At 39.7% G+C, this 144,179-nt stretch overlaps 1 protein-coding gene across 3 annotated transcripts; it reads left to right on the forward strand.

Moving 5' to 3' along the window:
* The first annotated feature begins 11,101 nt into the window (after window positions 1–11,101).
* Window positions 11,102–76,177, forward strand: IL13RA2 (interleukin 13 receptor subunit alpha 2). 3 transcript variants are annotated; one of them, XM_008272903.4, is made up of 12 exons: window positions 11,102–11,234; window positions 14,680–14,734; window positions 33,140–33,298; window positions 58,307–58,429; window positions 62,081–62,232; window positions 63,318–63,471; window positions 63,993–64,113; window positions 65,962–66,146; window positions 67,051–67,196; window positions 70,660–70,804; window positions 74,875–74,990; window positions 76,058–76,177. In XM_008272903.4, the coding sequence occupies exons 4-12, from the start codon at window positions 58,336–58,338 to the stop codon at window positions 76,091–76,093; spliced, it is 1,149 nt and encodes a 382-aa protein (XP_008271125.1). In that variant the 5' UTR covers window positions 11,102–11,234; window positions 14,680–14,734; window positions 33,140–33,298; window positions 58,307–58,335; the 3' UTR covers window positions 76,094–76,177. The 3 variants fall into 3 exon arrangements, with proteins under 3 accessions (XP_008271125.1, XP_051683230.2, XP_051683231.1); XM_051827270.2 differs by lacking the exons at window positions 11,102–11,234; window positions 14,680–14,734 and adding an exon at window positions 52,572–52,684 and having other exon boundaries at window positions 33,173–33,298; XM_051827271.2 differs by lacking the exons at window positions 11,102–11,234; window positions 14,680–14,734; window positions 33,140–33,298 and adding an exon at window positions 57,975–58,060.
* The last annotated feature ends 68,002 nt before the right edge of the window (window positions 76,178–144,179 follow it).

The following is a 144,179-nucleotide window of genomic DNA, read 5'->3' on the forward strand; positions in this document are numbered from 1 at the left end:
AGAAACTTTGATTAGAATTGATGTCCATTTGATCTGCTTCATGACTTCCTGAGTGAGGAAAGGCCTGTCCCCAGGATATTTCTCATTAAAATGCAAGCCAGAGGCAATTGTTTAACATCACAGTTTGCTGTGAGTGGCAGTGACAATTGAGTCAAACAAGCAGCAGGCCCCAAAACTTAAAAATCTGGGGAATGAAGTTTCCATAGCAAACTTTTTCAAGTTGTGGTGTATTCCTGAAAAGTCAAAAATTGGTGATACCACAAGTGCGGGGTCAGGTGCATACCCAAGAAAGACTAGAAGCCGCAGTTCTCACCTCTGTATGACCCTGAAGATCTGCACAAGCAAGAAATGAAAGCTGCGGCAGAATTGTCAACTGCCATAGCATAAAGGCCATGGCCCAACTTAAAAACAGAACCCCCAGCAAAAGATGGGAGACTTACTGACTTAAAGACTTTAAAGTAATTTTTGTTTGTTTACTTGCACACCACTAAACTTTGTAAGCAGAGGTTTCAGTGGCTGAACACAATAAAGCATACAGATTTTAAAGAATTAGTTCAGGGAAGTCGGTAAGCAAATAGAAACAACAAACTCTCTCCTGCAGAGGGAGAACTGATTTCCATAGTTGCCAAGTTATATTTCTCAAGATGTCCAATTTTCACCAAAACAGACACGTAAATAATTGCAAAAGTGTGGTGCAAACACAAGAAAAAAAATGTCAATAGAAGCAATTCCTCAGGAAGCCCAGTTATATGCCCTGCCATGCAAAACCTATAAATAAGTAATTATTTGAAAAAACTCAAGGAAACCATGTGTCAACAATTTAAAAAGTTATTAGTAGTATTAACTCAGAGATGTACACCAACATAAATCATAGTCAAATTGTCAAAAGACAGAAACTTGGAAGCTGAAAGAGGAAAATGACTATCAACTACAAGGAATCCTCAATAAGATTTTTTTTTAATTTATTTATTTGTTTGAAAGAGTTACAGAGATAGAGAGAGATAGAGGCAGAGAGATCTTCATCTGCTGGTTTACTCCCCAGATAGCCACAATGGCCAGGGCTGGGCCAGGTCAAAGCCAGCAGCCAGGAGCTTCTTCCAGGTCTCCCATGTGTGTAAAAGGGGCCTAAACATTTAGGCCGTCTTCCACTGCTTTCCCAGACCATTAGCGGGGAGCTGGATGGGAAGTAGAGCAGCCAGCACTGGAACTGGCACCTATATGGGATGCCAGCACCACAGGCAGTGGCTTTACTTGCTACACCGTGATACCGGCCCCCTCAATAGGGTTAGCAACTCATTTCTCATCAGAAAAAATAGAAGCCATAGGACAGTAGGACAACATTCAAAACACTGAAAGAAAAAGACTAAAATTATAGCTCTGTAACTAACAAAATTATTTTTCAAAAATTAAGGAAAAATCAAGATATTCTAAAATAAACAAAAGATAATTTATCACCAGCAGGCCCACTGTATGAGAAATACTAAAAGGTAGTTCTTTAACATGAAACAAAGGAACTCTAGAGAGTAACTTGAGTATACATGAAGAAATAGAGAACACCATTAAAGGTAAATGCATAGGTAAGTCAAAGTCAATGTAAGCACATTTCTATTTATAACTCTTTTCTTCTCTGAACTGATTTGAAAGATACTAATATAAAGCAACAAATTAAGAAACTGTTGATGGGCATAGAAGGTTATAAAGATATAACTTGTGTGACAATGACAGACCAAAGAGCTGGATTAGAGCAAAGTTTTGGTATAATGTTGAAATTAAGTTGCTATTAATCTGAACTAGATTGTCCTAAAATGACATATTAATTATAAAATCAAGACAATTTCTAAGAAAATAAACATAGAATAAAAGAGACAAGAGAATTGAAATGACCTACTACAAAATATCTATGGGGTCAGCACTGTGGTGTAGGAGGTAAAAGCCGCAGCCTGCAGTGCCGGCATCCCATATGAGCGATGGATCGAGTCCCAGCTGCCCTACTTTCCAATCCAGCTCCCTGCTAATGTGCCTGGGCAAGCAGTCTAGGATAGCCCAAGTGCTTAGGACCCTGCACCCACATGGGCTACCCAGATAAAGCTCCAGGCTGCTGGCTTCAGCCTAGCTCAACCCCAGCCTTTGCAGCCATTTGGGGAGTAAACCAGCAGATGGAAGATCCCTCTCTCTCTCCTATCTCTGCCTTTCAAATAAATAAATAAATCTTTTAAAAATAATAAAACTTATATATCATACTGTTTAGGGGAAAATAAATAATGAGTATGAAACCTGCCTAGAAACAGCTATCACATAATCAATATTTCAACTCATCATTAAATTATAAGTCTAAACTTATATGCTTCCAATATCTTTGTCTTAAAATATAGAAACAAAAGATGAGCAAATCTACTATTATATATTATCATATATTTCTCAGTGTTTGGTTCATTATGCAGACAAAAAAAACTAAGGAGAACAATTTTAACAGTACAATGCATATGTGTGGTTAAATGCACTTTTATATGGATGACTTCACTGAGCAAGTATTTGGCCACAAAATACAGCAGTTAAGGGTATTGGCAAAAGAAGGTTGAAGTGATAGGTCATAAGCTTAATAGAAAAGCAAATCAAAAACAAAGGAAAGTTCATTTGGTTGAAGTAGATAGGTCATTGAGTTGATAGTTGAAGAACAATGTCTTGGGGCCCACACTGTGGCCTAGTAAGCTGCCCCCTGTGCTGCTGGCATCCCATATGGGCATTGGTTCATGACCCAGCTGCTCACTTCTGATCCACCTCTCTGCTATGGCCTGAAAAAAGTAGAAGATGGCCCAAGTCCTTAGGCCTCTTTACCTGCATGGGAGACCCACAAGAAGCTCCTGGCTCTTGGCTTCGGATTGGCATAGCTCCAGCCATTGCAGCCATCTGGGGAGTGAACCAACGGATGGAAGACCTCTCTCTCTCTTTGCCTCTCCTTCTCTCTCTGTGAAACTCTGACTTTCAAATAAATCAATCAATAAATAAGCAAGTATTTAAAAAAAACTCTAGGGAAGATCTGTTCTCAAAGAATCTGTGTACCCTCTTTGATAGGCTTTGTGAAGTGTCTTGAGCCATTTAATTTCTCAGTCAACAAGAATAACCAACCCCACAGATTAACTCTTAAGGATTTGTAAGGGTTAATTAGATAAAATGTTTCTGTTTCCTAAGAAGCCATAGGTTTGCTACAACAAGGATAAAGTGTTTTCTTGTTCTTGAGTTTCTTTTTTATATCAAAGCTATTTTTATTACAACCAATTCCACTGAACTCTCTAATTTCAATAGATTTTAAAATTAAACTCTCTAGAGGAAAAGAAATAATGAACAAAGAGAGAAAATAAGCCAACAGTATGACATGAAGCAGCATGCACAGTTGATTACTAAAAAACAACATCCAAAAAGACTCTGGGTTCTTCAGAACATTTGCTTAATTATGGTCATGATCTTTGCCTTCCAAGAATAATATAGTATGCACTGTCTTTTAACAAGGGTAGAGAAGACATTGGCAGCAAGATGTCTCCTTAGGGTTGTTTTTCAGGTCATGGCATGTAAACGAAGATGTCTATCTTGTATATTCCTAAGAAAATGAGATGAGGAGTCATTAAGCTCTACTATCTTGATCAGTTTGAAAATATTTTAATAGAAATGATAGACTTAAGAAACTTTAAATAAAATCTCACTAATTTTAAAATACTCAGGCATTTTAAGACGTGTGTGTTTTTTCCCCTTAATCCAAAACAAGTTCCTTCTTCCAGAAATTCTATTACCAATTTCCTCTTTGTTTAATTTAGTTTATATTGTGTCATGGCAGGATTTAGAATTCAACCTTGTGGTCAGGATTTAGAACTCAATCTTCTCAGATGCTTTTCTTTAAAAATGTATCCCGCTTTCTCACTCCCATTATCCTACTTTTGCTCTTTCTTTCCTTTGATACCTAGCTCGATTTTCCTTTTATAGGGCCTTGTCTCTTGCTGCTTTTTCAGTTTATTTCTTATAATAGATAATATTAGAAGGCACATTTAAAAGTCTATTCTTCCCATGGGCATTTAGTAAGTCTATTACACACTAGAATGCTTTCTAGGCCCAAAGAATGAATTCCTAATGGTTTAATGGAATTTGAATCAACATTTCTATAAGGGTGTTGTCTGTGTCTCTACTTCCATACTTGTCACTTTCATATCTGCTTCCCTCCCAAACCTCATTCTGCCAGCTACCTCAATCTGACCAAGCTTTGGATGTGGTCAGTTCTCACAGAAGGTATTAGTACATTCATCAGGATAGTCAAAGGGTAGTGTGGTGAGTGTATGTAGGGGGTTGGAGGAGAGAGGGCAATGCTTAAATGTATACACATACACAAATACACACACATGGACGACAGGTTTGCATACTTTACGGAGATCAGTAATTGTAGACTCAGAGGATTGCAGACTCTCAATCATTACACCAGCATGAGAACCTCTCCCAAGGGGTACATCATTAAACTGCTGCATCCAGGAAAAGATTTTCAATTTATTTCAGGAAGTTCTACTTGTACCTATGACCACTTGATTGCTAGTTTGTTTTTGATTCTTTTCCACCAACATATAATTATCAGATCTGTGATACAGGCTTGAAAATAAGCTTTTTTTTTTAGCTGCAGTCTATTCTGTGTGTGTGTGTTCTCTTTGAATTGACTTTTCTCCACTTGTGCAGGGGACCAGTACACCATGCAAGGGTACTTCCGTCTCTTGTCCCTAGAATTATAAGAGGCAAACAAGGTAGCTTTGGGAAATGTAGGAGGAGAGAGAGAACACACAGAGGCTTAAGTCTTTTAAGGCCACCCAGATCTTAAACTGAAAAAAAAAAAAAAGAAAAAGAAAATACAAATTTTGCCTGAGATTGAGGAAGCCATCTGCTTTAGTATTAGATTCTGTGATCCCTTTGGAAATGAATGGTTTGAATGAATTAAAGAACAGTAGGATTATAATAAACTGGAAACTATGCAAACACAGTGATTTGTATTGTGAGACTTTCCTGCAATAGCAGGATTGAATATGTCCCCCTAGCTTTTCCACTAACTGCTCCCTCATGCATAAAAACATTTTGTCTCATATTTTCCCTCACTCCCCCACACACCGTACATCAACTGCAGACTCATAACTATTAATCTCTGTTCTTCCCTTTGAGTGGACACACAGCTGGTCTACAAATCTCAGTCCCTCTTGAAATTAGGTTAAGCCATTTGGTTATCTCCAATGGAAGGGTAGCAGAAGTTACATGTATTAATCTAGGACTTATCCATAGAATCTCCACACATGTATTTTTAAGATTCATTTGCCTCCAATTAGGAATCAACATTGTAAACCACATGTTGAAAGTAGAATGGCTATCTGGTGACCAGAATACTTACTCCAGATTACTAGATGAGGAAGAACTGACCCTCTGTTGCCTTGTACCATTACATATTTAGGTTTAATTGCTATGGCAGTTTAGTCTACTAGGCTCCTTGAGAGCACTATGTTCACTACAATATGTGGCACACTGTTGAGCATTGAGTAGGTACTCAAAAATCATAATTTTTTTAAAACTTGTTTAAAGATTTATTTATTTGAAAGGCAGAGTTAGAAGGAGAGATGAGAGACAGAGAGAGAAAGAGAAATCTTAATCTGCTGCTTCACTTCCCAAATGACTACAATGGCTGGGGTGGGCCAGATGAAAGCCAGGAGCCTGGAACTCCATTTGGGTCTCCCACATGGGTGGGAGGGCCACATGGGTGGCAGGGGCCCAAGCACTTGGGCCATCTTCTGCTGCTTTTCCAGTTGCATTCACAAGGAGCTAGATAGGAAGTGGAGCAGCTGGGACACAAAATGATCTTTTTTATGGGATGCTGGCATCACAGGCAGAGGCTGAACATGCTGGGCCACAAGGCCAGTGCCTAAAATTTTTGTATTTATTTTTGGAAGGCAGACAAAGAGAGATCTTCCATCTACTGGTTCATTTCTTAAATGCCTGCAACAGGCAGGCTGGGCCAGGTGGAAGGCAAGAACTCAATCAAGGTCTCCCACATGGTAGGCAGGGACCTAACTACTTGAGCCATTACCTGCTGCCTTCCAGGATGCACATTAGCAGGGAGCAGAGTTAAAAATGGAGCCAGACATAGGCAGTCAAAGCCAGAATTAACAATTGAGATTGCATCAAATTGAGAATGGGAAAAAATATTTGCAAACTATGCAACAGATAAAGAATTAGTAACCAGAATCTACAAAGAGATCAAGAAACTCCAAAACAACGAAACAACCCACTTAAGAGATGGGCCAAGGACCTCAATAGACATTTTTGAAAAGAAGAAATACAAATGGCCAACAGACACATGAAAAAATGTTCAAGATCACTAGCAATCAGGGAAATGCAAATGAAATCCACAATGAGGTTTCACCTCACCCTGGTTAGAATGGCTCACATACAGAAATCTACCAACAATAGATGCTGGTGAGGATGTGGGGAAAAAGGGACACTAACCCACTGTTGGTGGGAATGCAAACTGGTCAAGCCACTATGGAAGTCAGTCTGGAGATTCCTCAGAAACCTGAATATAACCCTACCATACAACCCAGCCATCCCACTCCTTGGAATTTACCCAAAGGAAATGAAATTGGCAAATAAAAAAGCTGTCTGCACCTTAATGTTTATTGCAGCTCAATTCACAATAGCTAAGACCTGGAACCAACCCAAATGCCCATCAACAGTAGACTGAATAAAGAAATTATGGGACATGTACTCTATAGAATACTATACAGCAGTAAAAAAAAAAAAACAATGAAATCTGGTCATTTGCAACAAGATGGAGGAATCTGGAAAACATCATGCTGAGTAAATTAAGCCATTCCCAAAGGGACAAATATCATATGTTCTCCCTGATTGGTGACAAATAACCGAGCACCTAAAAGGAAACCTATAGAAATGAAATGGACACTATGAGAAACAATGACTTGATCAGCCCTTGTCTTAACTGTTGAGGAACATCTTACTATTTTATTCCTTTTAGAATTTTCTTTTTCTACTTAATACCATTGGTTGAACTCTTTAATTAACACACAATTATTCTTAGGTGTTTAAATTTAACTGAAAATTGTTCCCTTTAAATATAAGAGTTGGAATAAGAGAGGGAGGAGATGTACAGTTCGACACATGCTCACTTGGACTTACCCCTAATGGTAGAGCTAGAAACGTGCCAGGGGATTCCAAATCCCATTAAGGTGTCATATACCAATACATGCAATCTTATTAGTTGCAATCTTATTAGTTAAGTGATTAGTTTAAGTTCATAATTGATCATGAAGATAGGATTACGTGTGAAAGGGATCACATAAACAAGACCAGTGTCTGCTAATAATAACTGATAGAATTAAAAAGGAGATAACAATCCAACATGGGAAGTGGGATACACAGCAGACTCATAGAATGGCAGATGTCCTAAACAGCACTCTGGCCTCAGAATCAGCCCTTAAGGCACTCTGATCTGGCTAAAATGCCCATGAGAGTTTTGCAGGCATGGAAAGCCAAGACATTGTGGCAAAAAAAAAAAAGAAAGAAAGAAAGAAAGAAAAAGACCTAAATGAAAGATCTCTGTGAGGGAGTCCCAGTGGAAAGAACGGGCCATCAAAGAAGGAGGTACCTTTCTCTGAAGGGAGGAGAGAACTTCCACTTTGATTATGGCCTTGTCTATATAAGGTTGGAGTTTGTGAACTCAAAAGACTTCCATAGCCTTGGCAGCTCACGTCAAGAGCCTCGGGTGTTGGGGCTGGCGCTGTGGCACAGTGGGTTAAAGCCCTGGCCTGAAGTGCCGGCATCCCATATGGGTGCCAGTTCTAGTCCTGGCTGCTCCTCTTCCAATCCAGCTCTATGCTTTGGCCTGGGAAAGCAGTAGAAGATGGCACAAGTCCTTGGGCCCCTGCACCCACGTGGGAGACCTGGAAGAAGCTCCTGGCTCCTGGCTTTGAATCAGCCTTTGCAGCCAATTAGAGAGTGAACCAGCAGATGGAAGACACATCTCTCTGTCTTCTACCTCTTTCTCTAACTCTGTCTTTTAAAAAATAAAATAAAATAAAATAGCCTCGGGTGATTACTGACTTCTTAAATAAGAGAGTCAATTTTTAAATCAACAATGGGAGTCACTGTGCACTTATTCCCCATGTAGGATCTCTGTCCTTAATGTGTTGTATTATGCAAATTAATGGTAAAACTAGTATTCAAATAGTACTTTATACCTTGTGTGCCTGTGTGAGTGCAAACTGTTGTAATCTTTACTTAGTATGTACTAAGTTAATCTTCTGTATATAAAGATATTAAATATGAATCTTAATGAAGAATGGGATTGGAGAGTGAGTAGGAGATGGGATGGTTGTGGGTGGGAGGGAGGTTATGGTGGGAAAAGCTGCTATAATCCAAAAGTTGTACTTTCAAAATTTATGTTTATTAAATAAGAGTTAAAAAAAAAAGTAATGGAGCCAGAACTTGAACCCAGGCACTACAACATAGGATGCAGGCATCCCAGTAGCATTTTTTTTTTAAATAAGATTTGTTTTTATTTATTTGAAAGGCAGAGTTACAGAAGGAGAGAGAGAGAGAGAGAGTTCTTCCATCTGCTGGTTCACTCCCCAGATGGCCACATCAGCTGGAGCTGTGCCAATCTGAAGCCAGGAGCCAGGTGCTTATTCCGGGTCTCCTACATGAGTGCAGAGGCCCAAGGACTTGGGTCGTCATCTGCTGCTTTCCCAGGTGCATTAGCAGGGAGCTGGATTAGAAGTGAGGCAGCCAGGATTCGGACCGGCATCAGTGGAAGCTTAACCTGCTATGCCACATTGCATGCCTCCCAAATAGCATCTTAATTGCTGCATAAAACACCTGCCCTAAGAAATAATTATTGAATTAATGAGTCACTACATTAGCCTAACTAGGAAATATTTCTAAGGACATAGAATTACTATGGAATACCAAACTGCACAATTTCTTCATTCTCACATGATCTCATTCATTTTAAATGATGATTGATACTCAGGTATTGAACACCTATTGATTGCTATTCTACTCATAAAAAGTCCTCCATTTAACACACGAGGGAAACAGACTTAGTTAAGCCACTTTCCTAATTTTGCACTACTCCTAAATAGCTGAGTTAGAATTCAAATTCAAGCCTGACCTAAAAAACTCTTTCCAGTATATCATACTTCCTGAAATATATATTCAGTGTACTATATCCTGTTTGTTGTTTACATTTATAATCTTGAGTATATAATGTGATTCAGAGCACAATGCAATCACTGTAACTCAGTAAACCCCTCAGTGAAGTTATCTCATATGAACTATGTAATCTTAGTTAATGCATAGAACCATTTCATTAGTCTGGTGTTCAACTTAAGACCTTTTCTTTCTTACATCCTTTCTAAATGATCTCTAAAAGCATAAATATAGAAAAAAGCTTAGTTAGAAGACTTGAGGATTGAGTTTGGGATGACATGACTAAATGATTTTCTGGTTAAGGATCAGGAAGTAATGAAAAACATTTTGTATTTGAGTCTTTACTTTTCTGAGAAATAATTCAAAATTCAGAAATTCATTTTCTAGTCCTAGAACAGACTAATGCAAGGGTATCCGGAACTAGCAATATGTATCCAGGAGTTTTAGATGGACAGTAGGGTTATGAGTAGAAATATAAGAATGTATTTTTATAAGTGATTCTTTTCAATCATGTATAATAATGAAATATATATAAGTGATAACAACTCACACATGTATAAAATTGAGGTTATCATCACTTGGTCTGTTTGATGATAGAGGACCACATGGAATGTCATATGATATTCATATATGTTGCAATAGAAGTGTGAAGGCAGAGCCAGAAACACTCATTTATTAGTTTACTTTTACCATATAAGTTTTGCAAGATATTGCAGCTAACATGTTCCCACTTAAATTTCCTGATCACGTTATCTAGTTTGAAATAAACTAACTTTGATAAAAGGAGTCTAAAAGATGCCTGCAAAGAACATTGAAGGTATTACCTGTAATGTAAGCAGAAACGAATAACAAGTTGATAACACACTTTGTCTGCCACATTCTTAGGATAAATACAAAAGAAATCCTAAAACCATGCTAATCTAATCAAATATGCTAGCATGTTGGCCTATAAATTTCAAAATAAGCTGGGAGAATTTGATATGTAAATTTATAGCCTACATAGCATCAATAAACTTCACCCTAACTATATTTTGTGCCTTGAAAAATATGACACTGCTTGTATATAATTTATAAATGTTCATCCACTGAGGGGATGTGTTTAAAATAAAAAACCCAGCAGGTATGCTACCAGCAAAGTTTAGAGACAAAGTGTATTAATACAACCTATTATCTTGCAATATTGGCAACATACATGTACATGTCTCTTTTTTATACTAGATACTAATTTATTTGAGGGGAGAAGGACTTTGTCTAGAGTAGGTAAATCTTGGTTTTGCAGAGTGGTTGGTGCTCAATTAGTATCTACTACATAAGGACATAAATTCAAAGCCAACATTAAAAAGCAGTGAAGAATAAGACAGCCTGATTTTTGTCACCAAAGGGAAATTTTGGTCATCCAATCTTCAAAAATACACTTTTATTTTTCTTCATCTAGAGAAAGGGATGAATAATTTCTTTTCTAACCTATTTCAATAATTTTGAACAAAGTCACACAGAAAAATTTATATTTTAGAGCCATGTACAGCTCTGATAACAATATTTTTTCAAATATAGCCTTCTTTGGAAGCTGAGTATCCTGAAAAGCTAAGAAAAGAGAATGGCAGGGGGGGAGAATGTTAGATATATCCTGAACATTAAGATAAATGCATTTTGGCATACTCAGCCTTTGGAATGCTGACACTTTCCTCCAATTGTTCAAACAAATAAATCGTTTCAATGACCTTGCTTTAAATTTTAACAGGATTTTTTTTTAATGGACAGAGAGGGAGGTTTAGACATTTCCAAATAACTCTTACAGTCTAAATGGTATCAGCATTCTCTTTGTTCCTGTTTCAGTCAATTCTATTTAAAAAGATCTCATTTAGAGATAAGAAAAAAAGCACTTAAGGGAAACCAATGGGGCAGCTGCCCTGATCTGGTTGGGAACTCATTTTCTGAGAATGTGAAGGCTTACAGTCACAAGAGAGCGCCAGTCTAATACTTCATTTCCATTTTGTTAAGTAAGTGAATATCTTTGGTTTTTTGTTTGTTTCAAGAGCTGCTCTATATTTATTTAATGAAGCTAGGGAGATGTAGTACTTTGTGAGAAAGGAGATTGGTATGAAAATAGAAGATTTTAAATAGAAGGGAATCTCAGCAACAGGAATAAAAAGCGTGAGTTTTGTGTAGAATGGGGCTGACCTAGCCTACCTGATCAAAGTTAAAGTAGAGTGGAGACCCAAGGGAGATATTTCTTGATTATAGTCTGACATCACCTTTCATTTTTTTCTTGAATATTCTTGTACTCTCGTCTTTAGCTCCTCACAAGCCAGTAGCTGTCCTACCACTTCACAAACCAGCCTGTGCCTGTCTTAATTTTTACTCTCACACCTTCTAATATACTCCTTTGCCTAATTTGTTTCTTGCATGTGGATCTGAGTCTAAATGTGGTTGTGTATATGAATAGATATATCTATTTACATGATGGTGAAGTGCAACTTGTAAGAATTGAATAAATGCTTTGAAATAAATGAATGAAAGCAACTCTATCAACTTGTATAAATACTTTGTATTTCTGCTTTCAATTAATTAATGATAATTTCTGCCTTTACTAGTTAATCAAAATAAAATGTGTTATACTGTCAATCTGTTACGCTAGGTATCTCTCATAGGAATTGTTCATTCATTTAAAGCAAAATTATTCAGCATGTAATGTTTGTCCAGCACTTTCTTATGTACTTGGGGATTCAGTCAGTGGACAAAATAGACAAAAATATTTCTGCATAGAGCTTAGAGTCTAGAAGAGAGGGACAGGGAATAAATGACAAACAACAAGAAAGCAAAAAATGTATGTTAGAAGGCAATATATGCTGTTAAAAAATAGAAATAGCAGGTGTCTTTTAGAATGACAATTATCGAAAAGATGAAAAAAATTGTTGGGGAGAATGTGGATAGAAGGGTTTCCTTGTATACTGTTATTTGGAATATAAATTAGTCCAGCCATTATGGAAAACAATTTTGGAGGTACCTCAAAAAATTAAAAATAGAACTATCATATGATCTAGCAATCCCACAATTGACTATAAATATGTCCAAAGGTAATGAAATCAGTCTATCAAAGAGATGTCAGCACCCCCATGTTTGCTGTAGTGCTAGTCACACATAACAAAGAATGGAAACAACCTGAATTTACCCTGAAGGATGAACTGATAAAGAAAATGTGGTCATGCACAATGGAATTCTATTCAGTCTTTAGAAAGAAAGAAATCTTGTTATTTACAACAACATGAGGACATTATGTTGAGTGAGATAAGGCAGGCACAGGAAGACAAATACTGCATGATCCCACTTATATGTGGAAACTAAAATGTTGAACTCATAAAAGCAGAGAATAGAATGGTGATGACCAGGGGCAGAGTAGGGAGGGTTGTGGACATGTTGATCAAAAGGTACACACTTTCAACTAAATAGGAGGGAAAAATTCTAGAGATCTGTTGTATAATATGGTAACTATAGGTAATACAATTTATTGTATTTTTGACAGTTGCTGAAAGAGTAGATTTTAAATATTTTCACTACAAAAATTGATTTACACTTGTGAGGTAATGCAGATATTAGTGCAAATCAGTGATTATACAACCCATACATATTTCAAAACAATGTATTTGAACATAAGCATATTCAATTTTTATTTGTCACTTAAAATTCATTGAAATACTAAAAAACTATTCACTAAATGAATACTTTCAAAAAGAGAGAAAAATAGTAGGTGTGCTGCTAGTGGGGAGACTTGGTGCAGGCTGTCTTATGGAATAGATATTTGAGACCCTTAAGAGGCAAGTTAGGTCTGATCTTTTAGGCTCCCCCAAATCTTACTTTTAAGGTGACATGTATTCTGCCTATGTTTACAGTTAGTCCCAGTTGTAAGCCCTATAAACATTCAATCCAGAAAGAACCATTTTCTCTTGTTGAGAGTCCAATTCAATTCAGAAGCCTTAGAGAGGCAGTAGTTCTCATGTTATTGAGTATCATGTAAGAAGACAGCTTTTATATTGGCATTATCTTCATAAATTTCAAAAATTTGAGTTTAAATAGATAACATCTGACAAACCATAAAAATTCGCCTTGGGATACACTATGTAATTCTGCAAAAAATATAACTTTACAAGCTGAAGTGGTCTGGAAATGAGGGCAAGTATCTACTGTTCAGCTAAAATATTTCTCTGGTGACATAAGAACTGGGAAGTCAAGAGCTGCATTACCACTCCAGCTTTCTGGCTTCCTCCCAGGAGTCTAAACATTTGTTTCTTGAGAAATACCACTTGAATAATTTCTTGGCCTCTGGACAGGATACCACAACACTAAAATTGCATTGCCCTTATTTTCTTTTTGGTTTGGAGCCTGGACTTAATTTTTTTTTGCTTGTATTTTTTTCTACACTAAAGCTATATTTTGGATAATCTGAGCAATATTGCTTGATACTATTCTGAGAGATAAAATCTTAGGGAAGGAGCTGTTCTGTATATCCCAAAATGATTCTAAATACTAAGTCTAAAATGCAAAGCCTAGGAAGAGAAACTCAAATCCAGGCAGATCTTACTAGAGTTCTGAAGTTAGGCATTTGCCTAGAGAAACAGAAGACTGGTCACAGAATATGAGATGCTTTCTGAGGGGAATGTTGAAGGAACTGTATTCATTGATTCAGAAAAAGATGAGCCTGGGGGAAGAGTTTATTAATTGTCTTAATGACTCAGATGCAGCAGACAGTCAATAAATACACTCTTTATTCTGAGATGATTAAATAGACTCTTGAAGGGCCATGGGAGATATTAATGAGAATTAAGGAGAAATCTTGATTGTGAAACAGTGGAAATAGTTCCTGAAGAAAGTTGTGGAACCTTTTCCTAGACACATTTATAAATAGGGAGAGTCTTATCTGTCTGTGATAGGTTGAGTGTAGCAGTAAGACCTAGTGATCCTAAGATTTCTTCTGTAGACTAGATTTGGTATGCCAGCTTTTTTAGAATCATGCTATCGTTCTGTAACACTTGAGTGGACTGGTATGATGGTGCATTGAAACTATTGGTTAAGCTTATATACTTGTGTGTGTGTGTGTATTCAAAAATCCATCTTCTATAAAAAATTATAATCTTTAGCTGTCTCTTCTCATTTATAAACATAATATTATGACAGTCTGATATGCTCAGTATGTTTCTTTACTGTCTCCGTAATTATTATAGCATCACTGGTGATTAGGTTTACTATTACCCAAAAGGGAATGAGAGGCACTAATGTAAATTCTTCCAAGTCCACACAAATTCTTTTACCTTAAGCATTTTACAAAAGAAAACAGTATTTATTTGAATTATTTCCTTTCCATAAATATCATAGGGAGGTTATCAGATTAAGAGGTTTTTTTCCCTGTAAACTAATTTGCTTTTAACCCATATTACTCTTTTTACATAGGGCATGTAGAGGTAATTCATAAGAAGTGGCTCGAGTATCAGACACGTTTTGAAAGGTAAGTTTTAATTTTCTTAAAATGTATAATAAAATTGTATTGGGGCCTTCAAAAAGTTCATGGAAATGTGTATTTTGAAAAAAAACTATGTTAATATTTCAAATTTTTTTAACACCAAAATAAATTTGATCTTTTATTCCATTCTTCCACAAACTTTTTGAAGTGCCTTCATATAAGATAAATGTATTGTAATAAAGCAAAATTTATTTTAAGGTAGTTTTTGGACAGAAATTAGAATTGGTAAGACTGTGAAGGTCATCTCTTGAGGAATTTGAAGTCCTGAGAAAATGAAGGGGATTTTCTATGTTAATAATGGTAGCAGTAGGGCAAAAATTTAGGCCCCCTACCTCATAGTCTGGAGATCTTTACAACACATATTGGTCTGTCTTGCTTTGTTTGAGTAGTTTTTTGTCTGATGTGGTAGCATGAGTTTGTGCATGTTTGTTAGGGATAAGAATCTTCTGGTGCATGGAAGCGTGATACCCAAATGAAAGCGAGAGATGATTCAGAAGAGTAAAGTAGAGAGCTACAGGAAGGTTATCATGGCAGAGTGAGCCTCATATAGCAGAGATTTCTTATGGCTTTAAAGACAACCTTTTCATTTTGGAACTCTTGGGGTGCAGAGGAGGAGGAGATATTTTACCATGCATGGAAATATATGCAAATGATTGATATCATCAGAATCTGCCTCATATTAAACCACATAGATGATAGTTAAGAAATCAACAGTGGCAAATATGGCCACAGCAAAAGGCCACCAAACATTATTAAAAGGACTATCCACAATTGCTGAGTTCTATTTTAAAATCTCTGTAGTAGCATCTATGTAGCTTGGAACTGGGGAGTGTATCTATGTCATCGAGTGTTTGGGTAACATTGCAAATAAGAATTGTCAAACAGTTTTGTAGAAGAAAAGCCTAATGGTAATGTGAAAGGCCAATATCATTGATAAATTAAAAGAAGGAAAAAGCAGAGAATCCAAATTGACATACCATCAACTACTTTCTCCTGAAGAAAAACCATACTTGCTGGGCCTATGACAAGTTGTGCTTTCCTAGACAGCTCTAGGCCTCCCTTTATGCCTCTTTATCTCATTTGTTCTTTCTTTTCTCTCTCATATTTTTTCTCCTTCTCACTCATCCTCTCGGGCCCCACCAGATATGCACTAAAATAACTTAAAGATGAATAGAGGAAATCCCATCAAGGTGGCATGTACCAATGCCATCTCACTAGTCAAAGTGATCAATTTCAGTTCACAATTGATCATACTGATAGGTCTAAGAGTCAAAGGGATCACATAACAAGACTGTGTCTGCTAATAATAACTGATAAAATAAAAAAGGGAGAGAACGATACAACATGGGAAGTGGGATACACAGCAGACTCATAGAATGGCAGATGTCCTAAACAGAACTCTGGTCTCAGAATCAGCCCTTAAGACATTCGGATCTGGCTGAAGTACCCATGAGAGTATTTTAGGCATGGAAAGCCAAGACACTCTGGCAAAAAAAAAAAAAAAAATCTAAATGAAAGATCTCTGCGAGTGAGATCCCAGTGGAAAGAATGGGCCATCAAAGAAGGAGGTACCTTTCTCTGAAGGGAGGAGAGAACCTCCACTTTGACTATGACCTTGTCTAAATAAGATCGAAGCTGGCGAACTCAAAAGGCTTCCATAGCCTTGGCAACTCATGACAGGAGCCTAGGGTGATTACTGATGCCATAAACAAGAGTGTCAAATTGTTAAGTCAACAACAGGAGTCACTTACTCCTCATGTAGGATCTCTGTCCTTAATGTGTTGTCCAATGTGAATTAATGCTTTAATGCTATAACTAGTACTGAAACAGTATTTTACACTTTATGTTCTGTGTGGGTGCAAACTGTTGAAATCTTTACTTAATATATACTAAACTGATCTTCTGTATATAAAGATAATTGAAAATGAATCTTGATGTGAATGGAAAGGGGAGAGGGAGCTGGAGATGGGATGGTTGCAGGCGGGAGGGAAGTTATGGGGGGAAAAAAGCTGTTGTAATCCATAAGCTTTACTTTGGAAATTTATATTTGCTAAATAAAAGTTAAAAAATTATCAAAAAAGATGAATAGATTAATAAAAATATGCAATATATAAAAATAAAATAAATATGAATATAAATATGTAAAAAATGAAAATGTTCTCAGAATCTAAGCAGTCTAGATCAGGAGTTAGATAAGTAAACATATAGTTATGATGCAGACTATGAAAAAGAGGGGACATTTTTTAAATGATCTTTGGAAACCCATATTATGGGTTTCAAAAAGGGGATGAAAACTGGACTTTTCAATGATGGATAGGAAATTCTCATTATTTTCTTCTTGAATTATTGAAATCACTCCCTAACTGTGACTTCTTACCATTATGCTTTCCCTTCTACATTTTGAGAGAACTTCCAATATAAAAGCAATGAGGATAAGAATTCATTGAAAAGCAAAATTTTGGGATGACTTTATTGAGATGTGAAGGAATCCAAACAAAGCAGATAAGCAGAGGCTAAATCAGTAGGTACCTTGCATACCATGTAAAAATTGAAGAGCAGTTGAATATGTTGCAAGTGGAAGACTATCCCAATCTACTTTGCATTTTATCTTATGACTGTTAAGTGGAAAATGGATTGGATTGGAGGAGGATAAGCATGACAGCAGGAAGCCTTGTTAAAAGTCATCTTGGAGGAGCTGGCATTGGGGCAGAACAGGTTAATCTGCAGCTTGCAATGCCAAAATCCCATATCCAAGTGCCAGTTCCAGTTTTGGCTACTCCACTTCCAATCCAGCTCCCTGCTAATGTACCTGAGAAGCAGTGGATGATGACTCAAGTGCTTGGTTCTTGCCACTTACATGGGAGGCCCAGAGGGAGTTTCTGTCTCCTGGCTTTGGGCTGACCCAGCCCTGGCTGTTGCAGCCATTTGACGAGTGAAGCAGCATAGGGAAGGTTTTTCTGGCTTTCTCCGCTACTCTGTCTTTCAAATAAACAGGTAAATAAATTTTTAAGAAAAAGTCCTCCTCATTGAGAGGAAAAATGACAGCCTCAACTAGGGTAGTGGTGGTGGGAATAGACAGCAGTAGGCAGATTCGAGAGATATTTAGGACATATTATTGATAGGACTTGGTGCTTGATTGTGTTGGATGACTGGGAGAGAGATGATAAGGATTTTCTTATCTGACTTGAGCAACTAGAAAGTTATGCCATTCCCTGAAATATGGGACATAAAAAGATTACTCATTCTGATTGGAGTAAGATGATGAGTTCAGATTTGGACCCGTTGAGTTTGATTTGCCTAAGACATCCAGGTAAAAATTTCTTTTTCTCTTTTAAAGATTTATTTTTATTTATTTGAAAGGCAGAGTTATAGAACGAGGAGGAGAGACACAGAGAGAGATCTATCGGCTGTTTTACTCTTCAGATTGCTGTAATGGCCGGGGCTGGGCCAGGCCGGAGCCAGGCCAGGCCGGAGCCAGGAGGCTGGAGCTCCTACGTGGGTGTGAGATGGCTCCTAAAACTTGAGCCATCTTCTGCTGCTTTCCCCAGGCACATCGGCAGGGACAGAGTTGGGTCAGCTGGGACTCAAACTAGTGCCCATATGGGATGCTGGGGTCACAGGTTGGGGCCCAACCCACTACACCGCAACGCTGGCCCCTGAAAATTTCTATTAAACAATTTTATATAAAAGGTGGTAGTGTATAGTCTTCCTTCCTTGCCTCTTCTGAATGCCTTTCTGTCCTCAAGAACTTACTGCTGGATTTTGTACTAACCTGGCTCACTTGTTTCTTTTTCCTGGTTTCCTTATACTTCTCAAAAGTAGATATCATTATGTCTGTTTGTACCTTTTGCAATGCTTAACTCACTTGTGGCCATGAGTGGAGAATTTTTAAAAGCTTATGAAAAGTTGCACTTGGCTGCCTTACCACTGAGATCATTCAGGGCAAGAAATTGACAACTTAATACTTATTAAAGAGTGCAAGGATCATTTAACTCTTTGTAAACACCTCACTTAACAAATAGCACAAATTAGGCTTATCTGTGGTACCCATTCTACCTGAAAGATTTGTAGGATATTCTCTATATTACCATAGTTTAGGGTTTAGAACCTTTTGGGAGAAGTGGAAGTGATAACTGCTTTTCTATACTGGCTTCCCTAAAATTATTTATTTTTAAAGGTTTATTTATTTTATTTTATTTTAAAAAAGATTTATTTATTTGAAAGGCAGAGTTACAGAGAGGCTTAGGTAAAGAGAGAGGAAAAAAAGAGAGAGAGAGGTCTTCCATTTGCTGGTTCACTCCCCAGTAGATGCAATGGCTGGAGCTGCTCCAATCCAAAGCCAGGAGCCCAGAGCTTCTTGCAGGTCTCCCATGCGGGTGCAGGGGCCCAAGGACTTGGGCCATCTTCTACTGCTTTCCCAGGCCATAGCAGAGAGCTGGATTGGAAATGGGGCAGCCCGGACACGAATTGGCACCCATATGGGATGCTGGCACTGCAAGGGCTAGGTTTACTTGCTACACCACAGCGCCGGCCCCCAAAATTAATTATTTTAGCTTTTGAGTTTCTGAGATTCTGCAACCCACTCTGGCATGTGGAACTCATAAACAAATGAAGTGATCTGATCATTGTCATCTGATGTTTGGGGACTTAAAATTATCTTTAGGTGCTGTATCCTGAGATATTTCCTGCTTTATTTTCTCCAGAGGGACCGCCTAGACATCTAAAGGGAAACTTGAGACATTTCAGTTCAGCATTTACAGAAAACGATTCCTTTAAAAAATTCATGTGGCCTCAGCACCATTACTAAGTGTGGCAATGAGGTCTTTAGTGGGCTTAGCAAATCTTGCTTTCCTATCCCCCTCCTTTTTAATGTTTTGTCATTTTGTTTCCTCTCCCTCTTCTGAGAATGATTATCTCATTTATTCATGTCTCTTTGTATTCACAAGTCACTCCTTACACATCGCTAAAATTTGCCATAGTCTCTGTGCCTTGCAAAATATTCAAAATAAGAATTATTCATGCTTCATAAAAATAGAGAGCTAAATGACTAACACATGCCTGCTCCTTCTCCACATAGCCCTCTTGACTGTGTGACTATCCGAGGATTTTTAGAGAAAATAATTCTCTAAATAATAATTAGTAATAATAATAATAGTTAATTAATATTTTGGAGTCAGACACCAAGAACTGATGCCAGTATTAGGACTTAACAACCCTAGTAGAAGGCAGAAGGTGAATTCTGGCAAGTTAATGGACATGTGGAGCTTTGTCTCATGTATTCTGCTGCTCACTCCTCTGTTCAAAATATTCATCACCGTCAATTCATACAATGGTTTACTATATGTAGGCACATTGTAAGTGCTTTCCACATATTCATTTATTTCTCACTACAACCCTGTGAAGTAAATCCTGTTACTATCCCTATTTTAATGATGAAGAAACTGAGGCTGGCATTGTAGCATAACAGCTTAGCCTGTAAAACCACCACCTGTGACGCTGGTATCCTATATGGGTGCCAGTTCGTGTCCTAGGTGCTCCACTTCTGATCCAGCTCCCTGCTAATGGCCTGGGAAAGCAGCGGAGGATGGCCCAAATCTCAGGGTTCTGCCACCCACATCGGAGGAGCAGATGAAGCTCCTGGCTCCTGGCTTTGGCCTGACTCAGCTCTGGCTGTTGTAGCCACTTGGGGAGTGAACCAGAGGATGGACCACCTCTCTCTCTGTGTCTCTGTCTCTCTGCAACTCTGACTTTCAAATAAATAAGTAAATCTTGAAAAGGATAAAAACTGAGGGATGTAGAACTTTAGTCCATTCTCCAGGTCCACACAGCTAGTTAATAATGGAGCCAAAAATTCAAACCCATGCAATCCATCTCCATATTTAATGCTCTTAGCCACTATAGTATACTATCAAACTTGTTTGATTAATTTAGTGTGTAAATCTCTATTTCTGCCCAAGTCTTCTTTTACATGTGGGCCACATCTGTATGGTAGAGAGCAGCTCAGAACCAAGGAAAGTGGTATGTAGCTTTGCTCTCAGCATTTAAATGTAGCATACAAGTGGTACATAATGGAGAATGTACCAAAAAGATCTTAAACTAGTAGTAGCAAGAAATCTGGTGTCACAGAAAAGAAGAATTTTAAATTTTTTTATTTTTAAATTTATTTTTTAAAGAATACAAATTTCATAAGTACAACTTTAGAAATGTAATTACTCTTCCCGCCATACCCAGCCTCCCACCCCTCCTCCTCCCTCTCCCCTTGCCAGTTCCATTCTCCATTAAGATTCATTTTCAATGAACTTAGTACACAGAAGACCAACTCTATACTAAGTAAAGATTTCAATGATTTGCACACACACACACACACACACAAACTGTTTGAGAACTAGTTTTACAGTTAACTCTCATAAAACAACTCATTGAAGACAGAAGTCCTGCATGGGGAGTTAGTGCACAGTGACTCCTGTTGTTAATTTTTTAAAAAAGATTTTATTTATTTATTTGAGAGGCAGAGTTATCAGACAGTGAGAGAGACAGAGAGAGAGAGAGAAAGGTCTTCCATCTGCTGGTTCACTCCCCAAATGGCTGCAACGGCCAGAGCTGCACCAATTTGAAGCCAGGAGCCAGGAGCGTCTTCCGAGTCTCCTACGTGGACTTGGGCCATCTTCTACTGCTTTCCCAGGTCATAGCAGAGAGCTGGATCAGAAGAGGAGTAGCCGGGACTCAAACTGGTGCCCATATGGGATGCAGGCACCGTAGGCAGAGGATTAAGCTACTGAGCCACAGCGCAGGCCCCTCCTGTTTTTAATTTAACAATTAACACTCTTATGTATGATGTAGAAGGAGGATTTTTTTTAAAAAAGGCATCTTTTGTATCCTCAGATTATAACACCTAACTTGTACTAACTTTCTCTTCAGGGAAATCGTCAGTTGTTTCTCAATAGTTGTCACGTAAATGTAGTTTTTAAAATATTAAATAATGTTTTAGCCATGAATTATGTATTTTGTAAAAAAAAAGTTTATTTGAAAGCAGTGACATGCATACACACACACGCACACACGCACACACACACACAGAGAGAGAGAGAGAGAGAGAGAGATATCGATTGATCTTCTGTCTACCAATTCACTCCCCAAATGGCTACAACGACTTGAGCTGTGCCAGGCTAAAGCCAGGCACAGGAACCTGGAACTCCAACCAGGTTTCCTACATAGGGGGCAGGGGCCCAAGTGCTTGGGTCATTTTCTGCTGCTTTCCCAGGCACATTAGCAGGGATCTGACCCAGATATGATATGCTGGTGAGTGTCACAGTGGTGGCTTATCCTGCTGAGCCACAACACAGGCCCCAAAGCCAGGTGTTCCAGGTGGCCTATGAGGCACCATACAAGTTGCCCGCCTCCATCTCTGACCTCTGTTTCTCCTACTTCTCTCATTACTTACTTTGTCCTGGCAACAGAGGCCTCAGCTGTCACAGCTCACTAGTTCTAGTCCTTCCTCAGGGCCATTGTGCTTGTTGTTTCATCTCCCTGAAACGTTCCCTGCTAGGTTACTTCATGATTCTTCCTCAAGACGGCATCCTGATCATCGTTTCTATAAGTCTCTTTCCCACTCTGTACCACTAACCTTCTAGCCTCTTATTGCCTGCAGTTTTTAAAATGCCATTATTATGATCTAATATAATTTTGCTTATTTGTTTTTGGTCTATCTCTGTTACTGGAGTGTAAGCCGAATGAGTGTGAGAATTTGTTCACTCATATCTTAGTTACCTAGTACAGAGTTTTGTAACTATTGAGTATGTGACTGACTGAATAAATGAATCACTAAATAGCAGTAACGTAGGGAGACAGTATTCTTAGTCTGAATAAAGAACAGAAACATCCCTTCCAAGATATACTGCTTATCTAAAGTAGTTCACAAGATAGTCCCAATATTTCTGTAAAAGATCCAGCTGTTCTCTTTCCTGGCAACATTGCCACTTTAAAGTCAATGTGAATATGCAGTGAATATGATCCATAAAGTCTGTGATTTTTTTCTCATTGAAATGAAGAGGTTTATAGATGAAATTATTTTGAAACCATGCTTAGTGTCTTGCTTAAGCATTTTAAAATTCACTTGCCACAAATAAAACAGCTTCAGAAAATTAATAAGCATTTTTGACCTTTTTTTTTTTGAAATTATACTGTGACCTGTTAGGAATTTTTAGCTTGCCGTCCAGTCTCCAGCTTGGATTTAACTTCCTAATTTTATTAAAGCTCAATCCAAGGACTCATATGTGTACACTCTGGCTTCCTGTTAATAATTCATCATTAATAACTTCTTGATGCCTCTGTTCCTGTTTCAGCATGACCAAGGAGAAAATGAGAAAGACCATGATACTATGATAAAATTCTATGTGTTTACTTCTCTAAATTCTTTTAATTGAATAACTTTATTTTATAATGCACTTTATTTTTTTAAAGATTTATTTATTTACTTGAAAGGAAGTGTTACAGAGTGGCATAGAGAGAGGGGTCCCATTCCCTGGTTTACTCCCCAGATGACCACAACTGAAGCTGCTCTGATCCGAAAACAGGAGCCAGGAGCCTCTTCCGGGTCTCTCATGTGGGTTCAGGGGCCCAAGGACTTGGGCCATCTTCTGCTGCTTTCCCAGGCCATAGCAGAGAGCTGGATCGGAAGTGGAGCAGCCAGAACTTGAACCAGCGCCCATATGGGATGCCGGTGCTGCAGGTGGTGGCTTTACCTGCTATGTCATAGTGCTGGTCCCTTATAATACACTTTAGATACTAAAGAGAAAAATGGGAGTCATAATTTCTATTTTGGAAAAAATAAATAGAAAAGATTCATATCCAGTAATGCTGAAGAACAGCCTAGTTGTTTTAGTGAATTTATGGAGAAAAGATTTTGCCATACTCCACAAATTAATTTCAAGGAATTCAAATAAAGAGTATTTAATACTAAATGTTGGTATGATATAGTGCAAACTGATTCTTGTGTAGGCTTTGTCGCTAGTTAACTAAATGAATTTGATTAGATCTCTCCTTTCAGGACCCTGCTTTCCTTGTCTGCAGAAGAGGAAGTCAGACTAGAACCTTTAGATTTATTTCAGTCTTACCTTTTAATCTTGCCAGTTAAAGATTATGTGAATGTTATACTTCCTGGTTTTGAGAGTAGGAATATCACTTCTCATGATACAATAGAGTGAGAAATATTTTGTTATCTTGATAATTGTTGACTCTAAATAAATACATGGTGATTTTATTGTACTAATTCTACTTTTGTGTGTGTTTGAATATTTGTATAATAGCAAATTTAGAAATATAATTGATAAACAGATTGCTTGATAGGTAACTGACTACATTGAAACTGATGATGTGAAGTCTATTTTGTGTATACAATATTTTCTTCCATTGTTCTCTGAAAATGTTTATGCAAAATAGCAGTCCTTATAATGAGTCTACTGAGACGTTTTCTTCAGTTTTTAACCTTGCAAACGTTCAAACTAGTTTAAAAAATTTTCCTGCACACATTTTTCAAGGTGAAAGTATTCTTGACCAGGAGATTAGCAAAGTTTTCTTATAGCATAAGACAATTTATATTGACTTGGTAACTCAAACATGAAATTTAGATTGACTTAACTATCTGTGACTAATTCCTAAGGCCAGGATGCTTTATACCCTTGCCACTCTTCATACTGCCAAACTGTTTCTGAAAGATAATGTGGCAGACCCTGTGGTAGCTTAGAAAATGCCTTTTGATGTTAAGTAGTCCTGGATCAAATTCCAATTTCAGCGATTTCCTAAATGTGAGAACTTGAAAAAGTTACTCAGCTTCTCTGGGCCTCAGTTTTCTCTTCTGGAAAAGAGAATATCAGTACAGTAGTCACTCCCCTTACCTGAAGTTTTGCTTTCCACACTTTCTGTTAAGGATGAAGGCATTAAAATATGGCATTGTGTGTGTGTGTGTGTGTGTGTGTGTCTGAGAGAGAGAGAGAACATTCACAGAATTATATTATCATAATTGTTCTATTTTATCATTAATAATTTTTAATCTTACTCTGCCTAATTTATAAATGAAACTGTCATAAGTATGTATGTGTGGGGACAAAACAGCACATATTATAGGGTTTGGTACTGTCCGTGGGTTCAAGCATCCACTAAGGCTCTTGGTATGGTTCCCCCACGGGTGAGGGGGGAACCAACCACTGTAATAACATCTACCTCCAGGGGTTGTTGTGAGGACGAAAGAACTCGAGTAATCATTGAAAGTGTTGCCTGGCATGCAGTTTAAAAGACCAATATCAACTCATTCTGTCATAATTAACCTTATCATTTAGTTATTTGTATTATCAGAGTAACCGTTACATGTGGAAGAACTTTTTTGAAGATTTTATTTATTTATTTGAAAGTCAGAGTTACAGAGAGGGAGAGGGAGAGGGAGGGGGAGAGAAAGGTCTTACATCTGCTGGTTCACTGCCCAAATGGCTGCAACAGTTTGACCTGGCCAAAGCTAGGAGCCAGAATCTTCATTGAGGTTTCCCACGTGGGTGCAGGGGCCCAAGCAGTTGGGCCATTTTCTGCTACTTTTCCAAGTGAATTAGCAGGGAGATGGATCAGAAGTAGAGCAGCCAGGACTCAAACTGACACCCATAATGGGATGCCAGCACTGTGTTGGCCTTGGGAGAATTTTTTTTTTTTAATGAGGAAATTTGGTTGTTTTTGACAAATATTTCTTAATGATCTATATTCCAGGAAGTGAATTTATACAGGCACACACAGTCCCTGTCACTGAGGAAATCACATAATAAGAGCCCAAACTAGGCCGGCGCCGTGGCTCAATAGGCTAATCCTCCACCTTGCGGCGCCGGCACACCGGGTTCTAGTCCCGGTCGGGGCGCCGGATTCTGTCCCGGTTGCCCCTCTTCCAGGCCAGCTCTCTGCTATGGCCAGGGAGTGCAGTGGAGGATGGCCCAGGTGCTTGGGCCCTGCACCCCATGGGAGACCAGGAAAAAGCACCTGGCTCCTGGCTCCTGCCATCGGATCAGCGCGGTGCGCCGGCTGCAGCGGCGGCCATTGGAGGGTGAACCAACGGCAAAAGGAAGACCTTTCTCTCTCTGTCTCTCTCTCTCACTGTCCACTCTGCCTGTCAAAAAAAAAAAAAAAAAAAAAAAAAAAAAAAAAAAGAGCCCAAACTAACATGTGAAAGTTTGGTCAGGCTGAGCCTAAAGGAATAACAGAGTAGGCAACTGCTGCTATGTTAGGATTTAAAAGTAGGTAAAAGCAAACACCAAACCCAGAAATCTCTGGTCTATCACTAGATTTGACATACCATTAACATATTTTCCCTTTGGATTTAGTACATTCCTTATTTTTTGGATCTCACTTGCAAATATCCTCGGGAAGAATAACACTTTAAGTAAGAGCAGTTAACTCTTTAATGAAGGTTTGTTTATGTGTTAGTGAAGGTACAGGGTAAGCTGCTATAATCAAGAGATCTCAAAATGTGACAGATCAAGTAATAGATAAAAAGTTGGACTTGGAGCAGGCATTTGGAGCAACACTTAAATCTCCATTAGGTGGGCCGGCGCTGGCATCTCATATGGGTGCTGGTTGGTGTCCCGGCTGCTCCTCTTGCAATCCAGCTCTCTGCTGGTGGCCTGGGAAAGCAGTGGAAGGTGGTCCAAGTTCTTGGGCCCCTGCACTCGTGTGGGAGACCTGGAAGAGGCTCCTGGCTCCTGGCTTTGGATCTGCTCAGCTCCTGCCGTTGTGGCCATTTGGGGAGTGAACCACCAGATGGAGGATCTCTTTGTCTCTCCCTCTCTCCATCCTCTCAAATAAATAAATAAATCTTTAAAAACAATTACCATTAGGGATGCCTGCATCCCATAACGGAGAGCCTGCTTAGAGTCTGGCTGCTCCATTTCTGATCCAATTTCATGCAAATAGGCACCTGGGAAGCAGCTGGTTATTGGTCAATACTTGGGTCCCTGAGACCCAGTTCTGGGCTCCTGGCTTTGGCCTGATCCTAGCTCTGGATGTTGTGGGCTTCTGGGGAGGGGACCAACAGACAGAAGAGATCTCTTTGTCTCTATGTTTTTGAGATAAAAAAATAAAGAAAAATAAAGAAATAAAAGTGGGCTGGTAGCACATCTGCAAGAGGTCACCCAAGGCCCAGAGTCTTTCTCCCTTGTGTGTGCTCCACTATCATATTTGAACTACAGCCTTCTGGCTGGGTGAAGGAAAGAAAACAAGTGATTTTTTTTATGAAAACATGATCCAAACATTGCACAGATCACTTCTTGCAAAGCATTATCTAAATTTCAGTCATATCTCCATATCAAGCTGTAAGGGAGTCTGGAAAATGTAGTCTCTAGCTAGGGAGGCAGTGAACATAACTAGAATTCATGTGTTTTACTACTAAGAAGAAACATCAGAGATACTAGGAAAAACATTAGTCAGCCACAGTTTATCAGATAGCTTTACCCTGATTAGCACTGTAAAACACCAAGATGTTTACAAAATATTTGGCTATAGGGCTGATAAGCTGTTATAGAGAAGGTTGACTTGTCTGGGGTGTTTTCGGACACCAAGTAATCCTCCAAATCTCAGATTCTCTGACACCAACTGGGCATCCAAGAATTCAGTTTCATCCTGAGGGTAACTATCTGTAATTAATGCAGGCCCCACAGATTAGGGACTCTGTCTGGGTCTCAAGCCCGAGGCTGGCCCCTGAGCAGCAGGGGCAGCGCAAGCACTCCCCAACAAGGCGAACGGGAGAGGTAAGGTCAATGGGTGATGAACACACCACAAGCACCCGTGAGTACTGTAGAAGCAGGAACTACTTTATTGAGGAAGTGTACAGGCTTATAAGGCTTGCAAAAGACATGCGCAAGAGTGGAGCCAATCAGCGAAAAGGTCATGCAGGCATGGGTGGACCACTCACAGGGGCATCTTAAGCAAAGTATAGGGATCATGCACTGTCCACGTGTCCGGAACTAGAGCGGACCTATCCCTGTCGGTGGTCTGATCTTACGTAGCTTAACCACAGCAGCCGCAGACACGCCCCTTGAACATCCGACAGATGCCATATTGTAGTGGAGATTTTAGGCAATGCCCAATAGGACTCAATCCCACAAGACTGCTCTCACTTCAAATGTCAGTACCAAGCTCCAGGACTTTGGACCAACAAACTGGCTATATTTTGGGGGCTCTCGTGACCACCCCCCCAATCTGGTACAATAATTCACTAAAATGACTCATAGAATTCAGGGCAAAAGGTTACTTACTATTATTCATTTATTATAAAGGATACAACTCAGAAACAGGCAAATGGAAGAGCTGCGTAGGTATGCAGTGGGATACCATGGAGCTTCCATGCCCCTTCTAGGCACATGCTGCTCCCCCAGTACCTCCATGTCTTCACCAACCCAGATGCTCCCTGACCTCTTTTGTTTAAGGGTTTTTTTTTTTTTTTTTTTTGGAAGCTTCATGATGTAGGCACAACTGATCAGATCATTGGCCACTGACTTGATCTCCTGCTCCTCTGCCCTGGAGTTTAGGGGTAGGGCTCAAAGTTCCAACCTTCCCAGAATCAACTTATTTTCATCAATTCTGGAATGGGTAAAATGGGCTCATTATGAATAAACAACAAAAAACCCCATTCCTATCACTCATGAAATCTCAGATTTTTTAGGAGCTCTGTGCAGGGATCCACAGACAGAAGATCTATTTTTTTTTAATCCCACAGGGTGATATTATCAGGACTAGACATAACCATCTCTGGCCCAAACCATCTGTGCCCAAAGATGCTGGTTTTTTCCATAGCTCAGGTAAAATTAGTTGTTCTCTCTGAGTCCCCTCGGGCACCAGTGATTCTCCCTATCGTGGTGTGCCATTTTCACACTGTTCAGTAGTTTTTAGCTCGCCTCTGTTCCCCAGCATCTAGCACATTATCATTGCTCTATCACTGTTGATAGAGACTGAGAGAACAGAAAGCAGAGCCTGGGGATGCTGACATCTGTGGTCTGTGTTCGAGCCGGTCTGGTGTTAATTCCTAGTTCTAACAAGCGTCTGGGGCCTGAACCCGGACTTTGTTAACTGTATTTCCCAGTCATGAGGGTTTCCTGAGAATCTCAGCTCTGGTATCCTGCTCTTGAATCTGTTTGCAGTGTTGAAAGGAAATGAAAAATCATTGATTGGTTTCAGCTGAAAAATAAAACGGGGTTTGGGGAAAAGTAGGTGATCTTGACACCATCTGTCTCACAGAACATGTTATACAGACTCTGCTGGTTTGGATAATATGCTGATTCTACCAAATAACTTTTCAAGTCAGTTTTCGGGGTGTGTTATGATTTATAAAGAAGCCATCAAAACCTTAGAAGTTTGGCATTTGCATGAATGTTTCAAAACTGTTAACAAATTCAGAGAATTTTGTTGAAAAGTAGAAAAGTATGTGTGAACATTTATATATACATATATGCTAAATAGTCAGCAGTTGTTTACTTTTCTTGGTTTTTGCCTATTTGATGCCTTTTAACCTTACAAAAAAGATAACACATTGGAGCATTAAATACACTTTGGGGTGGGCATTTGACACAGTGATTAATCACTGCTTGGGCTGCCAGCATCCCATAGTGGAGTTCCTGGGTTTAAGTCCTACCTGCTGTTCTTCTGATGCAGCTTCCTGGTAATGCTCACCCTGGGAGGCAGCAGGTGATGGCTTGAGTATTTGGGTCCCTGCCATCCATGTGGGAGACCCATATTGAGTTCCTGGCTCCTGGCTTTGGCTTGGCCCAGCCTTGGCTGTTGTGGGCTTTTGGGGAGTAAACCAGCAGATGGAGGATGGCTGTCACTCTTCATTTGTCTGTCTCTCTGTGTGTGCCTGCTCTTCAAATAAAAATGCACCCGCATGGGAGACCAGGAGAAGCACCTGGCTCCTGGCTTTGGATCAGCGTGGTGCACCGGCCGCAGTGCGCCGGCCGTAGTGGCCATTGAGGGGTGAACCAACAGAAAAGGAAGACCTTTCTCTCTCTGTTTCACTGTCCACTCTGCCTGTCCAAAAATAAATAAATAAATAAATAACAAGTAAATAAGTAAATAAATAACTTAAGTTAGCTTTCTGTATGCACGGGTTCCATAGCCACAAGCTTCTTATCTGTGGATGCAAACTAACCACAGATCAAAAATACTTGAAAAAACAATTGCACTTGTGCTGGACATGGTACGGACATTTTTTCTTGTCATTATGCCCTAGAGAATACAGTATAACAACCATTTCCATAGAATTAACATTGTATTAGATAGTATAAGTAATCTAGAAATGATTTAAAGTATACAGTAGGTTGTGTGTAGGTTCTATGCAAATACTATGCCATTTTATATCAGGGACGAAAGCATCTGCAGATTTTGGTATCTGCTGATATCCTAGGACCAATCCCCATGGATACTGAAGGATGACTGTACTGTCTTTGCTGATGCTTAATTTGAATGGCAGTTCAGGAAAGTTCTTTTGCTTGTTTCAATGGTTAAGAGAATGCTTGAAGTATATAGAGCTTTACACAATGAAAGGTATGTCATAATCCATGCCAGTCAACAGTTTTAGCAACTGGGGTATCAAGAAAAACTCTCAGCAATAGAGCGACTCTACAGGAAGAGCGCAATACTAGTGTCAAGTCTAGGTGATCTAGATTTTGTTTCTCCTGAATTTTTTATTTCTGGAAAGCAACTTAACCTATTGAAAGGTGAGTTATATCCATTTTAAAAACTGAACCACTATCCACTTGGCTAATTGAGGAGGGGGTAGATAACATAAAGTAGTGTATCTGTTCCTGCTAGGGAGCCCATGGAAAGTATTTGTCTACCTAAAGTTATCCTACAGTACTAACTGGTGTTAGCTTAGGAATTCTCTGCTCTGACACAGACCGGGTCCAGTGAGAACCCTCTCTGTTATTAGCAGGTGCACGTCTGGAAATAGCCTATTGTATGCTATGCCTTTGGGATTGATTTGGGCCTGCTGGGATCCTTTGTAAGCATCAGGCTTTAGTTCTACCTCTTTCCCTACCCTGCGCGATTGGCTGTTTGACTGTAATGTTAGAAGTTCAATTCTTTCTCTGCCTCTGATGAAATTATAGCACAAGCCTAAATCTTTTTGCCTAGTTTCTACCGGCCCCTTTCCAGAGACTGCTGACTGCTTGCAGAGTCATTGGTGTCATCTTGCCCAATTCTCCGGGAACAACACTTGATCTCAACTGTCTTGAAGAAGTTCCCCGTCCCGAGGTTTTGGTGTACTTCTTATACTTTATGCCCATTATGTGACACTGACCCTGGTCTGCATCAAGTTTGAGTGTACAATGTGTCTTGATTTTATTGTAGACTAGCTTCCAGTTGGGGAGAGGCTGCCCCAATTAGTCTGGTCTTCTTTCTCTGCACCGTTAACTCCAAAATCTTTTTCTTTTTTCTTTTTTTAAGATTCATTTTATTTATTTGAAAGACAGAGTTGCAGAGAGAGGTAGAGACAGAGAGAGAGGTCTTCCATCTGCAGGTTCACTCCCCAGATGGCTGCAATGGCTGGAGCTGAGCCGATTCGAAGCCAGGAGCCAGGAGCTTCTTCCGGGTCTCCCACATGGGTGCAGGGGCCCAAGGACTTAGGCCATCTTCTATGGTTTTCCCAGGCTATAGCAGAGAGCTGGATGGGACGAAAACTAGCTGGGATTAGAACTGGCGCCCATATGGGATGCCAGCATTGCAGGCGGTAGCTTTACCTGCTACACCACAGTGCTGGCCCCAACCAACTGTATTTTATAAACTAAATTTAACTTGCAGTTTGAATATCTATAAATAACGGCGTACGTCATTCCCAGATATTATTATGATTCTATCTCTTTTAATTATAGCTCTCAAAAGTCTTGGTATATATATTAAGGAGATTGATCAGTGGCATTGCATAATAAGTGATAGCATAGTCAAATATTTGCAAGGGCCAGAAGACCTTGGGAAATGGAAAGGTTGAAGAAACTCCCTGGTGGTTGTTTTTCTTTTAAATAGAAGAAGACACGTGAGTTATTGGAATTACAATCTCAGGAAAAGGAAAGAAGATTTTGTATCTAGGTCTCCTTTTTCTTATTATGTCAGCAAATACTAATTGTAAAATTCCTCAAATAGGCCTCATAAATAATTTTTGACAAAAATGATTGCGAACCAGCCAAACCAGCTGATATCCGAAAAACAAATGCCGAACTCTAAGCAATTGTCAGTTTTTTTCCCACTTTCCTAAGTTTAAGGAAGAGAATTAACTGTGGATAAGAATAAAAAAGAAAAGGCATCTAAGGGTAAGAATTAGCTTGAGCTAAAATGCAAAGTTAGTGCCGTCGACAAGACTACATACATGGTGCCCTCTTCATGCTCTTTGCCTTTTATTTATTTATTCACAAATTTAGTGTAAAATACATGTTTAGAATCTGAGGAAAGTTGTCAAATCTGAACTTATGTTCCAAAGAGAAGCAGATATTTTTATATATTTCAATATTAGGTGGTATAGAGACTGAATTGACCCTCAGTCCATTCTCTCTTTGAAATAAATTATTGACAACATCTTATATATTCTAGGAAAGTATTCTCTTTGCATGCTTTCTGGACATGGAAATTAAATCAGAAGTCAATAAAAAGTGTGGAGACTTCAATGATGAGGGACAATTTGGTGGTGGCCTGAGTTTCTTCTTTATTTCAGTTTATCTGGGATGAAATAAAAGTCTCATTCGGTTATAGAAAGAAAGATTTGTTAAAACTTCAATGAGTAAAGAAATGTATACGTGACTTTGAGTTTTAGTTACAACACCAGAGATCTTAGAAATCAGAGGGACTTCAGACATCATCTAGTTCTATCAGCTCATTTTACACATGAGAAACTGACCATTAGGGAAAGCACAGTGGCTATTTTGTTTGAGAATAGATTATTTTACTTCTAGGGTCCTATTCAATACGTTTTTGAAACTGAGGCCTAAAGAGGTTAAGGAAATTGCCCAAGGATACAGAGCTGACTGTGGGAGTGAGAGTTTCCAGTAGAATCCAGGTTTTAGGATTCCTTATCTATTTACAACTCTTTTCATACTTCAAGGTACTTACATCTCAAAACAATGATCCTTTGTGTAGTGTCTCACACACTCCGAAGAAACAGCTATAAACCTGGCAATCACATACGTACCTTTGGATTATTTTTTAATTCCCAGTGTGGTGAGTCACATAGTAAAATAAAGCTGGCGTATTAAGATGCCATATCAGGAACTAATTAAAAGGGAAAGAAAGGCACTTGGATGAACTTTGTAATTTCCTCTCAGTCTTTTGACAAATGTAACCTTGAATGCTGACCTGCTTTCAATGCAAATTTTCTCTTGACAGTTGGTACTTTTCGTGGATCCAGCAGAGCTCCTCCTACATAAAACAAAGGCTTTAGTCCTAAGGTTATTGAAAATCCATTAAGCTGAGAAGCTGTTCCTTGAGGCAAAGTTCAGTGCTACTGCAGAAGAATTCAATTACAACTGGACATATTCACATAGAGTAAGTCTGGAACTTTCACTTGGCAGTGGCGGGGCGGGGGGGAGGGGAGTTTGACGTTGATAGATAACTTATTTTTGAGTCATTGGTTCATTTTCTCCATATGTTTAAAATGGGCTCATGAATCTTTTTGATAAAAAGTAGTTGTTTGATTTTGTATAAAAGTAATTTGGGGAAAAACTACATTCTTGTATGAAGTTCATTAAACGTGCTGGATCATCAGTATGGCTAGCACTGTTGCTTTAATTTTTAGTGCTATTTTCCTATTATCCTTTAATTCCTATAAAATTGTTCCTCTTTTAAGCAAATCTGGTCCTTTGGAGACAGTAAGCATAGTTGTAGTTTAGAGTTAGGACATTCTTTGAGGTTTATTTTCTGTGTGATGTTTTTCTCTAGATGAGAACCTTCCACTTTGCAGCAGCTTCACTTTATTAAACTCAAAGATGGCCGGAGAGCTTTTCTGAAATGAATGATTTCATTTGGTGTTTTGACTTAATTTAGAAGAGCATTATGGCTACATGTAGAGTAGTATTATTAAACGCACATTCTAATTTCCCCTGCTTTTGCTCTGAAATGAATCAAGCATCACTTAAATATGAATATCACTTTGACATGTTGCACTCATTTTGGATGCTTCCAGAGTAGTTTTCTTCTTTTAATATAAAACAGGTACACAAAACCAGGACACTGATATCATTGATTTCCCAGCAACTTTTGATTGAAATTTTATGAAATTATAGGATGTTTTAGAGAGTTCAAGATTGAAATAAATTCCATGCATTTATTATGTACTTATTATTACTTTTTAAATGGGGAGAATACCAAACTAAAGCCAAGCAATTTGGTTTTCAGTTCTATGTCTCTTCTGCATAGTCTGTGGCTTTCGGATGGACATGCCACTTTGTCTTACTTTCTTCATCTGAAAAATGGGCCAGATATCCTGACTCTGCCTATTGTGATAAAAAATGGCAATAAAATGTTAGAAATGATGAATTAAACAGTAGGATACAACAAAGGAGAGGCAGAACACCTATTCAATTGATTTTATTTTTTCAATGCTAAGATCTTACCTTAAATGAAAAGCTATTTTCAGGATTATTTTTTTTTCTGGAGATAAGTAAAGTATATCATCTGTATTTTGCTACAAGTTGGGAGAGTTGGAGTAAGGTGCGTGGCTTGTTCCTTTTCATATATTTTTCAGTGTCATCAAGGAAGTGAGGAGGTGGCTCCTAGATATGGGAGAAGCAGAGGGCTCCTAAAAATTGAGCTATTATGCCCACGGTGCTAAAAACATTTTACATGCTCTATCCCTATCCCATTTAATCATTTCCTAAGCCCTATGGTGGCAAGCATTATTGCCTTTGTTTTATAGATAAGGAAATGGAGGTAGAGAGTTGGAGTGTCTTGCCCAGGTCCATGGGGGCTTTCTCCATTGTTCCATGCTAATGTTACAGTCATTCTAAAGCAATGGTGAGAAGAAAAGCTCTTTGGAATCATGTCTTCCATTCTGTCTGTAAAATCAAGACTTATGCTGTGGAGATAGAAAACGTACAGGGTCACGTGGAACAGCTCAGCAGATGCCAACAGCCATTGACAGATGCCTGCCTACAACACTTATCTTTATTGACTTGTCAGAGACCCCTGCCTGAGATTTGATCAATAGTCATTACGTTGGAAGAGTTTTTGGGAAGAGATTTTGTCTTGTTTTGTTTGCAAGTGGAGATGTTTGCAGGAGAGGGGTCGCTTTCTAATGCATGTATTTCTAGAAAAGTTCATTTATAAAATCTTTTTAAAAATATTTATTTATTAGGGCTGGCGCTGTGGCATAGTGGGTAAAGCCGCTGCCTGTAGTACTGGCATCTCATATGGGCGCCAGTTCAAGTCCCGGTTGCTCCACTTCCCATCTAGCTCTCTGCTATGGCCTGGGAAAGCAGTAGAGGATGGCCCAAGTCCTTGGACCCCTGCACCCACGTGGGAGACCCGGAAGCTCCTAGCTCCCGGCTAAGGATCAGCGCAGCTCCTGCCGTTGCGGCCAATTAGGGAGTGAACCAGTGGGTGGAAGACCTCTCTCTCTCTCTCTCTCTACTTCTCCTTCTCTCTCTTTGTAACTCTGCCTTTCAACTTTATTTGAAAGAATTTCTTTATTTGAAAGAGTTACAGAGAGGCAGAGGTAGAGAGAAAGAGGTCTTTCATCTGCAAGTTCACTCCCCAAATGAGTGCAACAGCCAGAGCTGGGCAGATCTGAAACCAGGAACCAGGAGCCTCTTTCAGGTCTCCTAAGTGGGTGCAAGGGCCCAAGGACTTGGGCCATCTTCTACTGTTTTCCCAGGCCATAACAGAGAGCTGGATTGGAAGTGGAGCAGCTGGGACGTGAACTGGTGTCCATACGGGATGCTGGCACTGCATACGGTGGCTTCACCTGCTTACAACACAGTGCTGGCCCTTATTTATAAAACCTTTTATCACATAATACTTTAGTAGGCAGTGTGGAATAGGATAAAGAGCTCAGATTTTGGAGTGATGCAGACCTGGGATTGTATTATGATTCCATTTTTTGAACTTGCACATGATATGTCATCTCACAGAACTTGGCTTTCTTCTTGAGCAAAACAGATGATAATGCATATGCTGAGGCCCTTAGTATAATAATCATAATATTTTGGAACACCTGCTATCAGTAGCTATGGTAGTGTGGGAACAACACTGGAATCACTTGGAGACTTGGAGTCCTGCTGTATTTGTTTCATTCACTCAGGGAATTATTTGTTGAACTTGTATTATGTGTCATGCACTATACCAGGCACTGGGGATACGGCAATGAGCAATCTGAAGTCCTTGCTTTCTTATATAGTAAATTCTAGTTCAGTGTGAATCCAACTACATGCATATCCTGATCATGTAGAGAAGGATTGATATTTTTCACATTTTAGAGATGGGATATTAGGCTTAAATGATGCAGTGATGAGCAAAATAAACATTATCCCTGACCTCTTTGAGTTTACAGTCTAGTATAGTAGAAATTAATCAAATAAGTTCACGAATTAATATAAGATTAAAACCACAATGTATCTCTAAAGGAAAGGTGCTTACTTCAGCTTCAGCAAGTATCATCTGAGAGTTGAAGAATGAATCAGTGCTATGCAGATCCTACTCAGTTTCTTCTGGATTTTTCTTGGATCTTCTACATTGTCTTTGGTGACTATTGCACACTTTATACTCTCTTTTTAAGCCTCTTACTCAGCTACTACATGTTTATGCTTAGGAGGTTGGCTTACTTCCTGTTTCACGTTGAAAATCATAGATATTGTGTGTGCCTGGACCTCTTATCCACACACCTGCTTATATTTTACACACATATTGACTTTGATTTTCACCCGTGCTTTTGTTCTCAGAGGAAAAACTAGTCCTACATTAGTCCAAATCCTATCTCTCAACCTGTGTTTTAGACCCTGTTCCACCATCTTGCTTTCTCAGTGATACCTTTACATAACTTCCTCCTTCCTGTTTTGTATTTTTGACTTTTTCCTCTCAGTGAGTTCTCAGAAACAACTAAAAAGGGACCTCTTTTCTTGACCCTTTCCTGTACAACCAAGTCCCATACAACCTATATAACTAAGTTTCAATAAAAAATGGTCTGCAAATACAGCTGCCTTTACCAACACCACTGATTACTCCCTATTTCCAACTGCAACATACATATTTCCATTTATTTCCCTCCATGTACCCCTCCGCCTTTGGCACGTGAAGTACTTTACTTTCTAATATTCTTTTTTTGAAATCATCTGCTTTGCTAGTTTTTGTGATAGCACTTTCTCCTGTCCTTCCTGCTTTCCTCATTACTCTTCAGTCTTGTTTGTGAGCTACTAGATTGAAAATCTATCTGTAAATTCAATTGTCCCAGTCTCTCTACAATCTCTCTCATTGCATTTTCAACTGGTCACTAAGGCTGTCTACTTTACCTTCCAACTAATATATTTTATATGTTTTTTTTTCAGGGTATTATTATTATCATAGTATGTACCATCATTGTGTCTGTCCTGAACTATTGCAAAAGTTTCCTAACTTGTTGCTTTTGTCCCTCTTCTTTCACTTCCCAGATCTATTCTAAGGGTGGCAAAAGCCAAATCTCTAGTTTGTATGCGTTATCCTGGGCTATTAGAGCATAACCCTCACGTTTAAAAGTCCCTCAGTATCTGCCTATAATAGTCAAAAGTCATTAAACATAGCTCCAAATTTTTGAACATAGCTCAGAAGGCATGCATGTCTGTGTACATACTGTACTCAGGCCCAAACAAACTACTTATAGATCCCTGAATTTGTTAAGCTGTATCAATTCCCAGCACTTGCTTAATCAAATCTTATTAGAAGAAATCCTTCCTGAAAATTCCCCTTCACCTCCTTGGCAAACACTTCCTCTTTATGAGATAACTTAAGTACTACATCCTTTAAAGACTCTTACCTGACTGCCACTCCCAAGACCAGATTGAATACCTCTCCTCTGAACTTCTAAGTGCTTGTCTCCTTCCTGGAACTTACCACATCTTCTTCATTTATTTATTTTATTTCTTTATTTTTTAAGAAAGTTTTATTTAATGAATACAAATTTCATAGGTTCAGTTTTAGGAATATAGTGGTTCTTCCCCCCATACCCACCTTCCCACTCCCACTCTCATTCCACCTCCTACTCCGTCTCCCATCCCATTCTTCATTAAGATTCATTTTTAATTATCTTTATATACAGAAGATCAGCTCTATACTAAGTAAATATTTCAGCAATTTTCAACCCCCCCAAAGTTTAAAGTACTGCTTGAAAATAAGTTTTACAGTTAATTCTCATACTACAAGGACAGCGGTCTTTCATGGGGAGTAAGTGCACAGAGAATCCTATTGTTGATTTAACAATTAACACTCTTATTTATGATATCAGTGATCAACTGAGGCTCTTGACATGAGCTGCCAAGGCTATGGAAGCCTTTTGAGTCCACAAACTCTATTAGTATTTAGACAGGGCCATAAGCAAAGTGGAAGTTCTCTCCTCCCTTCAGAGAAAAGTACATCCTTCTTTGATGGCCCCTTCTTTCCACTGGGGTCTCACAGAGATTCTTCATGTAGACCATTTTTTTGCCACAGTGTCTTGGGTTTTCATGCCTGAAGTGCTCTCATGGGCTTTTCAGCCAGATCCGAATGCCTTAAAGGCTGATTCTGAGTTCAGAGTGCTGTTTAGGGCGTTTGTCATTCTATGAGTCTGCTGTGTGGACTGCTTCCCATGTTGGAACATTCTCCTCTTTTAAATTCTATCTATTGTTATAATTGATGTTAGTATGTATCTAGCCCATAGACTTGACTTTTCAGGAAATTTCACATTTTAGAAACTTTAAGCTATCTATATTCAACATAGTTCTAGGAAAGTAAGATATACAATTTTAGTCAATACTGGAGCCTTCTGCTGGGTTACGCAAATATTCTGAGACCTAAGGCAATGTGAAAATACTGGAAAGCCCTTTTGGTCATTAATCTTTTGTCATCTCCCCGATAGACTCTCTGATATACCATTGTGTTCCATCCTGTGCTGTGCTTGGGCCACTGGATCATTGCTGAGATTGACTCCTCTGTCTGGGACCCAGAACCCTTACTGAAATTCCTCTGAGCTTCTGTCCCTTTCTTAAGCTGCTACCATCAAATGTTGAGCCGTTCCTTGCTATCCTTGCAATGTCTAAACCATACTAGATCCCTTGTAAGTTGGATTGATTTTTTTAAAGATGTAGTTCATTTATTTGAAAAGCAGAGTGAGAGAGAGAGAGAGAGAGAGAGAGAGAGAGAGAGAGAGAGAACAGTTCCATCTGCTGGTTCACTCCTCAAATGGCTGCAGTGGCTGGGGCTGGGCCAGATTGAAGCCAGGAGCTTCTTCTGGGTCTCCCACATGAGTGTAGGGGCCCAAGCACTTGGGCCATCTTGTGTTGCTTTTCTCAGGCCATTAGCAGCTATCTGGATAAGAAGTGGAGCAGCTGGGACTGGAACCGGGGCCCACATTGGATGCCGGCTTCACAGGTGGTAGCTTTACCCGCTATATCACAGCACCAGCCGTAGATTGATGTTTTGAATATTGGTAATCCACATGTATTTCATGTTCTTTGAAACAGAGAAAACACTTTTTTATCCATGACTTTTTAAAATAAATTTGGTGTTTGGCATTTTGCATTTGATGTATGTTTGAGATTTCTGAGCGAAGATGTTGAGAAATCAACAAAATAGTAAATTAGGTGGATGATACACATTTGAAAATCATTGGTATACAGATGGCAATGATAGCTATGGGGGTGGATACAATTACGTTTAGAGAATATCAAATGAGAAGAGGAAGAACTTGGACTAAACTGCAAAGAGCTCTGACATTTGCTGTTAGGATAATTACAAGATGAGTTTGTTTGTAAATGAAATACAAAGAGTGGCCAGGTAGATTGAAGGAAAACTGTCAAACTAGTGTCAGAAAAGCCAAGGGAAGAGGGTTTCAATAAGGATAATGGCAAAGAGGTGAATGCTGCTGAGAGGTAGACAAGGTTGAGATTAAATATTAATGGAGGGGCCAGCACTGTGGTGTAGCAGGTTAAGCCACAACCTAGCAGTGCTGGAATCCTGTATGGGTGCTGATTCGAGTCCCAGTTGGTGCACTTTTGATCCAACTCCCTGCTAATGTGCCTGGGAAAGCTGCAGAGGATGGCCCAAGTGCTTGGGCCCTTGTATCCCTGTGAGAGACCTGGGTGAAGCTCCTGGCTCCTGACTTCGGCTTGGCCCAGCCCTAGATGTTGTGGACATTTGGGAAGTGAACCAATGGAAGAAGAGCTCTCTCTCTCACTTGCTCTTGCTCTCCCCCTCTCTGTAATTTTGCCTTTTAAGTAAATAAATAAATCTTTATAAATATCTATGATATATCAATCTCTATCTCTATCTATCTCAATTGGAGTCAGTAGCATGGAGGTTATTAGTTATTCCAGTGGGACCTAGTTTCAGAAAGTCATGAATTGGTGGTAAGGTGAATGAACAACCCAGAAGGGAAGGGAATGATGAAGAGTGGTGGGGCCTTGTGGTCAAAATAGCTAGAATAGTCAGCTCTTTTTGGGAAATTTGCCTATGAAGAAGTATTAAGGAGTATTGGAGCAGTAACTGCAGACAAATACGTGGACAAGGAATTTGTTTTTATTTTTAAGTTTGGGGATAAATTAGCATGTTCAGATGGTAGTGGGATGTATCCATATACACATTTTTAAAAGACAATGAAGCTCCTTTTTAAGAGTAATTAATTAGAGAACAGAGAGAGAGAGAGAGAGAGAGAGAGACTGATAGAATGACTACAATGGCAAGAGGCCAAGCTCAGCATCTGGGGACTCAATCCAGGTCTCCCATGTAGGTGGCAGGAACTTAACTACTTAAGCCATTCTCCCATCAGGGCCAGTGCTGTGGCACAGCCGGTTAAGCTGCCATCTGCAGTGCCAGCATTCCGTATGGGTGCCAGTTCGAGTCCTGGCTGTTCTGCTTTCAATCCAGCTCCCCGCTAATGCCTTTGGGAAAGCAGAGGAGGATGGCCCAAGTACTTACACCCCAGCACTCATGTGGGAGACCTGGAAGAAGCTCCTGGCCCAGTCCTGGCCATTGTGGCCATTTGGGGAGTGAACAGTTGAACAGTGGATGAAATCTCTCTCTCTCTCTCTCTCTCTCTCTGCATCTCTCTCACACACACTCTCTCTCTGTAACTCTGCCTTTCAAATAAATAGATAAATAAATATTTTTTAAAAAAGCCATCTAGTATCTCTGCCTCTCAGAGAGTCTATATTTGCAGGAAGCTGGAGTTCAAAGCTGCATCTGGGAATTAAACTCAGGCACTCTGATGTCTGCATCTTAACTGGTGTTCTAACCGACAGGCTAAATGTCCCATACATATATCTTTTTAAAATATTTATTTATGTATTTGAATGGCAGAGTGACACACACACATACACACACACACATACATACAGAGAGAGAGAGAGAGAGACTCTTCCATCTGCTGATTCCCTCCTAATGGATTCAATGGGTAGGCTGGGCCGGGCTGAAGCTAGAAGTCTGAAACTTGGACCATGTTCCACTGCTTTCCCAAGTTCGTTCAGAGGGATCTGGATCAGAAGTAGAGCAATCAGGACTTGAACCGGTATTCATATGGGGTTCCAGTATTGCAGGCAACAGCCTTAACCTGCTGTGCCACAGTGCTGGCCTCAGTTGGATCCCATATACACATCTTACATTTACTGAAGATATATGAGAGAATAAAATATTTAGGTGTATGACTCCTGAAAAAATGAGCAGAGTTGGAATTTAAAACACATGAAGAAATTGTACCAGATAACAGGAAATATGCTTCCTTTAATACAGCAGGAGAGAAGGGAGCATGTGGAAATATTCTCATTTCAAATCAGGAAAATGAGGGAAATTCCATCTGATACTTTCTTTTTTTTTCCTTTTTTTTCTTTGTAAGATTTATTTAGGCAAAAGGACTCAAACCACCAGTGCCTGTATGGGATACCTGCACTGTGGGTGGTGGCTTTACTCACCACACCACAGTGCCAGCCTCCCCCCCCCCCAATCTGATAATTTCGATTTTGTTTTCAAATAAATCTTGTGCTGATGATTGGGAGAGAAGGATGTGAGGATTAAAAAGAGTGGAAAAGATTTTTAATTGTCAAAAATGAGGTGAGATTAAGTGGAGCCATGTAATAGGGTTTCTAAGTAGTTCTATGTGAATATTTAAACTGGCATATTATGAATTTAGCATGGGACTTAACTATTGTGGGACTTCTTTTATTGGCTCTCATCTGTTCAGGTATAAGCACAGAGAAAACTGAGAGTTAGGCTCATCCAGAGTTGGGATTTTGTTAGGAGTGTATGATAAAAAGCAGAAAGGCAAGTTCAGTTTGGGGAAAGGAAGCTGATCTGGATTGAATAAAGAAGGGAAGAAAATAAAATCTGGATGATGCATTTGGAAAAAACAGACAGCTCTGTGAACTGAAAGTTATGCAAAGCTGAAAGTGTTGACATTGGCAATAAAAACACAAGCTGGAATGAAAGAAGGCCGTGGGAACATCATGTGACATCTCTGACCTCTTTCTGCATCTGTATATAAGCTGCGGTGAAAGACTTCGGGAAGCAAGAATACATTTGTGTGTGTAAATTTGTACATAAACCTCACTGTCATTGGTAGGCAGTATCGAGAAAATCAAAACAGGTTAGGAGTTCCCAATTCAAAGGAGTCCAGTGGGATGGGGCGGTGCTGTGGCATAGTAAATTAAACTTCCACCTGCAGCGCCAGCATCCCATATGGGTGCCCGTTTGAGTCCTGGCCGCTCCGCTTCTGATCCAGTTCCCAGCTGATGTGCCTGGGAAAGCAGTAGAAGATGGCTCAAGTGCTTGGCCCCTGCACCCACATGGGAGACCTGGAAGACGCTCTCTCTTGGCTCTTGGTTTCAGATCAGCCCAGCTCCAGCCGGTTGTGGCCATATGGAGAGTGAATCAGCAGATGGAAGATATTACTCTTGCTCTGCTCTCTCTGCCTCTCTCTCTCTCTGCAACTTTACTTCTCAAATAAATAAAATAAAATTTTTGAAAAAAAAAAAAAAAAAAAGAGTACAAGGCCGGAGCCGAGGCTCACTAGGCTAATCCTCCGCCTGCGGCGCCGGCACACCGGGTTCTAGTCCCAGTCGGGGCGCCGGATTCTGTCCCGGTTGCCCCCCTTCCAGGCCAGCTCTCTGCTGTGGCCAGGGAGTGCAGTGGAGGATGGCCCAGGTGCTTGGGCCCTGCACCCCATGGGAGACCAGGATAAGTACCTGGCTCCTGGCTTCGGATCAGCGCGGTGCGCCGGCTGCAGCGTGCCGGCCGCGGCGGCCATTGGAGGGTGAACCAACGGCAAAGGAAGACCTTTCTCTCTGTCTCTCTCTCTCACTGTCCACTCTGCCTGTCAAAAAAAAAAAGAAAAGAAAAGAAAAGAAAACTGTGACTGTATGTCAGGATGGGAGAAGTGTTGTGGTACCTGTGAGCAACTCCTGTGAGCAGGACTACCACAGGGCCACAGAGGCTCCTCTAGCACATCCACCCTCATGTTTATATAGTAAACAAAGTATAGACTTTGAAGGACTCAAAGCTGGACACTTGAAGTATTGTCACATTGTATTTTGTCACTGTGAAAAGTTTCCACTTCAGCATGTTATGGTTGCAATATTTGCAAACAGGTTAGTTCCGTATGGTTTATTTTCCATGTACGTGGTCAGAAGCTTCAGCCAAGTGAAGTGCTACATGTTTACGAACCTATATAAATGTAGCTCTCTGCAGTTATGCTTCAGACACAGAGGATATTTAGAAAATGAGGGACCAGGCTGTCTAAATACATACTTCCTTAATTGCTGGAAAATTTCAGTGCAAAAGAATATAAACTTTTAAAGGATTTTGATACACATTGCTAAATACCTCTCCAATTAATTTTAGGTGACAAGTTTTGCTTAAGCAAGAAAGTGCTTCATTTTGCTGTCACATTACTGTCTGGGGCAGCTAATCCAAAGCTTTATGAAAGTCAAAGGAGCTTTGGGTTACTCTAGACTTCTTGTTGTGCCATGTCCAGGTTGTCCTATCATCCGCTTGATCAAAGGTAGCTCATTCCCAAACCCACATTTTGACAAGCAGGACAGAGAAAAGGGAGAAAGGAGAGAAAAACTCCTTTCTCTTTGGAGGACTGTCTCAACGATTGGAAATAAGCCCAACCTTTCCATCTCTGAGGCTAGACTGTAATCACAATGCTACTGAAAGGACTCCAAGAAATATAGTCTATTGTGTGTAGCTATGTTCGTAGCTAACACTTGGGGGTCCCATTACTTGTGAAGAAAGGGAGAATAAATGTCGGGGAACAACTCGTAATCTCAGCCACACCATCTCCAAAAAGATGGTATCAATTCCCCATTCTACCAGTGGCCTGAGAGAAAGGCCACACTTTATAATAGCTATTTTTTGGTCTGCCCTGGCAACAGACTCCAGGGCAGGGAACATTGTGTCTTTTCATCTGGGCAGCATTGTGTCAGGAAATGCCTGTGGAAAGATCTGGATGGGTGCCTCCGACCATGTCAGCACCAATATAGCAAGCAAAGGCAGAAGTCAGGCATGGGGTATAAACAATAGAAATTCTGAGGTTCTTTCAATGAGAAGACTCTAAGGTCACTTGAAGAAATGCTGTCTAGTCTATCAAAAACAGTGAAAAGATGGCTGAGGTAAATAGACTTACCATATAGGACTAAGGGATGGATTTAGTCTTTAAATGGCCGGTTAAAAGGGATTAGTCATCTTAAAGCCTGAGATTAATTTATTATGAAGTGCAATCAATTCACTGAAAAACAATAAAGCTCTGCCCACATGCAAGCAAAAATAACTTTGGTTCATAAGAACTTTGAAACATTATGTTTACAAGTCTGCAAAATGGGTTGAATCTTCGACTGTTGCACATAAGACATTATTCCGAAACCAAGGAACTAATGAAAAATGTTTTGAGAGGAGAGATTGCCCTGATATTTATTTTTTAAAGGTTTATTTATTTATTTGAAAGTCAGAGTTACACAGAGAGAGGAGGAGAGGCAGAGAGAGGGAGAGAGAGAGAGAGATCTTCCATCCACTGGTTCACTCCCCAATTGGCCGCAATAGTTGGAGCTGGGCTGATCCAAAGCTAGGAGCCAGGAGCCTCTTCCGGGTCTCCCACGTGGGTGCAGGGGCCCAAGGACTTGGGCCATCTTCTACTGCTTTCCCAGGCCATAGCAGAGAGCTGGATTAGAAGTGGAGCAGCCAGCAGAATCAGCCCTAAAGGCATTCAGATCTGGCTGAAAAGCCCATGAGAGTATTTCAGGCATGGAAAGCCAAGACACTCTGGCAAAAGATCTCTGTGAGTGAGATCTCAGTGGAAAGAACAGGTCTTCAAAGAAGGAGGTACCTTTCTCTGAAGGGAGGAGAGAACCTCCACTTTGACTATGACCTTGTCTAAACAAGATAAGAGTCGGAGAACTCAAGGGGCTTCCATAGCCTTGGAAACTCATGACTGGAGCATAGGGAGATTACTGATGCCATAGACAGGAGTGTCAATTGGTAAAGTCAACAACAGGAGTCACTGTGCACTTACTCCTCATGTAGGATCTCTGTCCTTAATGTGCTGTGCATTGAGATTTAATGCTATAACGAGTACTCAAATAATATATTTCACTTTGTGTTTCTATGGGGGTGCAAACTGTTGAAATCTTTACTTAATGCATACTAAACTGATCCTCTGTAAAAAAAAAAAAAAAAAAAAAAAAAAAGAAAAGAAACTATCAACTCCCAACTTGACTCTCACTGGGATTAAACATGACAATAGGTCTGATCTGATTTCATCATCATTAAAAAAAATCATCTATTATTTTTCACTTTATGTTTCTGTGTGGGAGCAAACTGTTGAAATCCTTACTTAATGTATACTAAGCTGATCTTCTGTATATTAAGATAATCGAAAATGAATCTTGATGTGAATGGAAGGGGAGAGGGAGTGGGAAAGGGGAGGGTTGTGGGTGGGAGGGACGGTATGGGGGGGAAGCCATAGTAATCCATTATTCGTACTTTGGAAACGTATATTCATTAAATAAAAGTTAAAAAAAAAAAAAAAGAAGTGGAGCAGCCAGGACTGCAGTGGGGTGCCAGCACTGCAGGTGGCAGTTTTATCTTCTACACCACAGCGCAGGCCCCACCGTGATATTTAAAGACAGCTTGTGGTCCCAAAATATCTTAATATCAACTTGATGGAAAAGAGAGACATCAGTGAGGAAGAGGAAAAGTGAGAAGAAGAAGAGGAAGAAACCAGATGAGAGAGGGGCATGAGCATGAAGCTGACAGTAAGAGACTGAAATGATGAAATTGATACCTTCCACAGTCTGCATTCCAAATAGGCTGCTTAAGTAGGCCAGGAAAAATAATCTTGCCAGGAGAGAGGTACTTGGAACTCTTAGGGAGTATGCATGGATATATTGTTTGACTCACTTAGATTGAATGCTTTCAAAATACAATATTTTTTTTCTTCCCATTCTGCATTTGAAATTGGGACCTGCACTAGAAGTCCTGGCCTTCCCTTAATTCAGATCTTCAGTCATGTTTCCAGACAAACGATGATGGTTTTAAACTGCCTTATGAATAGATAGCTAAAGTTCTTTCTGATGACTTTTACTGCAGAAAATAAGTCTAGAAGAAAACAAATGAAGCCTCAAATTGCACACAGAAAGTAGAGATGTTCTGGAGTCTGGAGAAATGGCAGGATTTTAAAAGCTAATATTTCCTTGGAGATGCAAGAAATTGGAGATAGGTTTGCAACAACAATTTGAACAGATATAATACCTTTGTTATAGCAATCACAGGTGAAGCTAAACATTGGTTGTTTTTAATTGCCTTAGAAAAATGCTCTTTGTAGGGTACTCTTTGATAAGTACAAACCCAAAGACCTCTGACCTACATCCCTTAAATAAGAACATTGCCATTAATGAATTGCATGGCAACAATCTAAGGCAGAGCAGGATCAACTCTTCATGTGAAATGCTCTACATTCATGTTTTAAAGAGGAGAAAATGAGAAATATCCTCTAAGCTATAGCTTCCTATGCCCCCTTCAGAGCAAACTTCTCAAAGGAGTAATTGTGAGATTTGGAAGCCTGCATGCCCGAGTGAGTTTGCCCTGGAAAATACGCTCATAGATACAGTAATGACTGAATGGAGTCCTAGGAATGTTTCAGTATCTTTTGAGATATATGTGTGTATATATGTATGTATGTATGTATATTCAAGTTTTCTGGCACACAGCTTCTGGAAACTGCACTCCACACCCCTATCCCCAGACTTTACCCTATGCACCTCTTCCATCTGGCTGCATCTATAACCTTTATAACATCTCTTATAATAAACGAGTAAACCTTAGTAAGTGTTTCTCTATGTCCTGTGAGCTGCTCTGGCAAATAAGTTGAAACTAAAGAGGAGGCCATGGGAACCCCTGATTTATAGCCAGTCACCCAGAAGTATAACTGACAACCTAGTAATTGTGACAGGCATCCAAAATGGGAGGCAGAGTCTGTGGAACTGAGCCCTTCAACTGTGGGATCTGACGCTATCTCTAGGTGTACATTGTTAGAATTGAACTGAGTTGGAGGGAACCCATTTGGGATCTACTAGAGAACTGATTGATTGTTGGTGGGTTGAAATCCTCACACATTTTGGTGGCCAGAGGTGAAGTATACCGTGTTGAGTTGACTGTGAGAACAGGAAAAACATTTTGGTTTTTACTCTATTTCTAAAAGTTATTTATATTCATTGTCTGGAATTTTTACCCTTGAGTTCTTTCTTTTTTCAAAAAAATTATTTATTTAAGAGAGAGAGAGAGAGAGAGAGAGAGAGAGATGTTCCATCCACTAATTCAATCCCTAAATGCCTGCAGCAGCTGGAACTGGAACAGGCCAAAACCAGGAGTGGGAACTCAATCAGAACGACCCAGTTAGGTGGCTGGGACCCAACTACAGTCATTACCTCCTGCATTCCAGAGTGTGGAATATCAGAAAGCTGGAATTGGATGTAGAGCTGAGACTTGAAACCAAACATTATAACGTGGGATGTGGACGTCCCAAGTGGCATGTTAACACTGTGCCAGATGCTTATCCCTCCACTGTCTAGCACTCTATCCCTGAAACATTTTCTCAGTTTGGTTTCTGGGACAACACAAACTCTGAGTTTTTCTCTTGCCTGTCTGGCTCTCCTTATTCTCTTTTGTTGGCACCTCCTCATCTGTTTAGCCTCTATATTATTGGTCCTCCTTTCTTTATCTCATCTGCACAACTTTAGGTGACTTTAATTGATCTCATGGCTTTAAATCATTTTTCTGTGTCCTGTCTCCATGTAGCTTTGGTCTTTCCCCTAATTTCCAGAGTCAAGGTACTCATCTTTCCCCTTGGATATTAGTTTGGCAGCTCAAATTTAAACATCTAAAACTGAGGTCTTCACCATTGTCCCCAGATCTCATAAACAATTAACTGCCATGTCAAACGTAGAGGTGTCATCTTCTGATACCATACACTCAATTTACCAGTAAATTCTATCACGTGTCTTTGCTGCTATCTACCTGGTCTCAGTCATTATCAACTCCAGTCTGAGTCATTGCTTCTACCGTATCCTTTGATATAATAGCCTTTTTATTTTATTTTATTTTTTAATTTTTTACAGGCAGAGTTGACAGTGAGAGAGAGAGAGACAGAGAGAAAGGTCTTCCTTTGCCGTTGGTTCACCCTCCAATGGCCGCCGCGGCCAGCGCGCTGCGGCCGGCGCACCGCGCTGATCTGGTGGCAGGAGCCAGGAGCCAGGTGCTTTTCCTGGTCTCCCATGGGGTGCAGGGCCCAAGCACCTGGGCCATCCTCCACTGCACTCCCTGGCCACAGCAGAGAGCTGGCCTGGAAGAGGGGCAACCGGGACAGAATCCGGCGCCCCAACCGGGACTAGAACCCGGTGTGCCGGCGCCGCTAGGTGGAGGATTAGCCTAGTGAGCCGCGGCGCCGGCCCAATAGCCTTTTTAAAATATAGTTTATATCACATCACTCTGCTCACAATTGTCCAATTACTTCCCATTTCACTGAAATTAAATGGTAAATTCACTATTTACTCTCTGCCTAGTCATCTCTTAATCTTTTCTATTTCCTTTCTTGCTATTCCTGGATCTACTAAGCTGATTCCCACCTCAGGGCTTTTGAATGTACCCTTCCTTATACCTAGAAGATTCCCTGTGTCTTTACCTGGTTTATCTTCTCACTTCGTTGAGGCCTTTAATGTCACTTTCTCAGAGAGGCATTACCTGACCACTGTGTCCAAAATGAACACCTGTCACCCTTTCATGTTACCAGGCTCTATTTTTCTTTATGCATTTCTAATGATATGATGTGTTTATTGTCTGCCTCCCACACCACAAGTGAGAGTAAATACTTTGGCTACTTCCCTGATAGATCCTCAGTACTTACAACAGTGCCTGGTGTGTAGTAGGCTCCCCCAAATAATTGTTGAATAATGAATACAATGATAGAAATATTTTGTTATTTTGTTAACATTCTTTTCCATGACTAATGACACTATATAAAATACTATTTCCACGTGCTTGCAATCTATACCTTATGAAAGAACATACAGATAGAATAAGCTTAAAGTACTATAAAACTTGTTATTTTACATTTTGTATTCTATTATTCTGTGTAGTAAGAGGGTAGGGTACACTCACTTACTTTTGAAGAGGTTACGTGATGGGAAAGTTTTGGATGCACAGTTTGGAAGCATATGAGAGAGTGGAGAAGAGTGTTAAACAAGAGTAACTGTTTTGCTAGTTCCAGAGCAGTATTGTCTTTCAGGATAGTGTGTTACTCTTCAGCTGACTTTATTTGCTTAGAATACAATAGAAAGTATATTTAATAATAACAATTTGATTGTTCTAAGAAATAGTTCCTAATTGATGACTTAGGACTTTTTAAAAAGAGTTGTTAAAACATTTTTAATGGGCTATAGTTTAAAGGCTTATTGGTGATTTATTGGATTATAGACTAATAAAGCTCTGATCTGCCCAGAGTAAGGACACATTCTGAAATATGTAAACGGCTTCATAAATTAGCATTGTAAAGTTGCATGTTGCTATGGTAGTTGAAAACTGAATTCTCTAGCTTTGACAGTGCTTCAAAAAACTTATTAGCTAGATGAACTAATATAGGAAACCACCTAAAAATTGTGGAATAGTATGGCCTCCTATGATTTTACAAGTTTTGTCAAGCATATTTCATAAATTTCCATGCTGGTATGTAAACTTAGCAGGAATGTAAATATAAACATATAAAACTGGATGTTAAAGTGGTATTTGTTGAAAAGAAATCATGCCTGTACTTCATATGCACATGATGATTTTCATCATTCAGCGTGTGCTTAAGTTTCTTGATTATTTGGTAGGAAATACCTTACACCACTTGACTAGTGGCAAACATGGTGAAGCTGTCTGATTCAAAGCCCTTTTGTGTTTGAAGGCATGCAAAATCATCTTCAGCATTCTTTATAAGCTACTCCACTGCAGGGCATATTATTTGTTAGTTATCATTTACATTAGATTTGACTTATCACCAGGTCATAGGCTGATTACAGCATAAATGAGCCATGTTTTGATCTCAGCACATTTTCAGGACTTAAGACCTGGCAGGTTACCGACTTTCTGAGTGTGATGCCAAGTCATGGCTATACTCCAGAAACTATGACTAGACATTTATGCATGTTGGATGGTCTTTTTGAAACAAAATTGGTTTTCCAGGAAGTGCTCTTGAGTCCCATCCTGAAACTATGGATGGATATACAGTAGATTAACTGATGAAATTTGGAATGCCATCCTAGGAATAACTTGTATAAGAGGAAATTGAGCTTCATAGAATGAGATTAGTTGAAAGACAATACTATTATGTTAAAAGGAACATGATCATTTGAATCATATATAGCCATCTTTTCTTGCTTAAGTGGTTTGATTTTGGGAAATTTGCTTAAATTTTCTGAACTCCAAATGCCTCATTTGTAACATTGGAATAATAATACTGGCTATCAGTGTGGTGAGATTGAAATGAGCTAATCCATATAAAACATCTGGCACAAAGCTTGATGTCTAGTAAGGGCTAAATAAACTATATTCCCTGTTATTATTATTTTCCAAGATCACCTGGAAAATCTGGTGCTGGAGGCTAGGTCTCTTAGCCAATGTCTTCCTAGGTAAGACCATGTCAGTTTATCATTTCACTTCCAGATGATGTTTAAGTCTGCAATTACACTACTTTCCTTTATGTAACCTCTACTTTTCTATTTTCTTAATTTCTTTTTCCCTAAACCTTATTCTCTATGTTTTGGCCAATTTTTTTTTAAATTATGATTTATTTGAAAGGAAGTGTTACAGAGAGAGAAAGACAAAGAGGTCTTCCATCTGCCGTTTTATTTCCCAAATTGTCACAACAGTCAGTGCTGGGTCAGGCTGAAGCCAGGAGTCTGGAAGTCCATCTATATCTCCCACATGGGTGCAGGGGCCCAAGCACTCAGGCCATTTCCCCTGCTTTCCCAGGTGCATTAGTAGAGAGCTGGACTGGAAGTGGAGCAGCCGGGACTTGAACTCGAGCTCATTTGGGATGCTGGCATTGCAGTGAGAGAGAGACAGAGAGGAAGGAAGGTCTTCCTTTTTCCGTTGGTTCACCCTCCAATGGCCGCTCCGGCGGTGCACTGCGGCCAGTGCACCGCGCTGACCGGAAGCCAGGAGCTAGATGTTTCTCCTCGTCTCCCATGCGGGTGCAGGACCCAAGGACTTGGGCCATCCTCCACTGCCTTCCCGGGCCACAGCAGAGAGCTGGACTGGAAGAGGAGCAACCGGGACTAGAACCCAGGGTGCCGGTGCTGCAGGTGGAGGATTAGCCAAGTGAGCCGCGGCGCCGGCTAAAAGTATCAAATTTTATAAGACTGATTTTTTTTTTTCACCCAGAGGCAATATAAGTAACATGGTCATTTAAACATTTTTTTAAAGATTTATTTTATTTATTTAAAAGACAGAGTTACAGAGAAAGGGAGAGAGGGAGAGAGAGAGAGAAAGTCTTCCATCTGCTGGTTCACTTCCCAAATGGCTGGCTGGAGCTGAGCTGACCCAAAATCAGGAGCCAGGAGCTTCTTCCAGGTCTCCCACATGGGTGCAGGAGTCCAAGCATTTGGGCCATCCTCCACTGCTTTCCCAGGTGCATTAGCAGGGAGCTGGATTAGAAGTGGAGCAGCTGAGATTCGGGCCAGCACTCACATAAGATGCCAGCACTGCAGGGCAGGACTTTAACCTGCCACAGCACCAGTCCCATGCCCCCCGTTTTTTTTTTTTTTTTTTTAATGTGGATGAAAATTGTGATATAATTTGCCTCTGAGCACAGTGGTTGAGGCAGGAGTGAAACCCAGATTGATACTAATGCCATTGTGCCTTTTATTATAATAAACACCTCACCTATGTATCTGCCTCTTTATCCAAAGGATCATTAGTCCTGTCAGCTTCCATATTAGCTTGCTATGATTCTAAATTTGCTTTACATGGATTTTAGCCCCACCCAAAACTTCCCCTATCTTGTGACTTGTCCTGGCTCTCTGGCTATTTCAAGAACATCTATCTCATTTTTTTTTTCACCACACTTGATTATCAGACAGGAAGAAAATATTGGCAATTCTAATCATGTCTCTCAAGTAGAGAGGGAAGAAAAAGAGGGCCTGTGATACCTGCTCATGATAACCCATTTCTTGAGAAACCATATAATTGGTAAGTACCTGGAGTTTCTCCAAAGATGCAAGGGTTAGGCAGCCAACTCTTAGAGAGGATCTAATGTTGCATGATTTTGAAAAGGTAGGAAAGGGAGGATGAAAAGAAGCAGCTTTTGGTTTGCCATTTCAGAGGACATCCTCAGTGGGAAACTATCTCGGAACTAGTGTTGTATGAAGCTAAGCAAGCAGAAACTAAGACCTGTCCTCTACGGTGATCCTAGGCATGGAAATGCCTATTGTAGTCATTACCATTGAGGGTTCTGGCACTAGATTGCCTAGCTTCAAATACAAAGAACTGTTAGGCCCTGTGTGACTTGGGCGAAATTGTTTAATTTCTCTAGGTTAACATCTGCTTCTGGTTTTTTAAAATGGGACTAAAAGTAATACCTATGCCCAAGGCTGATTATGAGGCTTGTATGAGATAATGCAAGCACAGTGCTCAGTATCAGGCAGTGCCTTGGATGCTGTGAATACTGAAGAAATGGTAGGAAGTTTCCATGTTATTATAGATACTATGACTGTTGCTACTTGCACCTTGCATCTTACTCAGGATTTAGCTGGTGGAGCCTTTGTTGTGGCACAGTGGCTTAACCCACCGGCAAGACACCAGCATACTATATGGATGGCAGTTTGAGTCCTGACTGCTCTGCTTCTGATCCAGCTCCCTGCTAGTGGCCTGAGAAAAGCAGCAAAAGATGGCCCAAGTGCTTGGGCCCCTTTACCCACGTGGGAGACCCAGAAGAAGCTGCTGGCTCCTGGCTTCAGCCTGGCCCAGCCCTGGCCATTGCAGCCATCTGGGAAGTGAACCAGCAGATGGAAAAATCTCTTTCTCTCTTGCTCTCTGTCTCTCCCTCTCTCCTTGTTAATCTGATTTTCAAATAGATACATAAGGGACCAGTGCTGTTGCGTAACTGGTAAAGCCACCACCTGCCTACCGGCATCCTATATGGGTGCCAGTTCAAATCCCTGCTGCTCCACTTCCAATCCAGCTCCCTGCTATGGCCTGGGAAAGCAGTGGAGGATGACCCAAGTGTGTGGGCCCTTGCACCCATGTGGGAGACCCAGAAGAAGCTCCTGGCTCCTGGCTTCAGATCAGCCTGGCTCTAGCTATTGCGGCCATCTGGGGAGTGAACCAGTGGGTGGAAGACCTCTCTCTCTCTGCCTCTGCCTCTCTGTAACTCTGACTTTCAAATAAATAAATAAATAAATATTAAAAAAACAGATACATAAAAAAATCTAAAAAAAATAATTTAGCTGGGATACTATATGACAAAAGGAAATGCTCAATGATTGTTTATTAAATTATTGCTATGTCAGAAATATGGTGATAAATTGTGTGGTGGGTTGATGATATGGATAGTGATAGTAAGTTGGGGAAGGTTGGGGGCTGGAGGATTATTGGTAAAACAGGTACAAGACAGACTTCTTATGGCAAGAAAATGTATTTGTTAAGTAGTTGAAAGAGTTTAAGAAACCAGGTTTCTAGTCCTAGCTTTGCCACCAATGAGTTGTGTGAGCTTGGACAACTTGCTATTATTTTCTCATAATACAGACTTAAGACCAGATGAATGGGGGCCGGTCTTGTGGCATAATAGGTTAAGCTGCTGCCTGCAATGCCTGCATCCTATAAGGGTGACAGTTCAATTCCTGGCTGCTCCACTTCCTATCCAGCTCCCTGATAATGCACCTGGGAAAAGCAGCAGAAGATGGCCCAAGTGCTTGGGTACCTGCACTCTGGTAAGAGTCCTGGGTTGAGCTCCTGGCTCCTGGCTTTAGCTTGGCCCAGCCCATGTTGTTGTGGCCATTTGGGGAAAGAACCAGCAGATAGAAGATCTCTCTCTCTCTCTCTCTCTCTCTCTCTCTCTTCCCCTCTCTCTATCTCTACCTCTCCCTCTCTCTCTATAACTCTGCCTTTCATATAAATACATAAATATTTAAAAAAAGACCAGATGAGTGGTTGTCCACTGTGGCCTGGGGGTGTGGAGTATATTGGAAACTTAAAAAAAAATATTGTCTGTGTTTCCTCCCTCTCACCTTCCTTTTGTCCTCAGGTTCCTCCCACTTGTGAAAAACTCAGGTCTCCTTTGTAACTATACAGTATATAAAGCCCCTAATTTGGAGTAGATGTAGGAGTGCAGCAGGTTAAGCCCCTACTTGGGACTCCCACATCCCATACCAGAGTGGCGATTCAAGTATGCAGCCACACCACTTCCTATCCAGCCACCTACTAATGCACACCATGGGAAGCAGCAGGTGATCACTCAAGTATTATAGTCCCTCTAACTCCCATGGAAGACTGGGATGGCGTTCCAGGCTCTTATCTTTGGCCTAGCCCAGTCCTGGTTATTGTGGGCACTTGGGAAGTAAACCAGCAAATGGAAGCACTTTCTCTCTCTCTCTCTCTCTCTCTCTCTCTCTCTCTCTTCCTCTCCCTCTCTCTCTCTCTCTCTCTCTTCCTCTCCCTCTCCCTCCCTCCCTCTCTCTCTCTCTCTCTCTCTCTCTCTCTCTCTCTCTCTTTCATCACTCTGTTTTTCAAATAAGTGAATAAACCTTTTTTTTTAAAAAAAAACTCATTGTATTACTAAAAATCCTGCAACCCAGAATAGAACTGTTTTTATGTTCGTTGGGGAAAGTCTAGGTTGGATGCTTACATGTAATTTAGGAACTCCTTATGTGAGTTAATCCATCAAATGACTCTGGAAACCTATTTCCTACCTTTCCTTAAATGTGTTGGGCTGATTCAGAATAGTCTGAGTTAGGTTTTAATACTGTAGAAATGAAATAGAATGAATTTTTTCCTTGAAGAATTATTTGGATTGCAGGGGAGAGAGAGAGAGAGAGAGAGAGAGAGAGAGAGAGAGAGAGAGAGAGAAATCTTTGATCTTTCATCCATTGGTTCACTCCACAAATGGCCACAAATGGCTAGGGCTGGGCCAGGCCAAAGTCTGGAGCCTGCAACTCCATCTGTGTCTCCCACGTTGGTGGCAGGGACCCAAGTACTTGGGCCATCTTCTGCTGCTTTCCCAGATGCATTAGCAGGGAGCTGGATCAGAAGTGGAGCAACTGGGACTTCAACCAGTACTCATATGGGATACTGGTGTGGCAGGCAGTGGCTTAACCAGCTATGCCACCATGCCAGCCCCAGAGGTTTTTAGTCATTATAGGGAACATGTGAGACTGCATCTTTGTCAGATCTATTTCTTTGGGCCCAACAGTAAGCAGTGAGATCATTTTAATCTATTAGAGTAGCTCTGTGGAGGATTTGTAATCTGTGGTAACCCAATCTACCTAGCATTTACAGATGCATTAATGAGCAGCCATGGTCTGCTGGATGGGGAAGGAGGAATTGAGAAGAGAAATTTGCTGGATCTCAGTAAGAGAAATGGCATAGGGTATTATGATGCGTAGACTTCTGAAATATAACATGATGTTGACTTAGACTGGTTAATTAACCGAAGGAAAACTTAAACAGTGGGGTCCTGGAGGAATAGCTTTCATAATGCTAAATCAAGCATAGCAGGGTGAAATACACAGGACTGGGAATCAAAATATTTCTGCCCTATTTCCAACTCTTTCAACAACTTGCTATGTAATAATCTTGGGCAAATCTGAGTTTGACCTTCCAGTATATTAAAGGAGAGTGTGACCAACATTGCCTTTAGTATACCTGATGATTTCAAAAATTTGACCTCAAGATTCTATGATGTAATAACTGATGCTTACAACATTAGAACTTTGCAGATGGACCAGGTAGGATGAAGAGGGTAGGGTGGGGAGAGAGGGAGGTCCTGCTGAATTAGTCCATAAAGGATAGATAAAGGTAGTCCTTGAATGTTGTGATAATTGATCTTTAATCCTTAAACTTTTGTGAAGTTACTGGTTCAAGGAATATAGACTCAGAGTATATTATGTGGTGTTTTTGCTTTACCAATAGTTGTTTTGATCTAGTATGTTGTGTAGGCCTGACTCCTTTAAATTGTAATCATAAAGCCAATATTCTTCAGGAGTAAAAAGATGGATAAATTGTATTCTTTGGCAGTGAAATGGTGTTATAGTTTTAAGAGGTGAAAAATTCAGATTTGCTCTTTATTTTTTATTTTATTTTTTATTTTATTTTATTATTTTTTTTTTTGACAGGCAGAGTGGACAGTGAGAGAGAGAGACAGAGAGAGAAAGGTCTTCCTTTTGCCGTTGGTTCACCCTCCAATGGCCGCCGCTGCAGCCGGCGCACCGCGCTGATCCTGGCAGGAGCCAGGAGCCAGGTGCTTTTCCTGGTCTCCCATGGGGTGCAGGGCCCAAGCACCTGGGCCATCCTCCACTGCACTCCCTGGCCATAGCAGAGAGCTGGCCTGGAAGAGGGGCAACCGGGACAGAATCCGGCGCCCCAACCGGGACTAGAACCCGGTGTGCCGGTGCCGCAAGGTGGAGGATTAGCCTATTGAGCCACGGCGCCGGCTTATTTTTTATTTTTTTAAAGATTCATTTATCCATTTGAAAGTCAGAGTTACACAGAGAGAGGAGAGGCAGAGAGAGGCAGAGAGAGAGAGAGAGAGGTCTTCCATCTGCTGGTTCACTCCCCAATTGGCTGCAATGTCCGGAGCTGAGCTCATCCGAAGCCAGGAGCCAGGAGCTTCCTCAAGGTCTCCCACTAGGGTGCAAGGGCCCAAGCACTTGGGCCATCCTCCACTACTTTCCCAGGCCATAGCAGAGAGCTGGGTCAGAAGTGGGGAGCAGCTGGGACTCGAACCGGCACCCATATGGATGCCGGCACTGCAGGCGGTGGCCTCACCCACTATGCCACAGCACTGTCCCAGGTTTGCCTTTTAGAAAGGTTATTCTCACTGTAGGTGATATGGAAGATAGTTTGCAGGCAGCAAAGACTAGATAAGGAGATCCTTGAGGTTGAGATCTTAAATTCAGGAAGTGGTAGTGAAAATGGAGAGATTGTATGCAAAAGGAATGATGTAAATATTCGCAAGTTTCTCATTTGGGCCACTGGGAGGGTGATGATGTCATTTCCTAATACAGGAAGTAGGGACAGAAGTGGACAGATATAAGAATAGATGATGATTATTTTATATTTCTGGAGAAATAAAGTAAAATTCTGAGTTATCTGAGCTTTCTGATGTAGGCTTTGAACTTTCTCAGTGGTCAGATAACTTTCAAATACCTTTTTTCCCTTTAGAAGAGTATAATGTGTCAGTGTGTTGTCTTTGTTGCTAGGAGAGAGCATTGCTATGGAGACTAATGATGTCATAATTCCCTTTATGCACCAACAAGGACACTCTGGTGGATCTGACTCCACTGACAGGTTGAAGGCTATTTTTAAGTACTGTGTCCTGCTCGTAGCATGTAGAAAAGTATATGTGTGCAGGTGAAGAGTTACAGGGCTTTTTTCTTTTGCCTTATTTTATCTCTCATTAGAATGATGGAACTAGAACCCTCCCTTTCTAATTGTATTTGTTCCAAACTTGATTATTTCTATTTTCATGGTTCAAGGGAATACAGTTTTCCTATTGCTTGGTAGAGGTGCTGAGTTGCTCAAAGTATTTTAATAGCATTTAGCCATTTGATTGCTTGAAGTAAGACAAAATTACAATGTTATATGTTTCTTTCTTAGGAGATATCAAGATAGTAAACCTTGGAGAAATGGCTTTCATTTGTTTGTATAACAGATGCCTGGCTATCTTTCTCATTTGCATAGCATTTGGCTATACTTCGTCTTCAGATCTTGAGATAAAAGGTAAACCTACACCTTATATGGATTTTAATGATGTCCCTTAATAATTTTTTATACTGTTACTTATTTGAAAGGCAAAGAGGGAGGGAGTTGGGGAGAGAGGGAGGGAGTGGGCGAGAGAGAGAAATCTCTCATCTGCTGGTTCACATTCCAAATGCCTGCAGTGGCCAGGGCTGGGCCAGGCTGAAGCCACAAGTTGGGAACTCTATTTGTGTTGCCCTTGTGGGTGGCAGGAACCTGAACACTTGGACCATCATCAGCTGCCCCCCAGGGTGTGCATTATCAGGAAGCTGGGATCCAGAATGTAGCTGAGACTTGAACCCAAACATTCTAATATGGAATTGTGGGTGTCCCAAGCAACATCCTAATTACTATATCAAAGACATGCTCCAGTGGCATAGATTTGTTGTTGTTGTTGTTGTTCAGCTATTGTAGAAATAAACTTTTATTTAAACCTTATGTAACTCAAGCTTTATAAAAAGCCTACATAATTGAAAGTTGTGTTTTCTCTAAGGCCTTGAGCCTTAGAGCATGCAAAGCTTGTAGTAATTAAAAATGAACAGAAAACAAAACAAAACTCTATTGAAATGTATCTTTAAAAAAATCTAAATAAACTTAATATTAGAAGTTTTTTATAAAGATTTATTTATTTATTTGAAAGTCAGAGTTACACAGAGAGAGGAGAGGCAGAGAGAGAGAGAGAGAGAGAGAGGTCTTCCATCCGATGGTTCACTCTCCAATTGGCCACAACGGCCGGAGCTGCTCAGATCTGAAGCCAGGAGCCAGGAGCTTCTTCAAGGTCTCCCATGAGGGTGCAGGGGCCCTTCCAGCTCTCCCATGTGGGTGCAGGGGCCCATGGACTTGGGCCATCTTCTACTGCTTTCCCAGGCCATAGCAGAGAGCTGGACTGGAAGAGGAGCAGCTGGGACTCAAACCGGCACGCATATGGGATGCCGTCGCTTCAGGCCAGGGCGTTAACCTGCTGTGCCACAGCGCCAGCCCCTAGAAGAGTTTTAAAATTAGGGATAATAACTGTCCTTTCAACCTGCCCTATGGAAGTGCATAACTAGTAGATGGATTGTTATTAGAGATATTCCAGAAACTCATGCACAAAAGATATAAGGATACTTCAAAAAGTTTATTGAAAATGGAATGAAAAGTTAAGTATACTGTCAGACAAAAATTCAAAACCTATGCATAATTTTTCATAATAAGCATTTTCGATGAACTCTTTAAAGGATCCACATAGGTTAAATACCTAAAAGCTTATTGCTTGGCCGGCACCGTGGCTCACTAGGCTAATCTTCCGCCTGCAGCACCAGCACCCCGGGTTCTAGTCCCTGTTGAGGTGCCGGATTCTGTCCCGGTTGCTCCTCTTCCAGTCCAGCTGTCTGCTTTCCCAGGAAGGCAGTGGAGGATGGCCCAGGTCCTTGGGTCCTGCACCCGCATGGGAGACCAGGAGGAGGCACCTGGCTCCTGGCTTCGGATCGGCGCAGCGCACTGGCCATAGCAGCCATTTGGGGGGTGAACCAATGGAAGGAAGACTTTTCTCTCTGTCTATCTCTCTCACTGTCTAACTCTGTCAAAAAAAAAAAAAAAAGGTCATTGCCTGGTACTTAACTAATTGGAAACTTTTCTTAATAATTATCCTTACCTTTTATGATAGCTAGATTAATAAGAAAAAATTACAAAATTTAAAATAAAATTAACAAATAACTATAGAATTATTAAATCATGTCTAATGAACTTTTCTTATCAAAAAAGGTGATTACAATAGTGCATTTGACAGCAATTTCTAATCTTTAGGACTGAAATAACAGGATTTTCATTTCATCCTCAGCAGAGACCTTCTTTAGAGGAGATGGAGTCCTGGCTCAGAAAATAATCTGTGCCATATTTGTCTCACCTCAGTAAATTATGAAGTGAACTATTAAAGTAAATGATTTGGCAGAAATGAGTGGAAATTGCTAGTAAGAGAATAAGAGGGGAATGTTATAGTACTATTTGATTTATTAGTAGGAAATTTTATAGAATTATTAAATGTGTATATTTATGTACTAGGATGCACACACATACATACACACACTCACAGCCAAACACACAAGCAGTCTTCAAAAGTTTGTGGAAAATTCTTATTATGAAAATGGCTATGCATGAATTTCAAAATTTTCTTGCATCAAAATAAACATCTTTTCATCCATTTTCTACAAACTTTTGAAGTATTCTTGTGTGTGTGCAAATAAATATATATCTATGCTTTAGATATTTATATATAATTTATACAAATATTTGTATAATATATAATATTTTATAATAAATATGTTTATGTGTATGTATTCTGCATCTATTCACATATATTACACTCACACATCTATACACATCAATTCACACACACATCCTATACAAGGAGTCTACAAAGTTTGTGAGAAGTGTGCATTTTTTTTTAAAGACTTATTTATTTATTTGGAAGGCAGAATTACAGAGAGAGGGAGAGACAGAAATCTTCTATCCACTGGTTCATTCCCCAAATGGTTACAATGTCTGGAGCTACAAACTTTGTAGACTCCTTGTATAGGATGTGTGTGTGAACTGATGTGTATAGATGTGTAATATATGTGAATAGATGCAGAATACATACACATAAACATATTTATTATAAAATATTATATATTATACAAATATTTGTATAAATTATATATAAATATCTAAAGCATAGATATATATTTATTTGCACACACACAAGAATACTTCAAAAGTTTGTAGAAAATGGATGAAAAGATGTTTATTTTGATGCAATCTGAGGCCAGGAGCCAAGAGCTTCTTCTGGGTCTCCCACGTGGGTGCAGGGGCCCAAGCACTTGAGCCATCTTCTACTGCTTTCTACTGGTTCAAGTCCCAGCTGCTCCACTTCCAATCCAGCTCTCTGCTATGGCCTGGGAAAACAGTAGAAGATGGTCCAAGTCCTTGGGCCCCTGCATGTGCATGGGAGACCCGGAAGAAGCTCCTGGCTCCTGGCTAAATTGGCGCAGCTCTGGCCATTGTGGCCAATTGGGGAGTGAACCAGCAGATGGAAGACCTCTCTCTCTCTGCTTCTCCTTCTCTCTCTGTGTAACTCTGCCTTTCAAATAAATAAGTAAATAAATAAATAAATTTTTTTTAAAAAAATGCATGGGAAAATGTAATTAAAATGAGAATTTTCCATGAACTTTTGAAGATCCCTTTGGATAGCAGTAATCTGGATTTCTAAAAAAAGCTTTATCAAATTCCGGAATAATTTCATCACTTCCGAAAGAAACCCTCTGTCCATTAGCAGTCATACTCCATTCCACTTCCCACTTCCCTTTGGCCTTTGGCAACCACAAATCTAGTTTCTATCTAAGGGTTTACCATTGTAGCTATTTCATATTCATGGAGCCATATAATTTTTTTATCTTTTGTGACTGGCTTCATTCATTTAGCACAGTGTTTTCCATGTTGTAGAATGGGTCAGTACTTCTTTCCCTTTTATGACTTACTAATATCCCATATCATAGATGTAGCACATTTTTAAATGTATTCCTCGGTTGATCAGCATTTAGAAAAAAATCTATATATCTGTATTTAACAATCTTTTCCATGGGGAAAAATCAAAATATATTGGTGATTTTATTTCAGTTAATCCCCCTGAGGATTTTGAGATAGTTGATCCTGGATATTTAGGTTTCCTGTATTTACAATGGCAACCTCCAGTATCTCTGGAAAATTTCAAGGCATGTGCAGTAGAATATGAACTAAAGTTTCGAAGCATTGGTGGTGGAAGATGGAAGGTAAGTAAAGCATATACTTGTACCATCAGAGTGATCATTAGGTGTTTTCTTTTGAGTCCTCACTTCAATGCCCCACTCCAATTCCCAAATCTCAGTGGTTCTAATTAGTTTGTAGCAAGCTTTCATGCCTGCTTCTATTTTCTAAGCATCCTGTCACATATATTTTCATCCCATCCATTGTAAGGTCTACTATTGGAAGTGCACAGAAAAGATACTTGGTCCCATGGAATATGGACTTGAAAGAGAGCACTTATGCATTTTAGCATGCTTTACGGTTACTTATATAGTTAGACATGAGTCTTATGAATGCTATTGGACTGTGAGGTGTGTCTCTGTAGGAATCAAACCTTATTTATCTATACACTTCCACAAAAGACACGGCATTGTTCTTTGCATATGTGTATTATACTAAGTGTTTAATGAAAGTTTACCGAATCATTAGCAATTCAGATTTTCAACAAACGTGCTCATTCAAGGATTTCGGTCGTAGAAGTCATTCTTTTATCTCCTTAATTGAGCTTTGTGGTTTCCAGGGACAATTTGAATGAGGCGCATTTTGTGCTCCACACTCTGTGGGGTAGGAGGTACATAAGCATAAATAACATAGGGGTTGGTGCTGTGGTGCAGTGAATTTATGTTTTTCATTCTCTAGGAGCTCGTAATTTGTCTGACTTTCTCTGGTTACCTCCAGAATATCACTTTATGTGATTTCTCAAGGTTTCTCATTATATTTAAAAGGTAACAAATTATTTGCCATGAAATGTGCATATGGTTAGTGAGAATTATCTATTTAATTCCAAGTTGGTTAAAGGTCAAGTTTCTGCTCTAGAACCTTCTTCCCTTCTAGTAGTTCATTTTTGGTTTTGTTTTGAGTGAGATGTTATTCAAACGATTGTATGGAATGATGTGATATATAGGTAAGCTCTGCCAGAAATGTATTCGGGGCATTGTATCAGATAATCATCCTCAGGAGTGTCTTAGATATTATGAACTCTCCAGAATATTAATGATTTCTTAGTCTTATTAATATGGCTTATCATACCATACCTGTTTCCAAGCTTGACTTTGTGTCATCATTTTATCAGACTGTCATTACTAAGAATCTACGTTACAAATATGGATTTGATCTAAACAAGGGCATTGAAGCCAAAATCCACACGCTTTTGCCAAAGCAATGCACGAATGGATCAGAAGTTCGAAGTTTGTGGTCAGAAGCTACTTACTGGATGCCAGAACAAGGTTAAATCATAGATCTCTTTAAATTTAATACTATCGGAATACTGTATGTAAGGAATAAGTCTCTTAACTCTTATGCACTATAGTGTACTCATGTGTACAATAGATTCTCTGACAATGTGACACAAAATAGTAGTGGGTGATTGGCCTTTTTGAATTCTCTAAATTAGCAAATGTGTTTTGCAAAACCCACATTTCTTATATTAATATAATTCCCAAGTTTGGGGTCATCTTAGTAAACATGCATTGGTATTTGCTCAACTGCTCATAACATCCTAGAATAATCCTTTTAATCCGTGTTTTATGCTTATACTGGCATCATGAATCCTCCAAATGTTTTTGCTTTGGCATATCCCACTTAAGAGTGAAGTGATTTCCAATAACTCTCTTTTGAAATATTCTTTATGATGTTGAATGCTAAATGAAGTAGAGAAGTCAAAGGAAATGAAGTAAAATTGCATAGCAATTTCACGAATTATTCATCATCACACCTTTCAAGGATTCATATTTCATTCATTTCTTAGGAAATTTGGAAACCAAAATTAAAGATATGGATTGCATATATTACAACTGGCAAAATTTGCTCTGTTCTTGGGAACCTGGCAAGGGTGTACACTTTGATGCCAATTACTACTTGTTTTATTGGTAAGTAATTGCATAATTGGAATTAAATATTAGGAAAACATCTACCAGCATTAATCCACAGTATGATTAACTATATTTTCCTAAATTACATTCATTGCATTTACCAGTTATACTTATGTTGGCTCTTTACAATTATTTGGAATTTTCAATGGGAATAAGTGGTTTTAAGCTATATACAGTGGGAAGTATTCAATGAGTAAAATAAGGAATCCTTATATATATATTTTATATATATATATATTTTATACATATATATATTTTATATATCTTGTACTGGATTAAGTTTTGGATCCTTTAGATTGAGGAAATTATAACCTAAAATTTTTTTTGACATATTTAAATGTATTTTTTTTGTTTATTTGAAAGGCAGAGAGACACACACACACAGAAACTGTAGCGTATTTTACATTCTTGCCTTTTGAGGAAAGAAATTATTAAAATGGATCTTGTTTTCTGACTTCTTACCTTTGTTAACTGTCCTTGAGGCTTTTATACTTAAAGCCATCGTGGCTCTTCTATTTGCTTCATTCCATACTTATTTCACAGTAGTGTGGTCAACGTGTTTGACTCTTTTTGCAAGGCTGCATCTCTGTTTTGTACTGTAAGAATTCCATTGTAGGCTCCCTTCATTCTGCACCTGGGTAATTATTGTGGCCTACCAAATGATGGTCATTCTGCTTTAGTCTCCCCCCGCTCCTATTTATTCTTCACGTCGAAGCCATCTTTATCCTCCTACTTTGCCATTTTCATATGCAACTCCCTTGTTCAGAACCTTCAGTGGCAACTCATTGCTCCCAAGACAAAATCTAGCTGCCATTCAAGTCTGTGCTTCACTCTATCACTGCCTTTCCAGCACTGTCATCTATCATGACCAGTGCGAAGGTTCTACTCTTTTTAGATCCATCTCTACATTTTTTTCTCACCCGTGTTATGACTTTTAATGCCTTTTGTGTGCATTGCCATCTGGAATGCCCCCTGACAGTCTATTTCTTTCATGAACTTTTATACGTTCTTCAGGGCCCATCTGGTATCCAGTTTCATTAACACTTTCCTGATCACGTCAGCTTCTGTTCAATTCTTCTCTGAACTGTGACTGTTTATAACTCTTTATTGTCCAGACGGTATCTACATTTTTATCATAGGGATGTGTTTTGTCTTCTCTGAGATTTTGTTTTAAAGGTTTATTTATCTGAAAGTCAGAGTTCTTCTAAAATAACTTCCCCAGTAAAATATTAAAGATGGTATAATGCACTATTTTTTTAAGATTTTTATTTAATTATTTGAAAGTCAGAGTTACACAAAGAGAGAAGGAGAAGCAAAGAGAGAGAGAGAGAAAGAGAGAGAAAGAGAGGTCTTCCATCCGTTGGTTCACTCCCCAATTGGCCACAATGTCTGGAATTGTGCTGATCCGAAGCCAGGAGCCAGGAGCTTCCTCCAGGTCTCCCATGTGGGGGCAAGGGCCCAAGGACTTAGGCCATCTTCTGGTGCTTTCCCAGGCCATAGCATAGAGCTGGCTCGGAAGTGGAGCAGCCGGGACTCTAACTGGTGCCCAAATGGAATGCCGGCACTGCAGGCGGTGGCTTAACCTACTAAGCCACAGCGCCAGCACCATGCACTCTTATTTATATAAATCTCAGCTTCTCTTAATCATCGACTATGTCTGCTTTCCTTACTGTTGAATCTCTAGCACTTATCATAGGGACTGTCATACAGTAGGTGCTCAATAAATATTGCATATTATTAAGTGATTTTTAAAATCCATGTGTTGTCTTAATATAATTGAAAATGGAGTACCATGATATCTGAAGATATTGTTAAATACAATTCTCATAATGCTTCTTTTTACAGGTATGAGGGCTTGGATCATGCATTACAGTGTACTGATTATATCAAGGCTAATGGAAAAAATGTCGGATGCAGGTTTCCCCAATTGGAGTCACCAGACTATAAAGATTTCTATGTCTGTGTTAATGGATCATCAGAATCCAAGTCTATTAGATCCAGCTATTTCATTTTTCAGCTTCAGAATATAGGTGATATATCAACTTCAAATTCATTGTTTTTTTGTTTATAATTATTTATAATCACCAGAGAAAGAAGGATGATTAGTTAGATAGATGATAGATAGATAGATAGGTATGGGAATGCAACCAGAACAAAGTATGAGGCCCATATAATGTATGAGCAAGCTCTTATTAAACATGAAAGAATGGAAGATAAGAAAGTGAATGGAGGATCAAGTGTCATCTTCATTTAGAACTTGTAATTTATCTCTCAGCTTCACAGAGTCCATCAGCTATATAGTACTTTTGTCTGGTCATTCCTAGACCTCAATAGGCAAATGAGTGGATATTTTGTGAGCCTCTGTTCTCAGTACTAACAGTTAAAAGAGTGACAGTTTCTCCAGTCAGCCAGATCTGGGTGTGAATCTTGGCTCTGCCATTTTCTAGATGTATGACTTTGTGTAAATTATTTCACATATTTTTCAATTTCCTTATCAGGAAAATGAAGGTTTCAGAGGACCACCACATAGGTTTGTCGTGAGACATAAATGAGATATGGTGCAATATCTTTGGTACAGTGTCATAAGCATTAAATAAGGTGATAGTAAAAGTATTAGTAGTACTGGTTGTGTTTGTGTTTCCAGTGCTACAAAATATTAAAATGATTGTAATGATATGGATGTTCTTACCTTTCCCTCGAACTAAAATACTTGTCAATGTGTGGCTTATCAGAATCTTAGTTTCCAGAATAACCAAGTCTCTGAATCATTTTGGTTGGCAAGCGGATCTGATTTTAATTCCTTTCAGAGGAAATGGTCTTGAAACCCCGGATTTGTCCCTGGAGGCTTGTTACCATGTAACCCTAACTTTGGATGAGAACTGTTGCTGAAACTTCACAATCACCACGTTGAAATGATTTCCTTTTGCTTTCCAGTGAAACCTTTGCCACCAGACTATCTTAGTATTAACGTGAAGAATTTACTTGAAGTTAACCTGCAGTGGAGCATACCAAGAGGATCTATCCCAGCCAAGTGCTTTATTTATGAAATTGAGTTCACTGAAGGCGATATTGCTTGGGTGGTAAGAATATTGCATTTATTTGAGAAAGTCATAAACACAGCCTTTTTTTTTTAACTTTTATTTAATGAATATAAATTTCCAAAGTACAGCTTATGGATTACAATGGCTTCCCCCCCATAATGTCCCTCCCACCTGCAACCCTCCCCTTTCCCGCTCCCTCTCCCCTTCCATTCACATCAAGATTCATTTTCAATTTTCTTTATATACAGAAGATCAGTTTAGTATACATTAAGTAAAGATTTCAACAGTTTGCACCCACATAGCAACACAAAGTGTAAAATACTGTTTGAGTACTAGTTATAGCATTAAATCACAATGTACAGCACATTAAGGACAGAGATCCTACATGAGGAGTAAGTGCACAGTGACTCCTGTTGTTGACTTAACAAATTGACACCCTTGTTTATGGCATCAATAATTACCCTAGGCTCTTGTCATGAGTTGCCAAGGCTATGGAAGCCTTTTGAGTTCACCAACTCTGATCATATTTAGACAAGGTCGTAGTCAGAGTGGAAGTTCTCTCCTCCCTTCAGAGAAAGGTACCTACCTCCTTCTTTGATGACCTGTTCTTTCCACTGGGACCTCACTCACAGAGATCTTTCATTTAGGTCATTTTTTTTTTTTTTGCCAGAGTGTCTTGGCTTTCCATGCCTGAAATACTCTCATGGGCTTTTCAGCCAGATCCGCATGCCTTAAGGGCTGATTATGAGGCCAGAGTGCTGTTTAGGACATCTGCCACCCTATGAGTCTGCTGTGTATCCTGCTTCCCATGTTTGATAGTTCTCTACCTTTTTTTATTCTATCAGTTAGTATTTGCAGACACTAGTCTTGTTTATGTGATCCCTTTGCCTCTTAGTCCTATCATTATGATCAATTGTGAATAGAAATTGATCACTGGGACTAGTGAGATGGCATTGGTACATGCCACCTTGATGGGATTGAATTGGAATCCCCTGGTATATTTCTAACTCTACCATTTGGGGCAAGTCAGCTTGAGCATGTCCGGAATTGCACTTCTCTTCCCTCTCTTATTCCCACTCTTATATTTAACAGCGATTGCTTTTCAGTTAAGTTTCAACACTTAAGAATAACTAATACAGCCTTTTTTAAATTAAAAAAATTTTTTTTTACAGGCAGAGTGGACAGTGAGAGAGAGAGACAGAGAGAAAGGTCTTCCTTTGCCGTTGGTTCACCCTCCAATGGCCGCCGCGGCAGGTGTGCTGCGGCTGGCGCACCGTGCTGATCCGATGGCAGGAGCCAGGTACTTATCCTGGTCTCCCATGGGGTGCAGGGCCCAAGTACTTGGGCCATCCTCCACTGCACTCCCTGGCCACAGCAGAGAGCTGGCCTGGAAGAGGGGCAACCGCGACAGAATCCGGCGCCCTGACCAGGACTAGAACCCGGTGTGCCGGCGCCGCAAGGTGGAGGATTAGCCTAGTGAGCCATGGCGCCGGCCTTTTTTATTTTTTTATTTTTTTAATTTTTTTCAACACAGCCTTTTAAATAGTAAATTTGAGCATCAAGATCAGTTATATGAAAAATATGCATGTTAATTTCCAGAAGCCAAAAAATCTAGTTGGTAAAAGAAAAATGTTTGCAGTCTGAAAGTGTAATCTTACACATTTTATTTATTTTCAAATTTTTATTTGTTTGGAAGGGGGAGAGAGAGAGAGATAGAAAGAGAGAGAGAGAGAGAGAGAGAGTGAGAGAAAGAAAGAAAGAAAGAAAGAAAGGGAGAAAGAGGGGGAGAAAGTGAAAGAGTGTTAGCTAGTCTATTTGCTGGTTCATTCACCAAACACCCTCAATGGCTGGGGCTGGACCCAGGCCAAAGCAAAGAACCAGGAACTCAATCTAGGTGTCCTGTCTGTACAGCCAGAACCTAATCATTTGTGTCATCACTGCTACCTCCCAGGCTGTGCATTATCAGAAAGCTGCTGGGCTGGCACTGTGGCATAACTGTCGCCTGAAGTACTGGCATCTAATGTGGGTGCCGGTTCGAGTCCCAGATGCTCCACTTTCAGTCCAGCTCTCTGCTCTGGCTTGGGAAAGCAGTAGAAGTTGGCCCAAGCCCAAGTCCTTGGGCCCCTGCACCAGCATAGGAGACCTAGAGGAGGCTCCTGGCTCCTGGCTCCAGACTGGCACAGCTCCGGCTGTTGTGATCATCTGGGGAGTGAACAAGCAGAAGGAAGACCTCTCTCTCTCTCTCTCTCTCTCTCTCTCTCTCTCTCTTCTGCCTCTGCCTCTCTGTAACTCTGCCTTTCAAATAAATAAAATAAATCTTTAAAACAAACAAATAGGAGCCAGAGCCAGGAAGCATAACTTCTAGGCCACATACCCACTCCAAGCACTTCAATTTTAAGGTTACATAGGACTGTGGAGATAATCTATTTCCTTGTTTGCAATTTTGTGTGTCAATAAATTGACGTTGCCAGGGACCTAAAATGAATAGTGGAGAGGCCTCAGGTAAAAACAAAACAAATCACAAAACCACTTGAGCAGTAATCATCAGGTCGAAAGGCAGGGATACAGGAGAATTGCTTGTACCAGGGAAGAGGGGCTGGATAACTGGGGAATCACTCAAAGGTTGTAAAACTAGCACCAACAAAATAGGGATGTCTTTAATTCTCCACCTTGCTATATGTTAATTTTATTCATTGGTTTCCAATTTACCGAGTATGGAGACCAGCAGGTGGGCCACTGGTACTAATTCATTCACTTCATATACAGATGAGAAAACTGATTCTTGAATTGGTTTATGGAGCTATGCATTGACTTACAAATGACACCACTCCCAACTAGAATCCAGATCTGAATCCCAGTTCACTTAAGTCTATACTATATTATGCTGTTTCCCAAGATAAGTTAAAACAAAATTAAAGCTGTTATTTTGGATGAGGAAAATTCTTCAGCTCTTTGAAATGCAAAATTGAAGTAATTACCTCAGTGATTTTTTTTCCTTTGAGATCACCCAGCATTGTGTTGTTCTCATATCTGAAGCAGTTTCATGTCATGCATTGTTACACAGGTCTTAAAGCAGGTTAACCAAAATAAGATGAAAAAAAAAGCTTCATGTATATGAACTCTACAGTTTCCATAGAGATGACATTCACATGATGGCACTGTCTTTTGCTAATTCAGTGTATGTAGCATTTTCCAGTTTATGGAATCTGGGAAATTGACTCTACTCCAAATCAAGATATTACCAAAGTTACTGAGGAATTCTGCCCTCTTTCACAAGTGATCCATTATCACTATAGAAATATTTTCAAGTATATATAAAAAAAGAGAAAAAGAACAAAGATTTTCTAAAAAACAGCACAGGGAGATAATTACTGGTAGATTACACCTTTCTAGTTTTTTATGCACTTACTTTATGTCATAAAATTTATTTTGGAAGTGACAGATGGAATTTGTATAGCTGCATTTAGATCAAATGACATCTTATTTTTTCCTTGGCCTTCAGACCACCACATTTGATAATGAAATGTGCATCATGAGAACATCAAATGGAAGTCATGAGTTATGCTTTTCAACAAGAAGCAAAGTGAACATTTATTGTGCAGATGATGGGATTTGGAGTGAGTGGAGTAATGAAAAATGTTGGAAAGGTATGAACTCAAAGAACAGTAGCTAAATAACAGAAACTATTTTCTAGGAAAGTTTATTTTCTGTCAGTGTGTTTTGTAATTGTGGAAATCAATGGCTTTTGCATGTACTCTAGAAATAGAAAAAGATAAATTAGCTAATACCTAAAATAGATTTATTGAATGTCTAATATTCAGTTAGAACTAGGAGTCTTATTATACTTCTGTTATCAATATTCTTATTTTTATAACAGTCAGGAAAGAAAATATGCTAATTCTTTCTGGGGAGAGAGAAGGAGCCCAATTTTTCTTTTAAGATTTATTTATTTGAATGGCAGAGAGAGAAAGAGGCATCTTTCTTTTCTTCTTCTTTTTTTTAAATGTTTATTTTATTTATTTGAAAGACAGAGTTACAGAGAGAGGTAGAGCCAGAGAGAGAGAGAGAGAGAGAGAGGTCTTCTATCTGCTGGTTCTCTCTCCAAATGACTGCAACGGCCAGAGCTGAGCTGATCCGAAGCCACGAGCCAGGAGCCTCGTCTGGGTCTCCCACATGGGTGCAGGGGCCCAAGAACTTGGACCATCTTCCACTGCTTTCCCAGGAGAGAGGCATCTTTCATGGCTGGTTCACTCCTCAAATGCTTGCAACAGGCAGGGCTGGGCCAGGGAAAAGCCAGGAGCCAGGGACACCATCTGGGTTTCCCACGTGGGTGGCAGGGCCCCAAGCACTTGGGTCATCTTCTACTGCCTTCTCATACCATTAACAGGGAGCTGTACTGGAAGTATGGAGTAGGCTGAACTCAAATCAGGCTTTTCAGTAAGGGATGTATGCATCCCAAGGTGTAGTTAAACCCACTGCACACCATGCCCAACTCAGAAGCCTATTTTAATCAATATTTTCTTATGTTTTCAGTTTTCAAGAGAATAAAAATTTTAAAGCAAAAACAGGTCAGCATACACTTGTCTCTGAGTATCTAGTACTATGCCCAACTAAGATTTTTCTAAGTAAGCTGTCATGATTAGTAAAATTCATATTCCATTGGCTGCCAACACAGATTTAAAGTGACTTATGATAAAAAAAATTTAAATTATATAGCAGTATAAATTAAAAAGCCTAGAGAGGGAGGAAAATATAATTGTGCTTCCCAGTATACTAGCTTTATTTTTAGAAATTACTAATAATTGTTTAAAATTGAAGAAAAATACCTCACCATTGCTCTTTCATGTATATATGGATACTACTGCTGTAAATACATATACAAATGTATGTACAGACAAATATTATCATTTCTATCAATCATTCATCTCCTTTCATGTGATTTTACTATAGTAGAATAATTATCTCCCTATGAATATAGTGCTAACATTATTTCCTTTTATTTGTCAAATATGTATTAAACATCTATGTTTCAGACTCTTCCAGGTTTTGGAGATATAGCAGTAATGAAATCCCTACCCTCATGAAACATATTTTACTCCAAGGTTATGCGATAACCAAAGCACTAAGGGTTATAGAGAAAAAGAAAATAGGCAGGTCAAGGGAGAACTCAATTATGACCAAAAGATAGATGAAATTAGAAAGAACACTTACTGGTTTCACTTTTTTCATGTTTGTTCCACTATAAGAAATCTGGAGACTATGGAAACTTATGTCCTGTATTAAATCTTGTCATTAGTCAATGCTTGGTATATAGTGAAAATGGTAAGTGATTTTTTTTTGAGAGGTGGAGTTACAGAGAGGGAGAGACAGAGAGAAAATTCTTCCATCTACTGGTTCACTCCCCAAATGGCTGTAATGGCCAGAACTGGGCTGATCCGAAGCCAGGGGTCAGGAGCTTCTTCTGGGTCTCCCACATGGGTGCAGGGGCCCAAGGACTTGGGCCATCCTCTACTGCTTTCCCAGGTGCATTAGCAGGGAGCTGGATAGGAAGTGGAGCAGTCAGGCTATGAACTGGCACCCATATGGGATGCCAGCACTACACTCAGAGGCTTAGCCTACTATGCCACAGCTTCAACCTCAATATGATGTTTTTAGCCACATCTTCAAAATATACATCCTTTTATGTGTTTTACAGACAATCTTATCAGTGATATTTGAGAACAGGTTTCTTCTGTTCTGATGAATATCTCTTGGCAGAATCTTTTTTAGAAATGTTATTTATTTGGGAGTCAGAGAGAAACACACACACATACACACACAGAGAGAGAGAGAGAGAGATAGAGAGAGAGAGAGTACACTCCTATCCACTACTTCACCCCCCAAATGCCATTAAAGAGGCCAGGAATCAGGACCTCAGTTCAGGTTTCTCGTGTAGGTGGCAGGAACCCAATTGCTGGAGTTACCACTGCTGTCTCCCAGGATCTGCATTAGTAGGAAGCTGGAGTGAGGATCCAGCACCAGTGATTGATCCCAGGCACTCTAACTTAGGATGTGGGCCACGTAACTGCTGGGCTAAATGACCACTCCCAGTGGAATCTTCATGATTTTGAAATTGAAAACAAAGAGTTTATACAACCACATGTGGTCTCAGTTTTTGAGGATATTTCTTACTGGATGTTTCAAATTATAGAAAACTAGGACAATAATGTTCTCAGAAATAAAAATACATCCTCTTCAGAACTGATTCTGCCGAGAAATAACAAAGGTACAACCTTAGCAAAGGAACTTTCTGCCTCTCGTTGTTAATTTTGCTTTCCAGAAAACTTGCATTATTGTTCATTACTTTGGATTATTTCCTTGCAAATCTTAACTGTGCTGAGCAAAGGAATTTAACTGGTAGAAAATAAGATCCTAAGGGAATAAAACAAAGAAAAAGGTAGAATCAGGCGAGGTTTGTAGATCTGGGTCTAAGATTCAAGATGTTCTACGTTATTCCCAAATAAGCAGGAGATATTAGTTTAGAAAAGACAAACTTTGTCTGCTTTTTAAGTCTGACTAGTGATTGGTGATTCCTTGCTTTACAGAAGAATGATTACAACTTCATCCCTACAATAACAGAACAAAATAAAAAAGAAAAGAAAAATGTATTTCTTCCCTTTAGTTTCTAAAATGTGAGCTACCTTTTAAATAGGTGACTTTAGGGGCCAGTGCTGTTGTGTTGGGGACTGGGCACCTGCACTGCTGGCATCCCATATAGGTGCCGGTTCGAATCCGGGCTGCTCCACTCCCAATCCAGCTCCATGCTAATGGCCTGGGAAAGCAGTAGAAGATGGCCTGAAGGAAGCTCCTGGCTCCTGGCTTCAGCTTGGCCCAGCCCTGGCTGTTGTGGCCATTTGGGGAATGGATCAGCTGATAGAAGATCTCTTTCTCTCTCTCCTTTTCCCTCTATATTTCTGCCTTTCAGGTAAATAAATGAATCTTAAAAAAAGGTGACCTTAGGGGCTGGTGCTGTGTGCAGTGTGTTAAGCTGCTGCTTCAGAAGCCTACATCCCATATTGGAGTGCTAGTTTGCATCCCATTTCCAATCCAGCTTCCTGCTAATCTAACTGGATGGTCCAAGTACTTAAATTCCTACAGACTATGTGGGAGTCCAGGATGGAGTTCCTGGCTCCTGGCTTTTTACTGGCTCAGTCCTAGTTGTCACTTGACCTTTCAAGTAAATGAATCTTTATTTTTTTAAAAGTGACCTTTAAAGACCAATTCCATTACTCACACGGGAATTTTCATTGAAGACCAACTCATGTTCACTTAAGCATAATATAAGTAAACATAAGGCTTATTGAGAGTTAGGAGATATATAGCACATGTTTAATCACATGGCTAATATACCATTTTTAAGGAAAAATTTACAAGGTCAAATTTTAAACAAATTCATATTAGGAAATAAGAACTATGCTTTGAGGGGTCATTTTTTTTGTAGTGAAATTAAGAGGTGCCACAAGTTCAGTAGTGTAGTCATACTATACAAAACATGCACAAATGAAAACAATGTTAACCTCAAGCACAACTGTGCTTTCCTATTTACTGATAAATATGTTAGGGATTGCCAAGTTAAACTCAGTTATTTACCATTTACTAGACGTTTATAAAATAATTTAGTTTCATAAAGAGTTAAAAAATTTCTAATGCTTCCCTTTTTTGTGATTTTTAATCCTAGGTGAAACATGGAAAGAAACTTTGTCATTTTTTGTGATACCATTTTCTGTTGTGTCACTTTGTATTTTGTTAACAACCTGTTTGGTTTTGTATAAGCAAAAATCTGTACTGAAAATGGTAAGTTGTATAACCTGAAGTTTACTCTGAGACAGTAGGTAATGAGAGAATGTTGTTCTGATGGGCCTACATCTTATAATTTTGGCCTGTTCACTGTGGGTGCAGAATTGACACTGTTTAGATTATGATTATGTCTTCAGCAAACACAGTAATTAAAAAAATTACAGGCTACATTTTAGAGGGGATTTACTTCATCAAAACAGAAGAATAATACTATAGAATGACTTCTAGACTAGAGAACAGAATAAGGACAGAGTCATGGAAAAATCAGGATTGACAGAAACGAAAGAATGACTTAAAATGGTCATGGAGCTGCACATATTACCAGTGAGCCACAGGCTCTGATCAAATATAGTGATAAAATATGAGGCCTTCTCTCAGAGCTTGCACTCCAGTTGGGGAAGACAGGATCATTACCAAAAACATAACCTGAGAGGTGATTTTATATGATTGTGAATTGAGTTGTACAGATAATGTTATGGAATGTCAGAAGATGGGAGGAGTTTTATGAGTTTGTGGGCTTTAAGGCAGAATTGTGACTTGGATAAAATATCTTTTTTTTTTTTTTTGGCCAGGCAGAGTTAGACAGTGGGAGAGAGAGACAGAGAGAGAGTTCAGTGAGAGAGAGACAGAGAGGAAGATCTTCCTTCTGTTGGTTCACTCCCCTAATGGCCGCTACGGCCTGTGCTACGCCGGTGCTACACCGATCTGAAGCCAGGAGCCGGGTACTTCCTCCTGTTCTCCCATGCGGGTGCAGGGCCCAAGCACTTGGGCCATCCTCCTCTGCCCTCCCGGGCCACAGCAGAGAGCTGGACTGGAAGAGGAGCAACTGGGACAAAATCTGGCGCTGTAGGCAGAGGATTAGCCAAGTGAACCACGGCGTCGGCCAAGGATAAAATATCTTAATATCCAGTCTTTTAAAGATAGAAATATGGGTGCATATGGGAAGCTTCACTTTATGTGTCTGCGGAATGCATTTTTTGCCTTTCTCTGTGTTATTGATTCTTAATGCAATAGTTTGTGTTGTTAATGATGACTTGCTAATTAGTGCTCTTTCTAAATTTCAGATTTTTCATGCGAAAAAGGAAACTTTTCCTCATTGAATACCACTCTGTTGACTTACTAATTTCTACTAATGTGGTCAAGTATTAAACATGAGTGTTATTAAACAGATTTTTTTCTTCAAATGGTGGATGCACCTTATTTTAAAGCATTGTTGTGTTTAACTGGGCTTTAGAGTACTCAGACCCTCAGCTAGAAGTAAACTGACTGGAGTTTCTTCACAGGTTAGAGTGCTACACGTAGAGAAGTTGAGGGATGGATCAAATTTTATTCAATGGTATATTAGTAGAACAGTGTGATTTCACAAATTCCACTAAGAGATATTGCCAAATGCTGGAAGATGACATCCTAGCTTGTTGTTGTTTGTTTTAAATTTCACCATGAATGTTTAAATTGAACCATGAATAGGATTGTTTGGCTTTAAATGTAATGTGTGGAGAAGGTTAATAGGAAGCAAGAAGTTTTAAATACATTCATAATCCTAAGTGTATGTTTTGTAATTTCATGAGAAAAAAAGAGTAGGACTACAGTGCTTAAAAGGCTGAAAATAGGGGTTAGTACTTGGCCTAGCACTTAAGACTCCACTCCTCCTTCTTTTAAGATTTAATTATTTCGTTTGAAAGGTAGAGTTACAGAGAGAGAGGGAGATACACACACACAGAGATCTTCATCTGCTGGTTCACTTCCCCAGTGGCCACAATGGCTGGTGTAGGGCCAGGCTGAAGCCAGGAGCCAGGAGCCAGGAGCTTCTTTCAGGTCTCCCATGTAGGTGCTGGGACCCAAGGACTTGGGCCATCTCCCACTGCTTTCCCAGGTGCAATTGTAAGGATCCGGATCAGAAGTGGAGCAGTGGCCGGCACCGTGGCTCACTAGGCTAATCCTCTGCCTAGCGGCGCCGGCACACCGCGTTCTTGTCCCGGTTGCCCCTCTTCCAGGCCAGCTCTCTGCTGTGGCCAGGGAGTGCAGTGGAGGATGGCCCAAGTCCTTGGGCCCTGCACCCGCATGGGAGACCAGGAAAAGCACCTGGCTCCTGCCTTCGGATCAGCGCGCAATGCGCCGGCCGCAGTGCACCGGCTGCGGTGGCCATTGGAGGGTGAACCAATGGCAAAGGAAGACCTTTCTCTATGTCTCTCTCTCTCTCTCTCACTGTCCACTCTGCCTGTCAAAAAAAAAAAAAAGTGGAGCAGCCAGGTTCCGACCTGGCACCCATATGGTAATGCAGATGGCGGCTTAATCCACTGCTCCACGACTCTGCCCCTCCCCCCACCAGGAACTTATTGAAGTTCCCTCATATAAAGTAGAGTTAAGCTCATAGACAGACTACATACCTATGACTAACATTGCCATTGCCCAAGCAGCCAAGTTCCGACCAGGCATCCAAGGAGTATTGCAGGTGGTGGCTTAACCCACTGCTCCACAACTCTGTCTCCCCACCCCCAACAAACTTTTTGAACTTCCCTCATATAATGTAGAGTTAAGCTCATATACAGACTACATAGCTATAACTAACATTTACACTGCTCATTTTTTTAAAGATTTATTTATTTGAAACTCAGAGTTACACAGAGAGAGAAGGAGAGGAAGAGAGAGAGACAGAGAGAGAGAGTCTTCCATCTGCTGGTACACTCCCCAATTGGCTGCAATGGCCGGTTAAGAGCCAGGCACTTCCTCCAGGTCTCCACGTGGGTGCAAGGACTCAAGCACTTGGAACATTCTCCACTGCTTTCCCAGGACATAGCAGAGAGCTGGATCAGAAATGGAGCAGCTGGGACTCTAACTGGTGCCCATATGGGATGCTGATACCGCAGGTGGTGGCTTTACCTGCTACGCCAAAGCGCCAGCCCCATTGCTGCTCATTTCTTAAAGGGTATAAAACTCTATAACTGAGGTGAACACCAGACTATCAGTGTTTACTATCACTTGTAATCAATTATAGGGTGCACCAGTCTTTCTCTATGTAGACCTGCACTTTTCTCATTTTTTGGGAAGATTTATTTATTTATTTGAGACAGAGAGATAGGGAAGGAGCCTGCACTTTGATGTACCCTTGTATAGCTATGTATACTCATTCTTGCATATACACATACATATAAGTATTTGTATATATATCCATCTGTATCTATAAAGATTAAACATGAATTCCTTTCAGTGTATCCAATGATATCCCATTACCACACGGATCCTTCTTGCCTTTTCCCTTTGCTTATTTGTGACCTTCCCCACCCCACCCACAACTTCAACAATGAGAAATCTCTCCCAATGAGAAATCTATTTAATTGTTCAAATATATACATATAGTGGTATCAGAATTATGAACTTGTACCTTTATAGGAAACTTCATTACCTAGACCACTGTGTTTATGTACAGTTTCTTTTGTCTTTCATCTTACTCATTTCCAAAGTTACTACAGTCAGCCCTGTTTTTCCCCACCCACTTCGGTAGGCTTGTTTCATATATTTGTAGTGCATATTGTCATATATAAGTCATATTGTTTGTGACAATCTTCATCCCATTTTGACATTCCTCTGACCTCTTAAATGATTTTTTTAGTATACATCAATTCTGTAAAAAATAATATAATGCTGTCTTTTGCAACAAAATGGATGCAACTGGAGACCATTATGCTTAGTGAAATAAGCCAGTCCCCAAAAGATAAATGTATGTTTTCCCTGAAGTGTGGTAATTAATATACAGAGTACCAGAAAATGTAATAATATATGAGCAAAATTGACATTTTGAAATTTGATTATTGTTTATAGCCCTTGTCTATACTCTTGAGGAACTGTGGTTTTTCTACTTACTACTTGTTGAATTCTTTATTTAGTGGAGGATTTAAGTTTGTGATGATAAAGTAAATTCAAAGCATGTCATTATAAAAATTAAAAGTAAAGAAGGACATGGGAGGGTGGGAGTGAATGAAGGTAGGGTAGCAAGTATCCTTATGCTCTTAAAATGGTATATATTAAATACATGAAATTTATTTCCTTTATGTAAATAAAAAGTAAACAAAATAAAATAATAAATTATGGGTTTTAACAAATGAGTAGTGTCATGTATGTACCATAAAATTCATACTGAATAATCTCACTGCCCTAAAAAAAAAACTATGTTTCATCTATTCAACCCTCACCCCCTTCCCTCTGAATCCCCAACAACTGTGGATCTCTTCATTCATTTTGTAGTTTTACCTTTCCAGAGTGTCACATAGCTGAAATCATGTAGTGTATAGCCTTCTCCAGACTGACTTATTTCACTTAGTAGCATGCGTTTAATTTTATCCATATCTTTTCCTGGCTTTATAACTCATTTCTTTTTATTGCTGAAAAATATTCCATCTTATTGATCTATCAAGTTTGTTTATCCATTCAGGTATTGCTTCCAGTTTTTTTTTTTTTTGCAAATATAATAAACTTGTATAAAAAGTTCATGTGCAGGCTTTTGTGGGAGAATAAGTTTCCACATTAGTTCAGTAAGTGGCTTGGAACATGATTGCTAGATCATGTAGTCAGATTACGCTTGGCTTTGTAAGAAACTGTTAAACTGACTTCCAAAGTGGCTGTACCATTTTATATTTAATAGCATTTCATTATTTCAATATCAATATACTTTGAAAATTTACCTTATCTGTTATATATTGCCATGTTGGTAGATTTATATTGTGTTTTAATGCCATAATATCCACAGGTAATTCATTTTAATCTTCTGTTTAAATAGATTCAGTACTGGGGCCGGCGCCATGGCTCACTTGGTTAATCCTCTGCCTGCGGCGCTGGCATCCCATACGGGTGCCAGTTCTGTCCCGGTTGCCCCTTTTCCAGTCCAGCTCTCTGCTGTGGCCTGGGAGTGCAGTGGAGGATGGCCCAAGTGCTTGGGCCCTGCACCCGCATGGGAGACCAGGAGGAGGCACCTGGCTCCTGGCTTCGGATCGGCGCAGCGCTGGCCATGGCAGCCATTTGGGGAGTGAACCAAGTGAAGGAAGACCTTTCTCTCTGTTTCTCCCTCTCACTGTCTGTAACTCTATCTGTCAAATTAAAAAAAAAATAGACTCAGTACCGACTAGTGCTTTTGCTGCTATTTATTCAATAATTCTTGGTTTGCTAAATTAATTCTCCAATACTCTTCTTTTTTGAAGGACTCATGCCCTGATTTCATGTATACTTCTAAATGGTTGTCTTTTTAACTGAACAACATTGGCCACATTCCCTTTCCTGCATGTTGCTTTGTCTTCTGCATAACAGTTTAAGATCTGCGTGACGGTCCCTTTTTATTTTTAGTTGTTTTTCTTGAGTCTCCAAAGAGATCTTTGTATCTGAAATCCATGATTTTTACTAGGAGAGTCTTATTGTCTGTTGTTTTAAAAGATTTATTTATTTATTTGAAAGTCAGAGTTACACAGAGAGAGAAGGAGTCAGAGAGAGAGAGAGAGAGGTCTTCCACCTGTTGGTTCACTCCCCAAATGGCCGCAACGGCCAGAGCTGGGCCAATCGAAGCCACGAGCCAGGAGCTTCTTCTGGGTCTCCCATGTGGGTGCAGGAACCCAAGGACTTGGACCATCTCCCACTGCTTTCCCAGACCATAGCAGAGAGCTGGATCAGAAGTGAAGGGGATGAGGCAAGAACCGGTGCCCCTATGGGATGCTGGTGCCACAGGTGGTGGTTTTACCCACTATGCCACAGTACCAGCCCCTAAGAGAGTCTTATTGTCTATTTGTCCTGGTATGATGTATCCTTCAAACTATGACTAAAAATAACTCATTGGATATCAGGAAATTTTCCTATATCATTACTTTGAATAATCTTTCTATTCTAATTTGTTCTGGCCTTTTTTTTTCTTCTGGGAAATCAATAGAGTAAGTGTTGGATGCCCTACTTATGTCTTACAAAGTTGAGTTTCTTTCTAACTTTTTTATTCTTTTCCATTTTATGATGACTTTTTTCTTTTTTTAAGATTTGTTTATTTATTTGAAAGGCAGAGTTACAGAGAGGCAGAGGCAGAGGCAGAGAGAGAGAGAGAGAGAGAGAGAGAGAGGAAGGGACGGAGGGGTCTTCCATCCCCTGGTTCACTCCCCAAATGGCCGCAATGGCTGGAGCTGCACCGATCCGAAGCCAGGAACCAGGAGCTTCTTCCAGGTCTCCCATGTGGGTGCAAGGAACAAGCACTTGGGCCATCCTCCACTGCTTTCCCATGCATTAGCAGGGAGCTGGATTGGAAGTCGAGCAGCTGGGACTTGAACTGGCACCCATATGGGATGCCGGCGCTGCAGGATGGGGTTTGATCCATCACCCATAGGGCATGCTGGCACTGCAGGCGGTGGCTTTACCTGCTATGCCACAGCGTCAGCCCCATGAATATTTTGTAGTAGGTCATTACAATTCTCTTGTCTCTTTTATTCTATTTTATGTTTAGTTATTTTCTTAGACACTGTATTGGTTTTATAATTAATATGTCATTTTAAGACAATCTAGTTCAGATTAATAGCAACTTAACTTCAATATTGTCATCCAGTGTAAGGTTTCTTCCATTTTAGCAGGTAAAGATCAGCAGCTGAAATGCTTCCTATCACACAGAATTTTCTCCACATTGCATCATAGTTGAAAATATGATGTGTGGTCCTATTGTCTTATTTAGTCTTGACTTCCTGCTACTCTCTGATGTTGGTAGAGTTTGGGAAGTCTTTACTGCCTGGACATCCTATATAGCCCAGGCTAGATATAAACAAGATTAAGGTGACTTTACCTTTCAAGGCATGACACTAATTTGGGTGATATACATGTCCCTGCATGTGATTTGTGGCCACAGCTAGATTCTTGCATGTCCTCTGTCACCTTGGTTAATTTTTCAGTGCTCAGGGAAACACTTCTTTTTTTAAAAAAATATTTATTTTATTTTTTTGAAAGGTAGAGTTAGAGAGAGAGAGAGACAGAGACAGAGAGAGAGACAGAGACAGAGAGAGAGAGGTCTTCTATCCACTGGTTCACTCCCCAAATGGCTGCAATGGCCAGGACTGAGACAGGCTGAAGTCAGGAGCCAGGAGCTTCTTCTGGATCTTCTTGGACGCATGGGTCTAAGGGCTTGAACCATCTTCTGCTGCTTCCCAGGCACAATAGCAGGGAGCTAGATCGGAAGTGGAGCAGCTAGGTGCTGCAGGCCACAGCTTTACACGCTATGCCACAGTACTGGCTCCAGGAGACACTTCTTTGTATTCATTTATTAATTCAATAAATATGTATTTAATATCTGTTCTTCAATTTTTAAGGTTATTTAGGTCTTACTATCTGAGGGATTCTATATTTTTCTTTATTTGCATGTTCTTTATTCCTAAGTTTAAGCATCTTTTTGTTTCATTAAATTATATCAAAAAATTGTATTTCATATTTTATATCTAATAGTTCAATTGTTTTTTTCTTTTTTTTTAAAGATTTTATTTTTTTGTTTATTTGACAGGCAGAGTTACAGACAGTGAGAAAGACAGAGAGAAAGGTCTTTCTTTTGTTGGTTCACTCCCCAAGTGGTTGCTACGGCCGGCGCTGTGCTGATCTGAAGCCAGGAGCCAGGTGCTTCCTCCTGGTCTCCCATGTGGGTGCAGAGCCCAAGCACTTGGGCCCTCCTCCACTGCCCTCCCAGGCCACAGCAGAGAGCTGGACTGGAAGAGGAGCAACCGGGACTAGAACCCAGCGCTCATATGGGATGCCGGCGCTGTAGGCGGAGGATTAACCTAGTGTGCCATGGCGCTGGCCCCTCAATTGTTTTATTTTCTACTTGTTCAATTTTTCTGACCATTGTCTTTGATGTCATAGTATTGCATTTACTAAAACACTTATGATTTTTTTATGGTTTGTTCATTTTTCTCAGAAATATTTCTGTGGAAAAATGTTGAGGGCTAGGATAAAGGACATTCCTTCAAAGGAAATTTTTAATTTTCTTCTGTCAGGCAGAGGCCGCTGAAAATTAAACACTTGGTTTGAGATTTTGCGAGACTACCCAGTTAATGTGAATGGAGGCCACTTATCCGTATAGGGCTGGCTGTGCTGATAAATCCTCAGAGTTTCTCCTTTTAATCACTGAGTCCATGAGAGGTGATTTAAATTGGAGTCCCCCAGCCGCATCTCCCCAGGGGTTGCGGTGTTGGAGTGAGTTTAATTCTAGCTTGCCCTCACGCTGGGGGTAGGCTTTGCTATCACAGTTTTCTGTGAGGGCTTCTAGTGGTCTTCTCTCACTTGGATTTTCCTGTGACTCTGCACGTAAACTGGAGCACATTGAATTTCCTCAAAAGTAAACCCGGTTTCAGTGCCCTGGGGTTTTACACTCACTGAGCTCTTGTCCTGACTGTTCCTCAAATTGTTTGTAAACATGTGGATACTTATGGAGACTTACAAAGAATTTTTTCAGTCCTTTTATTTGCTTTAATTTGAAGGGTCAATCAGGTCACCTCATTCCTTTACTACAAATTACCTGCACCTGTATTCAGCCATACCCCTTCTCTCTATTCTCTCTCTCTCTCTCTCTCTCTCTCTCTCTCTCTTTTGACAGGCAGAGTGGACAGTAAGAGAGAGACAGAGACAGAGAGAAAGGTCTTCCTTTTGCCGTTGGTTCACCCTCCAATGGCCGCCGCGGCCGGCGTGCTGCGGCCGGTGCACCGTGCTGATCCGAAGGCAGGAGCCAGGTGCTTTTCCTGGTCTCCCATGGGGTGCAGGGCCCAAGCACTTGGTCCCTTCTCCACTGCACTCCCGGGCCACAGCAGAGAGCTGGCCTGGAAGAGGGGCAACCGGGACAGAACCTGGCGCCCCAACTGGCACTAGAACCCAGGGTGCCGGCGCCGCAAGGTGGAGGATTAGCCTAGTGAGCCGCAGCACCGGCTAGTCTCTCTCTCTCTTTTTCACTAATTCATGTACAGTGAAATTCATACATGCTGGGTGTGCAGTTTACATTCTTTTTGGAAAATATAAATACCCTTGGGAAGGTTTCCTGAGCATCTTGCATTTATCAGTATTTAGTATCATGGTATAAATTAAATAATATTTTGTGTGCTTTCTTCTTTCTCTAGCAGTGCTTTGTACTGAAGAAAAGGGAAATTCAATTGCTGGAGAGGGAATATAGGCCATATTGGGACTCTGGTTCAGGTGTTTCTATATACGTATGAGATAGTATGTAGGCTTTATGCTTACAGAGGGAGTGATTTTAGAAAGAAGAGTTGGGATACTTTGATGACACATTTTGTGTGACTTTGAACACATCACTTTTCTTTCTTTCTAAGGCTTGTTTATTTATTTGAAAGGCAGAGTTACAGAGAGGCAGAGGCAGAGAGAGGTCTTCCAACCACTGGTTCACTCCCCAGATGGCCGCATTGGCTGGAGCTGAGCCGATCTGAAGCCAGGAGCCAGGAGCTTCTTCCAGGTCTCCATGTGGATGCAGGGGCCCAAGCACTTCGGCCATCTTCTACTGCTTTCCCATGCATTAGAAGGGAGCTGGATTGGAAATGGGGAAGCCAGGACTTGACTCGGTGCCCAAATGGGATGCCATCACTGCAGGCGGCAGCTTTACCTGCTACACAACAGCGCTGGCCCAAACACTTCACTTTTCAGCAAATCAATGCCCATGAAGATAACGGGTGACTGATGACTACATAAAGGGTTAGTTCATTAACAGGTCATCCAGGGACATAAAAGTGGCAATCAACAGCTTCAATCCATAAATCTGCCTAGATGTGTAGGCAGTGCCCTTGCTGCAGAGCATGTCTCAGAAATTCTTTGTTCTCACAAAAACCTAGGGCCAGGGAGCCAAACAATGGGTCAACTATCCTTTTGTTTCTATTAAATTGTAACAATAATGGCTGTATGACCAAATCATTTATGTTTACTGAGAGTATATTTATAAGTCATTTATATTTACTGAGAGCATTATTGGGTTTTGTATGCTTATGATATTTGAGGCGCTATTCCACTGACATCATATCTAGACCATTGGTATTCTTTTTAATCCTAAAGTACATGCTTACTTCTCAAGAAGTGTCAACAGAAGACCCCTGCTACCAGACATCTCCCACAAAATATGAAATCCCTTGAAATCCCCACCCATAGTTCTATTCCTCAAGACAAAAGCCTCATGAAAGAGATAGCACTCTCACTTTGTGAACACATTCTGTTCTTGGGCAAAGGCTGCTCAGTCAGTAGCAGTCTATTGATAGGTCTCGATTCACCTGATAACTAACCTGGGGGCACATATTTTCACACAGCCAAGAGAAGCGTCAAAAGAATGAAACATGTGTCAGTAAAGTGTTTTAAGCATCAAACCCAAATATCAGAGTTTATAGGCTCTTAAGTGATTCTATTGCACTTCAACTCCAGTGTATTGTGGATAGGAAAACATTTTTTTAAAAAAAGATTTATTTGGCCGGCACCGCGGCTCACTAGGCTAATCCTCCGCCTTACAGTGCCGGCACACCGGGTTCTAGTCCCGGTCGGGGCGCCGGATTCTGTCCCGGTTGCCCCTCTTCCAGGCCAGCTCTCTGCTGTGGCCCAGGAAGGCAGTGGAGGATGGCCCAAGTACTTGGGCCCTGCACCCCATGGGAGACCAGGAAAAGCACCTGGCTCCTGCCTTCGGATCAGCGCGGTGCGCAGGCCACAGCACACCGGCCGTGGTGGCCATTGGAGGGTGAACCAACGGCAAAAGGAAAACCTTTCTCTCTGTCTCTCTCTCTCACTAACCACTCTGCCTGTCAAAAATATTTTTTTTATTATTATTTATTTGAAAGGCAGAGTCGGAGAGAGCGGGAGAGAGAGTGAGAAAGGTCTTCCATCCGCTGGTTCACTCCCTAAGTGGCTGCAATGGCCAGAGCTGGGACGATCTGAGGCCAGGAACCAGGAGCTTCTTCCAGGTCTCCCACGTGGGTGCAGGGGCCCAAGGACTTGGGCCATCTTCCACTGCTTTCGCAGGCCACAGCAGAGAGCTGGATCAGAAGTGGAGAAGCCAGGACTCTAACCGGCGTCCGTATGCGATGCAGGCACTGCAGGCAGCAGATTTACCCACTATGCCACAGTGCTGGCACCAGGAAAATACTTTTTGACATTGAAACCAATGAGTCCAAGTTCACCTAGTCAGTGAAAGTAATTGAACTAGATTCAGATCTATGGATTCCTACCCCGTTGTGTTTTGTGTGGCTTCACACTATTTTTATTTAACCCAGAAGGATAGAGAACAGCTGGAGACAGAATTGGATGCAGCTTGGGATCCTGGGCAGCCAGAAAGCAGCATGAGGCATTTTCTAAGAGTTGTATATGGAGGAGAAGGGGGCATAAAATGAGAAATGGAAGGTCATGCCAATTATAAATCAAGCCTCAAACTTTGGAACAACCCTTTATTTTATTTATTTAAAAGAGTTACAGAGAGTGGGGGGAGAGAGACAGAGAGAAAGAGAGAGAGAGAGGTCCCCTATCGGCTCGTTCACTCCCCAGGTGGCCACAACAGCTGGAGCTGGGCCACTCTGAAGCCATGAGCCAGGAGCTTCATCTCGGGGACAACCCCTTTGATAAGAAATTTAAATAATTATGTTCCTGGCTGGATTTTTGAGGGGCATATAAAATAGTACATAGTATTCTCCCTGGACTGTGGCCTTGAATAAATTTGTTTTCTCCATGATTGTAGTTTTCAGTTATAAAGCTCCCTTTGTTTCCAATAATCAAAATTTCAGGTCTATTTGTTCACTAAGATGTGTTTTCCTATAGGACAGGGATCCTTGTAATATGCAATTGCTGACTCAATTTGGGATATATCTAGCATAGAAATTCAGAGCCCCGTAAACTACCTCAGTTTATTTTGTGTATCACCAAATCAACCCTGTGTAGTAATGATGAAGTTGCTTTCTGTACTTTTCAGAGTAGGTCTTTAACATGCCCCTAATTGTTTCTCATAAGAAACCCAAAAGGTATGTAAGATTTACTTCATGTCGAGATGAAAAGACAATAAGTAAATAAATAAATAACCTTGGCCAGGGTCCTATATCCTCAAATATTAGCCAGTCTCACATCAGTGCTATGGTAGCTTATTTTTAAAGATTTATTTATTTATTTGAAATTCAGAGTTACAGAGAAGGAAAGGCAGAAGCAGAGAGAGACAAAGAAAGAGATCTTTCATCCTCTGGTTCACTCCCCGAATGGCCACAATGGCCGGGGCTGGGCCAGACTGAAGCCAGGAGCCTGGAGCTTCTTCCAGGTCTCCCACATGGGTGCAGGGGCCCAAGGACTTGGGCCATCTTCCACTGCTTTCCCAGGAGCATTAACAAGGAGCTTGATTGGAATTGGAGCAGCTGGGACTTGACCTGGCGTCCATAAGGTATGCTGGCATTGCAGGAGGCAGCTTTACCTACTATGTCACAGTGCTGGACCCGGCAGCTTAATTTTTTTAAAAAAATAATTGAGAGACAGAGACAGACATCTTTCATGCTCTGGTTCACTCCCCAAATGCCTGCAACAGCAGGCAGAGCTGGGCCAGGTTGAATCTGGGAGCCTGGAACTCAATCTGGGTCTCCTATGTGAGGTGTGGGTGGCAGGGACCCAAGTACTCAAGCCATCAAGCCATCATCTGCTGCCTCCCAGGGTGTACATTAGCAGGAAGCTGCAGTGAGGAATTGGAGCCAGGTATTAAACCAAGGCACTCTAGTATGAGATGTGAATGTATTAACCAACATTTAAAAATACTTCCTTTTTTTTTAAAAAAAAAAAAAAAACTGTTTCTTTGAGAAGTAGAATTACAGACAGAGAGAAGGAGAGAGAGAGAAAGGTCTTCCATCTACTGGTTCACTCCCCAAATGGCTGCAATGGCCGCCTCTGGGCCAATCCAAAACCAGGAGCCTCTTCCAGGTCTCCCATGTGAGTGCAGGGGCCCAAGCACTTGGGCCATCTTCTGCTGCTTTCCCAGGCCATTAGCAGAGAGCTGGATCAGAGGAGCAGCTAGGACATGAACTGATGCCCATATGGGATGCTGGCACTGCAGATGGAGGGTTAACCTAGGCCAATACCCACCCCTATGGCAACTTCTTTTTTTTTTTTTTTAAAAAAAAGGTGTATTTTTTTTATTTATTTGAAAAGTCAGAGTAACAGAGACAGAGAGACAAAGAGAGAGAGAGATCATCCATCTGTTAATTCACTCCCCAAATGACCACAAGGATCCAGGAGCTTCATCCAGGTCTCCCACATGGGTTGCAGAGGCCCAGCACTTGGGCCATCTTCCGTTGATTTTCCCAGGTGCACTAGCAGGGAACTGAATAGAAAGTGCAGCAGCCAGGACACAAACCAGTACCCATAGGAGATGAGGGTATTGTAGGCGGCGGCTTTTCCTGCGACGCCACAGCGCCGGCTCCTATAGTAACTTTTTTTTTTGAGGTCTTAGAAGCCAACTGAGAAAGTATTGACTTATGGTTTCACAGAGAGAGAGAGGTCTTCCGTCCATTGGTTCACTCCCCAATGGCTGCAATGGCTGGAGCTGCGCCGATCCGAAGCCAGGAGCCAGGATGCCATGGGATACCGGCGCCCAGGCGGAGGATTAACCTGCTGCGTCAGGGTGCCAGCCCCATCCCTATAGTAACTTCTTAAGAGAGCAGAGAAGATGACCTTCATAAAGGAGCACTGGGTATCACCGGATCAACCTTTGTGCATTGCTGGCCCCAAGCTAGACGGCATCTTTTTACATTCTCTTTTCAACAACAATTCATGAGTACCTTCAATGTGTCAGACACTGTACTAGTATCCAGGGATCCAGTGTGATAAAAAATAAACAGGATTTTGCTCAATGGAGCTTGTATTCCAGCAAGATAGAAATCTAAATTAAAAATGAGATAAATGTAGAGAAGTATTTAGAAAGAAACAGTGTACCATGAACATGTGTGTGGTTGTTTGTGTCTAGTAGTATTTTGAATAGAGTATTCAGGAAACGTTTCTCGGAGGAAACCTGCAAAATGTAAAGGAATGAGCCATGGAAAAAACGACAGGGAAGAGTCCAATGGAGAGGACAAAGCATACCCAACGTATCTGGAGTGGCAACTGCTGGTGTTTCAAAACCAGGAATGCCTCAGTGCTCTTGGAGTGTCACTCATGGCAAAGAGTGCTGTGACATGATATCAACGAGGTTGGAGACAGCGACTCTAGGGTCTTGTGTTCCATTGGAAGTGTTCTGACATCTTTCTAAGAAGAGCTTTCTTGAAGTAGTTACAGATTCACAAAAAGCTTCATGCCGAAACAGGTCCCATGTACCTTTCACCCAGTTCCCTGCACTGGTGACATCTGGAAGAACAACAGGACCTCCCCTCCTCTCCCTTCCCCTTAATTCCCCTTTCCTCCCCTCCTTTCCTCTCTTCTCCTCTCCCCTGCTCTCCCCTCCCCTCCTCTCCCCAGTCCTCTCCCTTCCCCTCCTCTCCTCTCTCCTCCCCTTTACTCCTATCCCCTCCTTTCCCTTCCCTTCCCCTCCCCGCCCTTCCCACTCCCCTCTTCTCTTCTCCTTTTCTTTCCCCTCCCCCTCCCCTCCTCTCCTCTCCTCTCTTCTCTGTCTCTCTTCCTCTTTCAAATCAATCTTTTAAGAAATTCTTATAGTTTGTTTTCTTAATTTGTTACATTGAACAATTAACTCAGCTACTGAAGAACTTAGTATGCAACTCAATTAATATTGAGTTTACTGTAGGCAAATAGAGTCCCAACCCAGTAAACTAAAACACTATTTTTAAGGCAAACTAGTGCTTAAAATATTATACTAGCTGTCTTGGTACCTTTGGGATACTATAATAAAATATCATTGACTGGGCGGCTTATAAACTAGAGAAAGTTATTTCCCATAGTCCTGGAGGCTCAGAAGTCTAAGATCAAGACGTCAGTAGATCAAGTATCTGGTGAGGACCCATTTCCTTGTTCACAGATGGCTCTTCTTGCTGTGTCCTCGCTTCGGAGAAGGATGAACAAGCTCTTTTGGGCCTCTTTTATAAGGGCACTAATCACATTCATGAGGGGTTCACTCTATGACCTAATCACCTAAAGGCCCCATTTCCTGATACCACCACATTGGAGTTCAGGTTTCAACATACAAATTTGGGGGACACATGATAGTGTCAGCTAAGAAAGATAAAATGAGTTCAGATTTGTACTGCTTCAAGAGCTAAATGAATAAATGTCTGCAGCTATTTTCTGTAGCAGGCCCCATCAGTTTGGAAGATGGCTTTTCAGAACAAGAGCTGCTCTACTAATATTAATTGCACGTTTCAAAAACAGAGGTTGGTGCTGTGGCATAGGTTAAGCCCTTGCCTGAGGCATCAGCATCCCATATGGGTGCCAGTTCAAGTTCTGGCTGTTCCACTTCAGATCCAGCTCTCTGCTAATGTGCCTGGGGAAGCAGTGGAGGATGGTCCAAGTGCTTGGACCCCTGCACCCATGTGGGAGATCCAGAAGAAGCTCCTGTTTTGGTCTGGCCCAGCTCTGGCCATTGTGGCCATTTGGGGAGTTAATCAGTGGATGGAATATCTCTCAGCCTCTATCTCTCCCTCTCTCTCCATAACTTTGCCTTTCAAATAGAATAAATAAATCTTTAAAATAAAAACAGAAGAGACGGTGCTGGCGCCATGGCTCACTTGGTTAATCCTCCGCCTGCGGTGCCGGCATCTCATATGGACGCCGGTTCTAGTCCTGGTTGCTCCTCTTCCAGTCCAGCTCTCTGCTGTAGCACTGGGAGGCAGTGGAGGACGGCCCAAGTGCTTGGGCTCCTGCACCCGTGTGGGAGACCCTGAAGAACCACCTGGCCCCTGGCTTCGGGTTGGTGCAGCACCAGCTGAGGCGGCCATTTAGGAGGTGAATCAATGGAAAGAAGACCTTTCTCTCTGTCTCTCTCTCTCACTGTCTAACTCTATCTGTCAAAAAACAAACAAACAAACAAAAAACTAGAAGAGATGGGCATTTGGTGCAGTGGCTAAGAGCCTGCTTGGGATGCCCACATCCCATAGCACAGTGGCTGGGTTCAAGTCCCAGCTCTGCTTCTGATTCAGTTTCCCTAGAAGTGGCCAGTGATGACTCAAGGACTTGAGCCCTTGCTCCCTGTATGGGAGACCTGGATGGAATTCTGGGCTGCTAGCTTTGGTCTGGAAAATGCTGGTCTGTATCTCAAGTAAAATGAAAATAGATAAATAAAAAAAATGTGGAAACACTGAGAGAAGATCTCAGAAGGAGTCTAGATTGCTGAAGTATGTATTATCCTGTCTGAGGTAGGTTTGTTCAGTTCACCTGTTGAGAATGTGGTGTTAATAAGGCCAAGGCAAAAGCCATATTCCAGTATGGCCCAAGGAACTTCACTCTTTTCACAGTATAGACTTTCATCCAACCCTCGTCAACTATCTGGTCAGTGTGTGCCACTGAGCGTACTATATAGCTCGACATGTTATCTGCAATCCTCCTGAAAATGAAACAGTTTTAAGTAAGGAATAGTATCCCAGGTATAAGATGGATTTTGAGGTCCACATTGGAAAGGAGTCCTTGGATTAATAAAACACCTATATGTGCTCTGTGGAACTTTGTTCCTCTGGACGTCAGTAAGTATTCCACGGACTACTCTCCTCCCAGATTCCGGGATCAAATGACTGGGGCAATCTGGGTTAAGGGAAGTCGTATCTTTTATTTTTAACTGAGGATTTGGCAGACTTTATTAAACTAAAAATGTGTCATGACTTCCACATTGTAGTTGTCAGCATTTTCCAAATTTATTTCACTGAGCAATCACTTTTTTAACACCACAGCTACTTCTATCTCTTAAGAGAATATTCCAGGGAAAAAACAGTTTGAGACATATTAATGACTTTGATTGATCTAAAAAATGATGCTGCTTTGAGGACTAGAGAACCAACTAAGAGGAGATAGTTATAAAGGGGTGGTGTTTATATGTGTCCTGGACCCATGAGGGTTAAATTTGTTTTCTGCCCACTTAACCGAAAATCTATGATTCAGTATGATGCTGAGTGAAAAACAAACTGTCCTTCAGAGTCCTCAGGGATGAAAAACAAGTAAGAAATAAGATGATAGCCAGCTTACGAGACAATGATAGATTGGTGAAGGCAGAATTAATATGCCTACTTCCTCAAGTACCACCTAGTCAACAGCTGATTGGACTGTAGACAGAGAGCTAAAGAGACGGATGGGTGGTTCAGCGTCTCTTTACTTCCCTAACAAGTATTCCTCCTTGCTATGGTTTACACATGTTTGCATGTGTCCCCGGGGCTTCATATGCTCGAAGCTTGGTCCCAAATATGGTGATGGAACTTTGATGAGACTGCTCAGTGTAAGATAATTATGTTACAGGGGCATTGCCCTCCCAAAGGTTAACTCCTGGAGTGAGTTCATTCCTGTGAGAGTGGGGATTATAGAAAGAGCAAAATTGGTCCCTCACCAGTCTCCAGCTTCTTGTTTGTCCACGTGATCTCACTCTGTCACACGTGCTCCTGCAATGACCCATCCACCATGTTGTGACACAGGTAACGTGGCCCTCATCAGAGCTGAGAAGATGCTTGTGCCGGGCTCTTAATCCTTCAGAACTGTGAGCTAAACAGACCTCTTTTCTTTTTTGAAGATTACTTTTAATTATTTGAAGGGGCTGGCACTGTGGCGTAGTGGGTAAAGCTGCCACCTGCAGTGCTGGCATCCCATATGGGCACCTGTTTGAGTCCTGGTTGCTCCAGTTCTGATCCAGCTCTCTGCTATGGCCTGGGAAAGCAGTGGAAGATGGCCCAAGTCCTTGGGCCCCTGCACCCACGTGGGAGACCTGGAAGAAGCTCCTGGCTCCTGGCTTCAGATCAGCACAGCTCCGGCCATTGCAGCCATTTGGGCAGTGAACCAGTGGATGGAAGACCTCTCTCTCTCTCTCTCTGCCTCTCCTTCTCTCTCTGTGAAACTCTGCCTTTCAAATAAATAAATCTAAAAAAAGAGAGGGAGAGAGGGGGGAAGATAGAGAGGGAGCAGAGAGAGAGAGAGAGAGAGAGTGAGAGAATCATCCATCCACTGGTTTACTCAAAAGCCAGAAGTCTGAAATTCTGCCTGGGTCTTCCACATACTTCCAAATACTTGCACAATCTTCTGCTGTTTTCCCAGGTGCATTAGCAGGGAGTTGGATCTGAAGCAGAGTAGCTGGGACTTGAACTGGTTCTCCAATATGAGATGCTGGCATTACAGGCAGCAGCTTAACATGCTGTGCCACAGCACTGGCCCCAGAACTTTCTTCTTTTCAAAGTGCCCAGCCTCAGTCATTTTATTATAGCAACAGAAAACAGACAAACACAGCCTCCATGTCCCTGGTCTGGCTGTGTAGTCATGTCCCAGACCTCTTTTCTGAACACCTCCCATCCTTTCCAACTCTTTCATTCTCTTTATTTTCCTTGCCTTTTTTCTTGTGTCACCTTATCTATTCTCTTGGCCTTGGGTACCACCTCTCATTCCTGTGTCTTTGGCAAGTCTTCTCAGACTTGCATCTCTTCTCAGATGTCTCACAGGTACCCCAAATTCATTCTCTCCAAAATCTGACTTACCGCTTCTTTGTACTTCAAATCTGCTGCTACTACTTGTGCTTGGAGCTGTGTTGAAGGGATGTTTCTCTACAGAGCGTAGATGGGTTGGTGTTGAGCACATATTCTGAGTGAGAATGTGAAAGCAACAACGGGTAGGCCTTTCAGTTGATACTGAGAAATCCCTCATCAGGGACAGCACAGAATCAGAGATCTTATGACGTCCTACCAGTAGGATAGTTGAAGAGAAAAAGAGTGAAAGGCAAGAAATCTGGCTGAGAAGAGTGAGCATTTGACTTAGTGGTTAGGACATCAATTAAACCACCCAACTCTACACTGTGGTGTAGAGGGAAAAGCTGCTGCCTTTGACTCTGTTATCCATATGGGCACCAATATGAGTCCCAGCTGTTCCGCTTCCCATCCAGCTCCCTGCTAACGGCCTGGGAAAAGCAGTGGAGGAGGGCCTAAGTGCTTGGTCCCCTGCATCCGTGTGGGAAACCTGTATGAAGCTCCTGGTTTCAGTCCAGCTGAGCCCTGGCCATTGCTGCCAACTAGGGAGTAAACCAGTGGAGTGAAGCTCTGTCCCTCTCTCTGTGTGTAACTCTGACTTTCAAAATAAAATAAATAAATAACTCTTTACAAACTCACACCCACTTCTCACATTGTGGTGCCTGGGTTCAAGTCCTGGCTCTGCTCTCGACTCCAGTTTCTTGTTAATGCAGATGCTAGGATGCATTAATTGGGGTTATGCCACCCACATTGGAGACCTGGATCGTGCTCCCAGCTTGCAGTTTGGGTCCCTGGCCTGGGGCTGTTGAGGAGTGAACTGGCAGAAAGATCTGTGTGTGTGTGTGTGTGTGTGTGTGTGTGTGTGTGAGATGTCTTTCTGTCTGTTTCTCTTCTTTCTACGTTTCAAGTAAATAACTGAGCTTTAGGATGCTTCTCTTCTCTCTCTCTACTTGTAGAACCAGAGAATGAAATCACCATGGAAGAAGAGAGCGTGGGAAAAAGCCCCAGATCTCTGTGTTTCATATATGATCCCCATTCCCTACATTTCCCTGCCAGCGTCCGTGCCAGCTTCTCATGGCTGTGCTGCTCTCTGTGCCAGTCAGGACTCCCATTCCCTCAGCTCACTGATGACCATCAGCTCTTCCTGTTAAGGTGTCAATGGAAAAAATATAAGTCAATGGATTATAACTCTAAAAAAATGGTGAGGGGTGAGCGTTTTGCGGACATTTGGCTTAGTAGTCAAGATGCCTGCATCCCATATCAAAGTATCTGGGTTCATGTCCACGCTCTGGCTCCCAGTTCATTTCCTGCTAATGAAAATCCTGGGAGGTAGCAGGTAATGACTCATGAGACTGGGTTTCTGCCACAGACATATGAGACCTGGATCAACTTTCTGGCCCTAGCTTCAGCCTGGCACATTTCTGGGCATTGCAAGCATTGAGGGGTAAAACAGATAATGGGATGTCTCACTCTTTCGCTGTTTTCTTTCTGTCTCTTCAATTAAAACAATGGAGAAATATTTTATAGGAAATCTGAAACCCTGAAATGTAAAACAGATAAAAGTGAAGTTACAGGAGGAATGAAAAAGAATGCATACCCTCTTAGTCTCAGTTCTGTTCCTCCTGCCAACTCCTTCCTCTATCTTGGTAACCCTTGCTTCATATCCTCTAAGCCATGGAAACTGCTGGTAGTGAAAACCACAGCTTTTGGCATTTCTCCAAGATGGCTGTATACAGAAGTCAAGTGTTTGCTTCCTCCCCCACAGAGATACTCCAGAGCAGCTGTGTCTATAGGTCAGTGTGTGAGGAAGAACACCAGAGGGGGTAGGAGAGAAATGGGAATACAGCGGGACATCCATGACAGGCATAGGAGCTTAAAGAGAGAAGAGGCACGAGGTGGTATCTGAGGCCGCAGGGCCAGGGAATTCCCTGTTGTAGAGGAGAGGGTGAACAGGTGAGCAGAGGTGGAACACATCTCTGCAGACTTCTCACCTGAGTGATCCTCTCTGGAGAGGAATTCAGCTGCTACACACCAGGAGCTCTGCATGGAGTGGTCCCTCAAGAACTTGGGGCTCCCAGAGTTCTGAGCGGGAACATACTCAGTTCCCTTCCTGACTCATCAGAGCCATCGTGGCAGAGAGGTGCCATTGTGAGAGGGGAGCTGCTCAAAAGAAGTTCTTGCCTACCTAGTTTCCAGGGATCCCCCTAGACTTTCCTGCATTTTAGCAGGGCAGAGTGAACCTCACAGGTACAGCTGGGACCAGCAGGGCTGAAGGTGGCCCAGAGTCCAGGCCCACACAGTGCTCTGTGCTATGGCACAGTGGGAGCATGGCAGCTGGGGTAATCCCTAGTACTCATAAAATAAGGAGGCAAGCCCCATTGGGTTTGAGAGCCATTCTCTTTCCCCTGGTCTTCCCCGACCCCCACCCCTGACTACTTGAAAAATCAAAGGTTGAGGCTGGATCCCTGTGCACCTGTCCAGTCTTTGGAGACTCAGAGCTCCCTGCTTACTGGGGATGGGTTTTACAGTGGGGTTGGGGGACACTTTTTGGAGTAAATCATTGCTCTGGACAGTGCACATGCCTGGGTGGAGAAGTGCACTGACAGAGTGAGCTGACTCTAAGCTGTGAATCAGCTAGTTCATCATGGCACAGAGAAAAGCTGGCACTTCAAACACACACATTGGTTTTCTAACTACCCTCCTGCCACTGACCATAGCCAGAGGTGCTCCACCACACCCATCTCAGGTGTCACTGTTGTGCTACTGAAGAAATGGTGGCCTGAGCTCCCTGGCTCCACCAAGCACAAACCTGCAATGTCAGCATCCCGTATGGGTGTTAGTTCCAGTCCTGGCTGTTCTACTTCTAATCCAGCTCCCTGCTAATGGCCTGAGAAAAGTAGTGGAGGATGGCCCATGTGCTTGGGCCCCTGCATCCATGTAGGAGACCTGGAAGAAGCTCCTGGCTCCTGGCTTCAGCCTGGCCCAATCCTGGCCATTGGGGCCATCTGAGGAGTGAACCAGCAGATGGAACATCTCGAAATTCTCTCTCCCTCTCTGTCTCTTCCTCTCTGTCTGTAACTCTTTCAAATAAAATAAATAAATCTTAAAAAGGAAGAACTAATAATACCAATGCTTCTTAAGGTATTCCAAACAATTTAAAGGGAAGTGTTCCCAACTCCTTCTATGAGACCAGCATCATTTTAATTTCAAAATGAGACAAATATACAACAGCAAAGAGAACTATACACCAATGTCTCTGATGAACAAGGATGCAAAAATCTTCAACAAGATGCTAGCAAATAGGATTCAATATTACATCAAAAAGATAATGACTTGGACCAAATGGGATCACAGGGATGCAGGGTGGTTCAACATATGCAAATCAATAAATGTGATACATCACATTAACAAAATGAAGGATAAAAGCCACATGACTATCTCAATAGATGCAGAGAAAACATTGGATAAAATACAACATTCTTTCATGATAAATTCTTAAAAATGCATATAGAAGGAATATACCTCAACACAATAAAGGCAATATATAGCAAAACCACAGCCAACATCACAGTGGATAAGGAAAGGTTACAGGCATTTCCACTGAGATCCAAAACCAAAGATGCCTGTTCTCACCATCATTACTCAATATAGCTCTAGAAGTTTTAGCCACAGCCATTAGGCAAGAAAAATAAATCAAAGGCATACAAATTGGAAAGGAGGAAGTCAAATTATCCCTGTTTGCAGATGACATGATTGTTTATATAGGGGAATTAAAAGACTACGTTTAGAAACTATTAGAATTCATAAGAGAACTCAGCAAAGTTGCAGGATATAAACCACCACACAAAATTCAGTAGCAATCTTGGGGGCTGGCACCATGGCTCACTTGGTTAATCCTCAGCCTGTGGCGCCGGCATCCCATATGGGCATCAGGTTCTAGTCCTGGTTGCTCCTCTTCCAGTCCAGCTACCTGCTGTAGCACTGGAGGGCAGTGGAGGATGGCCCAAGTGTTTGGGCTCCCGTACCCGCATGGGAGACCAGGAAGAAGCACCTGGCCCCCGGCTTCAGATTGGTGCAGCACAGACCGTAGCGGTCATTTAGGCAGTGAGGCAATGGAAGGAAGACCTTTCTCTGTGTGTCTCTCTCTCACTGTCTATGGCTCTACCTGTCAAATAAAAAAAAATCGATAGCAATCTTATACACCGACAATAGTCTGAGAAAGAACTTATAAGATCATAATAGCTAGAAAAAATTTAAATATCTTGGGATAAATATAATCAAGGATCTGAAAGATTTCTACAATGAAAATTATAAAACATTGGGGCAGGTTCTGTGGTGTTGTAGGCTAAGCTTCCCCCTGCGTTGCCATCATCCCATTTGGGCACTGGTTAGTGTCCTGCTTATTCTTCTTCTAATTCAGCTTCCTGTTAATGGCCTAAGAAAGCAGTGGAAGATGGCCCAAGTGCGTGGGCTCCTGCACCCATGTGGGAGACCTGGAGGAAGCTCCTGGCTCCTGGCTTCAGATCAGCCTGGCTCTAACTGTTGCAGCCATTTAGGGAGTGAATCAGCTGATGGAACACCCTTCTCTCTATCATTCCCTTTGTCTGTAACTCTGTCTCTCAAATGACTAAATAAAATCTTAAAAAAAGAAAATTATAAAACATGAATAAAATAAATAGAAGAAGACACCAAAAATGGAAAAAAATCTTCCTTGTTCGTGCATTGGAAGACCTAATATCATGAAAATGTCCATACAACCCAAACCAATTGCAGATGCAGGATGATTCTAATCAAAATTCTAAGGACATTTTTCACAGAACTAGAAAAAAACCTTAACATTCACATGGAACACAAAAGATCCTGAATATCCAAAGCAATCTTAAACAATAAAAGCAAAGTTGGAGGCATCACAAAACCAGATTTCAAGAAATACTACAGAGTTATAATCAAAACAGCATAGTACTGGCATTAAAAAAGACAGTTAGACAGATATAACAGAATAGAAACTCCATAAATTAATACATCTACAATCATATAATCTTTGAAGAATGGGCTAAAATCATTCTCTGGAGAAAGGACAGTATCTTCAACAAATGGCGTTGGGAAAATTAGATTTCCACATGCAGAAACAAGTTTGAAACAAGGCCCCTACCTTAAACTCTATCAAACTATAATGGTTCAAAGAGCTAAACTTAAGACCTGAAACCATCAAATGACTAGAGGGAAACACAGGGGAAATTCTGCAAGACATTAGCCTAGGCAAAGACTTCTTGGATAAGGCCCCAGAAGCATAGGACAAAAAAGCAAAAATAGACAAATGGGATTACATCTAGCTAAGAAGCATCTGCATAGCCAAGAAAACAGCTAACAAAGTGAAGGGACAACTGACATGAGAGAAAATATTTGCAAACTATGCATCAGAACAATGAATATTCAGAATATATAAGGAGTTCAAGAAACTCAACAACAACAAAACAAGCAATACAATTAAGATTTGGAAAAAAGATTTGAGCAGAATGAAGTAAAGATGGCAAACAGATACATTTAAAAATGCTTAGAATCACTAGCTATCAGGGAAATGTAATTAAAAACCACAATGAGATATCATCTTACTGTAGTTATAATGGCTGTTATCCAAAAATCATTAAGTAACAAAAGCTGGAGAAGATGTGAAAAATAAAATACCCTAATACACTGTTGGTGAAAATGCAACCATTATGGAAAATGTTATGGAGATTACTGAGAAAACTGAAAATATGTCTACCATATGACCCTGCTTTCCCACTCATTGAAATATATCTGAAGAGAATGAAATCAGCATGTGACAGAGATACCTGCTTTCCCACGTTTATAGTAGCTGAATTCACAATAGCCAAGATATGGAATCAACCCAGATGCCCATCAACTGATGATGTGTAAGGAAAATGTGATATATATATATATATATATATATATATATATATATAACAGGATATTACTCAGCCACAAAAATTAATGAAATCCTGACATTTGCAACAAAATGGATGTAGCTGGAGATTATTATGCTCAGTAAAATGAGACTCAAAAAGACAAATATCACATTTTCTCTTGTTTGTGGTAGTTAATATTTAGAGTATAAAAATTGTGTGGATGTCCTATCATTTGTTATTTAGTTATAAGTTTTGCTGCAGTGCACTATGCCATGTAAATGAATATGTTATTCTTTCCCCACATTATGATCATTGTCATGAATCCCTCACTCTGTGATATTAATAGATCTGCTTTTAAGAAAATTTGCACATATCTGTATGTATATAATATCTACATTGGGAGTAAATGTGGAAAAATGTTAAAAAATTTAAAATTAAAAAACACAGATTTAGAATAAGACAAATCTAATTCTGAATCCAGCCTGTGCTTTGCTGTATTTGTATAACCATTGATAATTTAAACAAATTCACTGGATTTCAGTTTCTTCCTTTGTAAAAGATGGATGTAATTTTATTTCTTAATAGATTAGTTTGAAGGTTAAATGATATAATGATTTTTAAATTGACTACACAGTTCCAGGTACATATTAAGTGCTATGTAACAGGTATGTGACCATGGACAATTTACTTTATCTCCTAAGGGTTACTTTTCTCCTCTGTAAAACTTGGAAATTAAAAATATTCAATTCATGAAATTTTGTAAAGAATTTTATACCTGCATGTAGTGGTTAGCATGTGGAAAATATTGCATTGTTTTTCTATCTATTATTATTTTTGTTTTTAGTATAATTATTTTCATATCCATGTGACTTAATGGCAAGTAAATAAGATGCCAATGATTGCTCATAAGACATTGGAGTTATGTAGATCCCATGACAATTAAATGGAGCAGGGCTCTAGTATACTTGGGCACCTTCATTGAAATGATTTCTTATGAAATAGTTCTGGTGCTGTGGCATAGAAGGCTAAGCCTCCGCCTACAGTGCTGGCATTCCGTATGGGTTCCAGTTGAAGTCCCAGATACTCCATTTCCAATCCAGCTCCCTGCTAATATGCTTGGAAAAGCAATGGAGGATGGCCCAAGTACTTGGGGCCCTGAACCTATGTGGGAGACCTGGATGAAGCTCCTGGCTCCCAGCTTCCAGCTCCCAGCTTCAGCCTGGCCCAGCTCTGGTCATTGAACCAGCAGTGAACCTGGTCAGTGAACCAGCAGATGGAAATAATTGCTTATGAAATGGATGTGTTCAGGTAGATTGACCAGGAACATTACCACATTGCAGTTACCTCAAGATCTTCAGGAAAGTTGTGATAATGAGCTTCTTCTATATAGGTCATGTGGTGAGCGTGCTTGACATGACTTCATGGTGTACAATTTATTCCAAGATAATGAGAAATTTGGATAAATTATGAAAGAAAATCAGAACATTTTCATTTATTTTAAAGATTTACTTTTATGTATTTGAAAGGCAGGGTGATAAAGAGAGAAAGATAGAGAGAGAATGAGATCCTCCATCTGCTGGTTCACTCCCCAAATGACTGCAACAGCCAGTGCTGGACCAATCTGAAGTCAGGAACCAGGAACAACATCTGGGTTAAGTGACACCCAGTGATGGGGTGTTAACACCCTGAGTGATGGGGTGTTAAGCACTTGGGGCATATTCTGTTGTTTTCTCAGGCACATTCGCAGGGAGATGGATTGGAAATGGAACAGCTGGGACTTGAAGTGGCCCTCTGATATGGGTTGCCAGCATCACAGGCAGTGGCTTTAACCCTCTGTGCTGTAACACCAGCCCTGAAATTTTCATTTCTTTGATTATAATATTATACATGTAAACACATTGTAAAATAAAATGGTCTTGTTGAATCTACTGTCTTATGGAAATTACAAGTACAAACTGCCTGCTGAATTATACTCTCAGTGACCCCAACTGAAATGATCACTACTTTGGCTATTTATGGTCCTTCTTATGAGCCAGCAGTGTCATTTTTGCATACTAATCTTTGACACTTAATCCATGAGTGATTTAAATTGTCAAAATCTCTCCTTATCCCTTGTAGATGAGCCAGTTAGCACTTAGAAACAGAGAACAAATTGGTTAAATCAATTGAAATTAAGCAACAGAAAAATTGGAGTACAATGAAATCTTTGTTCTGTTAGAGAAAATCTGGCTTCTCCCCTCTCCTCTCTCCTTCCTTTTGCCTCTCCCTTCTCTTTCTCCCCCTCTGTTTTTCATCCACACAGAACTAGTTGCAGCTTCCCAGACAAGACACGATTTCTCACGCCTCTGGTGCTTAGAATTTACTATCATCTCTGTCCAGAACGCCCTTCAACTCCTCCTGCTTTGGCTTGGTTGCTTGACTACTGTTTTTTTTTTTTTTTTTTTTTTGCCTTTGTGGAATTAAATGTCATTTCTGTTAAAAAGCCTTGTGGAAGGCTAAGCTATGTTCCCTTCACATACAATGACACTTTAAAATATTCAGAGAAAACTCAAATTAAAATGATTTTATTTTGGTGGAAAAAAATCTGAAATTCATGAATATTTGTTCATAATATGCATTTTCATGAACTTTTTGAAGCTCTTTTATGTGTAAATGAGAAAATTTTTTTTGCACAAAATAAACTTACCTGCTAATTCATTTTTATGAATTTTTATAAAGGAGCATTTTTATCTATTTTATTTATATGCAGGGAGAGAGAGAGAATGAGAGAGAGAAGCTGGGAAATGGGAACTCAATCAGATTCTTATATTTGGGTGACAGGGACTCAACTACTTGAGCCATTACCTGTTGCCTCCCATGAGGTGCAGATTTGGAATTTGGAGTGGAACTGGGACTCTAGTGCAGGCATGCCCGTGAGGAATGCAAGTATGCCAAGTGGCCACTTAATAGCTTCCCTAAATGACTGCCTGTCCCTGAACCTTTTGAAGTATACTTGTGTGTTCTTATTGTCAGATGGTTCCGCCATTTAAAATCTATATGTACTTCTGGTATAAAAAATGTTGTATTCTATTTGTAATTTAAACATAAAACAATATTAGGGATTTTTTCTTCCAAATAAAAGAAAGCATACTTAACATTTAATGTGTTTTTAACTTGCTATGCCACAGTGCCAGCCCCATTTAATGTGTTTTTAAAATATACTTCTCCATGCCCCAGGGATTGCACAAACATTCCATCTTGATTTCATTTATCATCCCACCCATGTGGTTAAAGAAGGAATTAAGGAGCATGCCAATAAACCAATTTGTGGTTATGCTTGGAATGATGTCTTTCCCCAAGGATTCAGAGACACTAAAGGAAGAAGAGAAGAAAGCTCCAGACTTATGAGCTGGTGTCATACCTGAGTTGTAGTCTTGGCTCTATCCGTACGTCATTTTGACAAATTAGTAGGTCTTTCTTTTTCTTTGTCAATATCGGAGGTGGGGGGTCTTTTCTCCTCATTTTTGAAATGAGAAAATTTATCTAGCTTCAAATTTTTTGGAGTGTATTTTTGATGCACAAACATTTTACTGATTGTTATTTAAGGGGGTGTGGTTAGATGTGCGTGGGATGTGGTAAGTTAAACAGTGCTCAGTAGATTTTGTTCATTCATCATGATTCTGTAACACGCTAATGTCATCTATAATTGGAATTGGGTATAAAATGTTTTCTACATGTCTTAATCGTGACATGGTTCTGATTCACGACCTCCTGTCGGACAAGTATTCTTTGCAGATGGATGAAACACTCTCTAGGGGGCTTTCCCAATTCTGACATATCTTGATTTAATAAAATTTGTTGACACGCTTCCCCTAAGTCTTGTGTAGACTCTTTTCCAAAGAAGCCTTAAGCATTCCTCGCTGATTCATTGATGATTCCATTATTGACACACCCCATAGAGCTGCTGGTATACAATTTTCATAATTTAGTTTCGTGTGTCTTTTCAAATGCGTCGACATTTTTGGAATGCAGACTTTAGGGGAATTGAGCTAGCCCTGACTAGTTGCTTTTCTTTATGCAATAGGCTTTAGGATATTCTGCATTTATCATTAGTTATGCAACGCAGGGTGTCATGTTGAAAATCTTTCTGGAGAAATGACCTTAGGAAACCACCTACAGAAATATGGAATTTTTTACAATGCACATGAATTTCTGTTGCCTGAAGGCTTCACGTTCCATTTTCTAGATTTAGAAAGATTAGCTAGACCAAATCAGGATCAGACTTCTTTCTCAAACAATGAGTATCTCGTCACCAGATGTAATCTGTTTGAAGAATTTAGCTGAACAGGTTCACTAAATGTCAGGACTATGACGAAGAAATTTTCATGTTGGAAGGAGACTTAAACTGGTTTACCTTGGGCAAGTCTCTTCCAGATCTAAGACTGATCTATGTCGCTATTATCTTCTCATTCTGAATTGTAAACGCACACTTCAACTTTCTCCTTTGGAGTTTAGCCTACATAGATCCAATTTACAAATGAACAAATAATACTGGTAAAGGTGTCTTATGGATTTTCTTTTCTTTTTTTTTTTTTAAACTTAATTGCTCACTTTGAAAGTCCAGAAACTCCAGCCACAAGGAAATAGGATTTACAAAATGGGAAAGATGGTCAAGAGCTGGCTACGGAAAACATAGCTTGGATGATGTTGAAGAGGATGTTTTAGGAAGAAAACACTTGGGTGATTGTTCTGGAAGGAAAAGTACTAGAATGCCAAATCAAAGGACAAGTAAAGCCTACCCACTTCTTTGTGAAAATTTCTTTCTTTTGGTGTCAAATAGTCTCAACTAACACAGTCCAGGAGCAGGGAGGTGAGAAAATTAATAGGATATAATTCCTATTCTCAAGTTGTTGACAGGTCAGTGGAGTAAAAGTCAAGTAAGCAGTTACAATCTTACATAAATGTAGATGCAATAGAATTTGGGAATATATGCTATAGGAACCCATTAATGGCTACTCCTTGTGTTGTTTTCTTTAAGAGATCACTCCCTATTCCAAGGTTGTGCAAGAATTCATTTTGTATTTTCTTCTGGAAGTTTTAAATTTTATTTTTTACACTAATCTTCAATCCATCTTAAATTCAATGTATGAAGTAAGATAGGGATCCAGCTTTTTACCTAAATGTATAACCAATTATTCCAGTACAACTTTTTTTAAAAAAGGTTTATATGTTTATTATTTGAAAGGCAGAGTTACAAAGAGGTAGAGGCAGAGCAAGAGAGAGAAGCCTTCCATCTGCTGGTTCACTATCCAGATGTCTGCAACAGCCAGAGCTGTGCTGATCTGAAGCCAGGAGCCAGAAGCTTCCTCCAGATCTTCCATGCAGGTGCAGGGGCCCAAGGACTTGGGCCATCTTCCACTGCTTTCCCAGGCCATAGCAGAGAGCTGGAGTGGAAGCAGAGCAGCTGGGACTCAAACCGGCACCCATATGGGATGCCAGCGCTTCAGGCCAGGGCATTAACCCACTGTGTCACACTGCTGGCCCCTCCAGTACATCTTAATCAGTCATTTCTCCATTGATTTATAAATAAGTAAAAATGAAAAAAGATCTCTTTTGGTACAAAAATTTCAAAATTCATACAATTCTCCAGAATACACATCTGCATGAACTTTCTAAAGATCCCTCAGATGCAAAGATTTCACATTTTTTGCTCCAAAATTAATTTACCTTTTAATTTCATTTTTCTACAAGTTTTTTGAGGTACTTTTGTATTTCTTAACCACTTTAACCAAGAAATGACATGAACAAATCACCTATACTCAGATTCTCTTAGTGAGAATTAGTCATATGGCCCCAAATAATTGAAAGCGAACTGGGAAAATTGTATACTATAGAGAAGCATATATCTTTGCCAGACAGTTAACTGTATGTCATGGTGAGTACTAGAAGTATTATTTTTCCTTTCTTAACCTCTTACCTTCTATTTATTTCTCTTGCTTACTGCTCTGGCTTAATTACTGAAGTACATTGTTGAATTAAATTCAAAATAATGGGTATCCTTCTTTTCTTCTTGATTTTAAAGGAAGTTCTTCAAACTTTTAATCACAGGGATACTATAGGGTTTTTTTTAGATAGGTACTCCTTATCAGGTTAGCAAAATTCTGTATTATTTCTCATTTGGTAAGGATTTTTATTTCTTTTATTTTGAACTTTTTAAAAATTTGTATCTACTGAGAGATTATTATATATAATTTCTCTCTTAGTCTATTAAAAAGATAAATTACATTTATGAGTTTGCTAATGAGCCTTGTTTTTCAGAGATAAACCTAATTTAATAAAATATCATTATTTTTATGAGTCACTGGTTTCTGCTTGCATTTTTAAAGAACCTGATCATTGGTGATATTTGCCTATAAATTCTCTAACTTATTCTGTTCTTGTTATAAAATCAGAAGTAAAGTAACACTTTATTTCCTTCTCTTCTGGTACTTGGAAGACTCTTCATAGATTTGTGTATTTATTTATTTGAAATATAAAGTGACAGAGACAGAAGAGTAGAGACAAGGAAAGACACACACACACACACACACACATACACACACTGATTGTCCATCTCCTGGTTAATTCCTCAGATGCCTACAACATCCGGGGCTGGACCAGGCTGAAACCTGGAATAAGGGACTCCACAGGGATCTCTGCCATGAGTGACAGAAGTATTTGAGCCATTATCTACTGTCTTGCAGGTACATTAGCAGGAATTGGATCAGAAGCACAGAGTAGTTGGGACTCAAACAGGCACTCTAACATGGAATGCAGGCATTGGCAGCCGTGGCTTAACCCGTTTCACAACAATGCCTGTCCCAGGATTTTCAACAATATTTGAATAATCTGTTTTTTGAAACTGTAATATTACACATTCAGAAACTATCTAAGATTAATATTTACTTGGTAGGAAAGATTTCAACTACTATTTCAAATCTTTAATAATTACGGAACTATTTAGACATCCTATAACATATTTAGTCAGTTTGAGAAGGTTTTTATTTTTGTAGGTCAAAAATTCAATTGAGAAAGTCAGGATTATTGGCATAAAACTGTTCATGTTATTTTCTTTTTTTTTTTTTATTATCTTAAACTTCTTAAATTTGAAAGGCAGAGAGAAACAGATCTCTCATCCTTTAACTCACGCTCCAAATGCCTGCAACAGCTAGGGCTGGGCGAGGCTGAAGCCAGGAACCTAGGAATTCAATCTGGATCTACTGCAAGGTGACAGGACACAAGTACTTGAGCCATCACTTGCTGCCTCCCATGTTGCACATTAGCAGATAGCGGGGATCAGGAGTGGAACCAGCACTAAAACACAGGTACTTTGATATGGAAGGCAGGCATTCCAAGTCTTAACTGATACCTTCTACTGTTTTTAAAGTCTCCACAGCTTCTATAAATATGCACATCTTTATTTAAAAAAAAATTAAATGTTTTAAGCATTTAGATTGTATTGACACAATTTATATAAGTATTACTCTTTTAAAGTACCCAATTTAATAGTTTTAGTATATTTTACAGTGTGCAACCATCATATAATCTGATTTTAGACCATTTTCATCATGCCAAAAGTAACCTTTTTACCTTAGCAATCACTCCCCATTCATCCTCTAGCTCCTCCTTCTGCCCCAGGCTACCATTAATGTATGTTCTGTCCTTACAGATTTGCTTTTTATGGAGGTTTCATATAAATTGTATCAACTAGCTATGTGACCTTTTGTGCCTGGCTTATTTCACTTATAATGTTTTCAAGCTTCAATAATGGTTCAGTTTCATTCTTTTAAATGTTAACATCCAGTTTTCCCAACCTCATTTGTTCAAAAGACTTTTCTTTTCCTCATTGATCTATATTGATTCCTTTGTTGAAAAACATTGACCATAAATGTGATGCTTATTTCTGTACTCTAATCCAATTCAATGGATCTATTTGTCTATCACTATACAAATGCCACGTTGTCTTAATTTGTATAGATTTGTAGCAAGTTTTGAAATCAGGAAATGTGAGTCCTCCAACTTTGTTCTTCAAGTTTGTTGATTCTTTGTTTAGCAGCTCAAATTTGATGTTGAGACATTTTTGTGAATTTTTAATTTTTAGGAGGGACGTTATGGGGGGGAAGCCATTGTAATCCATAAGCTGTACTTTGGAAATTTATATTCATTAAATAAAAGTTTGAAAGCAAAAAAAAATGTACTTTTAGTTTAATTATACTTTTCAATTTTTTCATTTCCATTTGGTCCATCTATAATTTATGTCTCATAATCAATTGTATCTATTTGGTGAAACATCATTTCCATATTTTCCTTTAGTTTTTAAAATTCTTTGATTGTATTTAAAATAACCGATTTGTCATTTTTGTGTAGTATGTCAAATATCAGATTTCCTTTTATTTCCTGTGTTTGGGTTATATCTCCTTTTTTTCTTTCCATGTCTCCAATTTTTTGTTTTTTTTTTTTGACAGGCAGAGTGGATAGTGAGAGAGAGAGAGAGACAGAAAGGTCTTCCTTTTCCGTTGGTTCACTCTCCAATGGCCGCTACGGCTGGTGCGCTGCTGCCGGTGCACCGCACTGATCCGAAGCCAGGAGCCAGGTGCTTCTCCTGGTCTCCCATGCAGGTGCAGGACCCAGGGACTTGGGCCATCCTCCACTGCACTCCCGGGCCACAGCAGAGAGCTGGCCTGGAAGAGGGGCAACCGGGACAGAATCCGGCACCCCGACCGGGACTAGAACCCAGTGTGCCGGAGTCGCAGGTGGAGGATTAGTCTATTGAGCTGCGGCGCCTGCCTCCATTTTTTTTTCAACACTGGACATTTTAATTAATAGAAGGTATCAACTCTGGAATTCAAAGACTTGTTCCTCTCCAATGATTATTTTTTTATGTTGTTCTTTATTGTTTCTTAGTTACTTTACCTAATTCTCTATGTTCTTTGTTGTGTGGAGTTACTGAAGTCTTTGCTCATTTAGCTGATGAACTGACAAAAATTTCCTTAAATATCCTGCAATCAATTAGTCTTGGGGTCCTTGTTGGAGGTTTGTGTATATGTAGGGGTACACCTAGAACACTCAGCCAGGTAACTGATGTTTAAATGAATGAAATTGAACCATCATGCACAGAAATTAACATCAATCATATATTTAAATGCCAGAGCTAAAAGTATAAAAATCTCAAAAGGCAATGGTTGAATAAATCTTTACGAAACTAAAATCACAAGTGATAGGTGATAGATCATTTGACTTCATCAACATTAAGAATACTTATGCTTCAAAGGATACTACTGATACTGATTGAGCTTTTATTTTTTGCTTCTGCAGATTCAAGGCCAATAGGACATGACACCTTAGAACTTTCCAGATTTTATCTGGGCATGTGCACATCTCTGCATATGTGCATGGCCTTCCACATGCTTGTGGTATTCCTAATACCCGGGAATATGACAGAGCTTCTCAAATCCCCTATGGATATTACATTCCCCATTTTTTCCTTTTTAAGTTTCTGTTTAACTGAACATTTGTTCCAACTCTTATCAACCTTCTCAGGCAGCTTTAAATTCAAACAACTAGCTCCAAATGCTTTCATCAAACTTCTCTGAGGGAAAGCCCATTAGTGAAAAGCAAGCTCTGAGTCAGGGCCAATGAAAAAAGTCTGCAATTGCAGTCGTGTGAAATAATTATAGGTCTCTGGAAACAAGGCTTTGAAAGGCTTCCAATACTGTTCTGTCCCTGTGTGGTTGGAAGGCCTGGATTTTCATCATGATAGTGAGCTGTAAATTTCAAGGATAAGACAGAACTGGAGATAGGAGAACAGAATAGTGCAAGTCAAAATACCTCAAACTCACTATTATCAGGATTCTGCTAGTTTTAAAAATAAATCTGACCTAGATTTCTGCAAGCCTTTGGTTAATTTTGCAGAATTCTGAAAATGTTGATTCTGATCATATATGCCAGTTTCTCATTACTTTCATGGGGAAGGGATTTTTTTAATGATGTCACCCTGCTGGTTATGTTATGGAACTATTTTCTCCCATATTACTCCCTTGTCTTTTTAGCCTCTCAATTGTGTCTTTGATGAACAGACATAAGGAATATTTTCTTTTGAGGTACATTTTTTATTAATGAACACTGAATTATTCAGTGTTGATTAACCAAATAGCATTTAATATCAAGATGTCCGTGTTTTTCATCTTTTTTAGCACTTTCATGTTTGTTTTAAAAAATCAACTTTGTTGAATTCACACACAGTAAAATGCACTCATTTGTACTGTACATTTAGATGAGACTTGAAAGTATTACTACCCATGCAAATGCTATCATGATTAAGACATAAAATATTGTAATTATTTGCAAAGATTCTTGATAATCTTTTGTAGTCAAACTCCCTTCTCCAATACCAACCTATAGCATTCATTGATTTGTATCCTGATCCTATAGTTTTGCCTCTTAGGGAACATCATTTTAATGAAGTCATTGAACATGTTATCTTTTGTGTCTGATTTCTTTTGCTTTGCTTAATGATTTAGGAATTCATCCATGTTGTTGTTATATATAAGCAGTTTATTTTTATTTTTGAATAGTCTTCCATTCTTTGGATGAACAACAATGTATTTAGTCATTCATTGGTTAATGGACATTTGAATTGTTTCATGTATTGGTTATTATTGATAAAGTTGGAATGAATGCTCATATTTGTGTGCAGATGTTTTTGTTTCTCTTAGGTAAATATCATGGTGTAGATTTTTGTGTCACATGATGAATATATGTTTAATTTTATAAAAACAGCCAGTATCTTTTCCAAATTGTTTGTAACATTTAACATTCCCACCAGTGATGCATCAGAGTTCTAGTTATTCTACAAAGTCACCTACATTTGGTTTTATCAATCTTTTAAATTTTTTCTATTCTGATGTTTTTATAACAGTATCTCATGTTTTTATTTTGCAGTTCCATTATTAATAATGAGGTTGATGACTTTTTATACAATTGCTGGTCATATTCTTTTGCAAAAATACTTTTTGAATTCTTCCTCCTAATTTTTTGATGGTTTACCTGTCATTTGTTATTTATTTTATTTGTTCTTTAATATGTTTTAGATATTGTTTGCTGGTTATGTATTATAATTATCTTTTACTGCACTGTGGTTGCCTTTTTAATTTCTTTGCTGTGACATCAGTAAGCAGATGTCCTTAATTTTCTTTATGGTTGGTGTTTTACACTTCCTGTTTAAGAAAAAGTTCTTTATCTCAAGTTCACAAAGATATAGGCTTTACTTTTGTTTATATTTAGACCCACAGTCTACTTAGATTTTACTTCTGTGTCTTGGAAGCTCAGGATTTTTCCATTTCTCATATTCAACTAATTCAGCACCACTTATTGAAAAACAAAATTCCATTCTTCACCGCTTTTCAGTGCTATCATTGTCATAATTTCAGTGATGAAATGTGACTTTATTTTGGACTCTTTATTTTCTTTTGACTTGTTTTGTTATCCTTGTGCAATACTGTGCTGTAATAATTACTACAGCTTTATGAGTTTTGATATCTGGTTATGTAAGTCCTTCAGCTTTGTTTAGATATTCTTGGACCTTGGAATTTCCATTAACACTTGTTTGCCAATCTTTATAATAAGACTTGCTGTGATTTTTATTGGGATTGAATTGAATGCATAAATTACTTTGGGAAAGGAGTCCCATTAGTATAATATTGAGTCTTTCAATACATTAACATAGTGTAACATCCCATTTAGTTATTCTTTCATTTCTTTCCAAAAATGTTTTACAGTTTTCTGTGTAGAATTTTTGCATATTGTTCAGTAGACCTTTTAGCAGATATTTAACTTTATATTTTATTTATTATTTATTTGAGAGGCAGAGAGAGAGAGAGAGAGAGAGAGAGATAAGGAACTCCCATCTGCTGGTTCACCCCCCACATGCCTTCAATGGCTGAGGCTGGGCCAGCCTGAAGATGAGAGATGGAAACCCAATCCTGTTCTTCCATATGTGTAGGAAGAACTCAGTCTCTTGAGCCATCATCACTGCCTCCCAGGGTCTGCATTAGCATGAAGTCAGGAGCCAGAACTAGATATAAAAATCAGGCACTCTAATGCGGGACACGAGCATCTTAATAGTCATCTTAAATGCTAGGCAAAATGTTTGCCCTTCTTTTCAATTCTTGTACAAATTATGTATAGTATACTACACGTAAGTAGAGATTATAGGATTTTTTAGTCTTTCCCAAGTCCCAGGGAAATATTTCACCCCTAAGTACTTTATTTTATGTGTTCGTCTATGAATGTGCATGAGTATATATTTATACACATGTGTGTGTGTGAATTTGTGTGTATGTATTTCTACTCTTCTGTTTCTAATTTTCTAAGAGTTTTTTCTAAAATGTGAATTGAATAATCTTAAGATTTTTATTGCATCTATTGAGATAATCATGATTTTTTCCCCACTTTATTCTGTTACTATGGTGAATTTCATTGATCAAATTTTGACATCAAACCAATCTTCTATTCCTGAAACAAATTTAGCTTGACTGTTATTTTTTTTTCTTTGTGCTATATGTGCCTTGGTTACCCCAAACCAAATGGAAGTTGAGGGATATTTCACTGAATGTCTTTCTGAGTTCTATGTGAAATAGTCTGTGAATGTACTCAGTAAATGGAAAGAATGAGTAAAATTAAGGGTGTATTTTGTTTTTAATTATTATTGAGTTATTTAAGGGTAGTTTCAGGGTTAGGAGTACAGCCTGTGGAGATTGTCTGAGTTGGAATCTTATGGCTGCTACGTGCTTGCTGTGTGATCCTGGCCCCGTCATTTAACCTCAGTCTCCTGATTTATAAACTGAGGATAGTAGAAATAGCTGCCTTATACATTTGTTGCAAGGTTTGAGCACTAATTGTGTGCCAGACTCAGAGCTAAACAAGCATTGTATGATCATGTAGAATCTTTTTTTAATGATTTATTTATTTATTTGAGAGATAGAGTTACTGACAGAGAGTGGGAGAGACAGAGAGAGATCTTGCATCTGCTGAGTCACTTCCTAAATGGCCACAATGGCCAATGATGAGCTGATCTGAAGTCAGGACCTGGGAGTTTCTTCCAGGGCTCCCACAAAGGTGCAGGGAACCAAGCACTTGGGCCATCTTCCACTGCTTTCCCAGGCCACAGTAGAGAGCTGGATTGGAAGAGGATTGTCTAGGAAATGAACCAGCACACAAATGGGAGCTTCCATCTGGGATGCTGGTGCCACAGGCTGAGACTTAGCCTACTATGCCACAGTGCCTGCCCCATGTAGGATCTTGTATGTATTTATAGTTGGGACTTGGATCTGTATTTGTGCCTGTGTGACAGAAAATTTTAGAGTTTAGACTAAAATTCCAAGTAGCTAGCAGATACTCCCTACTGTGCATAGCCTGAAAAGTTTGCTTTCTGGCTCATGTTCTGTGGTGTGAAAGGGCTTTTTGGCAAGATATTCCAGATACATATAAGATATAAAAAAATCCTTATTCAGGATATCTGTCCAATGTCATATAAGCTGCATAAATAAATAAACCTGATATATATCTTATATACATTTATAAGCCTAATATATATCATATATATGACATATATAAAATATATATTTAAATTTCTATTTATTTATGAGAGCTAGAGGGAGGGAGAGAGAGAGAGAGAAGAGAGAGAGAGAGAGAGAGAGAGTGTTCCCACATGTTGGTTTACTCCTCAAATGTCCACAATGACCTGGGGTTAGAACAGGCTAAAACTGAGAGCTAGGAACACAATCCAGGTCTCCTATGGAGGTGACAGAGACCCAATTTCTTGACCCTTCACCACTGCCTCCCTAGGATTTGCACTAGCAAAAAGTTGGAGTCAGGAGCTGCAGCCAAGTATTAAACCTAGGCACTCTGGTAAGGAATGCAGACATCTTAAACACTAGGTCAAATGCCCACTCAAAATTAATCTTATATTGTTGGGAGCAAAATGTCCTGTAATTATTCTATTGTGCAGCCTAATCAATCTCTTAGTTTATGTTTGTTGACTCCCTAAGCTGGCCCTTGTGAGACCAATCCCTTTTTTCTAGTCACCCATCACTCATGGGTTGACCTCAGTGCATCTTCATCTGACCTAGACTTCCTATTAGGATCTAGATAGTTGGCAGATGGCAAACTTCTTTGCTTAACAAGCAAGTATTAGCCAGGATCAAGCTAGTTGATCCCCAGCCCTGCCCTTGACATTCATAAGTGGTTTAAATTGGTAACATATTAGAGCCGGAGCTTTGGCGTAGCGGGTAAAGTCGCCGCCTGCAGTGCCGGCATCCCATATGGGCACCGGTTTGAGTCCCAGCTGCTCCTCTTCCGACCCAGCTCTCTGTTATGGTCTGGGAAAGCAGTAGAAGATGGCCCAAGTCCTTGGGACCCTGCACCCATGTGGGAAGACCTGGAGGAACCTCCTGGCTTCGGATCGGTGCAGTTCCAGCCTTTATGGCCAATTGGGAAGTGAACCAGCAGATGGAAGATTTCTCTTGCCTCTCCTCTCTCTCTGTGTAACTCTACCTTTCAAATAAATGAATAAATCTTTTTTTAAATTTTTTAACTTTTATTTAATGAATATAAATTTCCAAAGTACAGCTTATGGATTACAATGGCTTCCCCCCCATAACGTCCCTCCCACCCGCAACCCTCCCCTTTCCCACTCCCTCTCCCCTTCCATTCACATCAAGATTCATTTTTGATTCTCTTTATATACAGAAGATGAGTTTAGCATACATTAAGTAAAGAGTTCAACAGTTTGCTCCCACACAGAAACATAAAGTGAAAAATACTGTTTGAGTACTAGTTATAGCATTAAATCTCAATGTACAGCACACTAAGGACAAAGATCCTACATGAGGAGTAAGTGCACAGTGACTCCTGTTGTTGACTTAACAAATTGACACTCTTGTTTATGGCATCAGTAATCACCCTAGGCTCTTGTCATGAGCTGCCAAGGCTATGAATAAATCTTTAAAAAATATATTGATAACATTTAAAATCTCAGTTTCTAACATCTTTGTTTTTGTTCTTATAAATTCGTAACTACATCCAGAAAATATTTAAGATAAAATTATTAAGTGAAGAGAAGCCAGGATTCAAGTAATACATCCATTATCACCTCCTCTGCCAAGAATTAAGACAAGAAGGAAGTGCATTCAACATTGGGGGTGATTGTCAAATTGTCTAGGAGATGTAATTGGTTTTCTTTTTTTTTATTTTTTCCCCACAGTAAGTCTGTATTACATTATAACAAGGAAAAGAGTAATTGAAATTAGCCAGCATTCCGTGCATTAGCAATAACATTTTCTCACTTGTAAAATGAAAGGATTAAACCCCAGCTGTCAAAAAGCTCTTGGGCAGTCAGATCTTGTAGTCCCTGGAGTAAACATTTTTGATATGTTCCTCAGGGCATTTGAGTATGCATCTATATTTAGATCCCCACACAGGTTGATCTCTTGGGTATTTACTGACATGATCATTTCCTATGGGTGCACCATTTCTAGAGTGACTTGCCTGTGGGTTGGGAAGGGGCAGTCCTGTGACTGGTTTCTCCTCGGGCTTGAGGAAGTTAGTATTTTTTTCAAATTAATTTTTTTACTGTGTTTATGAGCATATAGTACCTTTTTATTATGAAATACTAGTTATTATATCTAATGATATTTTTTACCTTAAACTCTAGTTTTTAAATCCTTGATCCACTGTGAGTTGATTTTTGCATAGGGTGTAAGGTAGGGGTTTATTTCATACTTCTGCCTGTGGAGATCCAATTTTCCCATCACTATTTTTGAAAAGACTGTCCTTTCTCCAGGGAGAGATTTTAGTTGGTTGTACTTGTGTGGACTAATTTCTGAGGTTTCTATTCTGTTCCATTGGTGCACATGCCTATATTTGTGCCAGTACCAGGCTGGTTTGATTGTAATAACCCTGTAGTATCTCTTGAAATCTGGTATTGTGATGCCTCCGGCTTTGTTTTTATTCTTTAAGATTGCTTTGGGGACTGGCACTGTGGTGTAGTAGGTTAAGCTTCTGCCTGCAGCACTGACATCCCATTTGGGCACCTGTTCATTTTCCAGCTGCTCCTCCTCTGATCTAGCTCTCTGCTAGTGTTCTGGGAAAACAGTGAAGGACGGCCCAAGTGCTCGGGTCCTTGCACCCACGTGGGAGACCCAGAAGAAGCTCCTGACTCCTGGCTTCGGATCACCCCAACTCTGGCCATTGCGGCCATCTAGGAGTGAACCAGCAGATGGAAGACCTGTCTCTTCCGCTCACTCTCTCTGTCTGTAACTCTGCCTTTCAAATAAACAAATCTAAGAGAGAGAGAGAGAGAGAGAGAGAGCGCGTGAGAGAGATTGCTTTGGCTATTCAGGCTGTCCTAGGTTTCCATATGAATTTTAGTATCATTTCTCTCTAGATCTGAGAAGAATGTCCCTGATATTTTGATTGGGATCACACTGAATCTGTAAATTACTTTGGATAGTATGGACATTTAGATGGTATTAATTCTTCCAATCCATGAACATGTGAGTTTTAACATTCTCTGTGTCTTCAATTTCTTCTTATTAATGTTTTGTAATTTTCATTGAAGAGATCTTTCACATCCTTGGTTAAATTTACCCTAAGACATTTAAATTTTTTTGTAGCTATCGTGCATAGGATTGATCTAAGTTCTGTCTCAGCCAGAGCATTGTTGGTGTATAAGAATGCAATCAATTTTGTGTGTTGATTTTTAAAATTTTTTATTAATATAAAGAGGATAGATTTTGTGTATTTCATAGATAAAATTCAAAGAAAATTTTATATCTTTCAACTTTGCCATATTCTCTTATAAGTTTCAATATTCTCTATAAGTGGCATCTTTTGGCTCCCCTTTTTAAAGGAGCATGTCACCTGCAAACAGAGATAATTTGACCTCCTCCTTTCTGATTTATATCCTTTTGATTTCTTTTTCTTGTCTAATGGCTCTGGATAAAACTTCCAGAACCATATTGAATAATAATGGTGAAAGTGGGCATCCTGGTCTGGTTCCAGATCTTAGTGGAAGTGCTTCCAGCTTTCCCCCATTCAATATGATGTTGGCTGTGGGTTTGTCATAGATTGCCTTGAATATCTGGAGATATGTTCCTTCTATAACCAATTTTTAAACTTTTTCTTTTAATCTTGTTTCAAAAGTTACTTCTGCATTTTTGCCAATGGAATGTATCTCTCCAGTTCCTACTCCCTTTTTTCAGAACCAGTTCTGTATTCAAGTTGTCAAATATATATATACCTATAGCTCAAACCAAGGATTTCAAAACTATTATTTTTTCCTGCTACATATTATTTCTGTCCTCTGATTTCCAGTTTCTGTTAATGACATCATCATAGAGTTCATTTGGCCATTCAACTTGGAATGCCTCTTCACCTCAGGAATCTTTTTTTCTCTCTCTCTGTTCACCCCAATATTTGATGTTATTAGACCTCTAACATTTTTGCACATTATCTTTCTACCTTTCTATCAACAACACTGAAGTCAGCTTACATTTCCTGGACTATTGTAACAGTTTTACAATGGATTTTTCCATTCTAATATACTTAATCAAAATAATTGAAGGGAAGTTTCCTAAAGACTCATCATAATGTTATTTGTCTATTCAATTCATTCCCACTGCTTACTGAATAAAGTGTAGACCCTCAGCCTGGCATTCAAAGGCTTCTGCAAGAAGATCACAACCCAATATTCCTATGTATCTCCTAACGTGCTTCAACAGGCATTTTACTTCAGTCAAACTGGACTAATTGTCATTCTCTATACATGTTCTATGTTTCTTTTCCTTAGCATCTCTGTTTAGAGCTTTCCATCCTCACTCACAAAAGCATCTGACAATAAACTGCATTTTCTGTTTTAGCAGAATAACAACTATCCTTAGAGATATGTTTGTATCCTTAGGATATACTGGTCCTACGGCAGATCACATCATGTATTATTCTGCCTTCATCGAACAAATGGTTTACCCTGAAAATCAGCTCAAAATGAAGGATGGTGTCGCTCCTCCGCGGGCTCGAGGGAGAACGACACCGGACCGGACGCTGTTGTTTAAGCGAATGACTCTGCGTTGTGTGCTCAAGTTTGCTCCTGTGCTAACCGCATTCTAACCGCATTCCACTTGGTGTGTGTACGCATTCTTGTTATTCTTTCTGCGTGTGGTGTGAGATGTCTGCGGTGCCTCGCTGCGCATAAGCGAATCCCCCCTCGCCGCTTCTATCTCGCCTTTATAGTCCTCTCCCACCAATCCGTGCTCTGCTGCCCACGTGCTGAGCACGCTGCTTTCTTCCAATCAGCGGTTGGGTCAGCCCCTGCAACTCATTAGTCAAATTGATGAAGCAGTCGAAGCCGCTGTGTAGAACTTGTTTACTCCCTCTCAGTGCCATGTTGTGGGAGCCGGGCCCTGCTTCCCACAAATGGCACTTCTCCGAAAGAGAAATTACCTAATAAGGACTTTAATTTTGGCAGAAAAATGTAAAAAGGGGAAGGGGAGTTATGTTTAGAGTCATGCAAAGCTTTAATAGTCTCCAAGTGGGAAAACTTTGTGCTCAGATTTGGAAAAACTTCCAAGAAGAACTTGTAGCCAGTGCAGGGTTATGAGTAAGTATTCAGGCTCATTAATAGCAAAATTGACTCATAGTTTGGGGGGCAGAATTCCTTTTATTGTGCCTTTGCTTAGCAAGCTTTGAGGAAAGCCCTAAAAGATTAGCATCCACCATGTCTTGAGCAATATGGTCATTGTTGAAATAAGGTGCCTACTTTTAAGGTGTCTATTTTGAAAAACAGTCTTCCTTTGATTCCCAACCTATCCTGGTCCTGTTGAGCTCTATCCCTAACACTTATTTTCACTTTATCTTGACATCACATTCTGATTCTGGCCCCTGATGTCTTATCACTCTTTTAAGGATAATTATAACTATCCTACATTGAGTAATAAATATGTGCCTGACATGTGCAAAGCACTAAATTTATACCATTTAATACTCACATCCACCCTATAACACAGGTATTTTATCTTTAAAGTTTTAAAAGAAGAAGGTAAAATCTTGGAAAGTGGAAGTGACTTGCCTATAGCCAACAACTTAGTAGGAGGTGAGATTTTTGTTTTAGGCTCCAAAGTCTTGATCCCTAAATACATTAAAAGTTAACTCCAAGGGGCCGGTGCTGTGGCTCACTTGGCTAATCCTCCACCTGCGGCGCTGGCACCCCGGGTTCTAGTCCCGGTTGGGGCGCTGGATTCTGTCCCAGTTGCTCCTCTTCCAGTCCAGCTCTCTGCTGTGGCCAGGGAGTGCAGTGGAGGAGGGCCCAGGTGCTTGGGCCCTGCACCCCATGGGAGACCAGGAGAAGCACCTGGCTCCTGGCTTCGGATTGGCACAGTGCTCACCGTAGCGTCCACCTGGGGGGTGAACCAACAGAAGGAAGACCTTTCTCTCTTCTCTCTCTCTCACTAACTCTGCCTGTCAAAAAAAAAAAAGTTAACTCCAAGGAAAGTGTTCCTATCAGATATCAGAGCTTCTCCTGAAAATGTACACAGAGCTTATTGAACCTGTTTATTCTGATGCTCTTGACTTTCTCAAGAAAAACTTCTAACGGGAATGGAGCCACAGGCCCATAATATTGCACTATTACGTGGAGTTTCAAAAAGACTCTTTAGAGAGCAAGCCTTGAAGAGAGGAATTGAAATGAATGTTTCACATGGAAACAACAGTTTTTAACTTCATTTCTTCTCACGTTGAAAATTCCACTCTGTAGTGTGAGCGTTAATAACCCCATGCCAATACTCTTTCTTGACTTTGGAAACCTCATGGAGTTTGTAATGTACAAACTAGTATACAATGTATCTGTGTATGCTGCTTGTATTTTCTCACACGATTAGAAAATTGATTATGAAAACTATAAGTCATCAAATAAATAGAAATTATATTTAAATGTTTGCTCTGCCTTTATGAGGTGGGCATTTGGCATAGCAGTTAAGTTGCTGTTGAGATAACCCAGCTCTGTCTCTTGATTTCAGCTTTCTGATAATGTACACCTTGGGCGGCAGTGATTATGGCTCAAGCACTTGGGATCGTGGCACCCAGGTGGGAAACATGGATTAAATTCTCAATTCTGGCTTCAGCCTTGGCAGTTGAGTAGTGAACCACTGGATGGGAGTTTTCTTTCTCTCTCTTGCTCTCTCACTCTCGCTCTCTCTTATCTCTCTGCCTCTCAAGGTAAAAAAAAAAAAACAAACTTAAAAATCTTTATGAGGTGGTAACTTTTTCAATGACATGAACAGGCATTTAGGGCCATTCAAATTGGGGCTGTAAGGGAAACAAATGACACTTGGGACCTGCTGTTAATCTAATATACAAAGGTAATTCAAAAAGTTCATGCAAAAATGGAATCAGAAGATGAGTTTTCTTTGGTGCAGCAAACACCTTTGACATTCATGAATAGTTTTTTCATAAATACATGAACTTTTTAAAAACTCATTGTATGAATGCACTAAATTTTTTTTTCAAAAAATGAACTTGTCTTTTAACACAATTTTCTACAAGTTTTTTATAATATCTTCATAGTGTACACATTCATGAAGGACTTACTAAGGAGAATGCTAGAATTCTTTCCCTCGCAGATTTAATTTGTTCATTTGTGTGGTTCATTCATGATACTCATTACTGATTTGTTAGACCTTATTGCATATCCAAAGACTTTCTTCCCAAGTAGAAACAGTGCAAGAGTACTTCAAAAGGTCTTGGAAAATATGAAATTAAAAGGTAAGTTTATATTAGTGCAAAAAAGATTAAAATCCTGGGGTTGGTGTTGTGGCATAACAGGTTAAGCCATTACTTGTGGTGCCAGCATGCTATAGCAAAATGTTGGTTCAGGTCACAGCTACCCTGCTTCTGATCCAGCTCTATACTATTGTGCCTGGGAAGGCAATGGAGAATGGTCCAAGTACTGCACCCCTGCCACCCATGTGGGAAACCAGATGGAGTTCTTGGCTTCTGGCTGTTGCAGGCATCTGGGGCGTGAACCAGTGAATGCAAATCTCTCTTTTTCTGTCTCTCCCTCTCTCTCTCTGTCACTCTGTTTTTCAAATAAATAAAATGAAATAAATTGAAATTTATGTACAGTTTTGTTTGTAATGTGCATTTTCCCTGAACTTGTTGAAGACCACTTGAATCGGCATAAGCATTACAGGGACAAAATGAATTGGTAATAATAACATTCACTCACTTGAGTATTGGAACCCTTTGTGGTGACTGGAGGAATTTTACTTTTCTCTTTTTATATACCATTCAGGGTTCGAAAACTTCTCTTTCAAAAGTGCTCCCCACAATTGCAGGAGAAAGCTGAGAAGATAAAGGCAGGATAGAGTCAGATTTTGAATGCTGTTCTAGGGAATATAAATATTATTTTCTAAATTAATGGCTCCCAGATTTATCTGCAAATTGCATTAGCTATGATTATTATAAAATGCACTAAATCAGTATGTCTGGAAACAGAACTTGGGCAAAGACTGTGTTTTTTTTAAGAAAGAATTGGCAGAGATTTTGAAGCAGCCATCCACAGAGCAGTATTTGGGATCCACTGCATGTGAGACCTGGTCAAAATGCCCTGCCAGATCACAGACTAGCTTACAATTCAACTTTAATGTTTCTTCCTTGGCTTATAATAAACAATGGTCATCATTTAATAAAATAGCTGTCACATCTTGAATACGAAATAGGAGCAAAGCACTGTGCAAAGAAATTTACATGTGTTATTTTATATAATATTGCAGCTAATAATTGAAATAGCTAATATATTTAGCTTCATTTCATTGACAAGGAAAAATGAGATGCATAAAGGTAAGTCATTTTACCAAGTTGATGCAATGAAAAAGAAGCAGATTTAGAATTTGAATCCAATAGTTCTCAAACTTAGTGTCCTCAAAAATCAATCCTTTCATTTCATGTAATGTCTATTAACTAGATAATACTTGATAACTAGAGTTCCATGGGAAAAATGGGAAATTCTAGGTTTTACCTTTCTCTGAAGGGAATAGATAACCAAATTGGAAGAGAAATATGCTAAGGGCGGAGGAAATTAGAAGACTCGTAGGCCAGTCAGCTAAGAAGATAGTAACAGATGGGCTCTGTAGAGTAGCCGAGAATGGCGAGAACAGATGCAGAAATGATGAGGTAACGCTGCATTCAGATCATTAGTTTGGCAGATGACAGTGCTTACTACTGGGAGCCGGTGGCGGGAGGAGACCCGCGACAGCTGTTGCAGGTCATGAAGGGCAACTAGAACAAACCCATAGTAGAGAAAGTCATTCGAATTGGAATACCTGTTAAATCCTTAAAGGACAATTTGCTTGCCTTACTTTCTTAGTCCATCTTGTGTTGCTGTAACAGAATACTGGAGACTAATTTATAACGAACAGAAATGTATTGACTTGTATTTCTGGAGGCTGAGAAGTCCGGTACCAAGGTACCAGCAATTGCCATCTGGTAAAGGCTTCTTGCTGCATCACCACATAAAGGAAGGTGAGAAGGCAAGAGAGAATGCAAAGAGGGCTGAATGTAGCCTTCTGTAACAGCGCCAATCCCACCCATGAGGATGGAACTCTCCTGATCTTCCTACCACCTCTTAAAGATCTCACGAAATTGTGAGGGTTACATCCAAGTAATAGAAATTTCAAACCTACTTAGACACACACACACACACACACAACAATGAAGGTGATTATTAAATATACTTATCCCTGGGCTGTACACCTGGAATTTCTGATGGAGAAAATCTGAGATGGGATACATATATGTTTAAAAAGCTCTCCAGGTTATTCCAATAAGGATCCAGCTTTGGAAATCAAAATGTATCTTTTCTACATCTTTATTCGTAATGAGCAGAGACCAGATTTTTTTTTTTTTTACTTCTTCACATTGTACAGAGTGAGTAGTTTTCTTCTTGTACAATGTGGATGCTCATTTATTGATCCAAGTAAAGGAGGAGGAATGGGAGATCATGGGGTGAGCACTTGGAACAACCGTTAAGACACTGCTTGTGGTGCACATGTCCCATGTAAGAGTGAATGCGTTTGAGTCCGGCTTTACTTTTGATTCCAGCTTCTTGCTAATGCGCATCCTGTGAGGTAGTGACATAGGATAAATAGGCAGGCAACTTGTTGGGTCTGTGGGCTGGATGGGCAAGCAGCTAGTTAAGTCTGGGGAGCCAGATAGGAAAGCTGCTAGTTAGGCCTGAGGCAAGCTGTTGAATAAGTCTGTGGAGACGGTTGTCCAAGCCAAGGCACCCCAGTTCCCCCTACTTGTCAATCAAAAAGTCCGCCTCCCCATAATGCACCTGTTATATCCGGGACCTGCACACATGGCGGAACTAAAAGGAGTGGGAGATGGGCTAGCAGTCCTTTTTCAGCCTGGGCAACGTTTGTTTTTGGACCGACCTTCCTTCTCCAAAGTACTGCATTTGGTTTGCCTTTCCTTTCTAGTCTGTAGGTAACTTTTTGGCCCCCTCTTTTTGTATAGTTCTGTGTGTATGGCGGCCCACAGTTGCATGTGAAGGTATGTTTGTCCCATCGCTGCTGAATAAACTGTCTCTATTTGAACACATATAGAAGTCTCTGCTGAATAGTTCTATCTCTGTGGGAGATAAGAGCCTGGTTTTAAAATTAATGAGTTCATTGACCACATCAGTAGCAGGTAATAACTCAAATACTTGGATCCCTGCTACCCATGTGGGAGACTTGGATTATGTTCTGGACTCCTGGTTTTGGCTTGGCCCAGCCCTAGCTTTTGAGGGCATTTGGGGAGTGAACCAGTGGATGGGTATGCACTCGCTCTCTCACTCTCACCCTCTTACTTTCTCTGTTTTCTCTTTCAAATAAAATACAAAAATAATGTAATTTTTAAAAATGAGAAATAAATGTTTGCTGTGGCACCATAAGGACTTAATCTGTATCAGACGTATTCTCTTCTGGACTGAAAGAAACAAGGCAGCCAACTATTCTAGTCTTGATTCCCTTGAAGCCCTTTTTAGGGTCACTGTTGATGTTAAAAGTTTATGCTCTTTGATGGTGTCAAAATCCAAATATAACCAACTTGGACTAGCACTATCCACTCAAAATTGTTTAAGGTTTCCTTTTTCATAGTCTTTTATCCATCAGAGAAAGGTAAATTAACTATTCAGACTCAAGTTTATACCATTTTGGTCGTAGTGCAAGGTCTGGGTTCTTTGCATCCAGATATTATCTTGGCCCTTTAGCAGCTGCGTAAAGTTACTTAACGTCTGTGTCTCAGTTTTTTTCAGCCATAACAGGGAGGAAAAATAGCTCTAATTTTATAAACTTTTGCAAGATTTAAATGAAATAATGAATACAGTGCACTGAGATAGTTCTTAGCAAATAATATGAACTATTTTTCCATCTCCTTGTAACTAAGAATTTTCTACGTGCATATATGACAATCTCCATAGAATTTTATTCCCATATCCTAAAATGTACACTTTGGCAAATTAAACAATGTGTCTCATAGAAGCCACTGTTCCCAAGTAGTGACAGAAGGCAAACCTTGACAATGTGTTGGAGAGGAGAGACTTCCAGTTTGACAAATGGTGTAATTGACAGTTATCACATCTTGTGAAATAATCTTGTCTTCAGACACAGATTTTTTTTTTTCATTCCTACATTTCTGTGATTAAAATATCCTCTTTTAGGGGGTGACAAAATGACTTGAGAATGATTTTTTACGTTCCCATATAAATGCTTCTTGACTTATGATGTGGTTATATCTCTATACACACATACTAAGTAGAAAAAGCCTAATTCACCTAACCTACCCAACACCATAGTTTAGCCTCATCTATCTTAAATGTGCTAAGAACAATTGTAGGACCCTACAGTTGAACAAAATAGTCTACTGCAAAGCACCTTATTTTATAATAAAGTGCTGAATATCTCATGTAATTTTCAAAAAATTTATCTGAAGGTCAGAGAGAGAGAGAGAGTGAGAGAGAGAGAGAAAGATGCTGTACTGAAAGTGAAATGGTTTCTCCTTATGCTAATTGCTTTTCCACATTGTAAAGCTGAAAAATTCTAAATGAAACCATTGGAAAGCTGGGAATGTCTTAGCTTGAAAAAAATTGTAAAAGTGACTAACTTGTATCAGAACTCTATATCTTCCTGAAATTTTACTGATCTTTGAACCACAGTAGTTTAAGATCCACTGTGCTATGGTCTGTGGTCACCATGAGATACACTTAAAAGATGCAACATCAAAGCAGACGTTCTGGCTTCCTTTGCCTGTCCCCCAGTGTTCTTCCAGCTGTTTTGTAAATGTGGTTTTGGTTTTCAGTTGATAATTTCCCAGAGCAACTGCCACCTTGACATTAAGTACAGAAGAGAACTTTGAATCTTTTACAGGAGGCAAGCTTCATGACGGTGGTATCAAATGATCTCCATAGTCATTTTAGGGACTTTTATATACTTCACAAGTAGCCAAAATAATCTACATACTGTACTTTTTTTATTGATCAGTTGGAGAAAATTTTATCTAAAATACAGTCAGAACAGATTATTTCCAATGTGTTAAAGGTTAGATTTGGGCTTAAATGGCAACATAAAGCAATACTTTATTTTATATCTCTTTCATATATAACAGTATTTAATTTTGAGATTAAATAAAAAATTATTCAAAAGTTTGATTGATCTCTTTTAAAATTTTTATTAATTTGAAGAGAACATATTTCATGTTTCATTCATACAATTCTAAGATAAAAATACTTCCTCCCCTCAATTTCTTCTCCTTCCTTTTATCCTTTAATTTTTTTAAAAAAATATTAATTTGTTTGAAAGTCATAGAGAGGGAGAGACATAGATCTTCTATCTGCTGCTTCACTCCCCAAGTGGCCACAGGGCTGGGGCTGGGCCAGGGTGAAGCCAGGTGCCAGGAGCTTCATCTGGGTTTCCCACATGGGTGACAGGGACCCAAGTATTTGGGCTATCATCTGCTGCTTTTCCCAGGCCATTAGCAGGGAGCTAGATTGGAAGTAGAGCAGCTGGGATATGAATTGGTGCTGGATGGAATGCCAAAATCTCAGGCAGTGGCTTTACATGCTGCACCACAATGCTGGTGTCTCTTTAATATTTGCAATAGCATACTTTCAATTTACTTTATAATCACAGGCTTAATGCACTGCTGAACCGTAATGTTTAATAGATAAAAAGTAGAAAGACCACTGTTCCACAGACATATAGACAAAGGCTATAAGCAGCAATCAATCATAAGTTGTCAGTTTCATTCTTATGTTTTTTTTTCTTTTGTATTCTTTATTAACTACCACATATCTGAGAAAACTTAAGATATTTGTCTTTTGAAGAGTGTCTTATTTCACTAAGCATAATGGTCTCCAGTTGTGTTTGTTTTGTTGCAAAAGACAAGATTTCACTTTTTATGGCTGAGTAGTATTCCATCATGTATATATAACACATTTTCTTTAGTCATCAGTTGATGGTCACATGGGTTGATTTCATAAACTTAACTACTGAGAATTGAGCTGTATAAACATGGGGGTACAAATTACTCTTTCATACCCTGATTTCATTTCCTTTAGATAAATTCCCAGGAATGGGATGGCTGGGTTACATGGTAGATCTATTTTCAGATTTCTGAGGACTCTATGTACTGTATCCATAATGGCTGTTCCAGTTTACATTCCTACCGGCGGTGTATTAGGGTACCTTTTCCTCCACATCCTCACCAGAATTTGTTATTTTTTTTTTGGGGGGGATGATAACCATCCTAATGTGGGTGAGGTGAAACCCTCATTGTGGTTTTTATTTGCATTTCCTTGATTGCAAGTGATCCTAAACATTTTTTCATTTCTGTTGGCCATTTGTATTTCAATCTTTGAAAAATGCCTGTTCATGTCCTTTGTCCATTTTAAAAAAAATATTTATTTATTTGAAAGGCAATGATATGTGTATGTTTGTGTGTGTGTGTGTGTGTAAGAGAGAAAGAGAGAGAAAGGGAATATGAGAATATGAATCTTCCATCCATTAGATTCACTCCTCAAATGACCACAACAGTCAGGGCCAGGTCATGCTGAAGTCAGGATCCAGGAGCTTCTTCTAGTTCTTTCACGTGGGTGCTGGGGCCCAAGGACTTGAATCTTCCACTGCTTTCCCAGGAGCATTAGCAGGGAGCTGGATAGGAAGTGGAGAGCCGGAACTCAAACCAGCGCCCATATGAGATGCTGGTGTTGGAGGTGGCAGCTTTACCTATAGCTTTAGCTATTCAGGGTCTCTTGTAATTCCATTGGAATTTTAGAGTCATTGTTTCCAGATCTGAGAACATGTTTGGTATTTTTAACATGATCACTTTGAATCTGCAATTGCTTTGGGTAGTATGGACATTTTGATAGTAAATCTTCTAGTACATGAACATGGAAGACTTTTCAATTTTTAGGTGTCTTCTTCTATTTCTTTCCTTGATGTTTTATAATTTCATTGTAGAGATCTTTCACATACTTGGTTAAATTTATTTCAAGGTATTTATAATTTTTTGTAGCTATTGTGAATGGTACTGGTCTTACAAGTTCTTTCTCAGCCATGGCATTGTTTGTGTATACAAATGCTATTGATCTTTGTGTGTTGATTTTTTTATTTTTTAAGGTGAACAAATTTCATGTAATTCATATATACAGATTTAAAAGCGTAATAGTTCTTCCCACCCTTCCCTCCTTTCCTTCCTCTCTCCCACCCTCCCTTCTTCTGCCTTTCTTATTTTTCTTTTAACTTTTGCAATGACATATTTTCTATTTACTTTGTAATCACAGGCTTAACCTCCACTAAATAAATAATTCAATAAGTAGTAAGTACAACAGCCCCTGTTTTATCCCTTGGGTATGCTCTTGAGGAACATTGGTTGTTCTTATTTGTCTAGATCCTTGAGATACATTTGGTATCTTTCCAATTTCTTTATATAGGCACTAATTACTATAAACTTTCATCTTAACATTGCTTTTGCTGTATTCCTAACTTTTGAAGTGTTATGTTGTCATCTTCTTTTGTCTCAAGGGATTTTTTGAATTCCCTTTTGATTTCTTCTATGACTCATTATTCATTTAGGAGCGTGTTGTTCAGTCTCCATTAAAAAAAATATTTTCTAGAGTTTCTTATGTTGTTATTTTCCAACTTCATTCCATTGTGGTCAGAAAATATACATAGTGTAATTTCAATTTTTAAAAATTTGTTTAGCCTTGTTTTATGGCCTAGCATATAATCTGTCCTACAGAATGTTCCATACACTGATGAAAAAACGTGTATTCTGTGGCTGTAGGGTGAAATGTTCTGTAGGTATCAATTAAATCCATTTGTTCATAATGTAGATTAGCTCTGTTGTTTCTTTTTTTTCACCTACTCGATCCATCCATTGATGAAAGTGGGGTGCTGAGGTCTCCATTATTATTTTATGGGAGCATATGTCTTCCTTTAAATCTGTTAACACTTGCTTTAAATAGCTGGGTGCTCTAGCATGGGTGCAAATATGTTTACTATAGTCACATACTCCTATTGAGTTTATCCTTTGATTATTACATAATGATCTTAGTATCTTTTAAAAGTTTTTATCTTAAAGTTTATTTTGTCTGATATTAAAATAGCTATTCCTGTTTTTTTATTTCCATTTGTATGGAATTTCATTTTCCATCCTATCATTTTCAGTCTTTGTATATTTTTGTTGGTGAGGTGTTTCTTTAGGTGGTATATATATGGGTCTTGCTTTTTAATCATTCACCCAGTCTATATCTTTTAATTGGTGAGTTTAGTCCATTTACATTCAAAGTTATTGATAAGTAATGACTTGGTCTTACCATTTTTCCATAAATATTCCTATTGTTTATTTTTATCTATTTTGTGTTATTATTAGGTCTTCCACCTTCACATTTTTGTGATGCTAGTTATCTTTCTCTGTTTCTGTGTGTAGTAAATCCTTAAGAATCATTTGTAAAGATTTATTTATTTATTTGAAAGTCAGAGTTACACAGAGAGAGAGGCAGAGAGAGAGAGAGGTCTTCCATCTGAGGGTTCACTCCCCAATTGGCCGCAACGGCCAGAGCTGTGCCGGTCCAAAGCCAGGTGCCAGGAGCTTCTTCCAGGTCTCCCACATGGGTGCAGGGGCCCAAAGAGTTGGGCCATCGTCTGCTGCTTTCCCAGGCCATAGCAGAGAGCTGGATTGGAAGAAGAGCAGCCGGGACTAGAACTGGCGCCTATATGGGATGCCGTTGCTTCAGGCCAGGGCGTCACAGTGCCGGCCCCTTTAAGAATCATTTGTAAGACTGGCTGGGTAGTGAAAAATTCTTTCAATTTTTGTTTTGGAAGGTCTTTATTTCACTTTCATTTATGAATGAGAGGTTCCCCTGGTACAGCATTATGAGCTGACAGTTGTTTTACTTTAAGGAGTTGGACTGTATCTCCTTTCTTTCCAAGCCTGTAGGGTTTCTTGTGAGAATTCTGCTGGAAATCTAATTGGAGACCCTTTAAAGGTAATCTGGTGTTTCCCTCTTTCATGTTTTGGAAACTTTGTTCTTTTCTTTTGAAAGTTTGAATATGATGTGCTGTGGTGATGATTTTGATCATGTCTATTTGGGGTTCTATGTGCTTCCTATACTTGGATGTCCATATCTTTGTCCAAATTAGGGAAATTTTCTGCTGTTATTTCACTGAATATGTTTTCTAAGGTCATTCTGCTTTTCAACTTCAGGAATGCCTAAGACACATATTTTGTCATTGGTGGTATCCAATAGATCCTGAACACTTTGGGTTTTTCTAATTTTTTTCTTTTTTTCTGAGCTATTTCAAAAGCGTTTTCTTCTAGCTTGAGTATTCTTTTTCTGCCTCACTTTGTCTATTTTTCAGGCTTTCCTGAAAAATACGTTTTAAAATATTTTAGTCTGATTTTTGATATTTCTATTTCCTGGCAGAATTTCTCACCCATGTCATTAAAATAGATTTCTTTAACTCATGTAATTGCATCTCTGTTTTTTTGAGTAATCTTAAAATCATTTTTTGAATTCCTTTTCAGACATTTCATCAATCTCCTTATCTTCACAGTCTAATATTGAAATATATTGTGTTCCTTTTAGGGAGTTGTATAGTGTTCATTGTTCATGGGGTTTTTTGGTAATTCTATACTTATTTTTATGCATGTGGAGAAACTGTTGTTAATATCTCTTCTGAAATCTTTGTTCTTGAGAATGTGCCTCTAGGCATAATAGAATGCCCGCACTTTATCCAGAGGTGTGTGCTGGGTGGGACCAGGGAGCTCTGCTCAGTTTTTGTGGATAGGGCAAAAGTCCAGGGTAACACCAAGTTATGCTTGGTAGCTCCCCTCTGTAGTTGATAGAGGATAGGTGATAATCACCCTGGCTGGCATGATCACTGCCTCTGCCCTTCTTTGTGTCATGGTAAACCTCCTTATGCCTGCATCCCCTACTCACTCAGGCACATGAACCACACAAATATTTTATGCTCTCCATAGTGTGAGCATGGAGCCCTACATTTGTCCATTTCTAGCACTTGGGAAATTCTGAGCTGTGGAGTTGCACTTAGTTATTGTGCAAAGACCCAACAACATCTCATGCGCTCATTGGTTTCCTGGCCTATCACACAATAACAGGAATTCTATGGTCACAGGGTTCAGGGTTCCCACAGTCACAGGCTGCAGGGGATGCACCCTCTGCCCTGAGAACCTTCCCACCCAAAGAGAGAGCTGCGTTGTTCCTGAGTACAGTGCTTTGGTGGGAGGCAGGAAGCTAAGTGTGCTAAGTGGGGCACCCTGCCACATGCCGACTCTCCAGGTCAGACTCAATTCACCTTATTCTAGTAAGATGACACTTCTTCCACCTGTTACTGGGTGCCTTGGTGGGAGGAGTGGAGGGAAACTGTGTGCCCTCCATTCACAGAGTTAAGTGAGCACCTTGCCCCATGCCAACTCGTTTACCTGGACTCAAAGTCACTGGAGATGTGAGGCTGTTCCCAAGACAATATCACCAGCTTGAGCTTCTAGAGACATCTCTGACCTCACTCTGGGAACATAGTCTGCTTGCCTGCCGCTAGCTGCAGGAGTCACTTGTGTTGTCCTACTAACTGCTGCATGTCTGTACAATCCTTGCAGCTCCCATGGAGTGTCTCCTCTTTGTTGACTTTTCACTGAAAACTTCCTCCAACTATTTCCAGGAATGCAGATCTTTCCCTTTATTTCTGGTATTTTCCCATGATCAAAATCAGCACATATTTTTTCTATTCATCCATCTTGGACTCCTTAACTGTGCTTTTTTATCAGTTAAGCAATTAAGAGATGAAAATATTGAAAGGGGTTTAAACTGAAACAGTAGAACAAAAGAGAAAATATTGAAAGGGACTATTGATTTCTGCTGTTTACTATTTACATATTAATCTATTAAAACAGGAAAGAACTTTACTTTTCATATACTAGAGAAAAGACAAGAGGTGTTTCATTTGGAAATCTTTACCATTATTTCAACCTCATTTATGTTTAAAATTGCTTTAAAAACTTTATATTGGTTTCTTCTTTTAAATTTTTTTTAAATTTAAGGTAAACAAATTTCATGTATTTCATATATACAGATTTAGGAACACAGTAATACTTCCCACCCTACCCTCTCTCCCTCACTCACTGCCACACTTCCTTCTCCTTCCTCTTTTCTTCCCATTCTTAATTTCTAAAATGATCTACTTTCAGTTTGCTTCATGCTCATAAGATTAACCCTACACAAAATAGAGTTCAACAAATGGTAAGAAGAAAAAAATCACTGTTCTTCAACAGTAGAGACAAAAGGCCATAACAATCATCTAATTTCAAAATATCTATTTCACTCCTGGACATTATATTTTTGGTACTCCATTAGTTCCCACAGATCAGGGAAAATGTATGGTATTTGTCTTTTGGGGACTGGATTATTTCACTAGGTCTAATGGTTTCTAGTTGCATCCATTTTCTTGTGAAAGACAGGATTTCATTACTTTTCACAGCTGAGTAATATTCCATACTATATATATACCACAATTGCTTTATGCAGTCATCAGTTGCTGGGTTCTGGGCTTTACATATCTTGGCTATTGTGAATTGTGCTGCAATAAACATGGAGGTACAGATAACTCTTTCACATCCTGATTTCATTTCCTTTGAGTAAATTCCCAGGAGTGGGATTTTGGGGTCATATGGTATATCTGTTTTCAGCTTTCTGAGATATCTTCATACTGTTTTCCACAATGCCTGTACTAGTTTACATTCAAACCAACAGTGAATTAGGGTACCATTTTTTCCTACATCCTCACCAGCATTTCTGGTTTGTTGGTTTCTGTATAAGAGCCATTCTGACTGGGGTGAGGTGAAACCACATTGCGGTTTTGATCTGCATTTCCATGATGGCTAGTGATCCTGAGCATTTTTTCATGTGTCTGGTCCATTTGAATTTCTTCTTTTGAGAAATGCCTGTTCAAGTCCTAAGCCCATTTCTTAACTGGATTGTTTGTTTTGTTGTTGTTGAGTTTCTTCAGCTCATTATAGATTCTGGATATTAATCCTTTATCAGTTGCATAGTTTGCAAATATTTTTCTCCCATTCTGTTGGTTGCCTCTTTACTTTGTTGAATGTTGCTTTTGCAGTGTAGACGCTTTTCAGGTTGATGTAATCCCATTTGTCAGTTTTGGCTTTGATTGCCTGTGCTTCTGGGGTCATATTCAAGATGTCTTTGCCTATGCCAATGTCTTGGAGAGTTTCCCCAACGTTCTCCTCTAGTAGTTGGTGGTATTAGGTCATAGATTTAGATTCTTGATCTATTTTGAGTTGATTTTTGTAGAAGGTGTAAGGTAGGAATTTTGCTTCATACTTCTGCTCATGGAGATCCAATTTTCCCCTCAACATTTGTTGAGAGACTGTCCTTTCTCCAGGGATTGATTTTAGCTCATTTATCAAATATTAATTGTTTGTAGATGTGTGGATTGATTACTGGAGTTTCTATTCTGTTCCATTAATCTACATGTCTATTTTTGTGCCAATAACAGGCTGTTTTTAACTGTAACTGCCCTGTAGTATGTGTTGAAATTTGGAATTATGATGCTTCCAGCTTTGTTTTTGTTGTATTTAAGACTGCTTTAGCTATTCTGGGTCTCTTTATTTTTTAAAATACTTTATTTATTTATTTAACAGCCAGAGTTACAGTGAGAGGGAGAAACATAGAGAAAGGTCTTCCATCCGTTGGTTCACTCTCCAGATGGCTGCAATGGCCAGAGCTGTGCCTATCCGAAGCCAGGAGCCAGGAGCTTCTTCCAGGTCTCCCATGTGAGTGCAGGGACCCAAACACTTGGATCATCTTCTACTGCTTTCCCAGGCCACAGCAGAGAGCTGGATTGGAAGAGGAACAGCTGGGACTAGAACTGGTGCCCATATGGAATGCCTGTGCTTCAGGCCACGGCATTAACCCGCTGTGCCACAGCACCGGCCTCCTGGGTCTCTTTATTTCCATATGAAATTTAGCATTGTTTTTTCCTAGGTCTGAGAAAAATGTCATTGATATGTTGACTGGGATTGCAGTGAATATGAAAATTGCTTTTGGGAGTATGAACATTTAATGATATTATATCTTCTAGTTCATAAACCTGGAAGATGTTTCCATTTTTTGGTATCTATTTCTATTTCTTTAATATTTTGTGATTTTCATTGTAGGGATCTTTTATTCTGTGGTTAAATTTATTGAAAGATATTTAATTTTTTGGAGCTATGGTGAATGGGACTGACCTTACAAGTTCTTTCTCAACCATGGCATTGTCTGTGTATACAAAAGCTATTGATTTTTTTGTTAATTTTTTTATTCTTCAACTCTACCAAGCTCTTTGATGAGTTCCAGTAGGCTCTTAGTGGAGTCTATGGGTGTCCCTGTATGTAGAATCGTGTCATCTGTAAACAGGGATAATATGACTTCCTCCTTTCCAATTTGTATCCCTTTGATTTCTTTCCTTACCTGGCTCTCGCTAAAACTTTCAATATATTCAATAGCAATGGTGAAAGTGGGCATCCTTGTCTGGTTCCAGATCTTAGTGGAAATGCTTCCAACTTTTTCTCATTCAATATGATGCTGACTGTGGGTTTGTTGTATATTGCCTTGGTTGTGTTGAGAACTGTTCCTTTTATACCCAGTTTTCTTAAGGTTTTCATAATCAAAGGATGTATTTTTTCAAATACTTTCTCTGCATCTGTTTAGATGATCATGTGGTTTTTGTTCTTTAATTTGTTAATGTGCTGTATCACATTGATTGCTGGGCATATTTTGAATCATCCCTGCATTCCTGGGATAAATCCCACTTGGTCCAGGTAAATGATCTTTCTGATGTGTTGTTGTATTGGATTAGCTAATATTTTGTTGAGGATTTTTGCGTCTATGTTCATCAGGGATATTGTTGTATAGTTCTCTTTCTCTGTTCTGTGTTCTTGTTTAGGCATTAAAGTAACACTGTCCTCGTTGAAGGACTTGGGGAGTATTCCTTTCCATTCAATTGTTTTGAGTAGCTTGAGAATAATTGGAATTAATTCTTCTTTAAATGTCTGGTAGAATTCAGCAGTGAAACCATCTGGTCCTGGGCTTTTCTTTGTTGGGAGGGTCTTTATTACTGATTCAATCTCTGCCTTGGTTATTGGTCTGCTTAGGTTTTCTATGTCTTCATGACTCAGTTTTGGTAGATTGTATTTGTCCATGGATATATCCATTTCTTCTAGGTTTCCCAATTTTTTGGCATACAGCTTTGTAGTAAGTCCTGATGATTATTTTTATTTCTGTGGTATCTGTTGTACATTTCCTTTTTCATCTCTGATTTTATTGATATGGGTCTTCTCCCTCTATTTTTTTGTTAGGCCAACGGTGTATCAATTTTGTTTATTTTTTAAAAAAGATTTATTTATTTATTTGAAAGACAGAGTTACACAGAGAGAGGAGAGGCAGAGAGAGAGAGAGAGAGAGAGAGAGAGAGAAGTCTTCCATCCAATGGTTCACTCCCCAGTTGGCCACAATGGCTGGAACTGTGCCAATCCGAAGCCAGGAGCCAGGAGCTTCTTCTGAGTCTCCCACACAGGATCTGAAGCCAGGAGCCAGGAGCTTCCTCTGGGTCTACCACATGGGTATAGGGAAACAAGGACTTAGGCTATCTTGTACTGCTTTTCTAGGCCATAGCAGAGTGTTGGATTGGAAGTGGAGCAGCTGGGACTTGAACTGGCACCCATATGGGATGCTGGCACTGCAGGTGGCGGCTTTACCTGCTATGCCACAGTGCCAGCCTCACTTCTGGCTTCTGACTTCAGACCAGCCCAGCTCTGGCCATTGCAGCCATTTGGGACGTGAACCAGCAGATGAAATATTCTCTCTCTCTCTTTCTCTGTAACTCTTTAAAATAAATAAATCTTAAAAAATTTTTATCTCTCCTTGTCACTCTAACTTCCAAATTAAAAAAAATAAATAAGTATTTAGAAAAGTTCTCTAATTTTTAGTTTTCTCATTTGTGCAACAGTCTCATATCTCTTATAAGTTTTTGATAATTCAAAATGAATAATGGTGATTTATACCTTGGCAATGTATATGTTTATATTCATATAGTTGTGTTTTTTAAAGTAACATTTTTTATTTTAGACAATTTTAGATTTACAGAAAAATTGCAATATGGTACAGTGTGTTCTCCTTTCCCAAACCCAGTGTCCTCTTTATTAGCATCTTAAGTCATTTTGCTACTTTTTTTGCAATTAATGAGCCAATATTGATACATTAGTATAAAAGAAAGTCCATACTTTATTATGATTCCCCAATGTACCTTTTATGTTCCAGTATTTCAGTTAGAATACCATATTACTATATACATGTTATCATTTAGTCATCATGTCCCCTTAAGCTCCTCTTGGCTATGACAGTTTAGATACAGTCTTAAGAAATTTTTTGTTTATGTGGGATTTTACCTTTCTATTGATACTAGTAATGTCTTTGAAATAAGCCAAAATAATCCACTTACTGAATTAAATACTCCAGAATATCATTTCCAAATTTGGCTGATTGTCAGAAACATGAAAGTTTTATGAAACACAAATTATTGAGCCCCACCCAGCCCTAGTAAGTGAGTAACTTCTGGCCTGAGTGAATAGAGCAGGGCCCAACATTCCAGTTTTGTTTGATTCTTTTTGAAAGAGTTCCCTTTATGGTTATGAGAGTACTGATTCTGTATAGGTTTGTGGACAAGAATTTGAGATTCACTGCTTTGGGGCCTTTCCATTGAGTGTCTTATTGTTGATACCTAAATAGCCAGGAGAGGTCTGGTGAAGCATGTGGTTTGCCTCTCTTGAAACAGGTTCTTGCTGGATAAAAGTTGGAGCTAAATAATTCCTTCAACACTTATAGGTGGAACCTCCATCAGTTTCTACACAGTGGAGTATTCACATAGTAAAGAAAAAAATTCAGGCTTCTAGCTAACATCAAAAAAGTATGAGGAATTCTGGTCCTAAGTTGTGCTTATTGTTGTCAGAGAAAGTTTTTCTGTCATTCAACAACATTACGAATTGGAGGCTGTGGGGTTAAAAATGAGTTGTCCGGTGAGTAGGCTATTGAAGTCATGGAACCAAGAAAATAAGACACTGTTCAGGCAAGTTTATAGCCATCTTAATGACCTATAATAAATACTGGTGAGCTGACTATTGGAAGTATTCTTCAGACAAAATAAGATGTGTGTCAAGCGGCTTTGGCAAGTACAAACACATTAGATAAGCCAATGTAAACTAAGGCCTTGGGAATCTTCCTTCCCAAATCAGTCACAATCATCCCTTTTAGGGAAGTTATGTTTGTTTATATTTGGGAAACTAGTAATTTGAGTTCCAGAGTAATTCTCCAGAAGGATATAACCAGGAATTTTTTAAATTTTAATTTTGATTTTTACTTTTTTAAAGGTTTATTTATTTATTTGAGCAGTAGAATTACAGACAGTGAGCGGGAGAAACAGAGAGAGAGGTCTTCCATCTGCTGATTCACTTCCCAGGTGGCTGTAACATCTGATCTGAAACCAGGAGCCAAGAGATTCTTCTGGGTCTCCCACGCGGGTGAAAGGGTCCAAGGACTTGAGACATATTCTGCTGCTTTCCCAGGCCATAGCAGAGAGCTGGATTTGAAGTGGAGCATCTGGGACTTGAACTGGCTCCCATATGGGATGCTGTTCCCAAAGGAAATTAAATCAGCATATGAAACAATGATTTGTACCCCCATGTTTAGTACTGCAGGCAGCAGCCTTACCTGCTATACCACCACGCTGGCCCCAAGAATTTATTTTAAATAGAAATCAATTTTCTCAAAGATGTGAAGGCTTCAGAATTCTAAGTCATGGTGTTAAAAAGGCTTATTTCCTTTTTTAAAATTTTATTTAAGGAATACGGACTTCATGCATTTCATATTATACAAATTTAGGAACATAGTGATTCTTCCTACCCTACCTCCCTTCCACCTATACTCCTACCTTTCTTCCTCCTCCCTCTCCCATTCCTATTCTTATTTTTTACAAAGAACTATTTTCAGTTAACTTTATACTCATAAGATTAACTCTACAGTCAGAGGGTTCAACAAATAGTATGAAGAAAAAACAAAAACAAAAAACATTTTTCCTCAAAAATCAAGACAAGGGCTGTTCAAAATCATCACTTCACAAAGTTTCAATTTCACTCCTATTGATTACTTTTTAGGTACTCTATTAGGTGCCACAGATCAGAGAGAACATATGGTATTAGTCTTTTTGGGACTGCCTTATTTCACTAAATATGATGGTTTGCAGTTGCATCCATTTTGTTGCAAATGACAAGATTTCATTTTTTTGTTACCACTGTGTAGTATTCCATAGTGTTTATTTGCACCATAATTTCTTTATCCAGTGTTTGGTTGATGGGCATCTGTGTTGATTCCATACCTCAGCTTTTGTGAATTGAGCTGTACTAAACATGGGGGTACAGATCATTGTTTCATATGCTGATTTAATTTCCTTTGGGTAAATTCCCAGGAGTGGGATGGCTGGGTCATATGGTAGGTCTATATTAAGATTTCTGAGGTATCTCCATACTGTCTTCCACAGTGGCTGCACCAGTTTACATTCCCACCAACAGTGGATTAGGGTGCCCTTTTCCTTGCATCCTCACCAGCATTGTTTGTTAATTTCTGTATGAGCACCATTCTAATGGGTGAGGTAAAACCTCATTGTTGTTTTGATTTGCATTTCCTTGATGGCTAGTGATCCTGAGAATTTTTTCATGTATCTGTTGGTCATTTGAATTTCCTTTCTTGAAAAAATACTTGTTTGAGTCCTTTGCCCATTTCTTAACTGGATTGCTTGTTTTGTTGTTGAGTTTCTTGAGCTCTTTATAGATTCTGGAAAGTAATCCTTTATCAGTTGCTCTTCCGTTCTGTCTATTGTCCCTTTACTTGGCTGAATGTTTCTTTTGCAGCACAGAAACTTTACAGCTGGATGCAATCCCATTTGTCAATTTTGGCTTTGATTCCCTGTGCTTCTGGAGTCTGAGGAAAGTATTTTTTTTATCTAATGAAACATTATCCTTCAAAAATTTCTATTCTTTATTTTCTGTTTCTATTTTTGCACTAATGATTCTAATGTCCATTTCTTCATCTATAATTGTTAGAAGAACTGGCCAATATTGGAATATCTATGTTGACTTTCTAGAAAACTGTCTTCTTGGCATCAGGCATCTCAGAAATAAAATCATTAAGTGAAATGTGAAGGATCTTCAAAAAATCATGGAAACACATTTTATGAAAAAACTATGCATGGGTTTGAAAAAATTTGCACCAAAATAAACATATCTTTTAAAACCATTTCCTGAAGAAGGGACCATCAAGGAAGGAGGTACCTTTCCTTGAAGGGAGGAGAGAACTTCCACTTGATTATGTCCCTGTCTAAATAATGTCAGAGTTTGTGGACTCAAAAGGCTTCCATAGCCGTGGCAGCTCATGACAAGGTCCACAGGTGATCACTGACGTCATAAATAAGAGTGTCAGTTGTTAAATCAGCAACAGGAGTCACTGTGCACCTGCTCCTCATGTAGGACCTCTGTCCTTAATGTGTTATACTATGAGAATTAATGGTAAAATTAGTCTTCAAACAGTACTTTATACTTCGTGTTTCTCTGTGGAACTGTTGAAATCTTTACTTAGTTTAGAGTTGATCTTATGTATATAAAAATAATTAAAATGTATCTTAATGAAGAATGGGATGGGAGAGGGAGTATGAAGTGGGATGGGATTGTGGGTGGGAGGGTGGGTATGGGAGGGAAGAACCACTATAATCCAAAAGCTATACTATGAAATTTATGTTTATTAAATAAAAGCTTTCTAAAAAATTAAAACAAAACAAAACAAAACAAAACAAAAAACATTTCCTGGGGTGGCATGATGGGTTAAAGCTCTGGCCTGCAGCACTGGCGTCCCATATGGGTGCCAGTTCGAGTTCTGGCTGCTCCACTTCTGATCCAGCTCTCTGCTATGACCTGGGAAAGCAGTAGAAGATGACCCAAGTCCTTGGGCCCCTGCACCTGTGTGGGAGACCTGGAAGAAGCTCCTTGCTCTTGGCTTTGTATAAGCTCAGCTCTGGCTATTGTGGACGTTTGGATAGTGAACCAGCAGATAGAAGACCCCCCCCCTCCCCGGCTCTACCTCTAACTCTGCCTTTCAAGTAAATAAAAGAAATTTTTTTAAAAAAATCAATTTCCTATGAACTTTTTGAAGTGCCCTCATACTGACTTGTAAACATGAAACAAGAACTAATCAAGTTATCAACAAGTTTGATGAATTCTCTATTTTCCACTTTTGGGTACAATTATCTGTCAGCTGGTATATTTGACCTGATTTGTGCCCTGATCAATTATCTGTTTGCTCTACAACTCATTTCCTTGTTCCATTGTGTATTATAAACAAGTTGTCTTTCCTAGAAGCTTTTTCCTTTTTTTTTCTTTTTCTTTTTTTAGTAGGTTAGGCAAATCTGAGGCACTGGAATATTGGAGAATGTGAGGAGGGAAGAAGATAGAATATTTCTCCCCTTCTCTCAGCTTCCTCTAGCACCTGCTTGACCTCATCTCTCATAAAATGTTTTCCTCCTCTATGGTGCCAGCTCCACCCTTGGTTCTAGGTCATTCAGTGTGGTCCCAGTCTTGGGCTCTTAGGAATAGCTCTTATCCATTGGCATTACTTCTTAGTGGTTAACATAGCTTCCTGTCATTTCCGATCTCTAAATTGCCTCACCTTCTCCTGTTTTTTCCTGTTTGGCTTGCCTATCTTAAAACTTCTGACTGAGAAAGATCAGTATTAAATTTGTATTATTTGAAAGACCAAGAGTGGTTGCCTTGTCCTGGTTGGACTGTGATATAGCCAGATAGCTTGTCTTTCAGTTGATATTAGGAAAACAATGAAAAATTATTTCTCTCAAGATAATTGTGAATAATAATGAAAAGTCTCAACTAAATTATTATGAAAGCCATACAAGATACCCTCCAAAGTTAGGATGCATGTAGAAATATGCACATTGAAGAATTGTATTAGCAGAAAAAAATAGTAAACAAATCCTGATCAATTGGGAAATGCTTAAATTATTGCTTACTTATGCTATGGAATATCATGAGGACATGAAAAAGAATATTTATTTATATTTACTGATGTGAAAACTTTCTGAAACATCTCTCAATATATATGTAAATATATGTTGATATACATGAGTGTATTTAATTGTATGTACACTTGAATATATATGGATGTGTATGTGTATAGTTGATGCATATGTACATAAAAAAATGCAGTTCAGCTCCTTTCTTTTCTAGCTGCCTGAGGATCAACTCCATTGTGAACTAAATAGTAACTATCCGTACTAGGAAGTTCGTGACCAACTGTCGACTTCAGAGGTAACAAATGGCCATCCATCTCCTTTGACCTTGGAATGCCACAGTACCTATGATAGAAATTTGGGGGAAAATAATAGCTGAAATGTACAAGACTACAGAACCCGTATGTCTTGGTGGTGGTTTGGCATAATTTACAATTCCTTGAATAGTGCAAATGAATGAATCCATAAGTGGACTTGCAAGACATGGCCTGTATGGGGAGAAAAAGAGCTCAAGCAAACAACCAAAGTTATACAGGAATGGAATGAAGAAAGTCAAGGTGACTACAAGGTCAAGGAATGGTATTGGCAAAATGCAGAGGGAATAAGGATTCTGCAGTGATTGTGTTTACTCTACATAAGAGGATTAATGAACAGTAAAATCTTAAACAAATTTTGGGGCTAGCACTGTGGCATAGCGGGTAAAGCTGTTGCCAGAAGTGCCAGCATCTCATATGGTCGCCAGTTCGAGTTGCAGCTGTTCCGCTTCTGATCCAGCTCTCTGCTATGGCCTGGGAAAGCTGTGGAAGATGGTCCAAGTCCTTGGGCCCCTGCACCTGTGTGGGAGACCTGGAAGAAGCTCCTGGCTCCTGGCTTCGGATCAGTACAGCTCTGGCCATTGGGGCCATCTGGGGAGTGAGCCAGTGGATGGAAGACCTCTCTCTCTCTGCCTCTCCTTCTCTCTCTCTGTAACTCTGACTTTCAAATAAATAAATAAATCTTTAAAAAAAATCTTAAACAAATTTCATCATCTTTAACTTGTTTCACTGTGCTATTACTTAGCTTAGTAAAATGCACCATTTTTCATTTAACTTAGCATTATTCTTTACTCTCTTCACCCTCATACTTAATAATCAGTCTATCTCTAAATCCTGTAGGATCCACCTTGCAAAATACATCCTGAATACAGCCCTTCATATCACCATTGGACTAGTACAGTTACCTCTTCTTGGTATCCTTGCATTCTATTCAACACTAAAACCAAAGTTGTCTTTTAAAATCAGTTCTTACCATTCCTGTGTTTAAAAACTTTCATATTGAGGAGCTGGTATTGTGGCATAACCGGATATCCACAGCCCACATCAGAATGCTGGTTGAATCCTGGCTACTGTGCTTCTGATCCAGTTTCCTAGTAATGGATCCTGGGAGGTACCTAATGATGGCTGAAGTGTTTTCTTCCAAAAATTTTGTTTATGGTTTTCCATTATGGTCAATTATTTAATGTCATATGTTATGTGAATTATGAATTGAGATAAAAGTTTTCCATGTGAATATACATGGGTTCCAGAACAATTGAATGAAAGACTATCATTTCCTTACTGAATTGTCTTTGAATTGTAAAAAATCAGTTGTCCAGATATATGTATAGTGTATTCTTGTACTTTTTCTTCTGTTTCTGTCATTATAATAAAGCCTAGCAACTAGGTGGTATTAGTCTTCCAATATAAATCTTGCAATATAAATCTTAGACTCAGATGTCACTTTCCAGGGAAAATCTTTTGGAATATCCCTTGGAACATTTATTGATTTTGTTTTCTTTGCATATGTTCCCAGGAGTGGGGAGCTGGGTCATGTGGTAGATATAGTTTTAATTTTCTGAGTAATCTCCATACTGTTTTGCATAATGGTTGTACTGATTTGAATTCCTACCAACAATGTATTAGGGTACTTCTCCACCCTCTCCAGCATTTGCTATTTTTTCCCAAAGAAACCTTTTATTTAAGGAATACAAACTTTATGCATTTCATAAGTACAACTTTAGTAATATAGTGATTATTCTCACCATACCTTCCCTCTGACCCACACTCCCATCCCTCCTTCTCCTCTCTCTCCCATTCCCAGACCCATTCTCCACTGAGATCCATTTTCAGTTAACTTTATACACAGAAGACCAATTCTATACTAAGTAAAGAATTCAACAATTTGCACTAACAAAACACTGTTCCTCAACAGTCAAGACAAAGGCTGTTCAAAGTCATTGCATCTTGAAGATAATTTCACTTCTACATTTTTTAAAGAAAATTAACTTTAAAGAAGCACCCAAGAATGATACATCTTTTGTGAACACTTAGACATAATTATAATACAACTCTTTGAGGAAAGATGTCCTGAATGGGAAGTTAGTGCACAGTGACTCTTGTTGTTAATTTAGCAATTAACACTCTTATTTATGACATCAGTGATCATCTGAGGCTCTTGACATTACCTACCTAGCCTATGGAAGCCTTTTGAATCCACAAACTATGTCAATATTTAGACAAGGCCATAAGCAAAGTGAAAGTTCTCTCCTCTCTTCAGAGAAAAGTACCTCCTTCTTTGATGACCACTTGTTTCCACTGGGGTCACACCCACTGAGGTCCTTCATATAGGACATTTTTTTTGCCACAGTGTCTTGGCTTTCCATGCCTGAAATGCTCTCATGGGCTTTTCAGTCATACCAGCATGCCTTAACCGCTGATTCTGAGGTCAGAGTGCTACTTAAAGTGGTTGTCATTCTATGAGTCTGCTGTGTGGACTGCTTCCCATATTGCAGCATTCTCTCCTTTTTAATTCTATCTATTATTATTACCAGACACTTAATCTATCCATATCATCACTTTAACACTTCAGATGGTATTTTTACCACCCAGCCTAAGGGGTTTTGGAGTCCCATGGTAAGTTTTTAAACTGTACCCTTAGAAGTAAGTCTGTAGGAATGTGCAGCATTTGTTATTTTTAAAAATTTTTGGATAGCAGCATTCTAACTAGAGTGAGGCAATACTTTATTGTGGCTTTGTCTACATTTCCCTGATAGCTAGTGATCCTGAGCATTTTTCAGTGTGGCTTTTATATTTCATCTTTTGAAAAATTAATGCTTGTATTCTATTCCCATTTATTAACTATTAACTGTTTTATTTGTTTTCTTGTTGAGTTTCTTGAGCTCCTTATATATTCTAGATAGTAATCCTTTACTGGATGCATAGTTTGCCAATATTTAATCTCTTTCTCTTGGTTGCCTCTACATTTTGTTAATAGTTTCCTTTACAGTGTAGAAGCTTCTATGTTGATGTAATCCCATTTGTCTGTTTTTACTTTTATTGCCTGTGCTTCTGGGGCCTTATCAAAGAGGCCTTTGTCTGGGCAAATGTCTTAGGGTGTTTCACCTTTGTTTTCCTTTAGGAACATAGTGATTTTTCCTACTGTACCCACCCTGCCACCCTTACTCTTACCCTTCTCTCTCTTATTCCCATTCTTAGTTTTTACTAAGAGCTATTTTAAACTAAATTTATTTTTTCTGATTTCTAATTTTTCTTCTTTTTAACTTTTATTTAATGAATATAAATTTCCAAAGTACAGCTTATGGATTACAATGGCTTTCATCCCTCCATAATTTCCCTCCCACCTGCAACCCTCCCCTTTCCCTCTCCCTCTCCACTTCCATTCCCATCAAGATTCATTTTCAATTCTCTTTATATACAGAAGATCAGTTTAGAATATATTAAGTAAAGATTTCAACAGTTTGCACCCACACAGAAACACAAAGTGAAAAATACTGTTTGAGTACTAGTTATAGCATTAAATCACAATGTACAGCACATTAAGGACAGAGATCCTATATGAGGAGTAAGTGCACAGTGACTCCTGTTGTTGACTTAACAAATTGACACTCTTGTTTATGGCATCAGT

This window comes from Oryctolagus cuniculus, chromosome X (assembly GCF_964237555.1).
Source record: "Oryctolagus cuniculus chromosome X, mOryCun1.1, whole genome shotgun sequence".
Taxonomy (NCBI): domain Eukaryota; kingdom Metazoa; phylum Chordata; class Mammalia; order Lagomorpha; family Leporidae; genus Oryctolagus; species Oryctolagus cuniculus.

Coding starts and splice junctions, on each gene's coding strand:
- IL13RA2 (XM_051827270.2), top strand. CDS start 52,651: ATGATAACCCATTTCTTGAGAAACCATATAATTG. Junction 63,472..63,992: donor TTACTGGATGCCAGAACAAG/GTTAAATCATAG, acceptor TTCATTTCTTAG/GAAATTTGGAAACCAAAATT. Junction 74,991..76,057: donor AAAAATCTGTACTGAAAATG/GTAAGTTGTATA, acceptor TCTAAATTTCAG/ATTTTTCATGCGAAAAAGGA.